General features: G+C 48.6%; 1 protein-coding gene across 5 annotated transcripts; it reads right to left on the bottom strand.

Annotated features, from left to right (window-relative positions):
- Window positions 1–16,396: 16,396 nt before the first annotated feature.
- WIZ (WIZ zinc finger) lies at window positions 16,397–104,248 on the bottom strand. Of its 5 annotated transcripts, XM_075346347.1 has the most exons (13): window positions 104,140–104,248; window positions 84,682–85,020; window positions 84,501–84,558; window positions 82,081–83,609; window positions 74,156–74,389; window positions 47,241–47,366; window positions 36,310–36,573; window positions 35,174–35,926; window positions 31,917–32,270; window positions 30,196–31,041; window positions 28,920–29,276; window positions 18,884–19,073; window positions 16,397–16,946 (listed from the first exon to the last, which is right to left on the bottom strand). In XM_075346347.1, exons 2-13 carry the CDS (start codon window positions 84,908–84,910, stop codon window positions 16,787–16,789), a joined length of 5,100 nt encoding a protein of 1,699 aa, XP_075202462.1. In that variant the 5' UTR covers window positions 84,911–85,020; window positions 104,140–104,248; the 3' UTR covers window positions 16,397–16,786. The 5 variants fall into 5 exon arrangements, with proteins under 5 accessions (XP_075202462.1, XP_075202465.1, XP_075202464.1 ...); XM_075346350.1 differs by lacking the exon at window positions 31,917–32,270; XM_075346349.1 differs by lacking the exon at window positions 36,310–36,573.
- Window positions 104,249–138,012: the final 33,764 nt, after the last annotated feature.

The following is a 138,012-nucleotide window of genomic DNA, read 5'->3' as shown; positions in this document are numbered from 1 at the left end:
TTGTGTGTTTATTTTCTTATTGTTTCTTGCTGGTGTAGACTTATCTGGCGGCAAATATTAAAATGCGCTTTGATGTGTATTATCGGTATTTGATGTAGCGTTCCAGCCCTCCTGAGGACCCTGATAAGTCGCCATACTTTACTATTTGATTAATTAACGCCTCTGGAATTGTCAAAAAAGTTCAGTATTAGGTGTGTATGTAGTCATGAACAAACTTTAAAGGGTTATTCCCTTCTCCAAGATCCCATCCCAACATGTAGTAGGTATAATAATAATAATACCTCCAATTAAAAATGTAGTCTAGTTTTTCTGATTCACTGTCTCTTACCTCATGTGCAGGGCATTCCAGGACCTTAGGTGACCATGGTTATGACCACGCATATAGGCACAGTTAGTGAGTTGCTTGTGGTCATAACCATGGATACCAAACGACCTGCAATGCCCTGCACAGGAGGTAAGCATCATAATGAAACAGGAGAACTATACTTTATTTCTAAATGGAGGTATTTGCTATTATTATTACACCTACTAAATATTGGGATAGGATTTTGGAGATGGGAATAACCCTTTTAAAAAAAAAAAAAAAAAAAAAAAAAAAAAAAAAAAAAAAGGGCCAATAAACAAGGTGTCTGGATTTATATAGACATGCATGCCCAGATATGAAACTTGGCGGCATGGATCTTATTCACAGATCCCCTATTAACCCCTTCAGCCACCGGGTATGTTGCGTTTTTCCATTTTTGTTTTTTCCTCTCTTTCTTCCGGGAGCCGTAACTTTTTAATTTTTCCATCAATCTTGCCATATGAGCGCTTGTTTTTTGTGGGACGAGTTGTAGTTTTAAATGAAACCATAAGTTTCACCATATAGTGTACTGGAAAACAGCAAAAAAAAATTAAAGTGCGGAAAAATTGCAAAGTGCGATTGCACAATAGTTGTTGGGATATTTTATTCACCATGTTCACTATATGGTAAAACTGATGTGTAGTTGTGATGCCTGAGGTCGGTGCGAGTTTGTAGACACCAAACATGTACAGGTTTACTTTCATCTATGGGGTAAAAAAAAATTCATAAGCTTTCATAAGCTTGTTCAAAAAATGTGGCGCACGTTTTGCGCTATATTCAGAAACCCGTAGCGTTCTCATTTTTCTGGATCTATGGCTCAGTGACTGCTTATTTTTTGCGACTCGAGCTGACGTTTCTAATGGTACCATTTTTGCGCAGATGCTACGTGTTGATCGCCTGTTATTGCATTTTGCAGTGACCAAAAGAAGGGAATTTTGTTTACTTACCGTAAATTCCTTTTCTTCTAGCTCCAATTGGGAGACCCAGACAATTGGGTGTATAGCTATGCCTCCGGAGGCCACACAAAGTATTACACTAAAAGTGTAAAGCCCCTCCCCTTCAGCCTATACACCCCCCGTACTGCTACGGGCTCATCAGTTTTGGTGCAAAAGCCAGAAGGAGGAAAAAATTATAAACTGGTTTAAAGTAAATTCAATCCGAAGGAATATCGGAGAACTGAAACCATTTAACATGAACAACATGTGTATACAAAAACAGGGGCGGGTGCTGGGTCTCCCAATTGGAGCTAGAAGAAAAGGAATTTACGGTAAGTAAACAAAATTCCCTTCTTCTTTGTCGCTCCTAATTGGGAGACCCAGACAATTGGGACGTCCAAAAGCAGTCCCTGGGTGGGTAAATAATACCTCATAATAGAGCCGTAACGGCTCCGTCCTACAGGTGGGCAACTGCCGCCTGAAGGACTCGCCTACCTAGGCTGGCATCTGCCGAAGCATAGGTATGCACCTGATAGTGTTTCGTGAAAGTGTGCAGGCTCGACCAGGTAGCCGCCTGGCACACCTGCTGAGCCGTAGCCTGGTGTCGCAAGGCCCAGGACGCTCCCACGGCCCTGGTAGAATGGGCCTTCAGTCCTGAGGGAACCGGAAGCCCCGAGAAACGGTAAGCTTCAAGAATTGGTTCCTTGATCCACCGAGCCAGGGTTGATTTGGAAGCTTGTGTCCCTTTACGCTGGCCAGCGACAAGGACAAAGAGTGCATCGGAGCGGCGCAGGGGCGCCGTACGAGAAATGTAGAGTCTGAGTGCTCTCACCAGATCTAACAAGTGCAAATCCTTTTCACATTGGTGAACTGGATGAGGACAAAACGAGGGTAAGGAGATGTCCTGATTGAGATGAAAAGGGGATACCACCTTAGGGAGGAAATCTTGGCGGACGTTGGTTTCCTAGCCTGTCTCATAGTGGCAATGACCTCTTGAGATAATCCTGAAGACGCTAGGATCCAGGACTCAATGGCCACACAGTCAGGTTGAGGGCCGCAGAATTCAGATGGAAAAACGGCCCTTGAGATAGCAAATCTGGTCGGTCTGGCAGTGCCCACGGTTGGCTGACCGTGAGATGCCACAGATCCGGGTACCACGACCTCCTCGGCCAGTCTGGAGCGACGAGGATGGCGCGGCGGCAGTCGGCCCTTATCTTGCGTAACACTCTGGGCAACAGAGCCAGAGGAGGAAACACATAAGGAAGCTGAAACTGCGACCAATCCTGAACTAAGGCGTCTGCCGCCAGAGCTCTGTGATCTTGAGATCGAGCCATGAATGTTGGGACCTTGTTGTTGTGCCGTGACGCCATTAGGTCGACGTCCGGCATCCCCCAGCGGCAACAGATCTCCTGAAACACGTCCGGGTGAAGGGACCATTCCCCTGCGTCCATGCCCTGGCGACTGAGAAAGTCTGCTTCCCAGTTTTCTACGCCCGGGATGTGAACTGCGGATATGGTGGATGCTGTGGCTTCCACCCACAGCAGAATCCTCCGGACTTCCTGGAAGGCTTGCCGACTGCGTGTCCCACCTTGGTGGTTGATGTAAGCCACCGCTGTGGAGTTGTCCGACTGAATTCGGATCTGCTTGCCTTCCAGCCACTGCTGGAACGCTTTTAGGGCAAGATACACTGCCCTGATCTCCAGAACATTGATCTGAAGTGAGGACTCTTGCTGAGTCCACGTACCCTGAGCCCTGTGGTGGAGAAAAACTGCTCCCCACCCTGACAGGCTCGCGTCCGTCGTGACCACCGCCCAGGATGGGGGTAGGAAGGATTTTCCTTTCGATAATGAGGTGGGAAGAAGCCACCACCGAAGGGAAGCTTTGGTTGCTTGAGAGAGGGAGACGTTCCTGTCTAGGGACGTCGGCCTCCTGTCCCACTTGCGTAGGATGTCCCATTGAAGAGGACGCAGGTGAAACTGCGCGAAAGGGACTGCTTCCATTGCTGCCACCATCTTCCCCAGGAAGTGCATGAGGCGCCTCAAGGGGTGTGACCGACCTTGAAGGAGAGATTGTACCCCTGTCTGTAGTGAACGCTGTTTGTCCAGCGGAAGCTTCACTATCGCTGGAAGAGTATGAAACTCCATGCCAAGATATGTCAGTGATTGGACCGGTGTCAGATTTGACTTTGGAAAATTGATGATCCACCCGAAACTCTGGAGAATCTCCAGAGTAACGTTGAGGCTGTGTTGGCATGCCTCTTGAGGGCCAATAAACAAGGTGTCTGGATTTATATAGACATGCATGCCCAGATATGAAACTTGGCGGCATGGATCTTATTCACAGATCCCCTATTAACCCCTTCAGCCACCGGGTATGTTGCGTTTTTCCATTTTTGTTTTTTCCTCTCTTTCTTCCGGGAGCCGTAACTTTTTAATTTTTCCATCAATCTTGCCATATGAGCGCTTGTTTTTTGTGGGACGAGTTGTAGTTTTAAATGAAACCATAAGTTTCACCATATAGTGTACTGGAAAACAGCAAAAAAAAATTAAAGTGCGGAAAAATTGCAAAGTGCGATTGCACAATAGTTGTTGGGATATTTTATTCACCATGTTCACTATATGGTAAAACTGATGTGTAGTTGTGATGCCTGAGGTCGGTGCGAGTTTGTAGACACCAAACATGTACAGGTTTACTTTCATCTATGGGGTAAAAAAAAATTCATAAGCTTTCATAAGCTTGTTCAAAAAATGTGGCGCACGTTTTGCGCTATATTCAGAAACCCGTAGCGTTCTCATTTTTCTGGATCTATGGCTCAGTGACTGCTTATTTTTTGCGACTCGAGCTGACGTTTCTAATGGTACCATTTTTGCGCAGATGCTACGTGTTGATCGCCTGTTATTGCATTTTGCAGTGACCAAAAGAAGGGAATTTTGTTTACTTACCGTAAATTCCTTTTCTTCTAGCTCCAATTGGGAGACCCAGACAATTGGGTGTATAGCTATGCCTCCGGAGGCCACACAAAGTATTACACTAAAAGTGTAAAGCCCCTCCCCTTCAGCCTATACACCCCCCGTACTGCTACGGGCTCATCAGTTTTGGTGCAAAAGCCAGAAGGAGGAAAAAATTATAAACTGGTTTAAAGTAAATTCAATCCGAAGGAATATCGGAGAACTGAAACCATTTAACATGAACAACATGTGTATACAAAAACAGGGGCGGGTGCTGGGTCTCCCAATTGGAGCTAGAAGAAAAGGAATTTACGGTAAGTAAACAAAATTCCCTTCTTCTTTGTCGCTCCTAATTGGGAGACCCAGACAATTGGGACGTCCAAAAGCAGTCCCTGGGTGGGTAAATAATACCTCATAATAGAGCCGTAACGGCTCCGTCCTACAGGTGGGCAACTGCCGCCTGAAGGACTCGCCTACCTAGGCTGGCATCTGCCGAAGCATAGGTATGCACCTGATAGTGTTTCGTGAAAGTGTGCAGGCTCGACCAGGTAGCCGCCTGGCACACCTGCTGAGCCGTAGCCTGGTGTCGCAAGGCCCAGGACGCTCCCACGGCCCTGGTAGAATGGGCCTTCAGTCCTGAGGGAACCGGAAGCCCCGAGAAACGGTAAGCTTCAAGAATTGGTTCCTTGATCCACCGAGCCAGGGTTGATTTGGAAGCTTGTGTCCCTTTACGCTGGCCAGCGACAAGGACAAAGAGTGCATCGGAGCGGCGCAGGGGCGCCGTACGAGAAATGTAGAGTCTGAGTGCTCTCACCAGATCTAACAAGTGCAAATCCTTTTCACATTGGTGAACTGGATGAGGACAAAACGAGGGTAAGGAGATGTCCTGATTGAGATGAAAAGGGGATACCACCTTAGGGAGGAAATCTTGGCGGACGTTGGTTTCCTAGCCTGTCTCATAGTGGCAATGACCTCTTGAGATAATCCTGAAGACGCTAGGATCCAGGACTCAATGGCCACACAGTCAGGTTGAGGGCCGCAGAATTCAGATGGAAAAACGGCCCTTGAGATAGCAAATCTGGTCGGTCTGGCAGTGCCCACGGTTGGCTGACCGTGAGATGCCACAGATCCGGGTACCACGACCTCCTCGGCCAGTCTGGAGCGACGAGGATGGCGCGGCGGCAGTCGGCCCTTATCTTGCGTAACACTCTGGGCAACAGAGCCAGAGGAGGAAACACATAAGGAAGCTGAAACTGCGACCAATCCTGAACTAAGGCGTCTGCCGCCAGAGCTCTGTGATCTTGAGATCGAGCCATGAATGTTGGGACCTTGTTGTTGTGCCGTGACGCCATTAGGTCGACGTCCGGCATCCCCCAGCGGCAACAGATCTCCTGAAACACGTCCGGGTGAAGGGACCATTCCCCTGCGTCCATGCCCTGGCGACTGAGAAAGTCTGCTTCCCAGTTTTCTACGCCCGGGATGTGAACTGCGGATATGGTGGATGCTGTGGCTTCCACCCACAGCAGAATCCTCCGGACTTCCTGGAAGGCTTGCCGACTGCGTGTCCCACCTTGGTGGTTGATGTAAGCCACCGCTGTGGAGTTGTCCGACTGAATTCGGATCTGCTTGCCTTCCAGCCACTGCTGGAACGCTTTTAGGGCAAGATACACTGCCCTGATCTCCAGAACATTGATCTGAAGTGAGGACTCTTGCTGAGTCCACGTACCCTGAGCCCTGTGGTGGAGAAAAACTGCTCCCCACCCTGACAGGCTCGCGTCCGTCGTGACCACCGCCCAGGATGGGGGTAGGAAGGATTTTCCTTTCGATAATGAGGTGGGAAGAAGCCACCACCGAAGGGAAGCTTTGGTTGCTTGAGAGAGGGAGACGTTCCTGTCTAGGGACGTCGGCCTCCTGTCCCACTTGCGTAGGATGTCCCATTGAAGAGGACGCAGGTGAAACTGCGCGAAAGGGACTGCTTCCATTGCTGCCACCATCTTCCCCAGGAAGTGCATGAGGCGCCTCAAGGGGTGTGACCGACCTTGAAGGAGAGATTGTACCCCTGTCTGTAGTGAACGCTGTTTGTCCAGCGGAAGCTTCACTATCGCTGGAAGAGTATGAAACTCCATGCCAAGATATGTCAGTGATTGGACCGGTGTCAGATTTGACTTTGGAAAATTGATGATCCACCCGAAACTCTGGAGAATCTCCAGAGTAACGTTGAGGCTGTGTTGGCATGCCTCTTGAGAGGGTGCCTTGACCAGCAGATCGTCTAAGTAAGGTATCACTGAGTGACCCTGAGAGTGGAGGACCGCAACTACTGTAGCCATGACCTTGGTGAAAACCCTTGGGGCTGTCGCCAGGCCGAACGGCAGTGCCGCGAACTGAAGGTGTTCGTCTCCTATGGCGAAGCGCAAGAAGCGCTAATGCTCTGGAGCAATTGGTACGTGGAGATAAGCATCCTTGATATCGATCGATGCTAGGAAATCTCCTTGGGACATTGAGGCGATGACGGAGCGGAGGGATTCCATCCGGAACCGCCTGGTCCTTACGTGTTTGTTGAGCAGTTTTAGGTCCAAAACAGGACGGAAGGACCCGTCCTTCTTTGGAACCACAAACAGGTTGGAGTAGAAACCGTGACCCTGTTGCTGAAGAGGAACCGGGACCACCACTCCTTCTGCCTTCAGAATGCCCACCGCCTGCAGAAGAGCCTCGGCTCGCTCGGGAGGCGGAGATGTTCTGAAGAATCGAGTCGGAGGACGAGAGCTGAACTCTATCCTGTAACCGTGAGACAAAATGTCTCTCACCCAACGGTCTTTTACTTGTGGCAGCCAGGTGTCGCAAAAGCGGGAGAGCCTGCCACCGACCGAGGATGCGGTGTGAGGAGGCCGTAAGTCATGAGGAAGCCGCCTTGGTAGCGGCACCTCCGGCGGTCTTTTTAGGGCGTGATTTAGACCGCCATGCGTCGGAGTTCCTCTGATCCTTCTGAGGCCTTTTGGACGAGGAGAATTGGGACCTGCCCGTACCCCGAAAGGACCGAAACCTCGACTGTCCCCTCCTCTGTTGGGGTGTTTTTGGTTTGGCCTGGGGTAAGGATGTTACCTTTCCCTTGGATTGTTTGATGATTTCATCCAATCTCTCACCAAACAAACGGTCGCCAGAAAATGGCAATCCAGTTAAGCACTTTTTGGAAGCCGAATCTGCCTTCCATTCCCGCAGCCACAAGGCCCTGCGTATTGCCACCGAATTGACGGCTGCAACCGCCGTACGGGTCGCAGAGTCCAGGACAGCATTAATAGCGTAGGACGCAAATGCCGACGTTTGAGAGGTTATGGACGCCACCTGCGGCGCAGACGTACGTGTGAGTGCGTCAATTTGCGCCTGACCAGCTGAGATAGCTTGGAGTGCCCATACGGCTGCGAATGCTGGAGCAAAAGACGCGCCGATAGCTTCATAGATGGATTTCAACCAGAGCTCCATCTGTCTGTCAGTGGCATCCTTGAGTGAAGCTCCATCTTCCACTGCAACTATGGATCTAGCCGCCAGTCTGGAGATTGGAGGATCCACCTTGGGACACTGAGTCCAGCCCTTGACCACGTCAGGGGGAAAAGGGTAACGTGTATCCTTAAGGCGCTTGGAAAAACGCTTATCTGGATAAGCTCGGTGTTTCTGGACTGCCTCTCTGAAGTCAGAGTGGTCCAGAAACATACTCTTTGTACGCTTGGGAAACCTGAAACGGAATTTCTCCTGCTGAGAAGCTGACTCCTCCACAGGAGGAGCTGAGGGAGAAATATCCAACATTTCATTGATGGACGCAATAAGATCATTCACTATGGCGTCCCCATCAGGAGTATCAAGGTTGAGAGCGGCTTCAGGATCAGAATCCTGATCAGCTACCTCCGCTTCATCATACAGAGAGTCCTCTCGCTGAGACCCTGAACATTGTGATGTCGAGGGAATTTCATAGCGAGCTCGCTTAGTCGGTCTGGGGCTGCGGTCCGTGTCAGAGACCTCACCCTGGGATCCATGAGACACCCCGGGAAGACATTGCTGTTCCCACTGAGGGGAACCAGGGGACAATGATTCCACAGTGCCCCTGGCTTGAGATGCCGGCCTGGACTGCAAGGCTTCTAATATCTTAGCCATAGTCTCAAAGTCTTTCAGTAAAAACTGCAAACTCCGTCCCTGTCACCTGGACAGTGTCAACAGGTGGTTCTCCCTGGGCCACCCCTAGCAGAGGCTCCGGCTGAGAAAGTGCCACAGGGGCCGAGCATTGCACACAATCAGGGTCAGTGGAACCTGCCGGCAGTATAGCCGTACATGCTGCACAGGCAGCATAGTAAGTCTGTGCCTTGGCACCCTTGCTATTTGTGGACGACATGCTGTTGTCTCCTCTGAGCAATACAGGAGGGTATATAGCCACAAATCAACAGTGCACCCTACAGTGTAAAGTATAGACTATAATCATATAAACTATAAATACACTTCTGCACTAGTGGGGCCAGCACCACAGGTGCTGCTTACCGCCTGCGCAAAGCGGTTGTGTGGGCACCAGAAATCCTGCCTGGGTCTCCCTGAGCTTGTCTCTCCTCTCCAGCGTTAGCAGAGCTGAGAGGAATGGCTGCCAGCGTCCTGGGGAGAGGAGGGAGCCGTGGGCGTGACCCAGAAAAGTGCGGGAACTGGTGCCCCACTGTGCAGAGTGAGGGGGGTGGAGTATGCAAAGCATGCTCCAGCCCTCAGTGCTGCCGACCTGTACAGCGTCCCGCCCTTCCCCTGACTGGCAGGGCTGGGGGCGGGAAGAAAGACACAAACACACTCAGCGACGCTGAAGTGTATAGTGGCACAAATGCAGCCAGCGCTGCTGTCCCCGGTGCTCTAGCACACCCAGCAATGCTGGAGTGTTGCTGTGCTCGGTCCCCACGGGGACACAGAGTACCTCCAAGTAGCAGGGCCATGTCCCTGAACGATACTCGGCTCCTATCCAGCAGGGTCCTCAGGAGCTGTGGATGGAGCACGGTCTCCTGTGCCTGGAGACCGATGGGATCCCACTTCACCCAGAGCCCTAATTGAGGGATGGGGAAGGAAAGCAGCATGTGGGCTCCAGCCTCCGTACCCGCAATGGATACCTCAACCTTAACAACACCGCCGACAAGAGTGGGGTGAGAAGGGAGCATGCTGGGGGCCCTGTTATGGGCCCTCTTTTCTTCCATCCGACATAGTCAGCAGCTGCTGCTGACTAAGCTGTGGAGCTATGCGTGCATGTCTGACCTCCTTCGCACAAAGCATAAAAACTGATGAGCCCGTAGCAGTACGGGGGGTGTATAGGCTGAAGGGGAGGGGCTTTACACTTTTAGTGTAATACTTTGTGTGGCCTCCGGAGGCATAGCTATACACCCAATTGTCTGGGTCTCCCAATTAGGAGCGACAAAGAAAACATAATTTTGGCGTTTGGATTTTTTTTGCTGCTGCGCTATTTACTGATCAGATTAATTGATTTTATATTTTGATAGATCGGGCGTTTCTGAACGCGGCGATACCAAATGTGTGTAATTTTTATTTTTTTTAACCCTTTAACATGGGGTGAAAATGGGGTGATTTGAACTTTGTTTTTTTTAATTTTTTAAAACTTTTTTTTAACTTTGTTTTAATTTTACTAGTCCCCCTAGGGGGCTATAGTGATCAGCAATCTGATCGCTCTGCCATATCTCCAGATCACAGCTACAGAACTGAGATCTGCAGATATGCTGCTTTACTTTCAATGCCGGCAGTATTCTGGCATGGAGAGTAAATGACTCATGTTAGCTACAGGCGTCATCACATGACCCTGTGCTACCATGGCAACCCCCGGAAGTCACATGATCATGTCACGTGGCTTCCGATGGGGGCGGGGTAAGTCAGCATAATGGCCGCGCGCATATACATCTCGCTGCCAGATTTTGGCAGCGAGATGTAAGGGGTTAATAGTCACAGGTGGAAGAGATTCCACTCGTGACTAGCAGGCACACGCCAGCTGGTGAAATCAGCTGATATGTGCGCGGATCGCCGCGACCTGCCCACTGCAGGGGGCAGGGATTAACCTCACACAATCCATGACGGATATCTACGTCATGGGTCATGAAGGGGTTAGGATACATCTTTGTGTCAAAGTGAGTTTGTGCCGGGGTGGGGGGGGGTGAGTGTCATGGTGACAGCCAACCGTTCATTCACAGACCTGTCAATCTGTGACAAAACCACACCTCGCAGCCAAGCGATACAATCTCGTCACTACCCCCAAGGGGTACGTAAGGTCCGCTTGGCGCGGTGTAACACTGACACCACCTGTCCACACGGGCACAAGAAGACAGAGCTGGCCGTGCAACCTCCGATGCGGCACCCTGCTCGCTCACGACCCCTACTGACAGACAGATCCTTTTCATTAGTCCCAGTGAAACAGGACTCTCCTGGCGAGTCCAGTGGACTGTCACCAGTTCCTCGTTAGATATAGGGCTGCTCTGTTAGCAAGACTATATCGGGCCACAAACCAGCCCAGGGAGCATTTAATATTAAACCAAGTGCACAGACATGGGATTCGTGGATCGAGATAAAAGCCACAGCCCAAGATAAAGTTATATATTTAATCGCCATAAGGGCACACTAGATAATACACTATATACAAGATGAAATTTACAGATATTATGTCAGAAATAGAGTTATGAGTAAGTTATAGTTGCAAGCAGATACACAGATGGATCAGTTACCTTGTTACTAGGCCTGGTCCTGGCTTGGCAGAGGGGAGGTGCTGTGGAGCCACTGGTTTCCTTGGGACTATCCCACATGTTACAAAATGTCCACTTTTTTTTTTTTATGAATCTACGTACCTCCCATATACGGCCCCCCCTTTAATGACCTATGACTGGGCAAATGCAGTGCCTTTAGTTTCCAGAAAGTTACGAATTGACAGTTTTCCCCATATCTCCGCCTCTGAGTGTCCCACGTGGAAGATATTACCATCATGTTTCTAGTTATGATTTGATCTATCCATTGCTATGAAACATGATGGGTGTGTTAGCTTCCCTCTGCGAGGTCATTATTTAGGGCTGATAAGCATGTCCCACTGTTAATAAAAAGTGTGTGAAGTGAGTCTCGCCATCATGAAGCTGGAACTATGCCTGCCCTATTTGTGGGCGCTGCGCACTCCCCAATATTGTAACTTTTCCCTGAGGCAAGACTGACTGCAAAATGCCTTTGAAGCTGTCCTGAATCTTGCAATTGCCCGCCCATTCCCTAGCTGAATTACTTTGTCAGCAGGGGGCTGCTCTGGTTCCTTGCTGTAATTGACTGTCACCTGTCATTTGGTGCACAGATCTGGCTGGCGTCTTGCTGCAGGGCAGGATGTGTGTGTAAATATTAAAAGTCGCAGATGACTGGACTGTATGAATGCCAAATTCCTCACAATATTCCTCGCAGTTTGTACTGTGAACGAACCCAACTATATAAAATTCATGTATTTAAATAATCACACGTCTCATGGAGGGTAAAAACTGAATGCTTTACTTGAAATTCTACACATTAACATAGTAAATTAAAGTGAAGTGAATCTGGAAATTAAACAGCAGGTTACCATAGGAAGAATGTCATACAGTACAGGTACGGGAGGCGATTAATGGCTTCACATCATCGTCTTCAGGTCAAAAAGGGGAAGAAAAATTTTTTATTTAAAAAAAAAAAAAAAAATGTATGAAAAAGCCCCATTTTATGGGGTAGAAAAGGAGAACAAATCCTACATATAGTAGCTAAATCATTATACGGGTGCGTTGGCATCCCGCTATACGACAATATACACAATGGCGATCAATAGGACGTCCCTCCTGTAGTAGGAAATGTTCTGTAACAGCTTCCAGTGATAACTAACATAGGAACAGTGGAAGACAAATGATAGAAAGCAGGAGCTAAACTATATCTACCCCACGTCGGCAAGGAATCGACTCCAACCAGGGCAATGTCATTGTGATAAAGCCCCAATAAATAACAGCCCTCCACATTCACAAGGAGGAGAATTATAATACACCCCAACTACATATTGGGGTACGTAAAAAAAAAAAAAAAAAATTGTGAAAGCTGTGAACACATTTAGGTATGGGGGGGGTAAGTTATGTTTTTCTTTGGATATAAAAAGGACAACGGATTTTGGATGTAGATTGTGTAAAATACAGAATAACTAGAATTATAGGATGTGGTGCCCCAAATAAGGGGGGGGAGGGGTAGTGACAAGATATACATCCACAATATTACAACGTATATATTATATACATAGGCTCCTCGCCCGACCACCCTGCAACTGTTCCCGTATTATGCGTACAACTGAAGGAAAGCCAGTAATGGCTCCCACAAGGCAGCGCCGTCCCTTCTCCAATCTAACAGGCTGCCGATGGGCACCATCGACCACCACGGAAAAGTCTGGGCTCTTACTGCATCACGACAGGATACTGACCCATTAAAAAAGGGCTAAAAGATGGCAATATACCATCATTTTAAATGGGGGTTCTTGGGGTAACAAAATTAATGTTAGAGGTTTACATATAGGGGAAGGGGGGGGGGGGGGGGTCAAAAAAGGGTACAAAGTGCCTGAAAAAAAAAAGGCAACTTTGTAATTCACCACTTAAAAAACACCCTCTATTCCCAAAAACGGAAGTATTCTTAATTCTATAGTTTACTGGCCACCTCTGCAATTTTATCAGCGATGGCCAGTTGTCTAGACAAGGAGCCCAGCACTTACAAGCTCTTTGCTATAAAGCTTGTAAGCGCTGCTCTATAGTTGGGTGGATGTGGTCAGCTTCAGAGCCCCGTGCTGTCCTCTCTGAAGCTGGGGGGGATGTGGTCAGCTTCAGAGCCCCGTGCTGTCCTCTCTGAAGCTGGGTGGATGTGGTCAGTTTCAGAGCCCCGTGCTTTCCTCCCTGAAACTGGGTGGATGTGGTCAGTTTCAGAGCCCCGTGCTTTCCTCCCTGAAGCTGGGTGGATGTGGTCAGTTTCAGAGCCCCGTGCTTTCCTCCTGAATTCGGCATCATTTGTAGTAGTTCAGACTAATGGCTCAACCATGTTACCGACCCGAACGGTCAATCATTCAGAAGGGCAAATGGAGAGCCGGGAGTAAGGAGAGCCGGGAGTAAGGAGAGCCGGGAGTAAGGAGAGCCGGGAGTAAGGAGAGCCGGGAGTAAGGAGAGCCGGGAGTAAGGAGAGCCGGGAGTAAGGAGAGCCGGGAGTAAGGAGAGCCGGGAGTAAGGAGAGCCGGGAGTAAGGAGAGCCGGGAGTAAGGAGAGCCGGGAGTAAGGAGAGCCGGGAGTAAGGAGAGCCGGGAGTAAGGAGAGCCGGGAGTAAGGAGAGCCGGGAGTAAGGAGAGCCGGGAGTAAGGAGAGCCGGGAGTAAGGAGAGCCGGGAGTAAGGAGAGCCGGGAGTAAGGAGAGCCGGGAGTAAGGAGAGCCGGGAGTAAGGAGAGCCGGGAGTAAGGAGAGCCGGGAGTAAGGAGAGCCGGGAGTAAGGAGAGCCGGGAGTAAGGAGAGCCGGGAGTAAGGAGAGCCGGGAGTAAGGAGAGCCGGGAGTAAGGAGAGCCGGGAGTAAGGAGAGCTCCTGAAGACAGCTGGAGAACCATCCCTTAATGTGCCACATCCAGTATTCTCTACAGCAGTGTCCCCCAAAACCAACAGATCCTGTTTGCAGGATTTCCCCAGCATTATACAATATTGGGGGAATCCTGAAGACCTGATCTTGTTGGCGGTTCTTGAGGTCTGGACTAGGGGTGGGGGACACTGCTGTAGAGAATACAGCTCTGAAGCCTGGCCTGATATTACTGCAGGATCATCTAGTGATATACAGCTGCCTGCAGTAAGGTTGTTTTAAAGGGAATCTTGTCACCAGGTTTTTCCCTTATGAGCTGCGGCCACCACCAGTGAGCCGCTATATACAGCATTCCAGAATACTGTATATAAGAGCCCAGGCCGCTCTGTATAACATAAAAAACAACTTTTGTTACACTCACCTGCAGGGTGGTCAGGTCCGATGTGCGTCGCTGGTCTCTGTGCAGCGCCTTTTATCTTCCTTCCGCTCACCTGCAGGACATCGTTGGTCTCAGTCCAGCTTCTTCTCTCTTCCTTCCATCGCCGTCCTCCTTCCCAGCTCCGTGTGGATGACACTTCCTACGTCATCCATAGAGTCCTCCATTGCGCTCCTGTGCACTTCTCTGCCCTGCTGAGGACAGGTCGAAGTATTTTAGCCGGACTTCGGCATTCCCCTGTGCATTACAGTACTTTGCCCTGTCCTCAGCAGGGCAGAGAGAAGTGCGCATGCGCAAGAGTGGATGATGTAGGACGCGTCATCCATGCAGAGCTGGGAAGGAAGACGGTGATGCAAGGAAAAGAGGAAGCGCCGGACAGAGACCAGCGATGCCCATCGGACCCGACCGCCCCCTAGGTGAGTATAATAAAAGCTGTTTTTTACGTTATACAGATCGGCCTGGGCTCTTATATACAGTATTCTGGAATGCTGTATATAAGGGCTCACTGGTGGTGGCCGCAGCTTATAAGGGAAAAATCTGGAGACAGGTTCCCTTTAATGCCACAATTTTGCAGCGATAGATCCTGTTCTGTATCACCAGTCCAATTCCTAAAGAGTATTTATACCTAAATGTTTAGGTATTTAAAAGATAATAAAACTGGAGTGACCTGGTGCAAGAACTAGAGCAGATTCCCCCTTCTCGCACGTTACGTCTGTCAGCCCGATTACTAGGGGTGACTACCCCACCACCAGTCTGCAACGAAGTTGTCAGGCCGTATCGGTCTCGAACAACAAGTCCAATTCAGATTCCTCTGCGTTTGGCTTTTTGTGTCCCTCCCTCCAATTTCAATCATCGGGCATGGAAAGATGCTAGTGCACATCGGGCAAAGAGGGACAAACAAGCAATACGGGAAAAAGTAAGGAGGTTGCGTCATGTGTCTCCAGGCAGCGGCACCGCTCCGTGCACTCTCTACTATTCAGCAATCATTCATCTCTAGTTTTGGTCAGTAAAACATTACAAAGGAGACCACCCACCGGACCGTATGGGTTTCCTGCAGAGAAACGGAGAATAATTTATTCACTTTTTTTCCCTAAATGCCTGGTTTCTTAGAAACTTCCTAGAAAACAATAAAAAGTTGAACGGATGATCCCAAGATTGTGCAATAAGTGGCAAATAGCTGCAACCCGGTGTTTGCACGCTGCCATCTGGGACCTGTCAATGGCCAAACTGATTAGTTGTAAGGCACGGTACATCACTCGTGGCCCCGTCCACAGCAGTGGGACGTGGGAGAGGCGATGTATTAATTTGCACACTTGAATTATATGTGCAATTTTTTTTTTTTAAATTGTCAATACTCATTGTATTAAGACGATCCAGTATTGTGTATACAGCTCCAATGCGGAGTCATGTCTACAAACGGTATGGTCTGGTCCTGCGCTCGCATACGAAACCAGACAGCTGAATGAGCCCTCGGCCATTGCTCCCCACAAATGGACATTCAGCTCGTGTGGAAAACGCTGCCAAACTTCTTGGTATCTTATAACCTGAAGAAACAAAGGGATGGGCGAGAAAATGTAACATCCCGTAACTTCCTCCATCAGGAGAGGACGACTTTGGTCTACAGTGTATGGGGGGGGGGTCTACCCTCTGTTCGCGATCACCTGCCGGATCAGAGTATACATTGATGTGACCAGGGTCACACAGGTCAGGATAGGAGCTGTATACGCAAAACGGCAGGGAACTTTTATTCTAAAATGAATCAGGAAACTATATATTAAAAAAAAAAAAAAAAGTCGAATATTTTGCAAAAGTGTGTCTACCTATAAAGTGGGCACACATGGCTGCCTTGGAAAGGATGACCAGGATTCGATGATGTAGTACTGAAACCATCCCTATCCTGCTCTGGGCAGACATGAGTCATGGACCGGGTTTTGGGGGCCATACAAAATACCGTATAAACACGTTACCCGAGGGTTTTGGTTCTCAATGTCACAACCGGTCAGGAGACGCGATTTACTGGAACATCAAGGTCACAAAATTAAGTGACCGGTTGTAGAAACGGAAGGAGGCGACATGACACGGAAGACCAAAATGAGCCGGCGGTGAGGAGCTTTCCAAGGGACAGTAATCAGCCGCCTATCGGACGTCACCAGATCACAGCTTTATTCTTCCACCTTGTAAGGAATATACAACATTCTTCATTGCCTGTAGCCAAAGAGTGGGAATTTTATGACTTACCAGTGTTATAAAAGAAAAAAATAAATCCTACTGTCCAACAACAAAACCTTCCTTCCCCAGTGACCCAGAGACAGTCCCGAAACTATGATCACTTCTCCACCCCTCTCTGTACATACTGCAAAACCACGAAAGGTGCTTCTGTATCCTTTACATAAAGCCCAGACCATTCCTATACTTTCCCTCCATCCTTTACAAGGTCCATTGGGTCGGACTATTTAAGTCAATCACCATACAGAGTTGTTACAAGCTGCACGCCGCCACTGCCCACTGGATATCTCTGGAACGTGGACGCCCAAAGTTACTGAGCTTTGGCCGGCTCAGGCTGTGGCTCCTCTGGGGAAAGAGCGTGTGGTGGGCTGGAGGATTTAGAGAAGTTCATTTCCAGGATGTGGTGCTGGAGGTGACGGACCCACTGCTCCTGGATGGAAAGTGGCCCTTGGAACTGGATATCACAGAACCTGGATGGAGAGAGGGGAAAGTACATGTTACTATTCACCAATACCGGATGTCCAATCCTACAGGTTACAGACGGTCACCTCAGGATGGAGGGTAAAGCCATAGTCTGGCTCACATGTAGTGACGCCTAGAAGTCCCATTAGCAAAAAAGAGCTTGTGTTGTGTAGTTATGTCCAAGTACTGGGGGACTTAAGGCCCCGTCACACACAGAGATAAATCTTTGGCAGATCTGTGGTTGCAGTGAAATCATGGACATATTGTTCCATTTGTACACAGCCACAAACCTGGCACTGATTGTCCACAATTTCACTGCAACCACAGATCTGCCGCAGATTTATCTCTGTTTGTAAAGTGGCCTTTAAAGGCATCCTATCCCAATATGTAGCAGGTGTAATAAGGATATTAGCAAATACCTCTAATTAGAAATGTAGTATAGTTCTCCTGATATAGCCATGTCTCTTACCTCATGTGCAGGGCATTGCAGCTTACGTATCCATGGTTACAACCACTCACAATGAGTTAGCTGATTGTGGTCGTAACTATGCATACCCAAGCTGCAATGCCCTGCACATGAGGTAAGAGACATGGCTATATCAGGAGAACTATACTACATTTCTAAATGGAGGTATTCGCTATTATTATTATGACACCTACTACATACTGGGATAGGGTCTTATAGACGTGAATACCCCTTTAAGCAAAGGAAAGAATAATTTGCCTACTAGGAATGGGGTACCTGACTATGGCTGAAAAATGTGTTCAGAGGGAAGGCTGCTCTGATACCTGGGGAAAGTAGGATCAAGTTTTAGCATTAGGAAAAGATGAGAGATGAGGCCCAATACAGGTGAAGTCTACAGCAGATATCGGGTGAGGGTCTGAAGACCACTAAAAACAGACTGCACTGGATCCAGCTTCACAGGACACGCTGTATACATCCAACTAGACGTTTTCTATATACCATACACTAATGGGAGAGCTCTGTTTGACGGTCAGGTGAAGTGGCCCTGTGACTATATAATGTGAGGGAGGCCATATATGCATATTACAGACACACACATATATATATATTATATATACACACACACACACACATATACTCACACACATACATACACACACATATATATAAGTGTTACACACGATGTATGTGTATATATATTATATATACACATACATACATACATACATACATACACACACACACACACACACATATATATACACATACACACACACACACACACACACACACACACACACACACACACACACACACACACACGCACACACACACACGCATGCATACATACACACACATAGTGCCATTCATTGCACAGCGCTTTACATACATTAGCAACACTGTCCCCATAGGGAATTTACATTGTGAGCCCCAATCAGTCTGTCTTTGGATGTGGCCTTATTCCTAAAGTTTTGTGTTTCAAATATTATAGACAGCTCATGGCAAATGCTCCTAATTCTTGGGTTACAATTGCCATTTTTTTTTTTTTGCATAAATCAGTAGTACATGATAAATGAATGTGGTCACTTGCCCCTACATCACATCTTTGTCACCTTTCAGCAGCGTGGATTTCCCCTGTCCCACAGCCTTTTGGAAACATTCAGACGCCTCCTTAGTCCCTCACACGTCTGTTTCATATAATTCATAGATGCAGGAGGGAGAGGAGGGATGTGCAACTGCAGTTCCTAATTATGTGGAGGAGCACAAGGCAGATGCTTGATTGGCTCAGAGCACACATCACACCAGCAGATCCCGCCCACTCCGCAAGTAGAGAAAAAGAGCAAAGGAAAGTAGATCTCTCTGATTTCCCCATTTCTGCCTGCTCTACATGCAGTATACAGACGACTAAGGCAGAATTATAAGGAAAGGCGAGATATTCCACATACCAACGACACCAAAAGCAGGAGTCACATTCCTCACCTGCATTTTAACGTGTAAATATTCCCCACGAACTTGACCAACGACGTCTGTGGAGGTCTTGGCACCAGAGATGGGACAGGTCGAGCTCTTACTGGTGGTCGCGGCTCCTCGGCTTTGGAAGGCTGCTCAGAGACCGTCTCTTCCCGTGTGGGTGGGATCTCCGCAGGCTTAGGATGACGTTTCTCAATCCCTGGTGGAAGCAGGAACGCGTTAGTACTTTAGGTGACCACTAGTTTGTCTCTTTAACCCCTTGGCACAACTTTTTTTTTTTTTTAAATTTCCCTCCTTCCAAGAACCATAACTAGTTTTTCATTCGCCATACTACCAGGAGGACTTGTGTTTTTATATATTTTTTTTTTTTAGGACAAGTGAGATCTTTAATAATGCCATTTAAATCAACAACTCCAAATTTATATAGTTTAGTAAAGTTTTATTTTTTTTTACTACTGTTACAAATGAAGGGAATTTTGTTTACTTACCGTAAATTCCTTTTCTTCTAGCTCCTATTGGGAGACCCAGACAATTGGGTGTATAGCTTCTGCCTCTGGAGGCCACACAAAGTATTACACTTTTAAAAAAGCCGCCTGACACACCTGCCGAGCCGTAGCCTGGTGTCGCAATGCCCAGGACACCGACGGCTCTGGTAGAATGGGCCTTCAGCCCTGCAGGAATCGGAAGCCTAAAAGAACGGTAGGCTTCAAGAATCGGTTCCTTGATCCACCGAGCCAAGGTTGACTTGAAAACCTGAAATCCCTTACTCTGGCCCGCGATAAGGACAAGAGCGCATCAGACCGGCGCAGGGGCGCCGTGCGAGAAATGTAGAGCCGGAGTGCTCTCACCAGATCTAATAAATGCAAATCCTTTTCACCTTGATGAACTGGATGCGGACCCAAAGAGGGTAAGACGATATCCTGATTGAGATGAAACGGGGATACCTTAGGTAGAAAGTCCGGGACCGGACGTAGAACCACCCTATCCTGGTGAAACACCAGGAAGGGGGCTTTGCATGACAGCGCTGCTAGCTGAGACACTCTTCTGAGTGATGTGACTGCCACTAGGAAGGCCCCCCTTTGCGAAAGGCGAGATAGAGAGATCCCGCATCGGCTCGAAAAGTGGCTTCTGAAGAGTCGTCAGCACCCTGTTAAGATCCGAGGGTGTTAACGGACGCTTGTAAGGTGGGACCGGAAAGCGCCGATACTTGTCCCTTGAGAGAGCCGAGAGACAAGCCCTTGTCCATTCCGGCTTGAAGGAAAGAAATAAAAGTGGGCAAGGCAAACGGCCAGGGAGTAAAACCCTGATCAGAGCACCAGGATAAGAAAATCCTCCAAGTCCTGTGATAGATCTTGGCGGACGTTGGTTTCCTGGCCTGTCTTATGGTGGCAATGACATCTGGAGATATCCCTGATGACGCTAGGAGCCAGGACTCAATGGCCACACAGTCAGGTTTAGAGCCGCAGAATTCAGAAGGAAATATGGCCCTTGAGGCAGCAAGTCTGGTCGGTCTGGGAGTGTCCACGGTTGACCCACCGTGAGGTGCCACAGATCCGGGTACCACGATCACCTTGGCCAGTCTGGAGCGACGAGGATGGCGCGGCGACAGTCTGACCTGATCTTGCGTAACACTCTGGGCAGTAGTGCCAGAGGAGGAAAAACATAAGGCAGTCGAAACTGCGACCAGTCGTGAACTAGCGCGTCTGCCGCCAGAGCTCTGTGATCCTTGGACCGAGCCATGAATGCCGGGACTTTGTTGTTGTGCCGAGACGCCATTAGATCGACATCCGGCGTTCCCCAGCGGCAACAGATCTCTAGAAACACGTCCGGGTGAAGAGACCATTCCCCTGCGTCCATGCCCTGACGACTGAGAAAATCTGCTTCCCCGTTTTCTACGCCCGGGATGTGAACTGCGGAGATGGTGGAGGCTGTGGCTTCCGCCCACAGCCGAATCCGCCGAACTGCTCGGAAGGCTTGACGACTGCGCGTGTGCCGCCCTGGTGGTTGATGTACGCAACCGCCGTGGCGTTGTCCGACTGAATTCGGATCTGCCTGCCCTCCAGCCACCGCTGGAACACCTTTAGGGCTAGATCCACTGCCCTTATCTCCAGAACATTGATCTGAAGGGAGGACTCTGTCGGAGTCCAGGTTCCCTGAGCCGAGTGGTGGAGGAAGACCGCTCCCCACCCTGACAGACTCGCGTCCGTCGTGACCACAGCCTCAGCTGGGGGCCGGAAGGATTTTTCCTCCGCCCAGGAAGTGGAAAGAAGACACCACTGAAGAGAGGTTTTGCTGCAAGGGAAAGAGAGACGTTCTTGTCTAGGGACGTCGACCTCCTGTCCCATTTGCGGTGTCCGATAGAATAGGACGCAGACGAAACTGCGCAAGGGAACTGCCTCCCTTGCTGCCACCATCTTCCTTAGAAAGTGCATGGGGCGCCTCAAGGGGTGACTGGGCCCGAAGGAGAGATTGCACCCCTGTCTGTAGTGAACGCTGACTATGCAGCGGAAGCTTCACTATCGCTGAGAGAGTATGAAACTCCATCCCGAGGCAAGTCAGTGATTGGGTCGGTGTCAGTTTTAACCTTGGAAATTTGATGATCCACCCGAACCCCTGGAGAGTCTCCAGAGCAATGGTCAGGTTGTGTTGACATGCCACCCAGGAGGGTGTCTTGACTAGAAGATCGTCTAGGTAAGTGATCACCGAGTGGCCCTTGTAGGACCGCCACCACTGCTGCCATGACCTTGGTGAAGACCCGTGGGGCTGTCGCCAGGCCGAATGGCAGTGCCACGAACTGAAGTGTACGTCCCTGATGGCGAAACGCAGAAAGCGTTGAAGCTCGGGTGCGATCGGCACATGGAGATAAGCATCCTTGATGTCAATTGATGCTAGGAAGTCTCCTTGTGACATCGAGGCTTCAGAGTGTTCACCGCCTGAAAAAGTGCATCGGTTCGCTCGGGGGGCGGAGATGTTTTGAAGAAACGAGTCGGAGGACGAGAGCAGAGCTCTATCCTGTAACCGTGAGACAGAATGTCTCTCACCCATCGGTCTTGGACATGTGGCCACCAGGCGTCGCAAAAGCGGGAGAGCCTGCCACCGACCGAGGACGCGGTCTTGGTGAGGCCGAAGTCATGAGGAAGCCGCCTTGTGACTTAGACCGCCATGCAGAAGAGTTCCTCTAGCCCTCCTCTGACCTGTTGGACGTGGAGGAACGGAACTTTGCTGAGGACCGAAATGACCGAAACCTTTGGACTGGGGCAAGGACGAGACCTTTCCCTTGGACTGTCTAGTAACTTCATCCAATTGCTCGCCAAACAAACGGTCGCCAGAAAATGGCAAACCGGTTAAGAACTTCTTGGAAGCAGAGCCTGCCTTCCATTCACGTAGCCACATGGCCCTGCAGACTGCCACCGAATTGGTGGATGCTATCGCTGTACAGCTCGCAGAGTCCAGGAACGGCGTTCATGGCGTAGAACGAAAAAACCTACGCCTGAGAAGTGAAGGACACAACCTGCGGGGCAGAGGTATGTGCAACCGCAATAATCTCAGCCAGAGAAGTTGAGATAGCTTGGAGTGCCCTCACGGCTGCGAAGGCTGGAGCAAAAGATGCGACTATGGCTTCATAGATGGATTTCATCATAAGCTTTATTTGCCTGTCAGTGGCATTTGTGAGAGATGGCATCTGCCACTAATACTACGGATCTAGCCGCCAGCATAGCGACTGGAGAATCCACCCTGTGACACTGAGCCCAACCCTTAACAACGTCAGGGGGGAAAAGGGTAACGCGTGTCAATAAGGCGCTTAGTAAGCGCTTGTCCGTAAAGTTCTGTGCTTTTGGACGGCCCCTCTGGAGTTAGAGTGATCGAAACACGCACTCCTGATGAAGTCGGGGAAGGTTCCCAGCGGGCCCGCTTAGCCTATCAGAGGCCGCGGTCCGTGACGGAGTTCTCACCGTGGGATCTGGGTGTTACCCCAGGAGCCCCTTGTTGTACCGACCCAGAGGGACCCGGGAGCGATGAACTCACAGCTCCCTGGCCCTGTGTTATCGGTCTGGACTGCAAGGCTTCCAGTATCTTAGCAGACTCTCTGTCCATAGACTGAGTCCTGGAATGTGAAAGCTACTCAGAGATTTGCTGATTCCAACATGCAAACTCTGTCCCTGTCATCTGTGCAGTGGAAACCGGCGGTACCACCTGGCCGAGGGTCCCACCAGTGCCGGAGGCTCCGGCTGAGTGAGTGCCCTCGGGGCCAAGCATTGTACACAATGAGGGTATGTGGAACCTGCCTGTAATATAGCCGCACAAGAGGTACAGGTTGTAAAATAAGCCAGTACCTTGGCACCCTTTCTCTTTAAGAGCAGACAACAGCATGTCGTCCTCAGAGTAATCAGTGAGGGTATACAGCCAAAAGCAAATAATGCTACCGAACAGTGAGATCATATACCATATAAATAAACATATATATATACACTGCGGCACCAAGGGGGGTCAGCACCTGAAAACTGGTGCCCCACAGTGCTCAGTGAGGGGGAAGGAGGATACCAACGTATGCTCCAGCCCTCCCTGCCGACGTCCAGTTGGCCGTCCCGTCGTTACCCCTGACTGGCAGGCCCGAGAACGGGAGTATATGGTACTAGGCCGCAAGAGCCGGGGACTAAATTTAAAAACGCGGCCGGCAAACATGGCGCGGTCGGCGCGGTAGTCCCAGTCTCACAAACCACTCAGCAACCGCTGCGGCATTTGTAACACAGATGCTGCATGCACCGTCCCTCAGGGGACACAGAGTACCTTATGATGCAGGGCTCTGTCCCTGATGATGTCCAGTCTCCTGTCCGTCAGAATCCCCCAGGGGCTGCGGATGGAGCCCGGTCCCAGTGCATGGCGACCGGTTAGGATCCCCCTCTCCCAGAGCAGTGTTGAGCAGATTCTGAGATCCTCCACCGGCAGAATTATAACAATGGCTGCCGGCGTTCCGAGGGGAGGAGAGAGCCGTGGGCGGAACTGCAAAAGTGCGGGAACCTGGTGGCCCATAGTGATCAGTGAGGGGGGCGGAGGACAGCGAAGTGTGCTCCAGCCCTCACTGTCGGCATCATACCGACCGTCCCGCCTTTCTCCCTGACTGGCAGGCTCAGGGGCGGGAGTTTAACACACTAGGCCGCAAAAGCCGGGGACTAAAGTAAAAACCGCGGCCGACAAACAGGCACGGTCGGCGCGGTAGTCCCAGACAAAAAATCCACACCGCAGTCGCAGCTGCGTCTGAGGCCAAGGTGCTTCATGCACCGTCCCAACGGGGACACAGAGTACCTGTAGATGCAGGGCCATGTCCCTGACGATACTCCGTCTCCTGTCCGGCAGATTCCCCCAGGGACTGCGGAGGGAGCCCGGTCCCAGTGGCTGGATGACCGGTTAGGATCCCACTTCCCCAGAGCCCCTAAGGGATGGGGAAGGAAAACGGCATGTGGCTCCTGCCTGTGTACCCGCAATGGGTACCTCAACCTTAACAACACCGCCGACCTGAGTGGGGTGAGAAGGGAGCATGCCGGGGGCCCTGTTAGGGGCCCTCTTTTCTTCCATCCGATATAATCAGCAGCTGCTGCTGACTAAAATGTGGAGCAGTGTGTGCATGTGTGCCTCCTTCAACACAAAGCATAAAACTGATGAGCCCGTGATGCACGGGAGGGTGTATAGCAGAGGGGAGGGGTTACACTTTTTAAAGTGTAATACTTTGTGTGGCCTCCGGAGGCAGAAGCTATACACCCAATTGTCTGGGTCTCCCAATGGAGCGACAAAGAAAAAGATAAATTGTTATTTTGAAGTGATTCCCTATTATTCTGTAATAAATGGGGGGGATTCAGAAATGTTTTATTACATTGTAGTAAATCTTTTTTAAGTGTTATTAGGGGGCCTGAAAAATGTGACCATTTGATTACTTGTATACTGATAATAGTGGTGTACAAGGCCCCTTCACACACCCGTTTATTGCCATCAGTCACAATCCGTCGAAATGTGAAAAAAACCGGATCCAGCGCTGGATCCGTTTTTTTTCTCATTGACTTGTATTAGTGACGGATGACCTCATGTTACTTCTGTCGGCATATGTGACGGAGACCACGTCCATAGTAACGTTTTTTTGAGTGCCTCGAAAAAAAACGGACTGCGACTGATCCGTCGTTTGTTGTAATGGAAGCCTATGGGTGCAGGATTTGTCGTCGGATTCCGTTTTTTATAACCAAGTATGCCCAGAAATGTTGTAAAATCACTGCTGGTCAGGAAAAGAAAAATGGTACGACGGATCAGTTTTAATCTGCGACATATCCGTCGCATCAGTCACAAAACGGATTGTGACTGATGCAAAAAAAACATGATGTGTGAAAGAGGCCTAAGGCGATGAGCATCAGTTTTCTTTGATCGCGGTCTTGTGTGTGTCGAGTAAGCGCAGCCTCGAAGCTGCTCTAGTCACTTCCTCCAATGTAGCTGGGGTGGATTAAAGGGAATCTGACACCAGGTTTTTGCTCCCCCATCTGAGAGCAGCATAATGTAGAGACAGAGACCCTGATTCCAGCGATGTGTCCCTTACTGAGCTGTTTGCTGTCATTTTGATAAAAACATTGTTTTCTCTGCTGCAGATCTAGGTTAGGGCAGAGTCCTACTTGTGTATCGCTTCCTATGCTAGAGCATCAGATGTGATATATTAATGACCCTCGGCTCGGGCTCTGCTGCGAGTGTGAGTTGAGTGTCATGCAACTGTGGTCCGTTCCTGACATCGGATCACAGCTGCGGAGAAGGAGGGACTAATCTACCCATCTCCTCCATTGCCAGCCTGTGCGTTTATCGTGCTGCACTTAGATGACATCCGAGTGCAGTCCGATGTTTCTCTTGCACCCATAGACTTGTATGGGCGCAAGTGATAGACTCGCAGACAACGGCAGCATGCTGTGATTTTTCCCTCACTCCGATTAGGGCTGAGGAAGAACTCGTAGATCTGAGCTGCAGCATTGTCATAAATGAGACCGAGTGCAATGCCAGATTTTCTCACAGTGCACTTGTGCAAGTCATATGCAAGTGTGACTCCGGTCTAAGAGATAAAATCCCGTGATCCCACTGTATTCTTACCCCTCTATAAATCACTTGTAAGGCCACATCTGGAATATGTGATACAATTTTGGGCTGCTCATTTTAAAGAAGGGAATTTTGTTTACTTACCGTAAATTCCTTTTCTTCTAGCTCCTATTGGGAGACCCAGACAATTGGGTGTATAGCTTCTGCCTCCGGAGGCCACACAAAGTATTACACTTTAAAAAGTGTAACCCCTGCCCTCTGCCTATACACCCTCCCGTGCATCACGGGCCCATCAGTTTTGGTGCCAAAGCAGGAAGGAGGAAACTTATAAATTGGTCTAAGGTAAATTCAATCCGAAGGATGTTCGGAGAACTGAAACCATGAACCAAAGAACAATGAACATGAACAACATGTGTACACAAAAAAACAACAGCCCGAAGGGAACAGGGGCGGGTGCTGGGTCTCCCAATAGGAGCTAGAAGAAAAGGAATTTACGGTAAGTAAACAAAATTCCCTTCTTCTTTGTCGCTCCATTGGGAGACCCAGACAATTGGGATGTCCAAAAGCAATCCCTGGGTGGGTAAAAGAATACCTCGATAAAAAGAGCCGAAAAAACGGCCTCTTCTTACAGGTGTGCAACTGCCGCCTGAAGGACTCTCCTACCTAGGGCGGCATCTGCCGAAGCATATGCATGCACCTGATAGTGTTTTGTAAAAATGTGCAGACTCGACCAGGTAGCCGCCTGACACACCTGCCGAGCCGTAGTCTGGTGTCGCAATGCCCAGGACGCACCTACGGCTCTGGTAGAATGGGCTTTCAGCCCTGAAGGAATCGGAAGCCCAGAGGAACGGTAAGCTTCAAGAATCGGTTCCTTGATCCATCTAGCCAAGGTTGACTTGGAAGCCTGCGACCCCTTACGCTGGCAAGCGACAAGGACAAAGAGTGCATCAGAACGGCGCAGGGGCGCCGTGCGAGAAATGTAGAGCCGGAGTGCTCTCACGAGATCTAACAAGTGCAAATCCTTTTCACATTGGTGAACTGGATGAGGGCAAAAAGAAGGTAAGAAGATATCCTGATTAAGATGAAAAGGGGATACCACCTTAGGGAGAAATTCCGGAACCAGACGCAGAACCACCTTGTCCTGGTGGAACACTAGGAAGGGGGCTTTGCATGACAGTGCAGCCAGTTCCGACACTCTCCGAAGTGATGTGACTGCCACTAGGAAGACCACCTTTTGCGAAAGGCGTGAAAGAGAAATCTCTCTCATTGGCTCGAAAGGTGGTTTCTGAAGAGCCGTTAGCACCCTGTTCAGATCCCAAGGTTCTAGCGGACGCTTGTAAGGAGGGACTATGTGACAAACTCCCTGCAGGAACGTGCGGACCTGCGGAAGCCTGGCTAGACGCTTTTGAAAAAACACAGATAGCGCCGATACTTGTCCCTTAAGGGAGCCGAGAGACAAACCCTTTTCCAGTCCGGATTGAAGGAAGGACAGAAAAGTGGGCAAGGCAAATGGCCAGGGAGAAATGCATGTGTGCCTTCTTCAACACAAAGCATAAAAACTGATGGGCCCGTGATGCACGGGAGGGTGTATAGCAGAGGGGAGGGGTTACACTTTTTAAAGTGTAATACTTTGTGTGGCCTCCGGAGGCAGAAGCTATACACCCAATTGTCTGGGTCTCCCAATGGAGCGACAAAGAAAAAGGACATTCAGAAGTTTCACACGCTTAATTGTTAAAGCGCTGTGGAATATGTTGGTGTATAAATGAAATTATTACAAGTCAGTCAGTTGAAAGGCGACGAGCAGATTATTACGTGGTATGGAAGGCTTCCCATATGATGAGCGGTTGGAAAAGTTGGGCTTTTTTTAGCTTATAAATGCCTTTTTTTCTATGTATAAATACATGCGTGGCCAATACAAAGGACTGGCACATGACTTATTCCTTCCAAAGACAATACTAAGCACCAGAGGGCACTCATGTGTGGAGTAAAGGAAGTTCCGGCAGCTAAATAGGAAAGGGTTCTTTACAGTTAGAGCAGTCAGATTGTGGAATGCCCGACCACAAGAGATCGTAATGGCAGACACTATAAGGGTACGTGCACACGATCAGCATTTGCACGCAGCGCCTTTTCCCTTTGTCCAAAACGCTGTGTTGTGGATTTATAATATAGTAATCTCCTGCCCACTGTGCTTTTTTTCTGCGGCATAAAACTGACCTGTGGCGCGGATCACTGAGCCGCGGCGTGTCAAGTTACGCTTGCGGAGATGCGAGTGTTCTCAGCGGGAGAACACAGCGAAAGTCTACAGATACCTAAAACCCGATCGTGGGCACGGACGCTGCGTTCTTCTGCGGAAAACACTCGCTTCTCCGCGGGAGGGATGGATCTAGCAACGCAGTGTCTCCTGATCCCACCCTAACAGCTTTTATAAGGGTCAGGATGGTTTACTCACAAGAAATGGCAATGTGGGTTAATAATGTACTGATAGAGAAGGTAGAACTGGTGGAGAAAGAGTGGACTTAATGGAACTATTGCTTTTTTTCAACTATGTAAGGCATAGCAGATGGTGCCAAGGTTTTTGAGGCCACGTCCACATGTTTGGTATTTGGTGAGGGGTTTTTACCCTCAGTATTTGTAGCCAAAAACCAGGAGTGGGTGATAAATACAGAAGTGGTGACGTGTTTCTATTATACTTTTCCTCTGATTGTTCCTCTCCTGATTTTGGGCTTTCAAATGCTGAGGTAAAAAAAACCTCACCAAATACTGGACGTGTGCACGTGGCGTTAAAGATCATACAATATTGCATACAGCCAACTGCGCCTTCACACTGATCCGGTGGTCTTTTTATTCGCTCCTAGTTTGTCTTATGTTAAAGGAAACAGAAAAACACGACTACCTGGTGTTTGTTACCATGATGTGGTCACTGAGCTCTCCATAGGAGTTGTATACATAAAGGTGAAGGAAAGCACTTATGTTATTATGCACTTACTGTGGCCATGTGCTTCTGATGGCTTTTCGGCTGTGGCTCCCTGTACTGCGACAGTGCGTTCCGCTTCCACCACCTTCCCAGGGATGATGGCCGGACTCTCCCTCTCAGCTGCTACAGGCTTTGGTGATTGTAAAGCGCGCTTAAACTTCTTAGTGTAGGGACGCCCTCCTTGAATATAGCTGAGATAAGCGCCGGCCTTTTGGGGCCGCTGCTTCATCCACTCGCGTAGTGTTTCTATTGGGGATCCATTGACGCACCACTCGGTGACTCCAAACTGACGAAGGTGGGCTCTGGCATGGCTGGCGAGTGCCTTCCGGTTTTCAAAGAAGAGCCCGCAAAGCTCACAGCAGGCTTCCACTGCAGGGAGAAAAGCAGGGAAAAGACCATGAGTTTGAGAGGAAAGAGCCAACCCAAAAAAGACACGAGCCGAACCCAAAAGAGAGACGAGCCGAACCCAAAAGAGAGACGAGCCGAACCCAAAAGAGAGACGAGCCGAACCCAAAAGAGAGACGAGCCGAACCCAAAAGAGAGACGAACCGAACCCAAAAGAGAGACGAGCCGAACCCAAAAGAGAGACGAGCCGAACCCAAAAGAGAGACGAGCCGAACCCAAAAGAGAGACGAGCCGAACCCAAAAGAGAGACGAGCCGAACCCAAAAGAGAGACGAGCCAAACCCAAAAGAGAGACGAGCCGAACCCAAAAGAGAGACGAGCCGAACCCAAAAGAGAGACGAGCCGAACCCAAAAGAGAGACACCCCGAACCCAAAAGAGAGACACCCCGAACCCAAAAGACACACGAACCGAACCCAAAAGAGCCACGAACCGAACCCAAAGGAGAGCCGCGCCGGACCCAAAAGAGACACGAGCCGAACCCAAAAGAGAGACGCCCCAAACCCAAAAGAGACGACACACCCACCCGCCCGAACCCAAAAGAGACACGCCGAACCCAAAAGAGAGACGAGCCGAACCCAAACGAGCCACACGCCGAACCCAAAAGAGACACGCGCCGAACCCAAAAGAGACACGGGCCGAACCCAAAAGAGACACGGGCCGAACCCAAAAGAGAGCCGCGCCGGACCCAAAAGAGACACGAGCCGAACCCAAAAGAGAGACGCCCCGAACCCAAAAGAGACGACGCGCCCCCCTGCAAAAAAGTATGGAAGTTATTAAAAAGAGACACCGTTCCAAAAATGTAAGAAAAAAAATGAACATATGGAAGTTAAAAAGAGAACATCACAAAAAATGTAATACCAAGTTCAGAAAACGTTCTACTTACAGGAGGTCACAGTTTTCTCTGGAGATGCTTTCACCTTCACCTTGAAAGGAAGCTCTGTCTGGATGTACGCTTTTGGTTTGCCATCTGGTGAGTAAACCTTGGGCTTGCCGTCAACATGAATGAAGTGTTTGGGCTTACCATCCCCAAGAAGAAAAGGCTTAGGTCTACCTTCACCTTGTAAAAATGCCTTAGGCTTGTGCTCGCTGTGGACAAAGGCCTTGGGTCTGTGTTCTCCTGTCAAGAAGCTCTTCGGTCTTCCGTCATGAATGAAAGTCTTTGGCCTCCCATCAGCACTTTGCAAAAACGTTTTGGGTCTCCCGTCACTTTGAAGGTAGGTCTTGGGCCTACCGTCTTCTTGAATGTAAGTTTTTGGCCTAGGCTCTCCCTGCATGTAAGACTTAGCCTGATTGCAAGGCTTTGGCTCTATACTCACGTAACCCCTTGGATCAGGCTGTCTTGGTCCGTGGGACAATGGCCTTTTAGCAGGCATTGGAGACAAGAAATTGTTATGGGGGCGTCCATGAGAGGAAACGGACAGATCTCGAGCCATTCCTTGAGCGCCAATCCCAAGGGGAGATAGTCTCTGTGTTGGACTAGGTGGCTCATCATCCCCTCGAGGTTCTTTTTTAATGGTAGACAGTTGTGGCTGCTGCTGCTGCGGCGGCCCTGGTCGCCTTTTGCGTATAATTTCCCGAAGGGTGTCGATAGGAGAGCCGTTCACGTGCCATTCGGTGACGCCCATTTGGCGTAGATGAGAGCGGGCATGGCTAGACAGTCCCTTGCGATTCTCAAAAAACTCATTGCAGAACTCACAGCGGATGTCGCGGGTGGGATCTGCCCGAGAAGCTGGAGGAGAGAAGGAAAAGATGACAATTTAGGAAGAATGACAGTATAAGAAAAAAGAAAAAAAAAAAATGAAACGGAAACTTGAAAAGCAGTTTAATAATGAAAAAGCAAAATGAATAGGATCACACACAAAAAAAGGGAAAAAGGTACATATAGCAATAGCCGAACAGCTCCACTATTCACACAAAGCGGGCAGATTGTCACACGCACACACACATGCGTCCCAAAAGGTGTCCAACCAACGGGAAAAAGTCAGAATTGCTTCAATGGAAAGACAGGACCTTTCCCTAAACATTGTACAACCGGATTGGTACTACTAAAGGGGATATCTGGGCAAATTACAACGTGTAGCACAGACAATTTTTGCAATTTACTAAACTACTACTATAGTCAATAAAATTGGGTATCACCAAGTATGAAATTTTGGTGGTATACCTCGATACAGCCACATTTCTGCTTCTGATTGCTCTGAGAGGGGGGTCAACCAATTCACTACAATTGGCATTATAGACCACGAATGCCTTCAACAATACCCCAAAATACAAGCTATATCAATCAGACGTCACTTCCACTGCATAGTATACAAAGCTAGCCCTCTAAAGATATAAATAAAAATAGAAGAAAAGAAAACCCTAAAAACACTAACTTTCGAGGCATTATAACTCAAAATAGCCATAAAACATACATTTCACCTACAAAAATCTACCCATGGAAAAATGTCTGACCTGGTGCCATTAAACCAAAAAATACGAGCTTGACCCCCAAGTAAAAGGAAAGGATCTTGGACTAAAAGATGAATGCAACAGACAAGATGGGAAGCGATGAAGATGAGGAGCAATGTACATGTAGAGCTTGCGGATCACCGGCCCACTTACACAAGTTCAGAGGTGACAGATCGGCAGGCCACTCGCCGGCCGTGAAGGTGGCATGTTGAGGCTTGCGTTGCATTGTTGGAGACAACCCGCTGAACGGGTGGGGTCTGGAGGGGGAAGAGGGAGGATGACGCGAGAGGAGCTTGTCCGAGGAGTTGGGGCTTCCGATTCTGTTAGCCGATCTGGGGCAGTTCCCTGTGGCCAAGATCTCCCTCAGGGTGTCGATGGGCGAGCCGTTGACATGCCACTCTGTGACGCCCATCTGGCGCAGGTGGGAGCGTGCGTGGCTCGACAGGCCCTTTCGGTTCTCAAAGAACTCGCCGCAGAACTCGCAGCGGACTTCTTCCGAACTTGGGGCTGAGGAAGGAGGGGACGACAAATAAATGACTGCCATAAAAATAGAAAAATAAATAAATAAATAAAAGGGGGCGGCATTGGGTGGTAGTAGTAGGATTTCCACATACTCTGGTGGCTTTGCCTGTGCTAATAAAACATGAGGTCCACAATCATTTACACATTTCTATTAGTCGGGGTCTTACGGTGACAGGAGTGTGAAGTGCCCATATCACCCACGGCCACCTGTCCGGAGCAGAGGGGTTGCACCATGCAGGACCACGAAACACCACAGGTATAAAGATTCAATGGTCAGTAGCAAAGCAAAGCATTAAGTCTCCTCTGCCCCATCAGTAATGCTATACACCAAGAGAAATCAAAGCAAGACAATGTGCAAGCGTAGAAAACCAGGGTGCGCGCCTAAGCCATGCAAAATCAGGAAAAAAAAATCTGATGCTCGAACTGTTGACTTCTACAGTATATCATGGAAGGCTAATCCCCAAAATGTTGTTGCGGCTTAAAGGGTTAAGACTAGACTACCTCACTCAAAACATGGCCATGGCAGCGAATGATTGATTTCCTCAGTAAGGAAATTACGACACGGCACCTACTCACGTGAGGCGGCTGTATGTTTTAGAAATGGACTCCGAGCGATCGTCCCCACTATGGCTCTGAATCATCAGGAAGACCCCCAGATAAGGCTTTAGTGGCTGGGTAGCACCTCCGTGGTGGCGATGTTGAACACCACTTGCCATATGCCACATTTGATGCCTCCAGGGCTGATTGGTGCGGTGGCGGCAATCACTTTGGGAGGGACCCCAATTACTAGGAGGTCCCCTAATACTGGGTCTACACAAAAGTGGACCAATTTACGGGTCCAATGGCAGCCACACTAGCCGAGATTGGTCTAAGCCTTGACTACACCCTGCCTTCTGGAGGAGCGGAGCGAGCTATGGACGCTAACATAAGAGGGGCTCCTGCTCCTTGCAGATCTGGAGTTTTCCCCACAATACAGAGGCTTTTGTATGCTATATCTGCAGGAGGGGGCAAAGCCAAAACATTGCACAGGCAATACAATTAGTTGCAGAAATCAGAAAGTCAGTGTAAGCAGCACACAATATATAAAGCCCATACAGCACACAAGCATAAGTCAGTGCAAAAGCTCCAAAAGCAAAAAAACATGCAGCAAAGAGGGAAAAAAGCTACAGAGATTAATAATCCCACTGCAAAGGTTACAAAGTACAGGTGTTACAGTGCTGCGCTGTATGCAGGAATGCTATTTATTGCTGGTTCAGTGGTGATATACTGTATATACAGAGTATTTAGAATAACAGTAATAATTAACAAGCATTAGTGCCATTGCCCTAACTACCACTACCATTAGCTTTAATGGTGTGAAATATCAAAACCATCATTACTTGCCCCCTCCCCCCCGCTGACAGCCCTAGTCATGAGTTAACGTCACCACAGGTCCACAACAGGTGGCGGGGCGGCAGCAGCACTGGAGCGGCCGGGGGCCAGGAATGATGATTTGTGTATTTTTTTCTTTTCTGATAAATCATGCCTTTGCACGAATGAGAAGTCACCTCTTTAAAGAGGACCAACCACCAGGATTTTCCTATATACACTAAAGCCAGTGCGGTGCGATCATGCTGATTCTATACATACCTTTAGTTGTGAGATCGGATGTATAGTTTCGGAAATACACGCAAGTAAAGCTTGTGAAATGCACTGTTACTTGATTGACAGCAGCTACAGAATAGCTAATAAGTGTGTCGGATTTTGCTAGTTATTCCCGCCCCTGTCTGCTGCCTGTCCTCCCTCCCTCCTTGCACTGTAATGACAGGGACAGGGGGAGGAAGGACAGAGAGGCAGGAATAACTAGAAAAAAAAACCCGACCCACCTATTAATCAAGTAACAATGCATTTCACAAACTTTACTTGCCTGTATTTCAGAAACTATACATCCGATCTCACAACTAAAGGTATGTATAGAATCAGCATGATAGCACCAGTATAGCACTGGCTTTAGTGTATATAGGAAAATCCTGGTGGTTGGTTCTCTTTAATTTTTATGAAAACTGTTCCTTTATATACTGATTACTACGACCATGACTGAAGATCTCGCCATACATGTGTGTGGATTTCGGCATAGTGCAATCAGATGAATGACACTATTACTAAAGCTTCTGTTATATATGCATGTACCCTATTGGACATGAAACAGTCCTGGCGTCTACAGATGTCTTTGTGCCTCACTACAATAGACGATATCTGTCACATACTGGAGGCAGCTACCTCCGCGCTTACAAGGTTTTTAGACCATAGCGATCTCAATAGGAGGCAGCCAGAACCTCCTTACTGGTGGGGATCCAACTGTCCGAACCCCACGATGCCAGGATCAGCGAGGCTCCCAGAGGCTGAGCTGCCCTGATTTGATTCGTTTGGGCCATAACCAACATAGTCCTACTCATGCCCCACTGTGCACCTCTACCCCGCCAATGAGAAATAAACTCAAGTCTGATGAAAGCCTGTACTCCAGTTCCTTCAGCTAAAGAGAGACCCATTACTCATCTAAAACAGCGCCCACCATGATGCCCAATGGGCGTATGATTTTCAAACCAAATTGAGCAGCCATTGGGCATCACAGAGGGTGGCGGTTCGGACTCAGTCAAAGGTAGCATCACCCTAAAAAATAAGCAAACATAGTGAGTGCATGTACGTCAAATAACTCAAGGGCCAAAGGATTACTCAACACGTGTGGATGTTCTCCTGTCTCCCCCCAAGAATGATGCCCATAAACTAAACTCATGCACTGAAGGACTCTCGCACCCTGCCCCATCATCCCCAACACCATTTCTGACCCCATTAATTGCGCCTTTCCTACTCTCTTTCCTGATGCATTAGGCAGATAGTGTTATACTTACATAAATTAAGCGGAGTCGACACATTTTTTGGTGACCAGTAAGCCTCCATGGTGGGTGGAGGAGACATCTTCAGCTTTTTTGTTGGTGGAGTATGAGATGAAGATGGCCTTTGATGAGCGAGCCCAAGGATTGAGGGCTTGGGTTGGTGAGATGACCCCATCTTGCGTATCAGGTCTGGTTTAACATGGGAGCCTCCAGAATCCACTAGTTTGGGACGGGGACCAACACCAGAAGACAGAATGTGGGGGGCACCAGCTTCTACAATTTTAATATGGGTGCTGCTTCCTGACCCACTGGGACATTTGAAGTGTGCCGAAGTCTCTATGGGTCCTGTGCTGTCAGATAATTTCAGGCTGCTCTCTGCCAGCACAGAACGAGGAGGACTGTCATCCGACACCTCACTGGAGGCATCATCATTCCCTTTGTTGGACCTCTCAGCCCTGTTGGCGAGAAGGTTGGCTTTCTCTTTTGACGGGCTTTGCTTGGTGTCAGGTTCTTTGGATGTGCCGTCAGCAGAAGCTGTGGTAGGACCGTCGTCGTCATCATCCGGTATGTGCCCAGACAGTCTCTTCTTAAACTCTTCGTTCTTGACTAGAGAGTTGAGAGCCGCAATGGGGGAGCCTTTCGCCTCCGCGTCGTTCACTCCCAAGTGGCGCAAGTGAGCGCGGGCATGGCTGGATAAGCCCTTTCGAGTCTCAAACCAAGCACCACAAAACTGACAGTCATTTTCTCTGTTGGTTTCACCTTCTACAGCTGTGAAATGAAAAGGAATGACACAGGAACGGGGAGAGAGAAAAAAAAAAAAAAAAACAAAAAGACAACACACAACGAAATGAGGAAATGGGTGAGTAATGAAAGATGATGCATGGAAAGTGTATATACACACACAAAGAATTAAAAAAAATAAAAAATAAAGTATTTATGGATGGAAGGAAATAATCAGCGGAGGTAACATGCAACAGGAGAGATGACGAGAGAGGATGGAAACAAGGAAAGAAGAAAGGAATGAAGTAAGAAAGGGGCAAGATAGGCTGCATAGTACAAGAGGTGCCTGCATCAACCCACCCAAAAGCCCTGAAAATAAAAGACTGACGTCCCTTCCCTTGTGGCCAAAGTGGCCCCCCGACACCACTCACTCAGATTCAGAGGCCCGTCCTCCTCCCCCCATGGGGTTTTGGGGGATCCCGGATGGGGGCTGGCCACCTTCTTGGCCCCCAATAAACTCTCGTCTTTCGGCAGCTTGCTCTGCTTAGCCAGCTCATTCAGCAGGTCAATAGGCGCCCCACTGCTCTCCGACTCTGGCACCCCCAGGTGCCGCAGGTGGGAGCGTGCGTGGCTGGATAGGCCCTTCCGGGTCTCGAAGCATGCTCCACATAGCTCGCACGTAGTGGAACCAGGGCCTGGCAGGGGTACCAATCACAAACTCAATTACTAAAGAGGGCATGAATTAGGAAAAAAGGACCCAAGTTCTAAGCAATCCTGCGACTAGTGCGAGGCATTAATTACGCTACAAGCCATGCTCAACAATCCACAATATGATGACGTCTTAGGAGCCGTTCATGCATCTGTACCTAGCACCTTGTACTATAGCACTCGTCTCCTCTAAAGCCCTCCAAAATTCATGCATTGCTGTATGTTACAGGAGTACAAGATGGACAACTTGCTTGACACGGATGGGTCCTGGGAGCCCTGGGTCCTATATACCACGCGTAAAAGGGGAATTTACAAGGAAAGATCATTGAGAATGAGAGTTAAAGGGAATCTGTCAGCAGGTTTTTGCTATGGAAGCTGAAGCCAGCATGGTGCAAGGGCTAACACAGAAAGCTCAGGCATGCCTGTCTTGTCACAGTCTGATATTTTGCTTATTTGCTATGCTTTGTTTAAGTAGCAGGACCCTTATAACAGGACTAGATACTTACCTGCAGCCAGTCCAAAACGCCCCCTACTGTGATGAGACGCCTCACTGTCAATGTACAAGCTCTACCGAGACCTTTGTGTGGGTGGGACAACCCTCTGGACTCTGCTACACGACTAAACCTAAAAATTCTGATTGTGTCAGAACAGCACCAGCCAGTAATCTAAGGCGGGCTTTGCACGTTGCGACATCGCAAGCCGATGCTGCGATGTCGCACGCGATAGTCCCCTCCCCTGTCGCAGCTGCGATATCTTGTGATAGCTGGCGTAGCGATAATTATTACTACGCCAGCTTCACATGCACTCACCTGCCCTGCGACCGTTGCTCTGGCCGGCGACCCGCCTCCTTCCTAAGGGGGCGGGTCGTGCGGCGTCACAGCGACGTCACACGGCAGGCGGCCAATGGCGGCGGCGATGAGCAGGATGTAAACATCAGGCCCACCTCCTTCCTTCCGTATAGCCACTGGCGGCAGGTAAGGAGATGTTCCTCGCTCCTGCGGCTTCTCACACAGCGATGTGTGCTGCCGCAGGAACAAGGAACTACATCGTACCTGTCGCGGCACCGGCATTATGGAAATGTCGGAGCCTGCACCGATGATACGATAACGACGCTTTTGCGCTCGTTCATCGTATCATCTAGGATTTACACACTACGACATCGCAAGTGATGCCGGATGTGCGTCACTTTCGACTTGACCCCACCGACATCGCGCCTGCGATGTCGTAGTGTGCAAAGCCGCCCTAAGTGATACATCGTTGGATTCAGGATCTCTTTGCCTACAATATGCTGATCTCAGATGAGGTAGCCAAATCTGCTGACAGATTCCCTTTAACATCATTATCTTGCCGTGTAAACAGGCTGCTGAGGACCTGATGAAAGAGCAAATTGTTCATTCATGGGTGAATTTATCTTTTGGGCACCGTAATAAAAACAAAACAAAAAAAAACAAACATGTGCACTGTCTGATCTAAAATAGATCTAGTAGATTGCTCAGTGCACACTCTTTACTTGGGTCTGCTTGAGTAAACAGGTAAAATGGAGCGCTACCCGCTAAAGGTTTAATGATCGGCGATCGTATTGTGCCGCCGGTAGGTCCGTGTAAACGCACCCTTAGGAAGAAATAGCCTAATTTCCTCGGCAGTCTATGGACATGTGATATTTAGTGATGAGCGGCAGTGCTTGCCCCTGCTCGTTATCCGATCGAGCATCCTGGTGCTGGGTCAACTCGAGTTTAAAAATGCTGGAGTTTCACACTGTGTACCACTATACTCAGTACTACAGTCACGCCCGAGCACCACAATGCTCAATCAAGTAACGAGCATGCTCGCCCATTACTAGTGAACTTACTTCTTACGGGTTATTAAAGTCACTGTACATTCAAACCTAAAGCTCACCCCCATCCGGATATCCAAGTAGCATGAATTATGGAGAAAATAATAATGATACTAATATGCATGCAGAAGTCAGCGCTTACATAGCTAGATACACACAACACATTTCCCTTATATTCCATTATTGCCACTCTGCTAATGACATTAAAACATGAGTAATAATGAACTTTTGTCGAATTATTGAATTTTGTGAGCTCCACATTACGTGTGTATAAAGACTCCCCGGCTACTGACAATATCCCAGGTGCTGTGACCCACTACCCGACGCACGTTTCGCTTTTCTGCGTCTTCTGGGGGTATCTTAACAGGAGGAATAGGTGCCTAGTTATGTATTTGAGGCGCTTGGTAACCGTAAACGTCACGTGCCTTCCTTCAATGAACCTTGGATATTATCAGCTAATAAGGGTATGCCAGGTCATGAGTATGATCTTATGACGTGGCTTTCCCTCATTGGCTGATAATATCAAAGATTCATTAAATGATGGGATGTGAGGTGTATGGTTCCTATTGGCTCCATACATAACTAAGCAACCATTCCTGCTGTTAAGACAAGCCCCTAGAACAAGCAGAAAAGCGAAATATGCGTCGGGATTGCGAGTCAAAGCACCTGGGATATCCTCAATAGTGGTGAGTCTTTATAGTAATGTGGAACTCACAGAAATCAATTAGACAATAGTTTCTTATTACACACATTTTAATGTTATTAGCAGAGTTTAAATAAAGGAATATAAGGAAAACGTTTTGTATGTATCTAGCTATGTAAGCACTGACTTCTGCATTATCATCATTTTCTATAAAATTCATGCTACTGCGAGTTTATACTTCATATAACCAGATTCTGGACATGTTCCCTAGTGAGGCACCCATGTTTTTTTATTTTGTCAAATATTTTTTTAATATTACTAATAGTTTTTTGTATGAGATATAGGACCTTTATTTCTCTCTGTTGGTTTAGGATATTGAAAAGAGCTATGCATGGTTGATTAATATCTATTTAGGACACTACTAATGACTTGTGTTAGATTTAGTAAATACTTGCAAATGGGAGTTAAACTACGGCTGGATATTCCTGTTCTGCCACTTGGTAAGCCCCAGGTTACTCCCCACGTTACACACAGGCATTGTACAATTAATATTGACAATTTGAAGAATATATATATATATATATATATATATTATAAAATGACAAACCCCAAGTCACACTAGCCCAAAGCACAGGTGGCTTATTTCTAAAACCCTCCACAAGGTCTGAGAATTAACCTATAACCAATACTGCTAGGGTTATGTTCACACGGGACAAATGATCTGCAGTTTTTCCTATCTGGGCAGAAAATCTGCAGGAGAAGACGACTTGTGGTGAACATTTTACATTGCAGAGTTTACAAGAAAAATGTGAGTTTCGGAGGATTTCACTCTTTGCGATGTATAGTATGGCGTCTGCACGTGTGAACATGGCCTAACAATTGGAATATGCTACATTATACATATCCACTGTGCAAAACTTCTACCTGGATCAAGTTATAATAAAGGTACGTCCGGCAGCCGAAACTGCACCCACCATGATGGCCATTTGGTTTCACGCCTGTTTGGTCACTGGCCTGGCAGCGAAACTTTGGGTGTCAAGAGACCACGATGACAGTCCCTACTCTAAGGGCAAGGGGACTGCAACATGCTTGTTAAGCAGTCACTTGACTTTATAAAGGAGGGGCAACTGGTACACACCCCCCCCCCCAAAAAAAAAAGTGTGGATGATTGTAATGGTGCAATGGTCACATGATTGAGCAGGTAAAACACTTGGTTTCCCCACAAAATCAAGTAATTGTTTGTTAAAGAACCATAAAATTGTTGATTTTGGGATCGTCCTCCTTATCCTAAGCACCTATCCTGAAGGCCGCTTTACACGCAGCGACAATCGCTAGCGATCGCACCCGCCCTCGTCGTTTGTGTGTCACGGGCAAATCGCTGCCCGTGGCGAACAATATCGCTTGGATGCGTCCCACGTACTTACCTTTCCTAACGACGTCGCTGTGGCCGGCGAACAAACTCTTGTCTAAGGGGGAGGTTTGTGCGGCGTCACAGTGACGTCACACAGCGGGCCACCCATAGAAGGGGAGGGGCGGAGGGCAGCCTCATTAACGTCACGCCCACCTCGTTGCAGGAGGACGCAGGAACGCTGTTGTTCGTCGTTGCCGGGGTGTCACACGTAGCGATGTGTGCTGCCTCAGGAACGACGAACAACCTGCGTACCAAACGAGCAACGATATTTGGGAAATGAACGACGTGTCAACGATCAACGATTTTGGTAAGTATTCGGATCGTTAGCGGTCGCTCGTAGGTGTCACACGCAACGACGTCGCAAACGAGGCCGGATGTGCGTCACGAATTCCGTGACCCCAGCGATATCGTTGCGTGTAACGGGGCCTTAAGCGTAAAGTTGGCCGGACTGTCGATGTTGACTTTTTCAGTTGACTGGCTAATGTGTATGGAGGCGCCGGCCTACTGATGGTTGGGGGAGATGGTGATCACACATGTCCGATTTCGGCCTGCTGATCACATTGCTCTCCCGGAGATAAGCCACCACCAGACACATCGGAGAGAGTCGGCTGCAATGGCTGTCTGTTGAATGATCGGCTGAAGCAACATTTGGCCGCCGACAGCCATCTATCTAATGTGTATGGCCGGTGTATAAGACAAATGCGGTTATTGGGAGCTGGGGAGGGAGACCAACTCCGGTTATGTCCCCGAATTTGTAAATAGATCAGCGAACACTATTAGGATATTTATTTTTTAAGTAAAAAGCAAGAAGAGACCGAGCAAAGCTCTGCGACCTCACAGTTACACATACAGCGGCGTGTAAAAGTTTGGGCACCCCTGGTCAAAATTACTGTTATTGTGAACAGTTAAGCAAGTTGAAGATGAAAAGATCTCTAAAAGGCTTAAAAAGTTAAATTGTGGTTTTCATCTTTTACATTTTAAAATTGAAAATGGACTATTTGTTTAGGATCATTATCCATTTGTAGAAGCCATCCTCTTTTCAGGTTCAGCTTTTTTACAGATGGAGTTATTTTTGCATCAAGAATTTGTTGAAATTTCATTGAATCCATTCTTCCCTCGTGCCATTGGCTGCAACACAACCCCGAAGCATGATTGATCCACCCCATTGCTTAATGGTTGGCAAGATGTTCTTTTCCTGACATTCGGTGCCCTTTTTCTCCACACATACATATGATCATTGCGCCATGAACACAGCGGGTCCTGACTTGCAAGGCTGCGTGTCTCCTCCGCAAGAGCCCACAGCCACTCGTGCCCATGATCAGGGTTCGGTGCATTGTGGTCTCTGTTCCCCCTACGGAGGACACTTGCGCCTCCGCAGCAAAGAATTGACATGCTTGCAGCTTAGAAAGCCGCACTGCAGGGCAGTTTTTCAGCTGCAGGCCATATATGCACAATAGGCACGAGATTTCTAGAATTCCCATCCACTGTGCTTGTACTGTACAACGCAGTGTTTTGGACTCAGCTGAAACATACTGTGTCCAAAATGCTACAAACACTGCTCATGGGCACGTACCCCAAGAATTCTATTTTAACCTCATAGTTCCACAGGACTGGTTTCCAAAATGCATCGGGCTTGTTAAGGCTGCTTTCACACATCCGGTTTTTCCTGTGCGGCACAATCCAGCAATTTGCAGAAAAAACGCAACCGTTTTTTTTTTGCCGCCGGTTGCGTTTTTTTTGCATAGACTTACATTAGTGCCGTATTGTGCCACATGGGATTGCGTTCCGTCCGGTTTTTTCAATGCATGCCTATGGATGCCAGATGCGGCGCGATGCGGAAAACAACGCATCCGGCCGCCGCATGTGGTTTCTTCCACTGCGCATGCTCAGTAGCATGCTGCAACCGGAAAAAAACGGGCGGGCCGCATGTAAAAACTTATGCAAAGGATGAGGTGTTTTCGCCACATCCGTTGCATAGATTTCACAGCCGGATTGAGCCGCACTGCTCAAACCGGATGTGTGAAAGTAGCCTAATTCTGACCCAAGGTGCCCAAACTTTTACATGACACTGTAGCCAAGTGGAAACTCCAGACTAAATTACAGCCTAAATTACACTGATGATTTTCTTTTTTACATGCATCATTAAAAATAAAATCTTTATAATTCTTATAACTTGCCATTAATCCCTTGTGAGATCTCAAGCTATACAATGGAAAATACAAAAAAAACCCTTGAAGCTATGCACTGATCAAAACTGGAGTAACAAAACAAAAGGCCCTTAGGAAAAAAAAAAAAAAATGCACTTTTAAAAAAACTTTTGATATTTAAAAACGTTTGCTTGGACCCCCCCAACAGCTTGCTAAATTTGAGACGTCTGCTCTTCTCCTATTGAGCACTGGAGTGCTCAAGGTGAGCACTTCAGTGTCCTTTTATCAGTGATTGGTGAGGGTCTCAGCACTGGGAAATACACCCCCCCCACCCCCCAAAATCGATCAAGACTGCAGATGGGTCACTGAAGTTTCAGAAGTTTTCTGGCAGTTTTACACTGAGGTATTACCACCCCCCACCCCCTCCTGCAGTGATGGAAAAGCTGTCAACAATTTGTGATGGAAAAACTAAAAGTGGGGTATTCAGTAAGACAAGGGCAGGTGTATATGTGGGGGTTAAAAAGAAGCAAAATAAATGAGAAACAAGAGATTATCTTAAAGGGGTGGTGACGGGTTTGGAAGTTGATCCATATCTTTGGTTTAGGGGGATAAGTTCCTGATAGCTGGGACCCCACAACGATCCCCAGATGCAAGTATGAATGCAGCCGAGGGCGATCATGTGTGCTGCCGCTCCATTAATGGGATTCCCAGAAGGAGTGGCGCGGCGGTGCACACAATTGGCCTTGGCTGCATACACACCAGACTCTTCAGAGGCCTGCTTCTTGGGATCGGGTGGGGGCGGGACACAACAGTCTTCTCCTCAGCGATCAGGAAGTTATCACCTATGCCACTGATGGGGAATAACTTCCAAACTTGAGACACCCTTTTACCCAATGTCATGTATTTTAACTAGGGAGAAAGACACAAAAAGAGTTACACTTGCATATATTATAATAGTATTCAATAAGTGTCTGCTCCTACGGGTCTACACAATCTGACCACTGATATAGGCCATATGTGGGACACTTGAGTCCACCGACTTCAACTGTGGCCCAAAGCCTCACAAGACCTCGAGAGAGAGAGAGAGCCTCACAAGACCTCGAGAGAGAGAGAGAGCCTCACAAGACCTCGAGAGAGAGCGAGCCTCACAAGACCTCGAGAGAGAGCCTCACAAGACCTCGAGAGAGAGAGCCTCACAAGACCTCGAGAGAGAGAGCCTCACAAGACCTCGAGAGAGAGAGAGAGCCTCACAAGACCTCGAGAGAGAGAGAGAGAGCCTCACAAGACCTCGAGAGAGAGAGCGCCTCACAAGACCGAGAGAGAGAGAGAGAGCCTCACAAGACCTCGAGAGAGAGAGAGAGAGCCTCACAAGACCTCGAGAGAGAGAGAGAGCCTCACAAGACCTCGAGAGAGAGAGAGAGCGCCTCACAAGACCTCGAGAGAGAGAGAGAGATCCTCACAAGACCTCGAGAGAGAGAGAGCCTCACAAGACCTCGAGAGAGAGAGAGAGAGCCTCACAAGACCTCGAGAGAGAGAGATCCTCACAAGACCTCGAGAGAGAGAGATCCTCACAAGACCTCGAGAGAGAGAGAGCCTCACAAGACCTCGAGAGAGAGAGAGAGAGAGCCTCACAAGACCTCGAGAGAGAGAGAGAGAGCCTCACAAGACCTCGAGAGAGAGAGAGCCTCACAAGACCTCGAGAGAGAGAGAGAGAGAGCCTCACAAGACCTCGAGAGAGAGAGAGAGAGCCTCACAAGACCTCGAGAGAGAGAGAGCCTCACAAGACCTCGAGAGAGAGAGAGAGAGCCTCACAAGACCTCGAGAGAGAGAGAGAGAGCCTCACAAGACCTCGAGAGAGAGAGAGAGAGAGAGCCTCACAAGACCTCGAGAGAGAGAGAGAGAGAGAGCCTCACAAGACCTCGAGAGAGAGAGAGAGAGAGAGCCTCACAAGACCTCGAGAGAGAGAGAGAGCCTCACAAGACCTCGAGAGAGAGAGAGAGAGCCTCACAAGACCTCGAGAGAGAGAGAGAGAGCCTCACAAGACCTCGAGAGAGAGAGAGCCTCACAAGACCTCGAGAGAGAGAGAGCCTCACAAGACCTCGAGAGAGAGAGAGCCTCAAGACCTCGAGAGAGAGAGAGCCTCACAAAACCTCGAGAGAGAGAGAGCCTCACAAAACCTCGAGAGAGAGAGAGCCTCACAAAACCTCGAGAGAGAGAGAGCCTCACAAGACCTCGAGAGAGAGAGAGCCTCACAAGACCTCGAGAGAGAGAGAGAGAGCCTCACAAGACCTCGAGAGAGAGAGAGAGCCTCACAAGACCTCGAGAGAGAGAGAGAGCCTCACAAGACCTCGAGAGAGAGAGAGAGCCTCACAAGACCTCGAGACAGAGAGAGCCTCACAAGACCTCGAGAGAGAGAGAGCCTCACAAGACCTCGAGAGAGAGAGAGCCTCACAAGACCTCGAGAGAGAGAGAGCCTCAAGACCTCGAGAGAGAGAGAGCCTCACAAAACCTCGAGAGAGAGAGAGCCTCACAAAACCTCGAGAGAGAGAGAGCCTCACAAAACCTCGAGAGAGAGAGAGCCTCACAAGACCTCGAGAGAGAGAGAGCCTCACAAGACCTCGAGAGAGAGAGAGAGAGCCTCACAAGACCTCGAGAGAGAGAGAGAGCCTCACAAGACCTCGAGAGAGAGAGAGAGCCTCACAAGACCTCGAGAGAGAGAGAGAGCCTCACAAGACCTCGAGACAGAGAGAGCCTCACAAGACCTCGAGAGAGAGAGAGCCTCACAAGACCTCGAGAGAGAGAGAGCCTCACAAGACCTCGAGAGAGAGAGAGCCTCACAAGACCTCGAGAGAGAGAGAGCCTCACAAGACCTCGAGAGAGAGAGAGCCTCACAAGACCTCGAGAGAGAGAGAGCCTCACAAGACCTCGAGAGAGAGAGAGCCTCACAAGACCTCGAGAGAGAGAGAGCCTCACAAGACCTCGAGAGAGAGAGAGCCTCACAAGACCTCGAGAGAGAGAGAGCCTCACAAGACCTCGAGAGAGAGAGAGCCTCACAAGACCTCGAGAGAGAGAGCCTCACAAGACCTCGAGAGAGAGAGCCTCACAAGACCTCGAGAGAGAGAGCGCCTCACAAGACCTCGAGAGAGAGAGCGCCTCACAAGACCTCGAGAGAGAGAGCGCCTCACAAGACCTCGAGAGAGAGAGCCTCACAAGACCTCGAGAGAGAGAGAGCCTCACAAGACCTCGAGAGAGCCTCAAGACCTCAAGAGAGCCTCCAGACCTCAAGAGAGCCTCAAGACCTCAAGAGAGCCTCAAGACCTCAAGAAAGCCTCATAAAACCTCAAGAAAGCCTCATAAAACCTCAACATCAGATCTCGGGGACAAGTCTTATGATGATATTTCCCACCGATAAGTCTCCAATAAGGTTTGGCACAACAGTCTGCAGTTACCGTATGTGACTGAGAATACTGAATCCTCACAGGGTCCGGTCAGGATTCTCCGATACAGTGATAAGCGGTCCGGTGACTGCAGGTATGTGATGTGACATGCTGACTAGACGTGCGCGGCCTCGCTCATTAATATTGAATTGAGTGAGGATGCGCACATCTAGGTGAAAGATGTCCAGAATTTTGTATATCGCATACTTGTGGCTACATGACCACCAGCTCCTGCAGAAACCTGACCGCATGCACGCTGCGGAGATCACGATTCATACATAGATGACAAATGTCCAAAGTGTAAAGACTGGGCTGAAAAATCCTGCTCATGTTGTGATGCAATTCTGGACTTCCGCTATGTGCCCAAGTGGGTTTTTTTTTTTTGCGTTTATGTGTTTTTCTTTACTTCTTTTAATCAATAAAAGGAAAAATCATCCCAGCAACGTCTATGAGAATTATAGCATGTCAATTGTTTTTGCGTTTATTTCCTGCGCTTCTATAATCCCCTGCAATGCTTTATCACTACAGGGGATTATATCGCAGCACTTCGCCTCACACACTGTGCATACAGCATGGTGTGTGAGGCGCTCTGTAGCTCAGTAACCCGGGGTCATCATTGGGACAAACCAGTTTTACTATGGCAGCGATCGGTCCCTGTGATCGCATTCCAGGGACCCGATCGCCCAGGAGAGGTAAGCTATCCCTCTCCCTACCTTCCAAATGCTGAGATTGTATTGATCGCAGCATTCAGGGGGATAAACTGCCGGGCACCGCTCTGAGCAGAGAAAGACGGATTCCGGCTGTAACTTCAATAGGGGACCCGGTGGCGATCGCGGGGATACAGCGTAGGAGCCCCCGCGGTCGCCATGACTTAAAAATAAAAAAAGCAAAAAAAAAAAAAAGCTCAAAAATGCAAATGAAAAATTGCACAAATGCAATAAAAAAATGCGCATTTTTAATGCCAACACATGCTTTTTTATGTGCAGAAAAGCAGCACATACAGCAACGTGGGCACAATTCTCCACCCAAATATCATTAAATATGAGTAATATAGCAAGAAGTTTATAAACCTAAGATATTTTTGGAGTATTGGTTTGGAGATGCCATAAATGATTCGGGCTAGAAGCAGCGGAGCTACACGGGCCCTACAGCTACACCACACACCACGCAGAGGCCACGTACCTTTAGACTCGTCCGTTTTCTCTCCGCTGTGATCCGATGCCATTTTTCCAGCTCGGCTCTGATCTGGTTTGGAAATTTGTGGTCGTCCCAGATCTAATGGCGAGCCGTCATCCTCATCTGACAAGGCTGAGAAAGGTGTGAGAAGAAGGAGGGGGCAAGGAGAAAACAAAAAAAAAACCAAACAATCCAATTACTGCCAGCAGTGAGGTAGAGTCAGGTAACACGAAAGCAGGAATCAATATTGGAGAGGGGTGTGGGTGGGGGAGGGGGGTTTGCGATTGGCTTTCCACAATTCTTGTCGCTCATGAAAAAAAATACAAAAAATTGTGAATGAAGTGTGACAGTAACACATGGCCCCACACACGGTGCTTTCCCCCTTACACTGGTGGAGACGTTACACAACATAAGACAGTGACATGCAAGCAGCGCGGACCCCCGTATGATACAAGCAGGAATGAGCGGCCGGAGAAGGGGCACCCGGACCATAGACAACTGTGCTGGTCTGTTCCCATTATGGTTCCTGGTCCCACCACCCAAACCCTCCCGCAACAATCCCTCCCCCAAAAAAACCGCTTCTCTCGCCCCCCATCCTGCTGCACTCCGGCCATAGACAAGTGTGCTGGTCTGTTCATATCACTGTTCCCGGTCCGACCACCCAAACCCTCCCTCACCAATACCTCCCCCAAAAAAAACAAATCCGCCTCCCTCACCCCCCCATCTTACTGCACCCCCGACCAGACAAGGGTGCTGGTCTGTTCCCATTATGGTTCCCGGTCCCACCACCCAAACCCTCACCAAAAAAAAAACAAAAAAAAACGCCTCCCTCACCCCCCCCATCCCGCTGCACCCGGGCCATAGACAAGTGTGTTGGTCTGTTTGCATTAGTCTCCTCTTTCCCCCTGACACTTTAAACTAAAGGAGCCCGAACCCACCACTGTGCGAAAGATTGTCGCATGGAGAACCCTCTGCGGTCGCTGCTGATCAGGGACTTCCAACGCTTCTGTTCTATGGGGGGTAAGATGCTGCCAGGAGAAGTTTGGCAGCGTCTCGCTCAGAAAACAGAGGATACAGAAGAGGATACAGTGGAAACCATTTCAGCAGCTGTGTAGTGTGTGGGGGGGAGCGTTAGGTACAATTAATCACAGGAAGGAAAGAAAAATAGTGAAGGGGAAGGGGGGGGGGGGAAATCTCTATACCAGCTACGTCCCTTTTATTAATAAGATCAATGGGGGGGGGGGTCCCCAGAGATTGGAGCCAGAAGATATTGTGTTTCTTCTGGCTCGGATGGAAAGTGAAGGCTACAACGATCAAGTGAAGACCCCTGACGAAAACTGCGGTGGCCAAGAGACAAAGCGAGGAGAGTGGAGATGTGGCGTCAGTAGGAGGCGTATGGATCCCACCACCAATCTTGACTCATCGGGCGGCACGGTGGCTCAGTGGTTAGCACTGCAGTCTTGCAGCAGGGTTCAAATCCCACTAAGGACACCATCTGCAAGGAGTTTGTATGTTCTCCCTGTGTTTGCGTGGGTATCCTCCGGGTTCTCCGGTTTCCTCCCACATTACAAAAAAAAAAAAAACAAAACTTACTCATAGGGAATCTAGATTGTGAGCCCCAATGGGGACAGTGTTGCCAATGTATGTAAAGCGCTGTGGAATTAATAGCGCTATATAAAAATGAATAAATATTATTATTATTAACCTTGTGGTTTAAAGTAGTGGGCCAGCCTTTTCTAAATGTCACGCAACATTTTATTCTCCCAACATGAGTCGTAGAGTCTACTAAGACAATTCACCCCACCCCCACAAAAAAAAACAAAAAACAAAAAAAAAACCTTGTTGGCAACATTTAAAAGAAAGGTAGAAATCCCATATTCTTTATGCTCAATCACGGGCAAGACTTGACTACATTGTACCGATATCGCTGTACACCAGGTTAGTATATACAGCCAATTAGTATTCTCGCAGAGGCCAGTGATCGGCTGCAGCGGTCATATGGAGCGTACTGACTGTACCCAATGTAAACAAAAAAGGAGAATTCACGTTGAAGAGATAGAATGAGGGGAACAATTTGGGCAACATTTCAATTTTCCTACATAACTAGATAAAAAAAACACGTCACTGAGGATCATGGTAGACGTAGACTAGTAGATAATTAGTGATGTTTAGGAACGATCATTCACAATTATCTGTCGGTGTACATTTGCCGGCCGTTACACCAGGAGCAAGCAAAATGCGTGTCCATTAGGTTAATGGATCGTTTAAAAATAAATGAATCCTTGTATTTAGCAGCACATCGGCCCGTGTACAGACAGAGGATGTGCTGCTGACCAGGACGTGGGGCCAGAATAGGTGCCTGCTCTGTGCCCATCACGGCTTGTCGGCCGGGGTAATGAGGCCAGTGACGTACTCTTTCTTCCAAATTTGAGGACAGTAAGAAAACACTTAGATCGTCAGTCATCGTGTGTAAAGGTGCATTGAAGAACCCAAATCTGCAGGTGTAAATGCAGCACTCTACATATAGGGAGCACGTCCTAAATATGGCTTTGGTGCCAGATTTTGGTTTAGTCCCACCAGCTTCTTCCGTCCGCACTACACAGCAGTAATCTGTGGAGAGAAACTGGTTGGAAACCAAAGTGACCGTATCCGGAAACATTACACACAGCTCACTCCCCCAGGACTTGTCCTCTTCCCCAGAGTAACCTTGATTTGTCCCCTACAATCAGCCTCAGCCCCTCCCCCCCCTGTGTTGTGCAACCAGTTTGATCACTGGAGTAGCACTGTATCCGGGTGTCGCTGCTTTACATAAGTCAACACCACAAAGGACATTATTGTACTGCACATCCCCAGCCAACATCACGTGTGCACCAAACCCCCCAGCAAAGAGAAACTAGAACCATCCAGTCAAAAGACACAAACTCAGAGCTCTTGTTTTCACTGGAGACCCTTTATCTACAGGATGGGTGATAACGGCCCGAGTGGTGGGGGGGGTCCGAGCCCCCCCAAACGGCCCGAGTGGTGGGGGGCTCCGAGCCCCCCCAAACACCCAGAGTGGTGGGGGGCTCCGAGCCCCCCCAAACACCCAGAGTGGTGGGGGGCTCCGAGCCCCCCCAAACACCCAGAGTGGTGGGGGGCTCCGAGCCCCCCCAAACACCCAGAGTGGTGGGGGGCTCCGAGCCCCCCCAAACACCCAGAGTGGTGGGGGGCTCCGAGCCCCCCCAAACACCCAGAGTGGTGGGGGGCTCCGAGCCCCCCCAAACACCCAGAGTGGTGGGGGGGTCCGAGCCCCCCCAAACACCCAGAGTGGTGGGGGGGTCCGAGCGCCCCCAAACACCCCGAGTGGTGGGGGGGGTCCGAGCCCCCCCAAACACCCCGAGTGGTGGGGGGTCCGAGCCCCCCCAAACACCCCGAGTGGTGGGGGTCCGAGCCCCCCCAAACACCCCGAGTGGTGGGGGTCCGAGCCCCCCCAAACACCGAGTGGTGGGGGTCCGAGCCCCCCCAAACACCCCGAGTGGTGGGGGTCCGAGCCCCCCCAAACACCCCGAGTGGTGGGGGTCCGAGCCCCCCCAAACACCCCGAGTGGTGGGGGTCCGAGCCCCCCCAAACACCCCGAGTGGTGGGGGTCCGAGCCCCCCCAAACACCCCGAGTGGTGGGGGTCCGAGCCCCCCCAAACACCCCGAGTGGTGGGGGTCCGAGCCCCCCCAAACACCCCGAGTGGTGGGGGTCCGAGCCCCCCAAACACCCCGAGTGGTGGGGGTCCGAGCCCCCCAAACACCCCGAGTGGTGGGGGTCCGAGCCCTAAGACCACCACTGATGGATTGTGTGAGCAGCAGATTGGACGCAGAAATGCCGCTCCATTCATTCTCTATGGGGCTGCCCCACGGATACCACCCAGGGGCTGTACATCTATGAATGCTGGCAGGATTTTTCCACCGACTATTCTGAGGAAAACAACAATCTGACGTGTGAATGACCCCACAGATTGTCATAGGCAGCAGTGCTAACCTCCATAAAAAATGGGTAGCACTCGTATGTGAAAAACTGACGTGTTAATGAGGCCTTAGAGAGAACAGCCTCCCACTCTGCTGATCGGTGACAGTCGCAGCGGTCGGACCCACCCAATGAAACGTCACCTATCCACAGTATAGGTGTGAAATGTGCTTTCAACCCCTTTAAGAAGGACCTTTCTCTGGCCTCATCATGGTAATGTCCCTGTTGGCTACGTCAGAAGATATCAATACAAGTCTATGAGAGCCAGGACAAGGCTTGCATAGACTTATATTGAGTTGTGATCTCCATCACACTCCATGAAACACGAACTGCTGGCAAGTCACAAATCACAGGAGACGAACAGGAGAAGTGGTTATAGAAGGTGAAGATCGATGGGGGTGAGTATAAGAGGGGCACAGGGGGCTTAGGTAAGAACAACTCCAGCAGGCTTTAAAGGGAATCTGTCACTAGACTTGGAGACTATAAGCTGCGGCCACCAGCATTGTAGAATACTGTATATAACAGCCCAGGCAGCTTTGTAGAACGTAAAAATCACTTATAATACTTACCTGGGGGTGGGGGGGGTCCGGTCAGATGGGGTTGCTTCTCTCCAGTCTGGCGCCTCCTCTCTGCTGCGATCTCCATCCTCCTATCCAGCCCAGACCGTCATTGCACTCCTGTGCAGTCGCACTTTGATTTGCCCTGCTGAGGGCAGATCAAAGCACTGTAATGCGCAGGTGCGAGGAAAGATTAAAGACCGCCAGTGCATGCGCACTACAGTAGTTTAATCTGCCCTCAGCAGGACAAAGAAGTGCACCTGCGCAGGACCGCAATGCCGGCCAGTGTGGATGACTTAGGACGAGTCATGCACATGGGCCTCAGAATGAGGACAGAAATCGCTGCAGAGGAGGCGCCGCACCGAGAGCAGCGACATCCATCAGACCGGACCGCCCCCTAGGTGAGTACAATAAAGGTGTTTTTTACGTTGTACAGAGTGGCCTGGGCTCTTATATACAGTATTCTGGAATGCTTTATATCGGGGATCACTGGTGGTGGCTGCAGCTCATAAGGGAAAAACCTGGTGACGGGTTCCCTTTAAAGGCCCAGTGCATCCAGTCTACACAAGGCTCTGGGAGTCGAGGATGACGCATTGTATGAGTGGAGAGAAAATGTAACCACACATCGGGATTGTCCGGCCTGGATACAATTGTAACAAACGTTCAGCTGTGAGAGGTTTCAAATGAGAAAAGGAATTCAGGCTCCGGATTCAAAAAAAGAAACCACGAACAAAAGTTTCTATTCACAGACAGGACAAAGAGCTTCAAAATGGTGATTCACCCACGATGCACCCATTCACTGCACCCAGAAGCACCCAAATAATCAAGGTAAGAAGTCCAGAGACAAGGAAAGGGACCCATCCGCGCCTGCGCAGAAACACAGGATCCGGGTGTATTATACCATGTATATAATGCGATGGGAGGACGGTGTATTATATCATCTACAGTTGAAACCAGAAGTCCACATCCACTATCAATAAAGACACATCTGCAGGTTTTCCCCTCCGCTCTCTATAAAGACACATCTGCAGGTTTTCCCCTCCGCTCTCTATAAAGACACATCTGCAGGTTTTCCCCTCCGCTCTCTATAAAGACACATCTGCAGGTTTTCCCCTCCACTCTCTATTAAGGCACATCTGCAGGTTTTTCCCTCCACTAGCTATAAAGACACATCTGCAGGTTTTTCCCTCCACTAGCTATAAAGACAGATCTACAGGTTTTCCCCTCCACTAGCTAAAAAGACACATCTGCAGGTTTTTCCCTCCACTCTCTATAAAGACACATCTGCAGGTTTTTCTCACTATCCGACGTGAAATCAAAATAATCCATTCCGGTTTTAGGTCAATTAGGAACCAAAATTATTTATATTTGCCAAATGCCAGAATAATGAGAATTTTTTTAACCCCTTCACAACCGGCCGATTTTTCGATTTCCGTTTTTTTTTTCTCCAAGAGACGTAACTTTTTTTATTTTTTAGTCAATATGGTCATGTGAGGGCTCATTTTTTGCAGGACTAGTTGTACTTTTAAATGAAAGCATTAAGTTTTACCATATGGTGTACTGGAAAACAGCAAAAAAATTCCAAATGCGGATAAATTACAAAAAAAAAGTGCGATAGCACTATTGTTTGTGAGATATTTTATTCACTGTTTCATTATATGGTAAAACTGATGTGTGGGTCTGATGCCTCAGGTCAGTGCGAGTTCATAGACACCAAACATGTATAGGTTTACTTTTATATAAAAGGGGTTTAAAAAAAAAAAAATCAGAAGTTTGTCCGAAAAAAGTGGCGCACGTTTTACGCCATATTCTGTGACCCGTAGCGTTCTCATTTTTTGGTATCTATGGCTCAGTGACGGCTTATTTTTTGCGTCTCTTGCTGACGTTTTTAGCTGTACCATTTTTGTGCAGATGCTACGTTTTATCGCTTGTTATTGCATTTTGCGCAAAATTTGTGGTGACAAAAAAAAAAATGTAGTTTTGGCGTTTGGTATTTTTTTGCCGCTACGCAGTTTACTGATCAGATTAATTGATTTTAGATTTTGATAGATTGGGTGTTTCTGAACACGGCGATACCAAATGTGTGTATATTTTTTATTTTTTTAACCCTTTAATTTTCAAATGGAGTGATTTGAACTTAAGTTTTTTTTTATTTCACTATTCCCCCTAGGGGGCTATATGGATCAATCTGATCGCTCTGCCATATCTGCTGATCACAGCTATACAGCTGTAAACAGCAGATATACTCCGGGCCGAGTGAAACCGAAAGCAATTTATATGAGCTACCGCGGTCATCACATCACGTAACTTCCGTATATTGACAGCGCCATTGAAGGGGTTAAAAGGCACGGGCAGATAACCATTCTGCTCGTGCCTGGCAGGCACACAACTCAGCTGTGAAAATCAGCTGAGATGTGCGCCGATCGCGGCATGCTGCCGGCGGCAGACCGCGGGCAGTAACACTGACCGCTAGGACGTAATATTACTGCCCGTGGTTGTTAAGGGGTTAAGGCATTTTTATTACTTTCTGCAAAGTCAAATGTTTACATACACTAAGAGTACTATGCCTTTAAACAATATGGGACAGCCCATATGATGAGGTCATGTCTTTGGACGCTTCTGATACTTTTTTTTTTGCAAAATCTGCTTTAATGAGACACACCCGTGGATGTATTTTATTGCACACCTGAACACACGGCTTCTTTAGGTAGCATGACGGGAAAATTAAAAGAAATCAGCCAAGATCTCAGGAAGAGAATTGTGGACTTGCACAAGTTTGGTTCATCCTTGTGTGTAATTTCTAGATACCTGAAGGTGCCTCATTCATCTGTACAAACAATTATACGCAAGTACAAACAAGATGGGAGAGTCCAGCCATCATACCGATCAGGAAGGAGACGGGTTCTGTGTACCAAAGATGAATGTGCTTTGGTCAGACATACATATCAACCCAAGAACAAAAGCAAAAGACCTTGTGAAGATGCTGGAGGAAGCTGGTGAGATTGTGTCATTATGCACAGTGACAGGAGTCACATGGGATATCAACATGGGCAGAAAGGTCACTGTATCAGGAAGAAGCCATTCCTCCAAAAGAAACATAAAAAAGCCAGATGTTTGAAAAAGTACATGAACAAAGACCTTAAAGGGAACCGGTCACCAGTTTTGGGGCCTATAAGCTGCGGCCACCACCAGTGGGCTCTTATATACAGTATTCTAACATGCTGTATATAAGAGCCCAGGCCGCTGTGTAGAGCATAAAAATGACTTTATAATACTTGCCTAAATGGTCAGGACGGTGCAGATGGGTGTCTACGTGCTTCGGTTGCGGCGCCTGCTCTTTCGGCCATCTTTGTCCTCCTCCTTCTAAAGCCTGGGTGCATGACGCGTCCTACATCATGCACCCAAGTGGGGATTGAGGTCCCGAGCATGCGCACTACAATACAATAGATCTGCCCTGCTCAGGGTAGGTCAAAGTGGGTCTGCGCAGGACCTCAATGCCCCCCTGTGTGCATGACGTAGGACGCGTCATGCACCCAGGCTTCAGAAGAAGGAAGACAAAGATGGCCAAAAGAGGAGGCGCCGGACCCGGAGAACGGAGACGCCCATCTGCACTGTACCGACCGTTTAGGTCAGTATTATAAAGTCATTTTACGCTCTACACAGCGGCCTGGGCTCTTATATACAGCATGTTAGAATACTGTATATAAGAGCCCACTGGTGGTGGCCGCAGCTTATAGTCTCCAAATCTGGTGACAGGTTCACTTTAATTTTTGGAGACACGTCCTGTTGTCTGACAAAACTAAAATTGAACTTTTTGGCCATAATGACCATCGTTATGTTTGGAGATAAAAGGGAGAAGCTATGAAGCCCAAGAAAGCCATATAAACAGTGACACACAGGGGTGACAACATCATGTTCTGGGGTTGTTTTGCTGCAGGAGGGACTGGTAAACTTCACAAAATAGATGGCATCATGAGGAAAGAAGATCATGTGGCAATACTGAAGCAACATCTCAAGACATCAGCCAGGAACTTAAAGCTTGGGTGGAAGTGGGGCTTCCATATGGACAATGACCAGAGGCATACCACCAAATTGATTACAAAGTGGTTTAATGATAACAAAGTCAATGTTTTGGAGTGGCCATCACAAAGCCCTGATCTCAATCCTATTGAAAATGTATTTACAAAGCTATAAAGGCTGATGCGAGCGGCGACCTCCAAACATGGCTCAGATACATCAGATCTGTCAGGAGGAATGGGTCCAAATCCCTACCAACCATTATATATACCACCGTATAATGTACCCGCCCCCTATATATTATATTATATACACCGTATAATGTACCCGCCCCTATATATTATATACACAGTATAATATACCTGCCCCTATATATTATATACACAGTATAATATACCTGTCCCTATATATTATATACACAGTATAATGTACCTGCCCCTGTATATTATATACACAGTATAATGTACCTGCCCCTGTATATTATATACACCGTATAATGTACCAGCGCCTATATATTATATACACAAGGTAATGTACCCGCCCCTATATATTACATACACAGTATAATGTACCCGCCCCTATATATTACATACACAGTATAATGTACCCGCCCCTATATATTACATACACAGTATAATGTACCTGCCCCTATATATTATATACACAGTATAATGTACCAGCGCCTATATTATACACAAGGTAATGTACCCACCCCTATATATTACATACACAGTATAATGTGCCCGTCCCCTACATATTATATACACAGTATAATGTATCTGCCCCTATATATTATATACACAGTATAATGTACCTGCCCAAATTATATACACAGTATAATGTACCAGCTCCTATTATATACACAACGTAATGTACCCGCCCCTATATATTACATACACAGTATAATGTAGCCATCCCCATTATATTACATACACAGCATAATGTGCCTGCTCCATATATCTAATACACACATACACACACACAAACTATAATGTGCCTGCCCCTATTATATATATATATATATATACACATATACATACACATACACACACACACACACACACACAGTATAATATACCCGCCCCTATATATTATATACACAGTATAATGTACCTGCCCCTGTATATTATATACACAGTATAATGTACCTGCCCCTGTATATTATATACACAAGGTAATATATCCGCCCCTATATATTACATACACAGTATAATGTACCCGTCCCCTATATATTATATACACAGTATAATGTACCTGCCCCTATATATTATATACACAGTATAATGTACCAGCGCCTATATTATACACAAGGTAATGTACCCGCCCCTATATATTACATACACAGTATAATGTGCCCGTCCCCTATATATTATGTACACAGTATAATGTACCTGCCCCTATATATTATATACACAGTATAATGTACCTGCCCCTATTATATACACAAGGTAATGTACCTGCCCCTATATATTACATACACAGCATAATGTAGCCATCCCCTATATATTACATACACAGTATAATGTGCCTGCCCCATATATCTAATACACAAACACATAAACACACACACACACACACACAAAATAATGTGCCTGCCCCTTTTATATATATACATACATAGTTACTAAGGTTGAAAAAAGACCTAGGTCCATCTAGTTCAACATATATATACACATATATATATATATATATATATATATATATATATATATATATATATATATATATATATATATACATACATACATACATACATACATACACACACAGTATAATGTGCCCGCCCCTATATATTATATACACAGTATAATGTGCCCATCCCCTATTATATACACAGTATAATGTGCCTGCCCCTATATATTATATACACACACAGTATAATGTGCCTGCCCCTATATATTATCTACACACACACACAGTATAATGTGCCCGCCCCTATATATTATATACACAGTATAATGGACCCATCCCCTGTATATTATATTCACAGTATAATGTGCCCATCCCCTATATATTATATACACCGTATGTGCCTGCCATATATATATACATACATACATACATACACACACAGTATAATGTGCCCGCCCCTATATATTATATACACAGTATAATGTGCCCATCCCCTATTATATACACAGTATAATGTGCCTGCCCCTATATATTATATACACACACAGTATAATGTGCCTGCCCCTATATATTATCTACACACACACACAGTATAATGTGCCCGCCCCTATATATTATATACACAGTATAATGGACCCATCCCCTGTATATTATATTCACAGTATAATGTGCCCATCCCCTATATATTATATACACCGTATGTGCCTGCCATATATATATATATACATACATACATACATACACACACACACAGTATAATGTGCCTGCCCCTATATATTATACACTGTATAATGCACCCATTCCCTATATATTACATACACAGAATAATGTGTCTGCCCCTATATATTGTATATACAGTATAATGCACCCACCCGCTATATATAATATACACAGTATAATGTACCTATATATTATATATAAAGTACAATGTGCCTGCCCTCATACATACTGTATAAAATACCTACCCTCCATATATTATACACAGGATAATGTACCCTCCCCCTATGTTATATACAGTATAATGCATCTGCCACCTATTATATATACAGTATCATGTATCTGCCCCTATATATAATATATACAGGATAATGTATATACTACATAGAGGCAGGTACATTATACTGTATATATATGATCTATAGAGGCAGGTACATTATACTGTATATATAGAGAGTGGGTACATTATGTATATATAATATAAAGGGGCAGGTACAGATCATATATATATGTAGTATAGAGGGCAGGCACATTATACTTTGTGTGTAATATATAGCGGGCCGGTCTATTATCCGGAGTATCCCGTGTATACACACGCGTCTGTGACGTCAGCAGCCTGTGTAGCCCCCACGTGCCCCTCTCCCCGCAGTCTCACCGTCCTCCCCGGCGGCCTCCTCAGCTTCTCCCCACAGCACAGGCCCCGCTTCCTCCCGCCGCAGGCACGGCCGGCCGCCTCTTCCCGCCGCGCTCTGCTCTTCCTCCTGGTGGCCCCTCCTTTCCGGCGGCGCCCCCAGCTCCCCCGGGCCGCCGGCGCGCAGGGCGGCGCTCCCCGCAGACTGGCCCGGCCCGGCCTCCTTTGTCCGCTCGCAGGGCGCAGACATGACGGGTTGTAAAGAGAGGGGGCGGGGCCGCGCGGGGACGAGGACAGGCAGCCGCAGTGGAGCGCCGAGAATCGGGGAGCAGCCAATCAGGGCGCAGGGTGCAGAGACAGACAGTGAAGCAGGCGGGAGCAATGGAGCGCAGAGCAATCGTCTAACAGCTAAGATCAGCAACTGGCTGGAGACTACAACTCCCAGCATGCCCTGACGTCCTGGGAGCAGTAGTCTCCTAACAGGCTATGTTACAGCCTTGTACACACTGGCTGGCCGTCTCTCCTGGTTAGTCTGGTCACTCATTACTATTGGGCTTGCACAGATTTCACACATGTTCTGCAACTTTCTAACACCAGTTCTTGTCATTTGCTGCCACTTTCAGGATGGCTGCTTGCTGTCAGTGAATGGAAACCATAGATCAGTGCGAGGAGTTGACCATTCACTGACAGCAAGCAGAGGGGAGTATGATAAATCACAGCCACAGGGCCAAAGCCCCCTATACAAATGTCAGCCAAGCCCGCCGATAAAATGTGTATGGGTTCCCAGACAGATTATCAGGGGAAAGGCAATATTGGTTTGGCAAGTCCAATTACAGACAACATATCGGCTGACAGCGGTTAAGTCAGGGACGCTGCGGCGTATGGGGGAGACATCTGATGTGTATGGGATCCTAGGAGCGGTAACACGACTGCAGGCTTCCATAGAGGCACTGCCAGCCGCACCATCCACCCGCAACTATCCCGAGTCCAGCAACAGCTTCTCACATTTAGGAAGCTGTGACCCTGTCCCTTGAGAGGGCGAGGCGTGTGTCCTAATTTGAATACAATGGTGGCAGAGCCATCAGCTCCCTGCTCCACCACCCGGATCCCTGCTCCACCGTCCAGCTACACCACCTAGCATCGTGCTTCTCCACCATCCGGCTACACCACCTGGCACCCTGCTCCACCACCTGGCTACATCACCTAGCACCCTGGTCCGCCACCCGGCACCCTGCTCCGTCACCCAGCTCCATCACCCGGCTCCCTGCTCCACCACTCACCCTGTGCGTCTTGAGATGCGGCACAGCAGGGACAATGACTATCACATCTGTTGGACACAGCATGTAGCTGGAGCAGTTTATCTGGAAGCCGAGGCTACTGTATTTCACCCTTGGGCTAGTTCGTGCGTGCCATGAGGGACATCCCAAGACCAAAACATCATATCCACATGGCAAAAAAATGGAAATAAAAAAGATCCAGCACAAAGACACCTGTCCTGTCCTAAGGCGTCCTTCCTGTTCCTCCTTTCCTGCCGCTTTCAGTTTATTAAAGAGGTTGAAAAATAGTAATTAACTGAGGAACCAAAAACCGGAGACCAAATGGATCAGTTTATTATTTAACACTAAAGTGTATAGGAAGCGGATCACAGTGGCCGGTGTTCTGTTACGTCATCCGATAATTGATGTATTTTGTAAGAACACTGGAGGTGTTCAGAGACGAGTGCGGTGGACGCAGATTCCCTAAAAAACGGAACAAAGGTCAATGCAAAACGGAAACCAAACTGCAAGCAGTTCTGCCCTGATGCAAATGGGAGACAACCGGACAGAACAAGACCTAACGCTGAAAATGATATCAGCCCCATCACATGAGCGCTCGTTTCCTAATATTTGGGCAGTGTGAGCCGGCTGCCAATCACACAAGTGGAAACCACTACCATGTTTTTCCAAAAATAAGCCCTAGCAGGGAATTTCAGCATTTTTGCAGCAAGGCTTAAATATAAGCCCTAGTCACGGTTCAATAATGAAGTGCTAAAAATATTAAAGGTACTGCACGACACTTCGATATACATAGTGGACACCATGCAATCATACTCACCAGACACCGAGCAGAGGACCTGCAGTGATCACACCCCATCTGATCTCACACACACACACACACACACACACACACAATCAGATCACACATACTCACCACATCCAGAGACACCGATTTCTTCTCGCCGGCAGAATCCTGGGAGGCTGTGCAGTGCAGCGCAAAAACCTGCCGCAATGCTAGCTTACAGGACCTGCGGACACGCGTGACTTCCTCCCGTCATTCCCTGCGGCCAGCAACATTCTTTAACGCTGGATGTGATGTGTGTGTGTGTGTGTGTGTGTGATATCTGCAATCTGCTGTGTGCATGCGATCTGCTGTGTGAGTGTGTGTCAGCCAGAAGCAAGGGAGTATGGCGTGCAGCACCCACCAGAGATCACAGGGAGGACCTGGGAGCCACGCAAACATCCGGGTCTGGTAAGTATGAGTCTGCTGGGAAGTGTGTGTGTGTGGGGGGGGTCTGGTTTTTTGGGGGGTAAACTTACCCCCCAACCGAGTTTCTCCAAGAATAAGACCTCCTCCAAAAATAAGCCCTAGTGCTTTTTTTTTGGGGGGGGGGGGGGCAAAAAAAAGTATAAGACAGTGTCTTATTTTTGGAAAAACACAGAAGTTCATAGCTTCCTAAAAATCATTATTCCCAACAGAGCTTCGTCCTGTGTAAACCGAAGCGACAGATCCAGAACAAATCTACTTGGAAGCTTGAATGAAGCTTCATAGGGTTTCACAACAGCCACTTCCGGTCAAACTACACTCTGCGAAACCCGGCGGCTGTGATGAGCGGTGATGACGTCAGTAATGTTACTGCTCTCGCCGGGTCACACAGAGGGCAGCGCGCGAGACCCAGAATGTCAGATGAGTGGTGATGATAGTAACTCAGTCACTCGTCACAGCCGCCAGGTCTCGCGCTGTCCTCTGTGTGACTAGGCATGAGCGATAACATTACTGACGTCATCACCGCTCGTCACCGCCGTCGAGTCTTGTGCCACCCTCTGTGTGACTCAGCGAGAGCAGCGATGAGCGGTAACATTACTGATGTCATCACCACTCGTCACGTCGTGAGAAAGCCAAGGACTATGTCGGAGGTGCGGGGTTTTTTGTTTTCAAATAAACTGGTGAATGAGGGATAGTCTATTGTATTATTATTATTACTCTCTTCTTATGTCTTTCAGGGTCCCATTTGTGGACTACCATCGGGTCCCCTGGACCACTTTGGACCTGCTTTTATTTAATGAATTTGTGAACCAGGGAAAGAGTAGGGGAGTGTTTTTTTCAAATAAGGTATTTGTGTGTGTGTGTTTTTACTTTTTTACTTACTGGATTAGTAAAGAGTGTGTCTGATAGACGCCTCTCCATCACTAACCCCTGGACGTGATGCCAGCTGTCACTACACAGCCAACATCTACCCTATAAACCATTACCCCGATTGCCACTGCACCAGGGAAATTGGGAAGAGCTGGTGCGAAGCGCCAGGATTGGGGCATCATATGTGATGTGCCACTTACGGGAGGCTGCGGGTTGCTATTTTTTGGCTGGGAAGGACCAAATAACCATGGGCTTTCCCAGCCTGATAATATCTGCCCGCAGCTGTCAGCTTTACCTTGGCTGCTTACTAAAAAAATAGTGCAAAAACACAGATTTATTCCAACTGTACTATAATACAAAATGAGATTTTTAGCAAATAATTTATCAATTCTTTGAGCCGCCCCTGCCAACGTCAGGGCAAATCTCGAAAGGGGGGGTCCTACTCTATATTATGTATTTCATGTGCCATATGACATCCTAGACAAATAGATTAAAAGCAGAACCATATTTACTAAAAAAAACAAAAAAAAACACGTGGGAACCCAAGTTGTTTTTTAAAATTATGTATTAGTTTAAATACCCTTTAGAGCCACATGAAAGGCACTAAAGGGTGAAAGTTTATAATTTGCAGGGTGTTGGGAAATTATATATTGGCAGGATATCTATCCATCTATGTAATATCTTTCTGTCACCTATCTATAGCTTTGTCTTTTTTTTGTTTCTTTGGAGATGTGCCATATGGATGATAGATGTGCCATGTCTGATTTTTTTTTTTGGCGCCTAAAGACTTGCATTGGAGAGTCGTGTCCAAAATACTTGGCCATACACAGCACGCTGCCATTTTTTCCTTAAGGCCCATTTACACACAACAATATCGCGAATGAGAGATCATCGGGGTCACGGTGTTGGTGACGCATATCCGGCCTCGTTAGCTATGTCGTTGTGTGTGGCACCTTTTTGCGATCAGTAACGATCGCAAAAAGGTGTCAAGTCGTTCGTCGTGTACACGTCGTTCATTTTTAAAAAAATTGTTCCTCATTTGGAACGCAGGTTGTTTGTCGTTCCTGCGTCAGTACACATCACTATGTGTGACACCTCAGGAACAACATCATACTTGCGGCCGCCGGCAATGAGGAATGAAGGAGGTGGGTGCGATGTTACGTCCCGCTCATCTCCGCCCCTCCACTTCTCTTGGGCGGCCGCTTAGAGCCGCCGAACGAACCTCCCCCTTAAAGGAGAGATTGATCGGCGGTCACAGCAACGTCGGTGAACAGGTAATTGCGCGTGACGCTGCCATAGCGATATTGTTCGCTACGGCAGCGATCACCCCGTGACGCGCCACCAACATGGTGCTATCGCTAGCGATGTCGCAGCGTGTAAAGCCCGCTTTAGTCTGATTTGAGCTGCATCATTGACTAACATTGGTCCACGTGCAATGTGATGTTTTTCGGCGCCGCACTCCTCCGTATTATACGCCAGTGAGAATGAGCCCTTAGTCTGTTCCTCTTCAGGTGAATGGTTCCTGCACTGGAATGTTTTATTTCTGTTACTTTTAACTCCAAATCGGGTTAAAAAAACATGGAAACAATTACTGGACGTGTGAACAGAGGCTTAATACAAGATTTGTGTAAGGCCCTTTGTATTGATCACATCTGGAGCTCATCAGATCCATTGTACTTCTCCACAAAAGATGAATTCTGTAAATTCTGCCGCTGCCCAAATACTTTTGGACCAAACTGCTGTGTCCACGACTGGATAACAGTGTGAGGTGGTTTTCCATTTTAAGAAGAGTGGACCCTAAGTACGTTTATATACGTAGTATAATTATAGGGGTACTCACCTTATCTGGATTTGGTTCCCCTTCGCTGCTCTGCTCTAAACTTTTATCTGCAGAGGTGACATCACATCATTGCTGCAGCCAATTACGGAGCTCAGTGGCTGCACCAATGTAGATGGCAATAGCCACTGAGCTCAGTGATTGGCTGCAGCGCTGAAAAGCACTGTCAATGTGACGTCACCACTGCAGCCAAACACAAGGCCTGGACCTCAGGGAGGGTGAAGACCTTCTATGCTTGTGGTGTTACATGTATAAAGGCATTTGGAGTCCACTTTTTATTTTAAAGTGGAAAACCCCTTTAATGCTCTGTCACTTCTACATTATGACTTACAGGTAGGAGTCAGAGGGGTTGTCTGGCATTGTGATATTGATGACCATTGTCTGGCCTTATGATAGTGATGACCAATCGGTAGGGTCGGATATCAATATTAAATCGGTGGGGTCTACCTCCATTGAACAGGAGCAGAGCTGCAGCCACTTCACAGTATACGGAGCAGAGCTGCAGCCACTTCACAGTATACGGAGCAGAGCTGCAGCCACTTCACAGTATACGGAGCAGAGCTGCAGCCACTTCACAGTATACAGAGCAGAGCTGCAGCCACTTCACAGTATACGGAGCAGAGCTGCAGCCACTTCACAGTATACGGAGCAGAGCTGCAGCCACTTCACAGTATACGGAGCAGAGCTGCAGCCACTTCACAGTATACGGAGCAGAGCTGCAGCCACTTCACAGTATACGGAGCAGAGCTGCAGCCACTTCACAGTATACGGAGCAGAGCTGCAGCCACTTCACAGTATACGGAGCAGAGCTGCAGCCACTTCACAGTATACGGAGCAGAGCTGCAGCCACTTCACAGTATACGGAGCAGAGCTGCTGGGCACCTTTCAATGTTTCCATCTGGACGGAGCTGGTGACACCCAATTGGTGGGGTCCCGGGTGTTGGGCGCCCACTGATCTCATATCCCAGGATAGGTCATTAATACCACAAGACCCAATAAAGGATTATTCCCTTTCTCATAAATGGGTATACATATGAGCAATTTATCAATCGGCCAGTCTTCAAATATTAACATTTTTCTTTTATTTCCAGCTTGTTGCTTTGGAGACCGACCACCACTGCAGATCATGCACAGTGCTTACAAGCTCTTTTTTGATTGAGCTTGTATGCACCGTTTTGAAGCAGTTACCTTCTAATCGCGGCCAGGTTTAGCACAGTGCTTACAAGCTATACAGTGGCAGTGGTCTTGTGTCCTGAGTATAATGGAAGTCAATGGGGACCTTCAGCATGTTTCTGGATAATCTTCTGGAAAAATGCTCGAGTCCCCCATTGACTTCCATTATACTCGGGTACTTGAGTTGCGCCTATCCGAGCATTCAACTGCTCAATATGAGTAACGAGCACCCAAGCATGGTAGTGCTCACTCATCACTAATTGTAATATATCTTATCAGAGAAATCTGCTTGTTTCTCCTCCCAGACTGATCAATTCATTCTCAGTTCATGGGTTATGTTGTATTAGTCTTCAGAGGATACAAATGTCCCATTACTGAGATGAGAGGATAATTGGTGCTTATAAAGTTCAATGGAGAATGAGAGAGGGGAGGAGCTGAAGGCAGAACACAGACATTCTGCTGCAAGTTCTCCTGAAAAGAGGAGGGAGGAGCTGAAGGCAGAACACAGGCATTCTGCTGCAAGTTCTCCTGAAAAGAGGAGGGAGGAGCTGAAGGCAGAACACAGGCATTCTGCTGCAAGTTCTCCTGAAATTAGGAGGGAGGAGCTGAAGGCAGACACTGATATTCTGCTGCAAGTTCTCCTGAAATGAGGAGCAAGGAGCTGGAGGCAGACACAGACATTCTGCTGCAAGTTGTCTTGAAATGAGGAGGAAGGAGCTGGAGGCAGACACAGACATTCTGCTGCAAGTTGTCTTGAAATGAGGAGGAAGGAGCTGGAGGCAGACACAGACATTCTGCTGCAAGTTGTCTTGAAATGAGGGAGGAGGAGCTGAAGGCAGAACACAGGCATTCTACTGCAAGTTCTCCTGAAATTAGGAGGGAGGAGCTGAAGGCAGACACACACATTCTGCTGCAAGTTGTCTTGAAATGAGGAGGAAGGAGCTGGAGGCAGACACAGACATTCTGCTGCAAGTTCTCCTGAAATGAGGGGGGAGGAGCTGGAGGCAGACACAGACATTCTGCTGCAAGTTCTCTTGAAACAACATTTCTCCACTTTAGGAGCTCCAACTGTCATCTCCTCAGTAATGGGAAAATCTGTATTTGATAAATACAGACTTTGCTTATGAACTGGGAACGATCGATCAGTTCTGGCATCGATCAAAGCAGATTTCGCTGATAAGATATATTACAAAGTTTCTTATTTTCCAGTGTACTTTCAAGTCAAAATAGGCATTTAAGTATGAAAAAGGAAAAAAAAAAAAAAAAAAAAAACACACCACACAGAAATCTTCTAGCCCAATAGCACTAAACTCCCAAAAGCCCTGACCAATTTCCGACCATAACAAAGACTGCACGGATCAGTGCAGACCACGAGGGGATCTTGTTCACACAAGGGGCTCAGAGGATTCCGGTAACCTGGTAGACCGCTGACCACCGTCTATGACAACTACGGTAGCCAATGGGGCTCCCAAATGATGAATGCTTTTTAGGTCCAAAACAAGGTGAAGTTGTCAAGAAATATTTGTTTAGCAGAAGATGAGGAAAAAAAAAAAAAAATTGCATCCGAATAGTAAATTTAGACATTTCAGATGATGGAGGAAAATCCCACCATAGACACTAGACAATCCCCCCCAAATTTCAGCAGGGTTGCTTGTAGCTGTGTATGGTGGCACCGGACCGGATCAGGAGGATTAGAGCGGGGATCTGGATAGAAAGACAATGGAATTTCTCACTTTATTCATAAAATTTAAGACTGCGGAGAGGTCCAGTCTAATGATACCTGGACCAGGGAGGAGGAGAACTGTCCATACCTAAAAGGGGTATCCCCATACCCAATATCCTATCCCAATATATATTATATATATATATATATATATATATATATATATATTATATATATATATATATATATATATACACACATACACATACACATACATATATTTATAGTTAGGTCCAGAAATATTTGGACAGTGACACAATGTTCGCGAGTTGGGCTCTGCATGCCACCACATTGGATTTGAAATGAAACCTCTACAACAGAATTCAAGTGCAGATTGTAACGTTTAATTTGAAGGTTTGAACAAAAATATCTGATAGAAATTGTAGGAATTGTACACATTTCTTTACAAACACTCCACATTTTAGGAGGTCAAAAGTAATTGGACAAATAAACCAAACCCAAACAAAATATTTTTATTTTCAATATTTTGTTGCGAATCCTTTGGAGGCAATCACTGCCTTAAGTCTGGAACCCATGGACATCACCAAACGCTGGGTTTCCTCCTTAATGCTCTGCCAGGCCTTTACAGCCGCAGCCTTCAGGTCTTGCTTGTTTGTGGGTCTTTCCGTCTTAAGTCTGGATTTGAGCAAGTGAAATGCATGCTCAATTGGGTTAAGATCTGGTGATTGACTTGGCCATTGCAGAATGTTCCACTTTTTTGCACTCATGAACTCCTGGGTAGCTTTGGCTGTATGCTTGGGGTCATTGTCCATCTGTACTATGAAGCGCCGTCCGATCAACTTTGCAGCATTTAGCTGAATCTGGGCTGAAAGTATATCCCGGTACACTTCAGAATTCATCCGGCTACTCTTGTCTGCTGTTATGTCATCAATAAACACAAGTGACCCAGTGCCATTGAAAGCCATGCATGCCCATGCCATCACGTTGCCTCCACCATGTTTTACAGAGGATGTGGTGTGCCTTGGATCATGTGCCGTTCCCTTTCTTCTCCAAACTTTTTTCTTCCCATCATTCTGGTACAGGTTGATCTTTGTCTCATCTGTCCATAGAATACTTTTCCAGAACTGAGCTGGCTTCATGAGGTGTTTTTCAGCAAATTTAACTCTGGCCTGTCTATTTTTGGAATTGATGAATGGTTTGCATCTAGATGTGAACCCTTTGTATTTACTTTCATGGAGTCTTCTCTTTACTGTTGACTTAGAGACAGATACACCTACTTCACTGAGAGTGTTCTGGACTTCAGTTGATGTTGTGAACGGGTTCTTCTTCACCAAAGAAAGTATGCGGCGATCATCCACCACTGTTGTCATCCGTGGACGCCCAGGCCTTTTTGAGTTCCCAAGCTCACCAGTCAATTCCTTTTTTCTCAGAATGTACCCGACTGTTGATTTTGCTACTCCAAGCATGTCTGCTATCTCTCTGATGGATTTTTTCTTTTTTTTCAGCCTCAGGATGTTCTGCTTCACCTCAATTGAGAGTTCCTTAGACCGCATGTTGTCTGGTCACAGCAACAGCTTCCAAATGCAAAACCACACACCTGTAATCAACCCCAGACCTTTTAACTACTTCATTGATTACAGGTTAACGAGGGAGATGCCTTCAGAGTTAATTGCAGCCCTTAGAGTCCCTTGTCCAATTACTTTTGGTCCCTTTAAAAAGAGGAGGCTATGCATTACAGAGCTATGATTCCTAAACCCTTTCTCCGATTTGGATGTGAAAACTCTCATATTGCAGCTGGGAGTGTGCACTTTCAGCCCATATTATATATATAATTGTATTTCTGAACATGTTTTTGTAAACAGCTAAAATAACAAAACTTGTGTCACTGTCCAAATATTTCTGGACCTAACTGTGTGTATATATATAATAATAAGAATATTAGCAAATACCTCCAATTAGAAATATAATATAGTTCTCCTGATTCACTATGTTGTTTACCTCATGTGCAGGGCATTGCAGGACCTTAGGTATTCATGGTTAGGACTACTAGCAACTAACTGTGACTAGATGCGTGGTCATAACCATAGATACTTAAGCTGCGATGCCCTGCACATGAGGTAAGAGGCATAGCTAATCAGGAAAACTACACGGGGCGATCCAAAAGTAATGATAATCGGTTATTTCTATTGCACACAGAAATTAAAATAAAATGTTTTCTTCTCTCTTAGGTACCCACTAGTCCAGGAAAAAAAAATCACTTAAATAGGCCACGATTCCCGGGAGCTACATTCATTTGAATATGAACTGCCGAGGAGTGAACATCAAAATGGAAAAAAACGAGCTCAGAGCTGTCATCAAATACCTCTGCATGAAAAAAATGACTACCAAAGACATACACAGCGACTTGGTGGAAACATTGGGGGACTCTTCTCCTCCATATTCCACAGTTGCACGCTGGGCCAAGGAATTTAAGCTGGGAAGAACATCGACGGAAGATGAACATCGTGAAGGACGCCCATCCACGTCCCTCAATGAAGAAAACGTGAAAAAAGTTAAAGAAGTTGTATTGGCAGATGGAAGAGTGACTATCGGGCATGTAGCTGAGGTCACTGGGATCTCATATGGTAGTATTCAAAGAATCCTTGCAAAAGAATTGCATATGAGAAAGGTCTCCGCGCGGTGGGTGCCAAAAATGTTAACTGATGAGCAAAAGAAGAAACGAGTTGACATTTCAATAGCAAATCTCGAAAAGCAGACGAGAATTTTTTGTCACGTTTTTTTTGACCATGGACTATACTACATTTCTAATTGTAGGTATTTGCTAATATTATTATTACACCTACTACATATTGGGATGGGATCTTGGAGATGGGAATACCCTTTACACATGCATCTTACATTCTATGAATAAAGCCAGAAATTCTCCACTTGAATGCCCATCTACTTTTCCTCCCTCTCCTGGGTGGTTCTCCACTAAGCTCCAGTCTCTGCCTAATACATGGCCGGCCCCGCGGGAGATCGGAAGCTGCTGGCAGCGCAACAAGCAACTGCTTAGGCCCCGTACACATTAGACTAACATTGGCCGCTGATATCGACGGATTGGGCAGACACTGTAATGACTGTGGGGGAAGATGATGTCAGGGGAAATATGTGTCCAATTGTCCTGTTAAGAGGTAGACGACCCCCATTGATCACAGAGATCACTGGTTTGGTCGGTGGCCGTATTATTGATAATTACGGTTACTACAAGAAAAGAACCTCAAGCAGCCGCCAAGAACACCAAAACGCACTCGGGAAACAAACAAAGAACCTGCAGGTGTCCTCAGACCGGACCGACCACCCCAGATCCCAGACATCAATGGACGTACTCGGAAACACTTGAATGGGGAGATAGAGAAAATGCTCAGCCCGCCAGTGCTCATGTGTCCACTAAGGAGAGTGTGCAGGAAAAAATGTAACCCCCTCCCCAATCGTTATATTCCTAAGCATCATCTGTTGGAGGAGAGTCAGGGGCTCCCACACTCTGGCTACCCAGAGAGCTCCATCAACCTGCCAAAAACCAAACTCTAGGGTGACCTATTGGCCAGCGTTGGGCTCACATACGTAGGTATAGTTATACCTCCTCCACCAAGCCTATCCATCAAAGTTGATGGTTGCTCACTCTCCCCAGTCTCACAAGCTCGTTGCCTTGGAGTAACCCTCGACTCTGCTCTATCCTTCAAGCCGCACATCCAAGCCCTCTTCACCTCATGCCGATTACAACTCAAAAATTTCTCCCGGATCCGTGCTTTCCTTAACCAAGAATCAGCAAAAACATTAGTACATGCCCTCATCATCTCCCGCCTCGACTACTGCAACCTCCTGCTCTGTGGCCTCCCTTCCAACACTCTTGCACACCTTTAATCTATCTGAAACTCTGCGGCCCGCTTAATCCACCTCTCCCCTCGCTATTCCCCAGCCTCGCCACTCTGCCAATCCCCTTCACCGGCTTCCCAGAGACTCCAGTTCAAAACATTAACCATGACCTACAAAGCCATCCACAACCTGTCTCCTCCCTACATCTGTGACCAAGTTTCCCGGTACTTACCTGCACGTAACCTCAGATCCTCACAAGATCCTCACAAGATCTCTTCGCCTACTCTCTTATCTCCTCTTCCTACAATCACATGCAAGATTTCTCCCGTGCCTCCCCCATACTCTGGAACTCTCTACCCCAACATATCAGACTCTCACCCACCGTGGAAAGCTTCAAAAAGGAACCCGAAGACCCATATCTCCTCCAACAAGCCTACAACAGTAACCCTCAGACCAGTACACCACTGCGCACCAGCTCTGTCCTCACCTATTGTACCATCACCCATTCCCTGTAGATTGTGAGCCCTTGCGGGCAGGGTCTTCTCTCCTCCTGTACCAGTCTGTTTTCTATTGTTCAAGATAGTTGTACTTGTTTTTAGGTATACCCTTTTCACTTGTAAAGCGCCATGGAATTAATGGCGCTATAGTAATAAATAATAATAATATAACCCATGAAAGTCCTGTTTTCTTAGTGTAGTATTTTCTTTTTTGCGGGGGGGGTCGGTTGTAGCTGACATAATTGGGAGCAGAAAGGAGTGTAGATAGGTGATAAATGTATGATCGATGGGATCCGACTGCCTGGACCTCCAAAAGGCGGAACTCAATGTCCTCAGTGCAAGGAGCGGTAGTGAGCGTATGCGGCCACTTCTCCACTCATGGTCTATAGAAATAGTGGCCGTTGCATTTGCGCAGGAGGCTTTGGGCCTCCGATCTCAGCAGCCAGACTCCCATTGTCAAAAACTGTGTGAGAGATGTTATTGAAGAGACAACCCCTTTAATCCACAGAGGAACGTCAACAGTCTAAAAAGATTGACAGGACCCTGGTCCAGCGGCCATGTCTGTGGCCATCGTCTACCAGCTGTAGCCATAGTGCCTCCCCTAATTAGCCGGCAAAGAGCAAATCTTATGCATGCGTCAGCTCGGTACTTGTAACGAGAAGTGGGACGCTCGGATGGGCTCCACTTGAGTACCTGGGTATAAGTCAATGGGGAGCTTAAGCAATTTCCAGAACATCTTCCAGAAAAATTCTTGAGTTCCCCATTGACTTCCATTACACTTGGTACCTGAGTTGCGCCCGTCTATGCGTCCGACTGCTGTTTCTGAGTACCATGGTAGTGCCCGCTCATCACTAGTCCTTTGCATCGCCATGAGGGTGACCACAATACCTCTCCTGTACCCACTCTTCTGCCCTGATTAATCTTAGCTGTTCTGAATAATCACTGAACAAGTCAAGATCCGCTCCTCCTAGACCCCGCTCATCACTAGTTACGAGTACTGATCACCCGAGCATGGTAGTGCCCGCTCATCACTAGTTACGAGTACAGAGCACCCGAGCATGGTAGTGCCCACTCATCACTAGTTACGAGTACTGCGCACCAGAGCATGGTAGTGCTCGCTCATCACTAGTTACGAGTACTGAGCACCAGAACATGGTAGTGCCCATTCATCACTAGTTACGAGTACCGAGCACCCGAGCATGGTAGTGCCCACTCATCACTAGTTACGAGTACTGCGCACCAGAGCATGGTAGTGCTCGCTCATCACTAGTTACGAGTACTGAGCACCTGAGCATGGTAGTGCCCGCTCATCACTAGTTACGAGTACAGAGCACCTGAGCATGGTAGTGCCCGCTCATCACTAGTTACGAGTACTGAGCACCCGAGCATGGTAGTGCCCGCTCATCACTAGTTACGAGTACTGCGCACCAGAACATGGTAGTGCCCACTCATCACTAGTTACGAGTATTGCGCACCAGAACATGGTAGTGCCCGCTCATCACTAGTTACGAGTACCGAGCACCCAGCATGGTAGTGCCTGCTCATCACTAGTTACGAGTACTGAGCACCCGAGCATGGTAGTGCCCACTCATCACTAGTTACGAGTACTGAGCACCCGAGCATGGTAGTGCTCACTCATCACTAGTTACGAGTACTGAGCACCAGAGCATGGTAGTGCCCACTCGTCACTAGTTTCGAGTACTGAGCACCCGAGCATGGCAGTGCTTGCTCATCACTAGTTACGAGTACAGATCACCCGAGCATGGTAGTGGTCACTCATCACTAGTTACGAGTACAGATCACCCGAGCATGGTAGTGCTCACTCATCACTAGTTACGAGTACTGAGCACCTGAGCATGGTAGTGCTCACTCATCACTAGTTACGAGTACAGATCACCCGAGCATGGTAGTGCCCGCTCATCACTAGTTACGAGTACAGAGCACCCGAGCATGGTAGTGCCCGCTCATCACTAGTTACGAGTACAGATCACTCGAGCATGGTAGTGCTCACTCATCACTAGTCGGCTATCTCATCCGCTCCTGTATTACTATGGCCAAATAATCCACTGGGTATCCTCCTCATGTGCACATACCCTTACAGTCTCCACTTCTCCTCCTCCAGAGAGCAGCGTGTGTATTGTGTAGCCATCTTGTTCTATCTAGGCTTCAGGCAGTACAATGAAGGGGTCATTTATTCCCAACCTCTGCTGATTCTGTCCCAGTCTACACAGCAAAGCTTTAAGGTCTATTTACACTGCACAATTATCATGAACGCGTATTCCTAGGAATAATCTGAGCAAATACTTCTTCATTGGGTGAAATAATCATTCAAAAAAACAAAAACTAGAGGTAACTCTTGTTGGTCAAAGTAAGCCGTAAATACACACACAAGATAGAAAAAAAAAAAAAAAGTGGCCTTTTTTTAATCCCAAATCTACAGCAAAGTCCTTTAGTGTGTTTTTTTTGACAATTTGCCACATATTTCCCCTTTGTAATTGATACAACCTCCCTCCTCCATGGAATTAGCCATGAAATCTATCCGGGAGCGTTCGGCACGGCAGGGATTGTTTTGAGAGACATCAGACTTTCTAATCAGCTTTAATCGCGGTTGCGTCACAGAATGCCTAAGATTTCCAAAACTGCCCGTGATTTTTAACCTGTACAGCCATTTCTATTTCTGTGCACCAGGGATGGAGCAGGAGGACGGCCGAGTGATGATGCCAGCAGCAGCTTAACAGCTTGTGACATTATCACAGCAAGTGAGGATCAAGGGTAGAAGGAAGAAGAAATGCAGAGCCACACGTAAGGTTGTTAGCAGAGAAAGGTAAAAGAAAAAAAAAAGCCAGGATACACACTTGGGTCTGATTGCAGGCTGATGATGATGCAATATGATGTCATCAGTGATGTCATAACACAGGCACAAAGGCTTCTTACCGTCTGTATCGGTGTCCTGGTGCCAAGGTGGAAAGGGCGGCAGTGGACGACCGGGTGAGCGGGCTAGCAGTCGAGTAAGGACATGGATGGGAGACACTGTGAGCTCCCAGTTGGTGATACCAAAGTCTCGCAGGTGGGCACGGGCGTGACTGGAGAGGCCAGCACGAGTGTCAAAACCAGCACCACAGAACTCGCATCGCATCAGGCTGAAGGTACTGGGGTCGAAGTTCGCCACTGCAGAGGGACAGATGACATCACCTGGCGTCTCAAGGTTGCTCACCCGGCCTCCTCTGCAACTAAACCCTAGTCACCTTATTTTATCTGAGCTAACCAATGAGGCAACCAGACTCCTTTACAAAGCTGGGGCCACCTCCTCCCGGGGCTGCTCTATTACCTTACTATGTCCCATCATCCTTCAAAACGCAAATTCACTCCACCAAGCAGGATACCCCCAACTCTCCTCAGCTCACACTCACCTCACCAAGCATGGTTCCAATTTTTCTCAACTAGGACCCATTCAACATTGCACATACATGTACCACCCCTCAAGAGTTGCCCTCCTTCTAGAGTTGTCCCTCTGCCGTCCCTCACAGTGCCCTCATTCTAGAGTTGTCCCTCTGCTATACCTCACAGTGCCCTCCTTCTAGAGTTGTCCCTCTGCCATACCTCACAGTGCCCTCATTCTAGAGTTGTCCCTCTGCTATACCTCACAGTGCCCTCATTCTAGAGTTGTCCCTCTGCTATACCTCACAGTGCCCTCCTTCTAGAGTTGTCCCTCTGCTGTCCCTCACAGTGCCCTCATTCTAGAGTTGTCCCTCTGCCGTCCCTCACAGTGCCCTCATTCTAGAGTTGTCCCTCTGCTATACCTCACAGTGCCCTCCTTCTAGAGTTGTCCCTCTGCCATACCTCACAGTGCCCTCATTCTAGAGTTGTCCCTCTGCTATACCTCACAGTGCCCTCATTCTAGAGTTGTCCCTCTGCTATACCTCACAGTGCCCTCCTTCTAGAGTTGTCCCTCTGCTGTCCCTCACAGTGCCCTCATTCTAGAGTTGTCCCTCTGCCGTCCCTCACAGCGCCCTCATTCTAGAGTTGTCCCTCTGCTATACCTCACAGCACCCTCATTCTAGAGTTGTCCCTCTGCTATACCTCACAGTGCCCTCATTCTAGAGTTGTCCCTCTGCCATACCTCACAGTGCCCTCATTCTAGAGTTGTCCCTCTGCCATACCTCACAGCACCCTCATTCTAGAGTTGTCCCTCTGCTATACCTCACAGTGCCCTCATTCTAGAGTTGTCCCTCTGCTATACCTCACAGTGCCCTCATTCTAGAGTTGTCCCTCTGCTATACCTCACAGTGCCCTCATTCTAGAGTTGTCCCTCTGCCGTCCCTCACAGCACCCTCATTCTAGAGTTGTCCCTCTGCCATACCTCACAGCACCCTCATTCTAGAGTTGTCTCTGCCATCCCTCACAGCACCCTCATTCTAGAGTTGTCTCTGCCATCCCTCACAGTGCCCTCATTCTAGAGTTGTCTCTGCCATCCCTCACAGTGCCCTCATTCTAGAGTTGTCTCTGCCATCCCTCACAGCGCCCTCATTCTAGAGTTGTCCCTCTGCCGTCCCTCACAGCACCCTCATTCTAGAGTTGTCTCTCTGCTATACCTCACAGCGCCCTCATTCTAGAGTTGTCCCTCTGCTATACCTCACAGCGCCCTCATTCTAGAGTTGTCCCTCTGCTATACCTCACAGTGCCCTCATTCTAGAGTTGTCCCTCTGCCATACCTCACAGTGCCCTCATTCTAGAGTTGTCCCTCTGCCATACCTCACAGCACCCTCATTCTAGAGTTGTCCCTCTGCTATACCTCACAGTGCCCTCATTCTAGAGTTGTCCCTCTGCTATACCTCACAGTGCCCTCATTCTAGAGTTGTCCCTCTGCTATACCTCACAGTGCCCTCATTCTAGAGTTGTCCCTCTGCCGTCCCTCACAGTGCCCTCATTCTAGAGTTGTCCCTCTGCCGTCCCTCACAGTGCCCTCATTCTAGAGTTGTCTCTGCCATACCTCACAGCACCCTCATTCTAGAGTTGTCTCTGCCGTCCCTCACAGTGCCCTCATTCTAGAGTTGTCTCTGCCATCCCTCACAGCGCCCTCATTCTAGAGTTGTCCCTCTGCCGTCCCTCACAGCACCCTCATTCTAGAGTTGTCCCTCTGCTATACCTCACAGTGCCCTCATTCTAGAGTTGTCCCTCTGCCATACCTCACAGCACCCTCATTCTAGAGTTGTCTCTGCCATCTCTCACAGTGCCCTCATTCTAGAGTTGTCTCTGCCATCCCTCACAGTGCCCTCATTCTAGAGTTGTCTCTACCATCCCTCACAGCGCCCTCATTCTAGAGTTGTCTCTGCCATCCCTCACAGCGCCCTCATTCTAGAGTTGTCCCTCTGCCGTCCCTCACAGTGCCCTCATTCTAGAGTTGTCTCTCTGCCGTCCCTCACAGTGCCCTCATTCTAGAGTTGTCCCTCTGCCGTCCCTCACAGTGCCCTCATTCTAGAGTTGTCTCTGCCATACCTCACAGCACCCTCATTCTAGAGTTGTCTCTGCCGTCCCTCACAGTGCCCTCATTCTAGAGTTGTCTCTGCCATCCCTCACAGCGCCCTCATTCTAGAGTTGTCCCTCTGCCGTCCCTCACAGCACCCTCATTCTAGAGTTGTCCCTCTGCTATACCTCACAGTGCCCTCATTCTAGAGTTGTCCCTCTGCCATACCTCACAGCACCCTCATTCTAGAGTTGTCTCTGCCATCTCTCACAGTGCCCTCATTCTAGAGTTGTCTCTGCCATCCCTCACAGTGCCCTCATTCTAGAGTTTGTCTCTGCCATCCCTCACAGCGCCCTCATTCTAGAGTTGTCTCTGCCATCCCTCACAGCGCCCTCATTCTAGAGTTGTCCCTCTGCCGTCCCTCACAGTGCCCTCATTCTAGAGTTGTCCCTCTGCCGTCCCTCACAGTGCCCTCATTCTAGAGTTGTCCCTCTGCTATACCTCACATTGCCCTCATTCTAGAGTTGTCTCTCTGCCGTCCCTACCAGTGACTTCCAACACCATCACTCTACCGTCCCGCACAATGCTCTCCCTCTTGAGTTGTCCCTCTGCTGTCCCTCCCTCTAGAGTCGTCCTTACAAACTCCGTCCATCGCAGTGCCACCTCTCCCAAGGCCGTCCATTTGCTGTCCCTCCCGAGTTGTCCCTCTGCCAGCTCTCCCAGCGTCCTCATTCTAAAGTTGTCCCTCTGCTGTCCCTACCAGTGCCATCCCTAGCCAAGTCGTTCCTCCCAGCGACATCACTCTACCATCCCTCCCCGCGCCCTCCCTCTAGAGTCATCCTTCTGCCGTCTCTACCAAGGCCGTCCATCGCAGTGCCATCCCTCCCAGTGCCCTCATTCTAGAGTCGTTACTCTGCCGTCACTATCAGTGCCATCCCTAGCAGCGCCCTCCCCGAGTTGTCACTCTCAGCACCATCACACTATCATCCCCCTCAGTGGCTTCCCTCTAGAGTTGTCCCTCTGCTGTCCCTACCAAGGCCATCCATCGCAGTGCCATCCCTCCCAGCGCTGTCTCTTCTACCATCTCTCCCAGTGCGGTCCCCTGTATTGCCTTTCCCATCTCTGTCCTCTATGCTCTCCCTCCCAGAGCTGTCCATCTGCCATGTCTCTACCCATGATAACACTCACCACACCACTATACTGCCGTTGCCGTTGTGGAGGACGGTAGAGGGACTCATTACATCTATGATGGTAAAAGGTCTCCTAGAGATCACGAAAATGTGCTTCATTTAGGAAACCATTCCAGTATGCTAACCAGTAGCCTGGCCTGTATGGTACACTGTTGCTCTTCTCACGTCCTTTGTAGTGATGAGCGGGCATTACCATGCTCGGGTGCTCCGTACTCGTCACAAGCAGTCACAAGCTCGGATGGGCGCGACTTGTGTATTGAGTATAATGGAAGCCAATGAGGATCTTGAAGATTTTCCAGAAAAACACTCAAGGTCTCCATTGACTTCCATTACACTCAGCAGATGAGCTGAGCCCGTATGAGCGTCTGACTGCTTGTTATGGGTACCGAGCACCCAAGCATGGTAGTGCCCGCTCATGACTAGTCCTTTTCATCGCCATGAGGGTGACCACAATGCCTCTCCTGTACCCGCTCTTCTGCCCAGATTAATCTTAGCTGTTCTGAATAAATCACTGAACTAGTCAAGATCCGCTCCTCCCAGACCCCCAACGCCCCCTACACATATGAGAGCCCAGATTTGGCAAACCCAACACCAACCATTAGTTTGAGACCATACAAGACTAGCTGCGTAAATTTCTGTGAGGCTGAGGTTCCACGAAGCAGATGCCACGTGTCGTGCAGCCACTTCCCAAAAGTCACTGAACCCCATTAGGATGAATGAAAAATCACAGAAATTTCTGCAGCAAATCTGCGGACAGGGAATGCACACGTGGCGGATTTGATGCGGATTTTCTGTATGGATAAATCAGCGATGAAAGTCAACATAAAGATAGGGTAGAAGTCAATTTATGTGCGGGAAATCTGCAATGTGTAGATGAGATTTTTTTTTTTCTTTTGTAAACCTCAATTTATTTTTCTGGTACTGCAGATTTTCCATTTGCAAAATCCGGACAGAAAATCAGCACCAAAATCCCCAGTGTGTGCACGGGTACCCCAAGGTGGCAATCTGTGGTGGGCTCTCCCCGGTCATCTCCCTCATTCCACCAGCAGCTAGACTAGATTCTTCACAAAAAAACCCCAAAAAAACAAAACCCCTACCCCCGACAACTGTGGCACACATCCCCTCCACACACCGGGATCCTGACCTCACGGCCCCCGCTATCTCTACCAGTCTACTTATTTCAGTATTCAATGCATTACATGACAAAATGATCATCAGCAATCTGCAATAAAGGTGACACTTTTACTTAATATCTGTCATCTATAGGTTTTTAAGCTATTAAAGAAAAATATACTATTACATTTATAATTTCCCAATAATATATATATATATTATGACAAACTACCCTCAATGCAAATGTTAAATGACATGTAACCGGCTCTATAAGACTATTCATAGTAAATATGAATTTATGTGGTGCCACTTCACTGTTTAAAGGGGGGGTGGACCAAAAACAACCTCCCCACCGGATGGCTGTACTAATCGCTGGGACCGTCGCAATTCCTGAGAACGGCGGGTGTAAAGTTCCCCCCAAAGCGGAATAAAGCAAGGGCGACCCCCGCAGCTTTGGACGGAGACTGGAGCCGTGGTCACTACCCTCTATTCACACAGGCGTCTTTGTACCCCACTTTCTCATGAGTGGTGAGGGTCCCGGTTATGTTGTATATGCAGTACGATTGGTGGAGAAGGAGAAGTTGAGGACAATAATATACTTTTTTTTGGAAAATACTCAGTATAACCTGTATTTTATGCATTGACATCCCTGGTGTTTGTATTCATTAGTCCAGTGGGCGGTCCTACAAGTGACTGACAGTTATTGGGCAGCACGGTGGCTCAGTGGTTAGAACTGCAGTCTTGCAGCGTTGGGGTCCTGGGTTCAAATCCCACCAAGGACACCATCTGCAAGGAGTTTGTATGTTCTCCCCGTGTTTGCGTGGGTTTCCTCCAGGTTCCCCGGTTTCCTCCCACACTCCAAAGACATACTGATAGGGAACTTCGATTGTGAGCCCTAACGGGGACAGTATTGCCAATGCCAAGCTCTATGGAATTAATAGCACTATATAAATGAATAAATATTATCTCTACATGTACAGTAATATAGGAAAGACTATCAATCATCAGTAGGACCGCCCACTGGACTCATGCAAAACAGCAGGGATTTCAATGAATAAAATACAAGTCTGACTAAAACCTTTCCCATAAAAACGTTCATCGGCTCCTCCTGCCCCAGAACATCCTGAATGCCGATCAGGTACCATTTTCATCAGGCTCAGGGGTTCACTCTATCAGCAGGTTTCAGCACTGTGATCTGAAGATAGCATGCTGCAAGTGTTTAAACAGAGAATTCAGCCCTGCCTCTGTTATCGCACAGTCTTTTTTTTGTTTACCTGCAATGTTAGTTTAAGCCTTGTATCTTTATCATTAGTGGGTCTCAGCAGCTTGTGAGCTCTAGTCCGACTCTACCCTCTTCTGTGATCAGCAGCTTCTATGGAAATGTGAACTGAAAGCCTGGTGTTGACGGGGATAGCTCACAGAGCTCTACTACATACAAAATCTAAAATCTTTAACTGTGTCAGAACGGCTGCACATAGAAATCTAAGTGATACATCGTTGAACTCAGGGCCTCTGCCTACATCCTTCTACTCTCAGTTGAGGTAGCAAAAACCTGCTGACAGAGTACCTTTAAAAAAAATGTAAAAAATTAAAAACAGAACACATTGTTCTCGCTGATCATAAGGACAGATTGGTCCCCCATTTAAAAGGACTGGTGATCACGAAGACAAAGAGCGTCTAATACAGCGCCTAGTCCCATAGTTAATAAATTGGGGCCAATAGGGGGGGGGTGGCTTATATTTATGGGGGTCCGTAAGAGCACAACCATCACCTACATAGTGGAAAGGTTATAAATGTTTATGCTTCTGATGGCCCAATGGAAAGAGTCAGTAGTTTGTCTCTGTTCTACTATCCAGTTCAGTAGGATAAGGCACGTCCACAATTATAGAGTTCCGTATATGGGCTGCTCACGTAGGTTGCCAAGCCATATAGTAAGTTAATAAGCACGAGGCGCTCCCAGATAAATTGAAAAACGTGAATTTTTTTATTGTTATTTCATATTCTGTGCAGTTAAACGTTTCGGCCAATGTATGACCATAGTCAGTAACTAGCACATGAAATTAACATCGTGGTGGATACCGCTTGTTACAGACGGCCAGTAATGACGCTTAATCATTAGCGTACCAACAGCTATCCATGACTTGTGAAGCCAGCTATCCTGTGCATTTGTTAATTTCATGTGCTAGTTACTGATGAAGGTCATACATTGACCGAAACGTTTAACTGCACTGAAAATGAAATAATAAAAAATTCACGTTTTTCAATTTACCTGGGAGTGCCTCGTGCCTATTAACTCTGTTCTACTATCCGACACCTGGTAATGTGGAGTTCTCCTTTAATTGGCATTCCATGATTAAGACCTATTTAGGTTGAAACGCGTAGGAAACAGCTCCTCGGTCTTGCCGCTCTATTTTTGTCTTGCTTGGATGGAATATTTTTATTATCAATAAAGAATCTGTTTTTAAAGAAAATTCTACTTTCTCCTGGAGTTGCTGGAATTTCTCCTTTTCTCCTTTAATAGAGTTACTTTCACCTTTAATCTTTTATCCCTGAGTAAATGCCGTCATTGTCCTGAATCAGTTGCCGTTTTTCTTTTGTTTCTGCTCCTCTCTGTTCCCGAGATATGGCCCTCTCTTCCTCGTGTATAAATCAAGCATTTTTAGCCATGTGGGCGTGGTCTTCAGAACGTCCCCATAAAGAAGCATCGAGGGCACGCCCACTGAGCCACCAAGAAGATATTTACATACAGTGAAGAAGGTGACATACCTCAGGAACGGAGAGGCGCAGGAACAAAAGAAAAACAACGCTGGATTTAGGAGAATAGCTGCATTTATACCAGGTAAAAATAAAATGACATGTTTCTGGTAAGTGACAGGTCCTCGAAATCTATGAACATTGGTTACATATCTCATTAGAAGAAGAGGGATTCATACAACTTCAGGAGTAATAACAGGGGAACACCACACACGATGTATAGTGTTATAGAGCCAGCCCTTGTCTTTGATCTTTGACTATATCAATCTGCATTAACATACTGATATCTTTACAAAAACTTGAGTCAGGTAAATGTCAATCAAGTATTCATGTCTTACCTTTCTTGCGTTTCTTCTGAAAGGAGTAGTTTTGCTCAATGGCCTTGACCTCTTCTGCGGATATGAAGTGGCGTACGTTATAGCTAACTCCAACGCGGTTCAAGTGGCCCCTGACATGGTTGGCGAGACCTATGCCATTGTGAAAGCGATCTGGACAATATGGACATTCTCTTTCCTCACTCCTCAGCCCGAGAGCTTCAAGCTGACTTGCATATTTAGGATCCATCAACAGGGCATCTAAGGGGACATCCTCTTCCGCCTCCCCCCAGTCGTCTCTGGACAGATGGCGTTCATAGCGGGACAGCAGACCTTTGTTGGCTGCTGCTGAAAGTTTTTTTCCGTTACCCGAAGGTGGAAGTCCTTTTGTGGGCTTCTTCTTGGGGTTAATGTTTTCAAGGGCCACAACAGCAACCTGATCTCTCAACTGTTGCCTCTGCTCTTCTTCACATCCCACATCTGATCGGAGGGCCTCTCGAAACTTCCTCTTTAGCTCTACTGCAGCCTCTGGAAGTCGAAAAGCCTTTGTGGACTTACTCATTTCTCCCTTGGTATAAAGCCTTTCGTGCATAGAATTTCCCAAATCTTCTCTAGTCGAAATGTTTCTTTTTATCTTACTGGGTCCCTGAATAGCAGTTTTGTGTATGTCAGATCTCCACCCCTGTTCACTTTTAGTTTCTTTATCTGGACTCTTCCACATTGCGTCAGTTGCCACTTCAGAGGTTTCGCCTCCTTCGGGAATTTCGGAAGATGCTCTGAAAGACGTTGGGTTTCCCCGAGTCTCTCCGCTCACCTTCCTCACGTGGGTCTTTGCGTGTTGAACGAAAACTTTAGAAGAATTTGTGCCAAAGAGGCATTTGGGACACTGAAGACGAGCATCACGTCCTTCGTCTGCTAAATTCTCTAATTTACTAATTTCTTCAATTATTTTCTGTCTGGACTCCTGATGAAGTTGACGATGAGAATCCAGACTCTCCTCATCTCCGAATGCCTTTCCACATTCCCCACAGGTATGAGATCCTTCACCTGCCTGCAACCCCTCTCCTTCCGCTTCCTGAGAATGCTGGAACATGTGCTCCAAAAGGTGGGCTTTTTTCTTAAAGTAAATGTTGCACTCGATGCAAGTGTAAACCGATCCTTCTTCCTCCTCCTCCTCCTCTTCCTCCACTTCTACATGTGCATCCTCTTCAGAGTAGTTTCCCCCTTGCCAGGCCTCATGGACTCTTCCTAGTTGCAGGGCTCTTCTGAAGGCTGGCATGGTAATTGGTGTTGGGTCAGACTGTAGCATCATTAATTGTGAATGTTCTTCTACGTCATCCAAACCTGAAGACCACTTGTACCTTCTGGTCTGCAAGTACTGATCTTCTGAAGTCATTCCATCAGTCATTTCACCTTCTTGATGAGCATCTGAAGATGAATACGCCCAGGGAGAAATGTGGCCACCTGTCTGGGGTGACCCAAGGTGGTGTAAGGTCCGATGGTCGGATGGTTGAAGGATATATTTAGAAGATGAATGGTGGTCTTGATCTGGGCTGTAAAATATTAGGCAGGCAAAATCAGCTAAGTAAAGTTTGGGTGTAACATGAGTAGGACCTCATGCTAACCTTCCCAACTATGATGAGTTTAATTAGAAAGATGCTAAACTAACGTATTACAAAAAGGGTTACATCCTTTTATGAAAAGCGATGGCACATGTCTACGTTACGATTGGTGGGAGTTCAACCTTCAAATATGGGTGCCCCAAAGGGAACCAGCACCTTTTTTCTCAGGATTGGTTGGGGTCCTATAGGTCAGACTTCTCGGTCATCGTGAAGGCATATCCTACCAAAATGCCCCCCTTCATGAAATGGAAAATGCAGTTTACCTTTATTTCTTAAATTTTGCTTTTCTCACCCAATGCCCTGTTCTTATTAACATAGTTGCACCTATGAAAATTTGCTTATGTTAAACATACAGGAGATGAAATCTCAACATACCTATGTCAGCTATTGTATCTAACCAAGCATGGGGGAGAGGAAAAAGCCACTGCCAGACTAGCTCTGTCAGAAAGAAAAGGATTGGGCATATTGAAATACAACCTGCCTGATCCTTTCAACATATTATGTCCCTTATACACATACTGTAACTTGGCCAGTCTAATCAAAATTGCCAGGAGACCCAACGGGCTAGCTCAGATCAGGAGACCCAACGGGCTAGCTCAGATCAGGAGACCCAACGGGCTAGCTCAGATCAGGAGACCCAACGGGCTAGCTCAGATCAGGAGACCCAACGGGCTAGCTCAGATCAGGAGACCCAATGGTTGTGCTCGGTCTGCCAAACCAAGCATGGTCTGTGTTTCATGGACATGTCAAACTGGTCTTATCCTGCTATATTTTAAGGTAATAGCCGTCCACTAAATGTTGAAGGTGCACAATAGTCCTTACCGCCTGATAATGCCACAATTGATTCCATCCGAATCCCTGGAGTGGGTCAGTCTGATGCCTAAAGTGTAAAAGAAACCAAGGTATAGCAAAGTTACAAACAAAAATTGTTTTAATATCAACATTTTTAAACCATTTTAGGTAAAGCAAATACATGTTTTGCTAAATCACATACACCGCTCACCTTCTTTGGTGTCTTCTAGATATCCCAAATGTGGGTAGGACGTGAGGACACCGCCTTCTTCAGGATATGCTCCAACATTGGCTTCTCCACCTCCAACCAGGACAATCTCCACACCTCCTGGGCATGGCATTGGAGCACAAGCTTCATTCTGCCCAATAGATGGCAGAGGGTACTGTAAATGATCCAAATCATCCTGTCCAGTGAGGTATGTGGAAGGAACGTCCTCCATGAGGAGGAAGGTTTAAGAGAGGAAGACCAGAAAGACAAAAAGATGGACAAAAAAACGGAAGTAGGGCTCTTGAGCACCGTGGTGAAATCAAGGACAAGAACGTGGCAGACCTAAAAGATGGTCGAGTTAGAAGAAGACATCAGAATGGAAAAAAGGAGAGAAGGGGGAAGAAAAGAAAAAGGTCTAATTAGTTTGAGGGTTTATTTTTTTTTGCTAAAATATAGATAATGTATAAAATTAAAAAAAGAACATGTACTATTTCTGAAAACATCTTAACTTTGCATTTCAGAATCAAATGATCTATTTTGGAATCTTTGTCAAAATTAACCGTCATCATTATTTCAGAAAAATATAAAGATAAAAGATAAAAAGAGTCAAAAGTAAAAGGTCTAGGCTTGTCTCAGCAAATACGGTAGCTTCCATATACGAGGAAGATGGGGATGAGACGTAACTCCTAGCCAACATACCATGTACATTGAATCAGGTCATGAAGTAATGCTTGGCCAAGCCAAATGGAGATGAAAAGTATTGTCTCCCATAATAGTTTTGCAAAAGTTTCACAGAAAAGTGGCTGAAAAGTTGGTGGTCCCCCAAAAATTCAACCCAAGTTCTTCACTGACCCCCAATCTAGCCATTCTTCAAACTCATCACAGAAAACAATTAAAATATCCCTGCAGGTATCTTCATGCTTCCCGTAACTAAACTGACTTGTACTCTTTCCAAACAAAAACCTTGCAGGTTTCCTGTTCTTCCCTTAAGTGTTTCTCAGAAGTACGTAGCACACTTGTGTCAAGTTCCAGTTGGAATGCAGCAGGAGGAGTTTCTATAAAGGGCTAGTCTGGACAAGACGGTCAAACAAGAGGACAAACCCCTAAGTCAACCGGGTAGATTAACCTTGGGTTCAATGTTTAGGTTTGTTGCCCTACTATTTATTATATTTGTGGTGGTGAGCAGAGATGCAGAAGTGAACAGGAATACAGGAATATAAAGTGGTATTACTACACTAAAAGATTATTGTGAATGAGCTTCCGCATTTAAGAATGCATATTTACCGATAATCGTGTGTCGAAACAGGTAGATGATCATCCAAAGAACAAGCGTTTTGCTCATAGTCGGCCTGTTGTACAATTATCGGTAAATGAGCGTTCCTACACGAAATTGGCTTTGCCTTCCTATGCAAAACGAGCCTTGCCTTGCTACGCGAAACGAGCCTTGCCTTGATATGCGAAACGAGCTTTGCCTTGATACGCGAAACGAGCCTTGCCTTGATACGCAAAACTATCTTTGCCTTCCCATTCGAATCGATCTTTGCCTTCCCATGCGAATCGATCTTTGCCTTCCCATGCGAATCGATCTTTGCCTTCCCACGCAAAACCATCTTTGCCTTCCCACGCAAAACCATCTTTGCCTTCCCACGCAAAACCATCTTTGCCTTCCCACGCAAAACCATCTTTGCCTTCCCACGCAAAACCATCTTTGCCTTCCCACGCAAAACCATCTTTGCCTTCCCACGCAAAACCATCTTTGCCTTCCCACGCAAAACCATCTTTGCCTTCCCACGCAAAACCATCTTTGCCTTCCCACGCAAAACCATCTTTGCCTTCCCACGCAAAACCATCTTTGCCTTCCCACGCAAAACCATCTTTGCCTTCCCACGCAAAACCATCTTTACGTTTCTACGCGAAACGATCTTTGCGTTCCTACTCGAAACGATCTTTGCGTTCCTACGCGAAACGATCTTTGCGTTCCTACGCGAAACGATCTTTGCGTTCCTATAACACATGATCTTTGCATTCCTTCACAAAATGATCTTTCTGTTCCTAAACAAATTGATGTTTTTGCTTACCCAAAGATTGTTGTTCTCAGCAGCACATCATCCTGTGCTGACAAGAACAAAGATGTATATATTGGGAGTGTGATCAGCCATGATTTAGGGCAGGCAGCCGGCTGGTCTGATTGGGCCCTAAAGCTTTTCATAGCCATTTGTTGGTATTTCTTTGTATTTTATTGTGATTTGCTACCAAGTTCACATGAAGACCAATTCGGAGGCCTGGTAGAGTAATAGAAGTTCAATTTTTCTTGTCCCAAGTCCCCATGGTATGCAACGATATGTCTAGCAGATGTTCATTCTTCTCATTCGTATTCATCCAAACCAAAAATACATGATGATGAGACGTCTTACAAACTTGAAGTTTTACTAACCCTTTAGACATTCATCTAAAAAATACAAAAGCTGTTAAAATATCTGCAGATTAGAGGAGGTCCAGGTTCTGAGACCCCACCGATCACTCAAACCGCTCAGTCCTTGCAGGAGTGTGCGCAAACAGCGGTGTACAAAACCGTAGACTTTCTATTGGGCCTGTACACCGCTGTGCGTGCACAGTAAAGGTGTCCCAACCCAGACCCCATGCCAATTTAAATGGCCTCCACTATAGCAATAGCCATATAAAGATGGAGTTACACCTTAACTTTTTCTAAACTTAGCAAATATTTATTTTTTTTGAGTTACCATTCACTGTACCATAGAACATCTTAAAATACAGGGAAAAAAAATTTCCAATTGTGGCGAAATGGTGAAAATAATGCCAAAACAAAAAAAACAAAAACACAATTCCGCCATTCTATTTTGGTTTTTACAGCATTCATTGTGCTATAAAATTGACCAGAGAAACACAAGTTTTCAGGTCAGTAAATATACAGTGATACCCAAAAAAATTTTATTTTATATTTTAATGGCTTAAAAATTCCCCCGTCAAAATGTTGTTTTAAATAAAACATTAAATAAAAAAAAAAATATTAATAATAATAATAATATGTGTTGCCATTTTCTCAGACTTGTAAATGTATTGTTTTTGGGTAAAGGGGCATGTGAAGGCTCGTTTTATTGCATGGTGACATTTTTCTATCCACACCATTTTGGCGTATATATGATGTTTTCATGGCTGAAGAAAAGCATCAATTATCTTGATGCTTAACATATGGTTTAAATTACTTTATATAGTAATAGATCGAGCACGGCTAATATCAAATATATTTATTTTTTCAAGTTCTTTATTTCTGAATAGAAAAAGAGGGTCGATTTAAACTTTTATATAAATTTAGATTTTTACGTCCCCTTAGGGTATTTGAACCTGTGATCGTTTCATCGCTTGTATTGTACCCTGTAATACCAAAGTATTGCAGGAAATAGTATAAATAATGGTCACCTATGGAGCTCTGTACACTGTAATACCAAAGTACTGCAGGAAATAGTATAAATAATGGTCACCTATGGAGCTCTGTACACTGTAATACCAAAGTACTGCAGGAAATAGTATAAATAATGGTCACCTATGGAGCTCTGTACACTAATACCAAAGTATTGCAGGAAATAGTATGAATAATGGTCACCTATGGAGCTCTGTACACTGTAATACCAAAGTACTGCTGGAAATAGTATAAATAATGGTCACCTATGGAGCTCTGTACACTGTAATACCAAAGTACTGCAGGAAATAGTATAAATACTGGTCACCTATGGAGCTCTGTACACTGTAATACCAAAGTACTGCAGGAAATAGTATAAATACTGGTCACCTATGAAGCTCAGCCTCTGGCCGAGTTACACAGGAGTACCAAGATGCCTTCAGCAGAAACCCCAGGGTAACTCGTCGGCTGCACCCGATCACGTCATGGAAGGCCGGTGGACGGTCTCAGAGGGTCTTGGAGGTGAAGATACTGGATGTGGAGGTCTTGGGCTGTTGTGGTTACACATGATCCGCGGTTGGGAGTCCAGTTGGATATAGTACCAAATTCTCCAAAACCTCTGGAAACGGCTTGTGGTAGAAAAAAATCATGGGCTAACATCTCTGGTGGACATTCCTGCAGTCAGCATGCCAATTGCACGCACCCTCAAAACTTCCGACATCTATAGAATTGTGCTTTGTGATAAAACTGCACATTTTAGGATGGCCATTTATTGTGGCCAGCCTAAGGGCGGCTTTGCACGTTGCGACATCGCACGTGCGATGTCGGTGGGGTCAAATCGAAAGTGACGCACATCCGGCGTCACTTTCGACATCGCACTGTGTAAATGCTAGATGATACGATGAACGAGCGCAAAAACGTCGTTATCGTATCATCGTTGCATTCACCGACATTTCCATAATGCCGGTGCCGCGACAGGTACGATGTTGTTCCTCGTTCCTGCGGCAGCACACATCGCTGTGTGTGAAGCCGCAGGAGCGAGGACCATCTCCTTACCTGCCGCCGGCGGCTATGCGGAAGGACGGAGGTGGGCGGGATGTTTACATCCTGCTCATCTCCGCCCCTCCGCCGCTATTGGCCGCCTTCCGTGTGACGTCGCTATGACGCCGCACGACCTACCCCCTTAGGAAGGAGGCGGGTCGCCGGCCAGAGCGACTGTCGCAGGGCAGGTGAGTAATTGGAAGCAGGCGTAGCGGTAATTTTCGCTACCTCAGCTATCACACGCTATCGTACCTGCAACGGGGGCGGGGACTATCGCGTGCGACATCGCAGCATCGGCTTGCGATGTCGCAACGTGCAAAGCCCGCCTAAGGCACCCCTGTGCAATAATCATGCTGTCTAATCAGCATCTTGATGTCACACCTATGAGGTGGATGGATTATTTCGGCAGAGGAGAAGTGCTCACTAGCACAGATTTAGACAAATTTGTGAACAATATTTGAAGTCTAAAGGCCCAGTTACACGCAACGACGTATGATATATCGTCGGGGTCACGGATTCCGTGACGCACATCCGGCATCGTTAGCGACGTCGTTGCGTGTAATACCAACGAGCGGCCGTTAACGACTGAAAATACTCATCAAATCGTCCATCATTGACACGTCGTTCATTTTCAAAAAATCGTTGATTGTTGAGGACGTAGGTTGTTCGTCGTTCCCGAGGCAGCACACATCGCTACGTGTGACACCTCGAGAACGACAAACTACAGCTTACCTGCGGCCGCCGGCAATACGGAAGGAAGGAGGTGGGCGGGCTGTTACAGCCGCTCATCTCCGCCCCTACGCTTCTATTGGGCGGCCGCTTAGTGACGCAGCACGAACCGCCCCCTTAGAAAGGAGGCGGTTCGCCGGCCACAGCGACGTCGCAGGGAAGGTAAGTCCATGTGACGGGTCCTAACGATATTGTGTGATTTGCCCATGACGCACAAACGATGGGGGCGGGTACGATCGCTAGCGATATCGCTGCGTGTAAAACCCCCTAAAAAGACACAGAAGTCTTAGCTCTTTGAGTTCAGCTCATGAAAAATGGGAGAAAAACAAAAAAAAGTGTTGAGTTTATATCTTTGTTCAGTGTGTATATATACATATATATGTCAATAAAAGGACTGGAGCTGTATCTGAAGAACAGGTCCTTCAAGTGCACCCATCAGTTGTTAATCTAGATCCAGAGGTGCACAAGACATCCAGAACAAAGGGGTCTTCTTTTTAGTGGTTGGGGGGATGGGGCTCTGTCCAATTTAAGGCCTATTTGGCACCTTACAAGGAGTCAGAGAAAGATGCTAGCATATAAGGCTTATCTAGATTAGACAATTCACTGGGAATGAGGGGAAAAAAATGCTAGCATTGTAGGATTCTTGGGTCATGCCAGGAATGCTATCCACACATTAGCTATTGAAACGCATTTCACAGAAGCAGCCATGCATATGGAATGCAGCCCATTAATTTCTGAAGTGGCAATCTCATGGACGAGCCCTGATGACCCTCAACGAGAAATCAGTGAAGACATCCTGTGCTTTATGTACGGACCATTTCCATCCATCATCGCCTTTCCATTTTATGGAAATAGACGTGTCCACAGAAGGAAGATGAAGAACCGAAAGCACTAAGCTCAAGAAAGATGGAAATTCTGAGCAGAACATTCTGACTTTTGTCCAAGCATCTACTCCGTATAGTGTTGTTCTGACTTCCACGTTTGAGGAAAGACAGGTCGGACATGTTGAACTATTAACAGGGTCCAAGACTAGGGTGTGATTGGGGCTCCATTCATTACTATGGGAGTTTGAGATCACTGTTACCAATGGTGGTCATACATGTTCACTACCGCTCCATCCACCCTCGTATCTCGTGACCCCACGTTCTTCACCACCTATCTTCTCAGCTTGCAATCCACCCTTGGTCCCACTGGTCTTCCCACATCCTGCATTACGTGACATTTCGTCCATGTGAACGTGACCACTGCAGGCAATCACTGGCCTAAGTGGTGATGCCATACATGTGCAGCAGAAGACCACTGAGGACAATGATTGGCTTTAGTGCTAATACGTGCATGGTTGGCAAATCAAGGGTATTCCCATCTCCAAGATCCTATCCCAATATGTAGTAGGTGTAATGATAATATTAGCAAATACCTGGGGCGGCACGGTGGCTCAGTGGCTAGCACTGCAGTCTTGCAGCGCTGGGGTCCTGGGTTCAAATCCCACCAAGGACACCATCTGCAAGGAGTTTGTATGTTCTCCCCGTGTTTGCGTGGGTTTCCTCCGGGTACTCCGGTTTCCTCCCACATTCCAAAGACATACAGATAGGGACTTTAGATTGTGAGCCCCAATGGGGACAGTGTTGCCAATGTATGTAAAGTGCTATGGAATTAATAGCGCTATATAAATGAATAAAATTATTATTATTATTATTATTATACCTCCAATTAGAAATGTTGTATAGTTCTCCTGATATAGCCATGTCTCTTACATCATGTGCAGGGCATTGTAGAACATTATGCATCCAGAGTTTCGTCCACTCATATAGTGACAGTTGCTCATGGTCGTAACCATTGATACCCAAGCTACAATGCCCTACACATGAGGTAAGACACATGTAGTATAGTTCTCCTCATATAGCCATGTCTCTTGATATAAGAGACATGGCTATATGAGGAGAACTATACTACATGTCTCTTACCTCATGTGTAGGGCATTGCAGCTTAGGTATCCATTTTTACGACCGTGAGCAACTAACTACCTAACAATCAATATATGAGTAGACGTAACTATGGATACCTAAGGTCCTGTGATGCCCTAGACATCAGGTAAGAGACATAGCTATTTCAGGAGAACTATACTACATCTCTCTTACTTCATGTTCAGGGCATTGTAGCTTAGGTATCCATGGTTTTGACGATGAGCAACTACCTACCTAACAGTCACTATATGAGTGGACGTAACCATAGATACCTAAGGTCTTGCAATGCCCTGCACATGAGGTAAGAGACATGGCTATATCAGGAGAACTATACTACATTTTTAATTGGAGGTATTTGCTAATATTATTATTATTACAGCTACTACACATTATGATCTTGGAGATGGAAATACCCCTTTAAGGACAAATCAGCAAGATCAGTGGGACCATGGAAAAGTTAAAAATATTTTTTTTTACATTTTTCACACCACTTTTAAAGTGAGATACCACCACCAGAGCTCAGCTTTTACTTCCATTTCCATTCCGTTGCATGAGTATCTGGAATCGGGAGGAATAGCCGTTAGCCATTCCACATCTAAAGTGTATGGCCACCATAACTGAGAAGTCCAGGTTAAGTCCATGCTCACATGGTCAATATTCCCGGTTAGCTCATGTCTGAAGGCCCGGACGTTAGGCTGGATTTTCCAATCTGAGCATGGCCCATGAAGACGAACTGCGTGAAACCGACTTTACCTGTTTTCGGCCTCTTTACAACTTCTTGGTATTTACCCCATAGCTACTATTATAAAATGTGCAGTGCTCCTCGCCGGGCCCAAACGCAGAACTCCAAAAAGGGTCATCCACCGAAATATTGTGGACTGTGTAGATTACACAAGTTTTGTTCATTAATAAACCCATATTATTATTAAGCTGCTTTCACAAGGGGCTTTGGGTAGATTATTTCACATTCTGGGTTTCCTTACAACCCGAAAAAAAAAGTGTAAAAAAGGAACGTATCCTAAAATGGGAAGCACCGGAATTTTTTTTCCCCATATGGCCCCTTATCTCATTCTTCCAGAACCTCTTCCCATTGTTGGTGGAATGACCAAACTAAAAGAAGTGCTATAAGGAAACCAATTAGGTTGATGGACTAAACAAAGGTCTATGTTAGGCCAAATTCAGACGACCAAGAAACATGGACCACGATGCACGGAATGGTCATGGATCTCCTTACTGCCTCAAAGGCATACATGAGACTGTTCAGTTGGGATTCGCAAGACTCATGGACAATTTATACATCGTGGACCATGCATGGAGTCTGAACAAAGCCTTACACATGGTCATACGTCAGCAGGAGTGTGTCGTTACAGCCCAAAAATTCAGAGGCAGGCTGACCATGTTACGGCCATAATGCTGACCACAATTTAACATCCATATCATAACTGCGAGAGCCGAGCCGTGCCCCCTAAGGTTCTGTGGTGATCTAAATGTGGCTGTAAAACGCATGGGTATAAGTCCTGTTGTGCTTTGAGTCCTGTGGTGGGCTAAATATGACGGTAAAACGCGTGAGGATCTTAGTCCTTTGGGGTTCTCCGTCTTGTTGGGTTCTAAATATTGCGGTAAAATGCGTGGGGTTGTCAGGACTGTGGGGTTCGCAGTCCTGTGGGGTTCGCAGTCCTGTGGTGATCTAAATGTGGCGGTAAAACTCGTGGGGTTGTCAGGCCTGTGAGGATCTAAATATGGCTGTAAAACGCGTGGGGAACTCAGTCCTGTGGTGTTCTCAATATGGCTGTAAAAAGTGTGGTGTTCTCAGTCCAGTGGTGTTCTCAATATGGCTGCAAAACACGTGGGGATCTCAGTCCTGTGGTGGTCTAAATATGGCTGTAAAACATGTGGTGCTTTCAGTCCTGTGGTGGTCTAAATATGGCTGTAAAACGTGTGGTGCTTTCAGTCCTGTGGTGGTCTAAATATGGCTGTAAAACGTGTGGTGCTTTCAGTCCTGTGGTGGTCTAAATATGGCTGTAAAACGTGTGGTGCTTTCAGTCCTGTGGTGGTCTAAATATGGCTGTAAAACGTGTGGTGCTTTCAGTCCTGTGGTGTTCTCAATATGGCTGTAAAACACGTGGGGAACTCAGTCCTGTGGTGGTCTAAATATGGCTGTAAAACGCGTGGGGTACTCAGTCCTGTGGTGTTCTCAATATGGCTGTAAAACACGTGGGGAACTCAGTCCTGTGGTGGTCTAAATATGGCTGTAAAACGTGTGGGGGACTCAGTTCTGTGGTGGTCTAAATATGGCTGTAACACACGTCCTCATCTCAGTCCTGTTGCTCTAATACGGGCCCTATGACTAAAAATGGCGTCTAGAGTGAACGTAAAGGCTACTAAATTCTACACAGTGGGGTAAGTGCTGGCTATCCGCAAAACAAAGACATGGATGCAGATTTCTAAAAACCTATCTGAAGGAAAAATTGTCTTTATCGCCCATAGCATCCAATCACAGCGCAGCTTTCATTTTGACAGGGCAGTTTAAGAAATGAAAGCTGTGCTGTGACTGGTTGCTATGGGCAACAGAGATTTCATAAATCTGCGCTACTAGGCCTCATACATAAAAGGTGTCTTATGGTGAAACTGTGATCTCTACTTTCATTTTTTTTTTCAGGAGAAGCTTAAAGGGTTATTCCCATCTCTAAGATCCTGTCCTAATATCTAGTAGGTGTAATAATAATATTAGCAAAGATCTCCAATTGTAGTGCAGATCTCCTGATTCACTATGTCATTTACCTCATCTGCAGGGCCTTAGTTATCCACTAGCGACTGACCAAATGTGTGATTGTAACCATGGATACCTTAGGTCCTGCAATGCCCTGCCCATGAGGTAAGAGACATGGTAATATCAGGAGAACTATACTACATTTCTAATTGGAGGTATTTGCTAATATTATTACACCTACTACATATTGAGATAGGATCTTGGAGATTGGAATAACCCTTTAAGAAATGAAAGCTGAACTCTGACTGGTTGCTATGGGCAACGAAGATGTCTTATTTATGTTTTTTAGAATCCACATTTTTTGATAAATGGATCCGAGACGATAGACATACTATAGGTTATCAGCCCAACTGACAATAAAAAGGGCTCACCCAATGTCTGCAACTTCTAAAGGGGTTGTCCGGCGAGAAAAAGTTATAGGATAGGTGACAACTCACGGATTGGTGGGATCCGCACTCATCAGATTGGGGAACTTTCATCCCAGTTACAAAATAGCGCTGAGGATCGGACCACCGACTGAGCGCCAGTCCTTCTCTATGGGGCTGCCAGGAAAAGCAGAGTGCAGCCCCATAGGGATTTTTGGAGCGCCAGTTCTTCTCTATGGGGCTGCCAGGAAAAGCAGAGTGCAGCTCCATAGGGATTTTTGGAGCGCCAGTCCTTCTCTATGGGGCTGCCAGGAATAGCAGAGTGCAGCCCCATAGGGATTTTTAGAGCGCCAGTCCTTCTCTATGGGGCTGCCAGGAATAGCAGAGTGCAGCCCCATAGGGATTTTTAGAGTGCCAGTCCTTCTCTATGGGGCTGCCAGGAATAGCAGAGTGCAGCCCCATAGGGATTTTTAGAGCGCCAGTCCTTCTCTATGGGGCTGCCAGGAAAAGCAGAGTGCAGCTCCATAGGGATTTTTAGAGTGCCAGTCCTTCTCTATGGGGCTGCCAGGAAAAGCAAAGTGCAGCTTCATAGGGATTTTTGGAGCGCCAGTTGTTCTCTATGGGGCTGCCAGGAATAGCAGAGTGCAGCTCCATAGGGATTTTTAGAGCGCCAGTCCTTCTCTATTGGGCTGCCAGGAATAGCAGAGTGCAGCCCCATAGGGATTTTTAGAGCGCCAGTCCTTCTCTATGGGGCTGCCTGAAAAAACTGAGTGCAGCTCCATAGGGATTTTTAGAGTGCCAGTCCTTCTCTATGGGGCTGCCTGAAAAAACTGAGTGCAGCTCCATAGGGATTTTTAGAGTGCCAGTCCTTCTCTATTGGGCTGCCAGGAATAGCAGAGTGCAGCTCCATAGGGATTTTTAGACGCCAGTCCTTCTCTATGGGGCTGCCAGGAAAAGCTCATTCCCTTAGCTGCAATTCCAGACACCGCCTATTCACAAGAGTGGCGCTGTTGCACATACTTGGCCTATACAGCAATGATATATGACCAGAAATGAGGAAGACGAAAAACTATACTGAGATATGTGGTAGGAAGTCTTTAGAGGGGTCTTAGTCACATGCTTTGGCTTCAGAGATCTTAGAGTGACCCCTCACCAGGTCCAAAGTGGGCAGTTTTTTAGCCTATTTTATTCCAAGTACTCTGGGGGGTTTTTCCTATTCCGGCATATGGTCCCAAATTTGGTTTTAGTAAAGATGGCTCATTAGCTGATTATCGAGCTGTCAATCGCCCAACAAAGTGTCACACTAGGTATGGGGAAGTACCAAGCGAGCGGCGAAAGGTAAGGTAAGGGGGACCCCTGCATCTTGAGAATAGGGAGATGGTGACCCCTGACCAAACCTACTGCTGGTCCCTGGGGTCCGTCACCACCCTAGATAGGTTCCTCACTTATGCGCCAAGCCGGATACCGGACCCTAAGAATCCCTAATGCTGGACCCTAAATAGGGAATGGGTGGGATGAGCTCTTTGTCAACCCTCCTAAACACTAAAGGAAGACACAAAGAGGATACACGTGGTAAAAAGCATGAACTACTTATCCACAGATAACACAGAACAAATATAAATAGCTAAACACAAGTAATATAAGCAGTTGTTTCTCCAAATTCAGCACAAAGTGCGACATTTACTGACTACTGCAGTCTCAGAAATATTCCAACCCTTCATGACAAACGTCTTTTAGTAGGTAGTAGGGCACCTCTGGCTGTTATGACCTGCTGTAAATATTATGTATACCCAGACACCAGCTTCTGGCAGCATTCCTAAGGAATCTTAGCTTATCGCTCATGGACAATGGCCTCCAGGTCACTAATATTCTTGGGTTTGCTACTGTAATCGGCTTATTCAAATCCCACCAAAGATTTTCTATGGAGTTCACGTCAGGCGACGGTGACAGCCTTGGTGTACTGTGAGGTCCTTGGGATCATTGTCCTGTAGAAAGCTTCAGCTTCCTCACAGTAGGAGAATGTTTCCTCCTAGGATTTCCTGATGCTTGATTAAATCCATCATTAACCTCCACTTGCTGCAGGTTTTCAGATCCAGAGGAAGGAAAGAAGTCCAAGATCATCACTAAGCCACCACCATGCTTGACTGTAGGCATCACCGAGCCAAGCCACTGCCGTGCTATACTGTAGGCATCACCAAGCCATTGTGTGCTACACTGTAGACATCTCCGAGCCACTGCACTGCTTCATTGTAGGCATCATGGAGCCATCACCATGCTTCACTGTAGGCATCAACAAGCCACCATCATGCTTCATTGTAGGCATCAATAAGCCACCACGGTGCTTTACTGTAGGCATCACTAAGCCACCGCCGTGCATCACTGTAGGCATCACTGAGCCAGCACCATGCTTCACTGTAGAAATCACCGAGTCAACGCCATACTTCACTACAGGCATCACTGAGTCACTGCCATGCTTCACTGTAGGCATCACCAAGCCACTGCCATGCTTCACTGTAGGCATCACAAAGCTACCACCGTGCTTCACTGTAGGCATCACCAAGTCACTGCCAAGCTTCACTGCAAGCATGACTGAACTACTGTTGTGCTACACTGTAGACATCACCAAGCCATTTGTGTGCCATACTGTAGGCATCACCAAACCACAGCCATGCTACAATGTAGGCATCAACGAGCCACCGCAATGCTACACTGTAGGCATCACTGAACCCCCGCCATGCTACACTGTCACCGAGCCACTGGTGTGCTTCACTGTAGGCATCACGGAGACACCACCTTGCTACACTGTAGGCATCACCGATTCACTAACGGGCTTCATTGTAGGCATCACTGACCACCAGCATGCTTCATTGTAGGCAGGGTGTTCTTTTCAGTGTATGTTTAATATTTTCTTCCCCAGACATTACTGATCAATAGGTTTAAAAGTTGCAAGTGTTTTACACTGCTCATGAAAACAGAACCCTAACGGTATTTTGGAACTGCATCTTCTTCCTCCATTTTTTGCTTTGAGGGAAAAAAAAAATGGGTAAAGAAGCGCAAACAAATAACTGGTCCAGTAATTTGTTGGAAAATGACTGGCTGTTCATATTCTCAATAAGAAAATTTGTAATATCTAATACATTTTTGATATTTTAATATACTGGATTGTGGTGCTGGGTCCACTCTTCACTTCTGTTCATATTCTCAACCTTTGAACATTTTTTTAAACACTTTATGAACAAGTGGTGGGTGCTTTCATTTGGTGTTTTCCGCTAGGGAGATGCTCAAAACTTTATAGACGTCCGGAAATCTTTTTGAGCAGTTTTGCAATGTTTTTGCTTCAATATACGCTAGTGTTTTCTACATGATTTAGTGTATTTCACAAATGTGCAGAAAAAAATGCTGAAAAAAAGGCAAAAAACACCCCCAAAAAAACTTGCCACCTGCCAGGGAAGGAGGTGAAAAACCTTGGAAAAGTAAACAGAAAACTAACAAAAAAAAAATAAAAATAAAAAAATGCTTCAGGTTTACAAAACTGCATAGAAAAGGAGCAATTCATGAAGCGTCTTCTGCTGGAAAAACAGAGGTTTCTGACCACTGGATAAAGATGCAGATTGAACAAACCATAAAAACTTCTGTGGCTTGTTTATACGGTTTTAAGACGTCTTTTTTTTAAAGTGGTAATGTCTTAGGAGTTCAGACATGAAGACCTTCAGTGGTTAATATGTGCCACGTTCACACATTGAGTATGTGAGGTTTTTTTACCTCAGTATTTGTAACCAAAAACCAGGAGTGGGTAAAAATTACAGAAGTGGTATCCATGTTTCTATTATACTTTTCCTCTAAGGTTATGTTCGCATAGGGAATTTTTGCCGCTTTTTTTTCTGCAGTAAAACCGTAGCAAAACCTTACTGTGGTTTTGGTGCGTTTTTTTTCTGGTGTTTTTGCACTGTCATTGCTTTGTATGGGTGAAAAACTGCGGCAAAACCGCTCAAAGAATTGACATGCTGCATCTTCAAAAACGCAGCAAAAACCAAAGAGGCTGACATTTCAGTCAGGAAAAAAAAACGCAGGCGTTTTGTGTGTATGTGTGTGTACAAGGATTTCTGGAATCTCATAGGCTTTGCTGGTACTGTAGAAGTAGCTTTTTATAAGGATGGATTTATACAAAACCAAGCCAAAAACTATGCTAAAAAAATGTCCTGTGTGAACTTAGCCTAATTGTCCCACTCCTGGTTTTGGTTTACAAATTCTGAGGTAAAAAAAACAAAACCTCACCAAGTACTCATGTGCACGTGGCCTAAAACTGTTCATAATTCTTAATTAGGCAACGTGCACACATTGAGTATTTGGTGAGGGTTTTATTACCTCAGTATTTGGTGAGTTTTTGACCTCAGTATTTGGTAAGTTTTTTACATGAGTATTTGGTGAGAATTTTACCTCAGCATTTGATCAGGTTTTTTTTACCTCAGTATCTCGTGAGGTTTTTTTACCTCAGAATTTGGTGAGGTTTTTTTACCTCAGAATTTGGTGAGGTTTTTTTACCTCAGAATTTGGTGAGAGTTTTTTTTACCTCAGAATTTGGTGAGAGTTTTTTTTACCTCAGAATTTGGTGAGAGTTTTTTACCCCAGAATTTGGTGGGGTTTTTTTTACCCCAGAATTTGGTGGGGGGGGGGGGGGGTTACCTCAGAATTTGGTGGGGGGTTTTTACCTCAGAATTTGGTGGGGGGTTTTTACCTCAGAATTTGGTGGGGGGGTTTTTACCTCAGAATTTGGTGGGGGGGTTTTTACCTCAGAATTTGGTGGGGGGGGGGTTTACCTCAGAATTTGGTGGGGGGGGTTTTACCTCAGTATTTTGGTGAGTTTTTTACCTCAGTATCTGGTGAGGGTTTTTTTTACCTCAGTATTTGGTGGGGGTTTTTTTTTTACCTCAGAATTTGGTGGGGGGTTTTTTACCTCAGAATTTGGTGGGGGGTGTTTTACCTCAGAATTTGGTGGGGGGTGTTTTACCTCAGAATTTGGAAGGGGGTTTTTTACCTCAGAATTTGGAAGGGGGTTTTTTACCTCAGTATTTTGGTGAGTTTTTTACCTCAGTATCTGGTGAGGGTTTTTTTTACCTCAGTATTTGTAGCCAAAACCAAGAAAGGAAAAATCTGAGAAAAAGTAGAATAGAAGCACGGGCACCACTTCTGAATTTGGTTACGGTTTTTTTTTACCTCAGAATTTGGTGAGTTTTATTACCTCAGTATTTGGTGAGTTTTTTTACCTCAGTATTTGGAGCCAAAACCCAGAGTGGGTGATAAATACAGAAGTGGTGCCCGTGCTTCTATTATACTTTTTCTCAGATTTTTCCTTTCTTGGTTTTGGCTACAAATACTGAGGTAAAAAACTCACCAAATACTCAATGTAAAGGTACGCTCACACGAGCGTGAAAAACGGATGAGTATAATGTGAGAAAATCTCACACTGCACTCTGACCAATGTTAAGGCCCATTTATACACAACAATATTGCTAACGAGGTATTGTTGGGGTCACGGTGTTGATGACGCACATCCGGCCTCGTTAGCGATGTCGTTGTGTGTGACACCTTTCTGCGATCAGTAACGATGACAAAAAGGTGTCAAATCGTTCGTCGTGTACACGTCGTTCATTTTTAAAAAAATTGTTCCTCGTTTGGAACGCAGGTTGTTTGTCGTACCTGCGGCTGCTGGCAATGAGGAATGAAGGTGGTGGGCGGGCTGTTCTGGCCGCTCATCTCAGCCCCTCCGCTTCTATTGGGCGGCAGCTTAGTGACGCCGAACGCACCTCCCCCTTAAAGGAGAGATTGTTCGGCGGCCACAGCGACGTCGGTGAACAGGTAATTGCGCGGGACGCTGCCGTAGTGATATTGTTCGCTACGGCAGCGAGCACCCCGTGAAGCGCCATCGACGTGGGCGAGTGCTATCACTAGTGATGTCGCAGCGTGTAAAGCCCGCTTTAGTCAATGAGGGAGAGCAGTTGGTCAGCTTTTCTCGCATCCAGATTCTGGATGCGAGAAAAGTCGCAACATGCTGCGATTTTCTGCGAGAGCGGTATCACTCGCACCCATGCAAGTGAATGGGTGCGAGAGAAACATCGGACTGCACTCGGATGTTATCCCAGTGCAGTGCAATAAATGCACAGGCTGACAATGGAGGAGATGGGAGGATTAACCCCTCCCTCTCCTCCGCAGCGCCCACCCTCAGCTTCACAGCTGTGACCCAATTGCAAGATCGGGTCACGGTCGCATGACACTCGGCTCACGCTCGCAGCAAAGCCTGAGCCAGGGGTCATTAGCATATCGCATCGGATGCCATACGTTCGTGTGAGTCCAGCCTAAGCACGTGGCTTTGCTCTGTGGTGTGGGAAGAACTCTTTTAGGCCATGTGCACATGTTGAGTATTTGGTGAATTTTTTACCTCAGTATTTGTAGCCAAAACCAGGAGAGGAACAATCAGAGGAAAAGAAACACGCGTTCCACTTCTTGATTTATCACCCACTCCTGGTTTTGGCTACAAATACTGAGGTAAAAAACTGACCAAATACTCAATGTGTGAACGTGGCCTAACTAATAATTCTGAGCAGTTTTAGGCCACGTGCACACTGAGCATTTTGTCAGTTTTTTACCTCAGGATTTGTAGCAAAAACCAGGAGTGAAACCATCAGTGGAAAAGTATAATAGAAACACGGGCACCATGTCTGTATTTATCACCCACTCCTGGTTTAGTCTCACAAATACTGAGGTAAAAAACTCACTGAATACTCAACATGTGCACAGGGCTTCTGTGGTGTGGGAAGAATACTTTTATACTGAGGTTAAGAACCTCACCAAATACCGATAGTGTGAATGTGGCCTTACTGAGCAAAGTGAAAATCCTCGGTGCCCGCCGCCACCAGATCTTGGCTTTTGACCACCCCCTGGTGGAGGCATTGGTGACAGATTTATCTTCCGGCCACGTCCACTCCTGGCCGCTGCTCCTAGAACTTTATCTTGGGAACTCCACATCCATCTGTAGCTCTAGACACATGCAACACCTTTGTCTCTTTTCTAGCCCTTTTCTTCTTTATACAGGGCAATGATGTCTTCTTTTCTTTTTGGACCATTCTCTTGACAACCCAATAAAATTAGTGTCTTGGAGGCCATTAGGCTATGTTCACACACTACATCTTTTCTTAACCACAGAGATACAGCTTTTTGGCCCCAAAAAACGCACCCACATCAAGAAACGCATGTGTTTTTGATGCTTTTTTACCGCATTTTGCCCACATTTTGCTCAAAAACACTGGCAAATACGCAAAAAAAACCTGACATGCTATATCTTAAAAAACGCAGCCAAAAAGAGATGCAGTGTGGACAGCAAAAGAGAAATTTGCTGGCAGAAGGAAATGCATGCATTTAGAGGTGCATCTTTGTCACCTCAAAAATGCTCCAAAAACGCAGTAAAAGCTGCACTGTGTGACCTTACCCTTGAGGACTGGGCTAAGATTCCTCAGGACGGTGCCGGAACTTGGTGTCTGGTTATGCATCACCTCTGCAGCAGGTCATAACAGCCAGAGGTGCTCTACTAACACTAAAGACGCTGGTCATGAGGGGAGTCAATAATGCTGGGACTGCAGGAAGCAAATGTGGCGTTTTACGCTGAATTCTGAAAAACCACTTGTTATATGAGGCTTTGCTCCCACATCCAGTAATCACTAGGGATGATCGAATACGTCAAATATTCGGCTTTGCGAATATTTTCCGAATAGGTCGCCGCTATAAATATTCGAATATTCGATGCTCAATGTAAGTCTATAGGAAACCCAAATAACAACTATTCGGAACTATTCGGGCTTCCCATAGACTTACATTGCACATCGAATAATCGCATAGCGGCTACCTATTCGTCGGGTATTCGCAAAGTCGAATATTTGAGGTATTCGATCATCCCTAGTAATCACCCGTTAGAACGGATCCGTTACCAAAAAGGTTCTGCAAACACAACTTTATCATTTTGATTTTTGCTGGATCCATTTTTTTTCTTAACATGGGAGTCTATGGATAACGGATTCGTTACCGGATTACTATTTATCTTAACTGGGTGGCTCAGTGGTTAGCACTTCAGTCTTGCAGCGCTGGGTCCTGGGTTCAAATCCCACTAAGGACAACATCTGCAAGGAGTTTGTATGTTCTCCCCGGATTTAAGTGGGTTTCCTCCCAACTCCAAAGACATACTGATAGGGACTCTAGATTGTGAGCCCCAATGGGGACAGTGTTGTCAATGCATGTAAAGTGCTGTGGAATTAATAGCGCTATATAAGTGAATAAATAATTATAATTATTCTAACTGATCCAGTGAGCAAAAACCGGATGTTTTACAAATGTAACAAAAATGGAGGTCTAATTATCAATCTGTTAACAGATCCGTTCTCCATAGACTCCAATGTAAAAAAAAAAATTAAAAAAAAATAAAAATGGATCCTGCAAAAATCAAATGTACAAAAAAGTAGTTTTTGCAGAACTTTTCTACTAACGGCTCCGTTCTAACGGGTAATTACCGGACGCGTCAGCTCAGCCGAAGGATTGGGCTGGATCGCTCCGCACATACTCTGGTCCCGGGTGGCACTATATGGCAGCATTATAGTGTCAGTATTACGGTATAAACACGGGGACTATCACAACAGATCTCCGTGATCCAGCAGAAATACAGGTCTCCGCATTCTGCCGCCATACTACGCACCCTATATCGCCGTATTACAGCCGTGTGAAGCCATAGTGTGCACATGTGTTACACCGCAACGCTAACAACAAACTTGCAAAAGTGCAACTGTCAAAATAAATTAAAAAAAATAAAAAATAAAACAATCACAAAAAAAATAATTCTCAAAACTGCTGGCACCGATCCTGCACTGATGATGGGTGCGAGCTCTCACAACTATCACCCTCATCATCACCCTACAAGTGGGAGCAGTGCCCATCAATAACAGCCAGCAGCAGTGCCCACCCGCACATCCGGGGTACCGGGTATCAGGGGCAGCACGCATGCCGGCAGCTCACGTTATCCACTTGCCCCACTGCCCCGCACAATTCCTGCCCCCCTCCCCCTGGTGACAGCTGTTAAAGTAGCAGATTTGCCCCTTCTTGTACCCCCTCCCACTCTACAACCCAGTGTCTCACCCCCCCGGCCGGGTGTCGGGGCTCGATCTCGCTGCATGGCCCCTTTAAGAGCGGCTCCGGTACAAGACGATCCGTCCGGAGACAGGAGACAAGGGGGGAGCTGGAGAATACAGACTGGGCGCACGAAAGTGACGTCAGCGGCGACGCCGACCTGGGCACGTCGCCATGTTGAAGGAGGCAAGGCGGTGGGCGTGGTTATCGTGCAATGTGGAGCGCCAGAGGGTTTAGGAGTTTTGAATAGTTTAGTATCTTATTTACTTATTTAGGAGCTCAATAGATACTTCTATGACACAAAGCTGTGAACATAAAGCCACCCAGTGTACTATATACACCAAAAATGTCACCAGGGACACATACTTTACTGAATTATATAGTAAAATAAGATTAAATCTATCTATCTATATCATATATACTTGTCCAAAAACTCCAAAAAAATACTACAGGTGAACGCACCATAAGGCCACGTGCACACGAAAAAACTCACCAAATACTCGAGGCGTGCACATGGCCTAAAATTGTCATGTCTCAATAAGGCCACGCTGTATATAGCAAAAATCACAGTCTCCTACGGACGCCAGCTACAGACTGGCTTTCATCGAAGTACCGTCATGACAAGCACAGGGGTCTTCAGCAGGCACCTTGCCATCATGGCAATCCATCAATACCCTGCATAGCAAAAATGACAGTTGTTGTAGCACCCAGGGGGCAGGGGTTGTCAGGCACGGTAGATCTCGTACCTGAGTTACTCGTCATCGAGCCGCTGTGATAATCTGTGTTGTCGCAGTGGCCTGCCCGGCTTCGTGCCCCAAGGTGTACACCAATAAAGAGGGATGATGATGGGGGTTGTAGTAGGATGAATGTCGTGATGTCACCTGTGGTACGCAGCCAGGGATTAGCCGCAGCTGCTGTCGCTGTCTTCCGGGGCGAATGGTAGTAGCAGCCGGAGATGGTATCGCTCCTCACAGGTGGAATTGGCCCCGGGGCGGAGAATGAGGGGAGTAGTGATGGCAATGGCCTTTGGCGCCGAGGCGCGGGGCGTCGGCATCGGTAATAAGAGTCCGAGTCGGTTACTGTGGTTCTAGGTGTCTTTACTCACAGTTCGTGCCGCTCGCCCAGGTAGTAAAGGTCACCCGCTGTGATGGGCCCAATCGACCTCGGATAAGTTGGAAGAAGTCACCGGTGTTTGGAAAAAAGGATGTCCTTTGTCAGAGTTGCCCTTACAGCCGGGAGGAACCTGGGCTGAGCGCTCCGCTCCAAGCCGCAGGCCCCGTGAAGAGAAGAGAAGAAAGAGATGGTGGTGTCGTGTCCCAGAACTGGTGTCCCGGGTAGACTGACTAGTGATTGCGTGAGTTTGCTTCTATTTCTACCCCAAGTGGAATCCGCCCCCCAGGAGGCCGTCCTAGTGACCGGTACAGTCCCAAGCGTCGTGTTGGCCAACCCCCTGCCTACCCTAGTCTAGCTTTCCTGTGAGAAGGCTCCTAAGCTATATGTAAGGTGTGAATGTGGAACACCGGTGATTAACCCCCTCCTTACCCGAGGCAAATACCGCACCTTAAATGAGGTGCAATACTCTGTGGCGACTGTAGCCTCAGGGGCTCCAAACAGTCTCTTATAGACACCAGCTACAGGCTGGCTTTCATTGATATACTGTCATCATGGCAATCCATGAGGGCTCCGCATAGCAAAAATGACAGTCTCCTATAGACGACAGTTACAGGCTGGCTTTCACTGAAGTACCGTCATAACAAACACGGGTATCTTAAGCAGACCCCTTGCCATGATGGTAATCCATCAGGGCCCCGCATAGCAAAAATCTCGTTCACTCTGCAAACAACCAAAAAGGGAAGACAATAAAGACACAGGAGGAAATAAAATATAAGGGAGAAAGTAAAGCACACCGAGGGACACTTCCAAACCACACAAGCAATGGATCGCATGTCACTAAAAGAGGATCACCAAGGACTCCAGATATTCGCAAGAGCACAAGCAGATGCTATTTTCGGTGATCTCCTAACAATCTCCACAGCCTTAGGCCTATTTCACACATCAGTGAAAAACACAGATGTTTTTCACTGACGTGTAAAAAACGCCTATCTCCCTCCGTGTGATTCACGGCACATGTGGGTTATCCATGTGCTATCCGTGATCTGTCATAGCACATGGACGTATACTCACTTGTCCCTGCTCCTGCTCTCCGTGGTGTTGAACTCTTCAGCTCTTCTGTGTTTCTGGCCACCGCTGACCCCCGCTGCAGCTACTTCCGGGTCAGCTGTCTGGTGTATAAATGCATATGCATGGGCATAATTAGCCGGTCTGGAAGCAGCAGGCAGCAGTGGCTGAACACAGCGTCGCTGGACAAGGTGAGTATAAAAAGCTTTTTATTTTCAACGTACGTGTTTCACGGATCACACCATAGGGTTACGGGGTACCGGGCGGTGTATAACTGAGGAATGTCACTTTGGTGGCCGTTGCCCGGTTCCGTGCCCTGGGTGCTTTTTGAAAAGGGGAATACTTACAGGGGATTTGAATAATGTTCACACGTGACGCTGTCGCAGGCGGAGGAGGGGACGCTGCGCTCTCCCACTGCTTGGGTCCGGCCGCTGGTGCTGCTGCTCGGTGGTGGCTCGAGCGGTGGGCCGGATCCCAGGGACTCGAGCGGCGCTCCTCGCCCGTGAGTGAAAAGGGGGTTTGGATTGATTGTGGGGATTTATTGTCCGTGACGCCACCCACGGCTGTGGTGATAATGGTGACACCACCACTGCTCTGGACGGGGATCCCGGGAGCGGTGACAGGGAGCAGCTTTGTTGTTAGTTCTCCCCTCCGTGGGTAGGGGGGTTGGTTGTCCCGGGGCCCGGTGATGGGGTAGGGATGGATGGCAGGCGGGTTACGGGACCTGGCGAGGTGCAGGGTCACAGGAGCAGCGCTGTGCCGCACGGCACGGTAGTACTCACTCAGCCCAATGATGAAGACACAGTTCTCGGTAAAACACTCGGCTGGATGGACGGGTCCCACAGACGGCTGCTGTGTTGTTTCTCCCGGCAGGTTGATGGTGACTGCCTTTCCCTGCACCTAAGTATGGTTGATGGTTCCGATGGGTTCCCACTGGTAACCCGCTCCCCAGCTTGGATATGGGCTGGAGGAGCCCCTCTTTGCCCGCAGGCGCTGGCCCTGAGAAACGGTTGCCTTGGCGGTGGCGGTGTCTCCCTCTGTTGGTTGGACTGTTGCCTTCTGTCGGGACTTGACTGTTTGGAAACCCAGGAGGTCCCCTTCACTAACGTATTCGGCAAATTCACGGCGACTCCTAGCCTTGCCGGGGTCTGAAAAGCCCCTGCCAGATGGTGCTGGCTTCTCTTTGTGTATCGGTCCGGTACCGCCGGGCCACCACCCATCCACGGTCCTTACGGTAACTCGGATAGGCCACTCCTGCAGACGGTCACCACTGTCTGCCAACCTTGCTGTTCCGCCCGGGCCACACACCCGGACGCTCTCAGTCAGTTGCTCCACTACCACACTTTCCTCCTTCTACTTTCACTGTCAAAACTAGACTGTCTGTTTTCCCGCCTCCAGGACTGTGAACTCCTCGGTGGGCGGGACCAACCGCCTGGCCCACCCCCTGGTGTGATCATCAGCCCCTGGAGGAAGGCAACAAGGGTTTTATGTCTGACTTCGGTGTGCCTGCTGGGAGTGTGGGGTGAGTGGGTGTTGTGCTCTGTGGCCCCTGGCTTGTCCAGGGCGCCACATTCCCCCTTAGTTAAATGCAGACCGTCCGCAGGCTGCCCGTCCATCTCCGGTTTTATTTTCACCAACTGAAAAAGATAGAAAAACGGTAACACACATACAATTATAATAACTTCTTCCCACATCGGGAGGTACTCTTACTTAAAACGTTACGGTTGCAAACGGTTACGACTTCCGCTCTCTCCCACCCAAGCAACCTGGCCCTGATGCTGCCCCTAAGCAAACAGGCAGCACCCCTTGCCCCCAGTCCAGCACAAATTGCCCGAGCGGGTTCTGTCCTTTTCAGGGGACCCACGTCCATGGGGAACCCCTGAAACCCCCAGAGGATTGCCACCGGTTCCGGTGGTGGCTGGGCCCCAGCCTGCTCCACTGCGGGCCCTTCCTCCAATCTGCCTCTCCGGAGGCGGTAACGGTGGAAGCCACAACAAACATTTTTTATTTACATGCCACTAGTTTGTGGTTGCCCTGCAAGTTCTCGGGCCTGTTCATAAAGAGTTCTTTATGCAACTTTTTGAACGGTCCCCACGGGGACAACGGTGCCGGCAACAACCGGTTTCAATCAGCAGTAAATCAGATGGCAATCAGGTGACTTCATCGGTAGATTATCCTTATCATTTTTGCAAAACTTTCAAAACTTTAAACAGTACTTTCTTAACACACATGCACTCCCCCCCCCCTTTTAAAGAACACTTTCCCTGTACCTAAGTGGGGGTCTACCTAGGTTGGGACGAGTGGACCTCCGGGGTCCCATGTAAGTGGGGACAGGCAGTGGGGAAAGAGGAACAATCAGTCCCTCTTCCCTGCTATCGTGTGGGGCAGGCGGAGGCATAGGGGAGCTGGGTACAGGTTCATCCCTGAGCACTGGCTCCTGGTCGACCACTTCCATCAGTTCTTCATCCACGGGTTGTGCGAACAGTATCACTGGAAGAATCACTGCGCCATTCTGTGTGGGCCAGTCCGCTGGGAAGTCCCCCATCACGGTGTGGATTACCTCTTTTGCCTTTTCCGCCGGTTTAGGAACCGGAACTTCAGCCGCTGCCCTCAACACTGGTGGGCACCTCTTTAGATGGTCCCGGGAAACCGTGGCCAGAGTGCCCCCTTGGTCACGACTGATCTGGTAAGCCTTCCCATCCTCTCATCCTGTGGGCTGTATGACATATGGGGTTTGCTCCCACTGATCATCCAGCTTGTGGGTCCTCCTTTTTCGCTTCAGCACCACATCTCCAGGCTGGAAAGGGCCAGCAGACGCCTTCTGGTTGAAGCGCTGCTCCTGTTGCTCCCGACTCCTACTCAAGTTCTTCTCAACATATTCCTGAATCTGTCGGTACTGCACCCTCCGCCGAGCGTCCCATTCAGCTGTCGAAGGGAGTGTTTCTGGGGCTTCCAATCCCATGTCCAGATCCACCGGTAACCGGCCGGGACGAGCTCTCATCAGGTATGCTGGGGTGCACTTCGTGGAGCTGGAAGGGATATTGTTGTACATATCAACCAAGTCAGGTAGCTTCTCTGGCCACAGGTTCCGCTCTTCTAGTGGCAACGTCTTGAGGAGACCCAGGACCAGGTGGTTCATCTTTTCACACATGCCGTTAGTTTGGGCATGGTAAGGCGTGGTCCGGATCTTCTTGCAGCCGTACAACTGACAGAATTCATGGAACACCTCCGCTTCAAAGGCTGGGCTTTGGTCAGTAAGCACCTTCTCAGGGTATCCATGCGGTCGGCAGAAATAAGCCTGGAATGCTCTTGCGGCGGTACGGCCAGTTAGGTCTTTGACTGGGACAACCACCATGAACCTGGAGTAGTGGTCTACGATGGTTAGAGCGTAGGTGTACCCACTTCGGCTGGGGGTGAGCTTTACATGGTCCAGGGCGACCAGCTCCAGCGGTTGATGTGTAACAATCGGGTGTAGGGGCGCCTTCTGGCTGGTCTCGTCCTTCCTTCTCAGCGTGCAAGGGCCACACTCTCGGCACCAGGCCTCTACAGATTCCCGCATTCCACTCCAATAGAACCGCTCTCTCAGCAGCATTTCCAGCTTCTTCCATCCGAAGTGTCCAGCACCATCATGGTATGCTTGTAGGACGGTGGGCACGTTAGCCTGGGGAATCACCAAATGGCGGATTTACTCATGAGTCTTCGGGTTAATCAGCTCACGGTACAACTTCCCCTGGTGTAGATACAGCCGGGTCCGTTCTCGCCACAGGCGTTGGGCTTCAGCTGGGGCAGCAGGGTCTATTCCAGCAGCGCCCTGTTCCACCAAGATCTTGACTAAGTGAACAGCGGGTGCCTGGTCCTGAGCTTCCTGCCACTCCTGGCTGGGCAGCGGGTCCAGGTTTACCCGTTGTTTATAGACATGGACCTTCTCAGTCGGTGGCTGATGAAATGCAGGCAGCTCAATCTCTTCGAGGTCGTCATCCTCAGGCCCTTCGTCCAACAAGTGGGGCATCCGAGAGAGCGCATCGGCATTAACATTGGCACGGCTGGCCCGGTACTTGATGGTGAAATCGTAGTTGGCTAGCCTAGCCACCCACCGCTGTTTCAACGCGCCCAGCTTGGCGGTGTCCAGGTGGGTCAGCGGGTTGTTATCTGTGAAGGCGGTGAACTTAACCGCTGCCAGGTAAGGGCGGAACCGCTCGGTGATAGCCCACACCAGCGCCAGGAGTTCAAGCTTGAAAGAGCTGTAGTTCTCGGGGTTCCTCTCAGTTGGTCGAAGCCTTCGGCTAGCATAAGCAATCACCTTTTCTTTCCCGTCTTGCACCTGGGATAGGACTGTCCCTAAGCCTACATTGCTGGCATCGGTGTAAAGGACGAAGGGATGGTTGTAATCAGGGTATGCTAGGATTTCTTCTCCGGTCAGGGCTGCTCTCAGCTGACGGAAGGATTCCTCGTGCCTTTCTTCCCACACCAATGGGGCCCCTAGGGGTCTACCACTTTTGGTCTGTCCCACGAGGAGGTCTTGCATGGGGGCAGCCATCTTCGTGTACCCCTTAATGAAGCGACGGTAATACCCTACCAGGCCCAGGAACTGCTTCACCTCCTTCACCGTGGTCGGCCTCGGCCAGTCCTGAATGGCGGTAATTTTCTCAGGGTCAGGAGCGAAACCCTCTGCACCGACCACGTGCCCTAGGTACTGCACTTTGGGTTTCAGCAGATGACACTTGGAGGGCTTCAACTTCATCCCATATTTGGCAAGGGATGCGAACACCTCGGCTAGGTGCTCCAGGTGGGCTTCATATGTTTGGGAGTACACGATCACATCATCCAAGTACAGCAGGACGGTCTCAAAGTTTAGATGCCCCAGACAGCATTCCATCAGCCGTTGGAAGGTTCCAGGGGCATTGCACAGCCCAAACGGCATGCTATTAAATTCACAGAGTCCCATAGGGTTAGCAAATGCAGTCTTCTCCCGGTCTTCTGGTGCCACAGCTACCTGCCAGTATCCACTGGTGAGGTCGAGGGTAGAAAAGTAATTAGCGGTTCTCAGCGCTGCTATCGAGATTCTTCAATGCGGGGCAGAGGGTAAGCGTCCTTATGTGTTATCTGGTTAATTTTCCGGTAATCCACACACATCCGCATGGTGCCATCCTTCTTCTTAACCAGTACCAACGGGGCGGCCCAGGGACTACAGCTGTCCCTAATAACCCCTGCCTCCTTCATGTTTTTCAACATGTCCTTGGCACATTGGTAGTGTGCAGGAGGAATAGGCCTGTACCTCTCTTTGATAGGGGGATGCTCACCGGTGGGGATATGGTGTTGGCCCCCATTAATCTGCCCGAAGTCTAGGGGATGTTTGCTAAAAACCCGCTCATACTCCCGTACCACCCTGTATAACCCCTCTTTGTGATGTGTGGGGGTATCGTCCGTGCCTACGTGTAGTTGTCGACACCACTCATCTAACTCCCCTTGGGATGGGTGAGTACTGGCAGCAGGTGGTGAGGTTGGGGGAATGGCCTCGTGGATGGTGTGGGGATCCAGGGTGAACAGCTTGGCAAGGGTAGCGTACCGGGGAAGCCTGACTTCTTCCTCCCCACAGTTCAGCACCCTCACGGGCACTCCCCCCTTATTTACATCCACCACCCCTCGGGTGGCCATTACTGTGGGCCAGTGCTCAGAGGGCATGGGCTCTAACATGGCGGGGTAGTCACGCCCCTGGGACCCTAACGCTGCCCTACACCAAATCATCATCTTGCTTCTGGGAGGCACAATCAAAGGGGCAACATCCATCACTCTCACCCCACCAATCTCTCCTCCTGTCGAGTTCACATGTTGGCGGTACATTAAGGCTCGGATCTCACGCTGCACAGCTCTCTGTCAGCTCCCCGCCGCCGTGGCGGTCAGCTGCTGCAGTAGGGTCAGCACGTCACTCATACAGTGCTCCATCTTGTTGGTCCCTAGCACTACCTTCGGGTTATGATCACTGGGTTCATTCATTATCACAATCATACCCTGGTGTTGCAGTTCAGCTCGCCCAACAGTCATGGCCACTTGTTTGTATCCCACTTGGGTCAATGGGAGTCCATCAGCAGCAATCAGTGTCATACTGGCATCTGGGGGAGCCAGCTCGTCTTTTCCCCAATACCGTTGATACAGTGTGTATGGTATAGTGGTTACCTGTGATCCAGTGTCCAGGAGAGCCATCACCGGTATGCCGTCCACAGCCATGGGGATGATGGGCCGGGCCCCAATATACCGGTCCCGCTAGTCTGGGGGGCCATGGGGTTCTACTCCTGAGGATTGGACCGTGGCCCCAGGGGTTGCTCGTTTAACGGGCACTGTTGGAAGTAATGGCCGGGTTTGCTGCACTTGTAACAGATTGGGGGGTCTATTCCGCGAATCATTAGCCCTTCTCCGCTGCATCCAGGGAACGTCCTCAGGGCTGTCGGCGAGCTGCATCTTCACCGGGGCCTGGGATCTGGTCGGGGGCTGGAGTGCGGCGAGGATCTTAGCGAGGTCTCCATCCATGCGGCGAACCTGAGCAGCAAGCTCTTCCATCGTTCCGCTTGGGGTGGCTGGCACTGGAGGTGCTGATGGAGTAGGGGCCACCACAACGGGAGCAGTCTCCACCGGCCACGGGGCTGGCTCAGGAGCTTCAAATGCGGGGGGTTGCAACGCTTTGATGACCCGTTCCTTTAATACAGCAAAGTCCACATCCAGGTGTTCTAGGGCCCACAGCCGAAGCTGTTTCCGGTCCTCGGAGGACCTCATCCCCTGCACAAACTGCTCGCTTAACATTTTGTTACTGTCCACACTGTTGATGGTGTCCACCCGCTTCAGTGTGCGGAGTGCGGTTTGCAGGCGCAGGGCATAGTCCCGAATGCTATCTGCGGGCCGTTGCCGGCATTGATAGAACTGCATCCGCAACTCCGCCTCGGTACGGGTCTCAAACGCAGTCTGCAGCTTCTCAAAGATGGTGGCTACAGAGGACCGGTCCCCCTCGGCCCAGGTCTCCGCCTCCTGCTCAGCCGCGCAGGTTAGCTGCCCCAGCACTAGCGCTGCACGTTGCTTATCAGTCAGGGGGTACATTTCCAGTAGCGGATTGAGCTTCTTCCGGAAAACCTGCAAGGCATCAGGTTTCCCATTGTACTGCGGTAGCCAGGCAGCTCCGGGCACATAGGGCAAGGATAACGGCATCACCTGAGCGAGAGCTGGGGCCGATGCGCCCCCCGCCAGCGCGGCCGGGACTTGGGCAGGCCCATTCCCATCTGCGGGTGCTTCCGCGGCTGCGTCCGTCGCTCTTCCAGCGGCTCAGTCGGGCGCAGACATCTTGTTTCCGTCCCCCTTAGTTTCTTTCCGGCTCCTCCTCTATTGGGGCGGGGTTTTGGCCTTCGCGCCTCTACTACTCGAGGAGACGCTCGAGCGGGAACTCTTCGCGCCCAAGATGGCGGCTTCGGCAAATTTTCAGCCGGGCACCTCCGGCAATAACAAGGCGCACCTCTACTCAATGGCAGAGTGGTAAGATCCTGTTCGTGACGCCAAGTTGTCGCGGGCGGAGGAGGGGACGCTGCGCTCTCCCACTGCTCGGGTCCGGCCGCTGGTGCTGCTGCTCGGTGGTGGCTCGAGCTGTGGGCCGGATCCCGGGGACTCGAGCGGCGCTCCTCGCCCGTGAGTGAAAAGGGGGTTTGGATTGATTGTGGGGATTTATTGTCCGTGACGCCACCCACGGCTGTGGTATTAATGGTGACACCACCGCTGCTCTGGACGGGGATCCCGGGAGCGGTGACAGGGAGCAGCTTTATTGTTAGTTCTCCCCTCCGTGGGTAGGGGGGTTGGTTGTCCCGGGGCCCGGTGATGGGGTAGAGATGGATGGCAGGCGGGTTACGGGGCCTGGTGAGGTGCAGGGTCACAGGGGCAGCGCTGTGCCGCACGGCACGGTGGTACTCACTCAGCCCAATGATGAAGACACAGTTCTCGGTAAAACACTCGGCTGGATGGACGGGTCCCACAGACGGCTGCGGTGTTGTTTCTCCCGGCAGGTTGATGGTGACTGCCTTTCCCTGCACCTAAGTACGGTTGATGGTTCCGATGGGTTCCCACTGGTAACCCGCTCCCTAGCTTGGATATGGGCTGGAGGAGCCCCTCTTTGCCCGCAGGCGCTGGCCCTGAGAAACGGTTGCCTTGGCAGTGGCGGTGTCTCCCTCTGTTGGTTGGACTGTTGCCTTCTGTCGGGACTTGACTGTTTGGAAACCCAGGAGGTCCCCTTCACTAACGGATTCGGCAAATTCACGGCGACTCCTAGCCTTGCCGGGGTCCGAAAAGCCCCTGCCAGATGGTGCTGGCTTCTCTTTGTGTACCGGTCTGGTACCGCCGGGCCACCGCCCGTCCACGGTCCTTACGGTAACTCGGATAGGCCACTACTGCAGACGGTCACCACCGTCTGCCAACCTTGCTGTTCCGCCCGGGCCACACACCCGGACGCTCTCAGTCAGTTGCTCCACTACCACACTTTCCTCCTTCCACTTTCACTGTCAAAACTAGACTGTCTGTTTTCCCGCCTCCAGGACTGTGAACTCCTCGGTGGGCGGGACCAACCGCCTAGCCAACCCCCTGGTGTGATCATCAGCCCCTGGAGGAAGGCAACAAGGGTTTTGTGTCTGACTTCGGTGTGCCTGCTGGGAGTGTGGGGTGAGTGAGTGTTGTGCTCTGTGGCCCCTGGCTTGTCCAGGGCGCCACAATGCCACTTGCGGTTTTGCGGCTATGTGGATGGAGCCGCCACTGCACAATGCCCACTACTGGGGCTGGTGTTAAAGGCAGCCTGGATGTTAGGCCCTCCGCAAGCAGGGCCAGGCCCCAGAGGATAGGTGATGTAACAGGCGTTGAAAGAAGGTAGGCCACAATGGGAGTTTTAGTGTAACTGGTTCTTTTTACTCACTGCTAGCTGGTAAATGGTCACCCGAAGCTGGCTGGTGTTAACCGCAGGTCCCCGTAATCCCAGTGCTGGTTTAGTGACCTGGTGGCTTCTTTCCCCTGCACCTGTCTTTGGTTGGTGGGTCCCCATGGCGTAGAGCAGCTGGGGGTTCCCTCTTGGTTGTCTCCTTTAGCAGTCCGTATGACGGTTGCGTGAACCCTGTGGGGTTGCAGTCTCTGGTCCTGTCCCCGGTTCTCCCTTTGCTACTGAGTCCCGAACTTCAAGGTGTGTGAGGTCCTTGATGGTCCCCTCACTGTGCAGATTTTATCAGGTCTGCCTGGAGCATTTGCCTGATCTAGGATTCTGTACCCCGTTGGTGCGTAGTTCCGGGAGTACTCCACCGTACTCCACCGGCAACTAACCGCCTGGGCCCTCAAGTCACTGTTCATTCCTGTCAGTCCGTCTGCTCGCTTTCACTGTCTCCTCGACTCCTCACTCTCCACTGTCTGACTGTCCACTGTCTGCCCCTCCCACCTGTTTGTCTAGTGGACTGGATTGGCTCCACCTCTAGGCGACAATCGATTGGTCCGACCCTAAACGTGGATTATCTGGAGTGTTTGTGTGTTACCGGCACTGGTCTTCTGGGTCCCTAGGGGGTAGGCCCTGCATCCTGGTGAGGATGCAGTACCTTGAAGCTCCCTGATGATTCAGGGGCGCTACACAGCCCCCCAGGCCTCCATGTATAATAATGTAGCCAGCCTCCCCAGGCCTCCATGTATAATAATGCTGCCAGCCTCCCCAGGCCTCCTTGTATAATAATGCATCCAGCCTCCCAGGCCTCCATGTATAATAATGCAGCCAGCCTCCCCAGGCCTCCATGTATAATAATGCAGCCAGCCTCCCCAGGCCTCCATGTATAATAATGCAGCCAGCCTCCCCAGGCCTCCATGTATAATGCCGCCCCCCCAGCCTCTGGCCACCGTGTACTCACTAATTTATACAAAACAACAACAAGTACTCACCTCTTTTCTCATTCCCCCGCTGCTCTGTCCTCACCTCTGTCCTCCTTCCACCGCTGCTCATCCTCACCTCTCTCCTCGTTCCCACGCTGCTCTGTCTTCACCTCTCCTTGTTTCACCGCTGCTCCTTCCTCACCTCTGTCCTCGTTCCCCTGCTGCTCCGGTCGGCATACTCCCGTCTTGCGCTCTGTGCTCCCAGCATAGCAGTCACACAGGAGTGACGTCACCGCGCAGGCACAGGGGGAGAATGATAATGACTCGCCCACCCCAGGGCTATGGGACACCCGGTGCCGGGCCGGACTAGTCCGGTGGTAGTCAGTGGTGGCTGGGCCCGGCTCCGTGGCCCTGGTGGGTGTCAATAGAATATGTGGCTGACGACTTTAAGTTTGTGTTCGTGACGCCACCTGTGGTATGCGGCTATTAAGCCGCCGCTGCTGTGTAAGGCCTCCGGGGTGATGAAGTGGCAGCAATGGTGATACTGCTCCCCACAGGTGGAGCGGTGCCCCGGGACACAGTTGGTGCTTGTGGAAGTCTATGGTGTTGTGTGACTAACACGATGCAGGGCCGACAAGCAATGAAAGAAACAGGCACAAACGGTAGTCTCTTTACCTTCTCCTCTTTTACTCGTCAGAAGTGTAGTCCAGGGAGACCGTCACAGATGGTAAAGATGGTCCGGCCGGCCTGGAAGTGCCTGGGGTGATCTTTGGCCAGTTGAGTATGAGGCCTACTCCCTAATCTTTCTTTGCTGTTTTCGGACACTGCACTTTGGGTTCGCAATTGCCCTCTTGCTGCTGGGACTTGTTGTTCGTCCCTTTTTCTGTGTGGTAGACTGCGCAGGCCCTCTCTGGTGCTTCTCTGCTGGAGTCTACACCGGGCCCTTGGAATGCAGCTGTACCTTCAGATTACTTCTGGGCCAGGGGGCTTGCAGCTCTCCTGCCCTCCGGATTCAGCTACCAGGGATGGATTTTATGCCCTGGCAACCACAGACTCCGATGTCCGAGTCTCTGCTGTGCCTCTCTGCACCTCTTGCTTCACTGGGCCAAGCTATCCCAGCTCTAGGCCCCAGTTCTACAAGGCAGCACTACTCTCCGTCTGTCCTCCTTCACTCCTGTCTACAGACTAACCACTACTTCCTCCCTCCAGCCAGACTTAAGGAATGCTCCCTGAAGTTCCAGGTTCAGAGCTCCCCCTGCTGGCCGGAGGGAGAACTGTGTTGGGTGTTAACTTACTGGCCAATAGATCTCCCAATTACCTCCAGGCTCAGCATTAACCCTTTGGGAGGGCAATGCTGTTGTGGCGACCAGGTCCTGGGGCGCCACACTCCCCCTTAGTTAAATTCAGTACTCCCGGACTGTAGAAACAAACATGACATGTTAAAACATTTCATCCCATTATGGGAGGCGCATTACTTGAACGTTACAACCTTAAACATTACTATAAGAGTCCAGTGTGGCTCCCTGCTGGGTGTCCATTACACTGCTCCATGGGGGACCCGCCGCGTTCAAACCCCCAACGTAGGCTCTGGGCGTGCGTCAGAGCATTGATGACCCCACTCTATGCACGCCGGACGGGTTTTTCTTCAGGGGTGTTGAGCACACTGGTGCTAACTATGAACAATTTAGGTGTTGGCCACCCATAGTCCAGTGGCCCAATTGTCCATTTTCGCAATCAAAGAAAAAGAAAAACATTTTGTACACAACATTACAGACATTTCGCATAACTATTTACATTCTAATAAGTACTCTTTCTTTTTCCCTTATACAGTTGACTCTCTATACCTTGGAGGGGGTTGTCCCCGGGTGCTGCGTTGAGACCTGCGTAGCTCTGGTGTTTGCCCCTGACTACTTGGTGTGTCTTCTACCTCAGCACTACAGGTAGGCCTAACCCCGATAGGTAAGCGTGATGATTGCCTATGTGGTCTAAGAGTCACCAAGGGTATGACAGGTTCACCACTGACAGGGGGTTGATCCTCCTGCTCCACTGCTGGCGTGTCATCTCGTGTTGGAGCGGACGGTTCTTTAGGTGGATTCGGAACCTCTTCTGTTTCTGGCTCGACCAACTGCGGAAACGTCAAAACTGGTACCACTATGGCATTGTTTATTCGGGTCCAAGTTTTGGGGAATTTTCCAAGGATTGTTTGGATCATCTCCCCCTCTTTCTCTTGACTTTGGGGACTTCCTTGTACTTCTTCCATTTCTCTTTGGATTCTGCACCGTTCAGGGCACGCTTTCAGGCGGTCTCGAGAGACTGCTTGATAGGTCTTGCCTTCATCCTTGCTTATGAGGCATACCTTACTGTTGTCAAAGTTGGAGGGGATAATGGTGTAGGGCTCGTTTTCCCACTGATCATCCAATTTATGCGTCCTCCGCTTCTTCTTGAGGACTTGTTCTCCAGGTGCTAAGGGAGTTGCTGGGGCTGTTTGATTGTAATGCTGCTCTTGTCTCGTTCTTGCTTGAGACAGGGCCCTCTCTACGCATTCCTGGACTTTGCGGTACCGCTGCTGCCGCTCTGTATCCCAATCTTCCATTTCCTGAACCGCCTCAGGTGACACAGTCCCCATCTCAAAGTCTACAGGTAACTTGCCAGGTCTGGCTCGCATCAGGTAAGCAGGGCTGCAGTTGGTCGAATTTACCGGGATATGGTTGTACAAGTCTACCAGATCTGGTAACTTTTCTGGCCATTGGTTTCTTTCTTCCAGAGGTAGAGTCTTGAGCATGTCAATAACCACATGGTTCATCTTCTCGCACAATCCATTGGTTTGGGGGTGGTACGGTGTGGTTCTGATTTTCTTACAACCATACAGGTTACAGAACTCTTGGAACACTTGTGCCTCAAATGCAGGACCCTGATCAGTCAGTACCCTTTCAGGGTAACCGTGAGGTCGACAAAAGTAGGCCTGAAATGCTCTCGCTGCTGTTCTGGCTGTCTGGTCCTTCACGGGCACTACTACCAGGAAACGAGAGTAATGGTCCACAATGGTGAGGGCGTACACATAACCTGACCGGCTTGATGTTAACTTCACGTGGTCCAGAGCCACCAACTCCAGGGGCTGCTTCGTGACAATTGGCTGTAGGGGAGACCTCTGGCTAGCATCATCTTTCCGCCTCAGGTTACACGGACCACAGTCTCGGCACCACTTCTCGACTGTCTTTCTCATGTTCACCCAGTAGAACCGATCACGGAGTAGGGTCTCCAACTTCTTCCACCCGAAGTGTCCTGCATTATCATGATAAGCTGCTAAGACCATTGGAGCATCCCTCTGCGGAACCACTATCTGCCAGACGAGTTCATTCGTTCGCCAGTTGACATATCTCTTACAGAGCTTGCCTTGGTAGGTGAACAGCCGTCCCCTCTCCTTCCACAACTGCTGGGCTTCTTCTGGAGCATCTGGGCCAAGATGAGTCTCAGCTTGTGCTAGCTTTTCTTTGACCAATCGCACGGCCGGGTCACCGTTCTGCGTCTCTTCCCAATTATGGTGGAGTAATGGGTTGACCGAGACTTCGTGCTGGCTCGAGCGCTTCACTCCTACAGCATGCTCACACTGGGACACACCTTGGTGATGGAAAGCCGGTAACTCTATCTCTTCGAGTTCATCCAGGTCTTCTCCAGACTCGGGTAAGTGAGGCATTCTGGACAGCGCATCAGCATTGCTATTCTTCTTGCCAGCCCGATACTTGATGGTAAAGTCAAAGTTAGACAGCCGGGCCATCCATCGCTGTTCCAACGCACCTAACTTGGCTGTTGCCAGGTGTGTCAACGGATTGTTGTCCGTGAAGATGGTGAACTTAGCCGATGCCAGATAGTGCTTGATGCGTTCGGTCACTGCCCAAACAATAGCGAGGAACTCCAGCTTGAAGGAACTGTAGTTTTCTGGATTCCTTTCTGTGGGCCGTAGCTTCCTACTGGCGTACGCTATCACCCTCTCTCTTCCTCCCTGCACCTGGGACAGAACTGCTCCCAGTCCCACGTTGCTGGCGTCTGTATACAGTACAAACGGCTGGCTGTAGTCAGGGTAGGCCAGAATCTCTTCTCCCGTGAGAGCCCCTTTCAGCCGGACAAAGGATGTTTCTAGTTGGCTGCTCCATTCAAATGGAGGGCTCTGCTTCTTAGCCTGCTTTGGCTGGCCCACCAGGAGATCTTGAAGGGGCGCTGCTATCTTGGTGAAACCATCAATGAACCTTCGGTAGTAGCCCACCAGCCCAAGGAACTGCCGCACCTCCTTTACCGTGGTGGGTCTTGGCCAGTCCTTGATTACGGTGACTTTCTCTGGATCAGGTGCCACACCTTCCGCGCTGACCACATGACCCAGGTACTGTACCTTTGGCTTCAAGAGGTGACATTTGGACGGCTTTATCTTCAGGCCATATTTCGACAAGGACTCAAACACCTCTGCTAAGTGCCTCAGGTGGTCTTCATAAGTCTTGGAGTAGACGATGACGTCATCCAGGTACAACAGCACGGTTTCAAAGTTGTGGTGGCCGAAGCAGCACTCCATCAGCCTTTGGAATGTCCCTGGAGCGTTGCAGAGCCCGAATGGCATACAGTTGAACTCACAGAGGCCCATTGGTGTCGTGAATGCAGTCTTCTCCTTGTCCGCCTCTGCCACGGGAACCTGCCAGTACCCACTGGTGAGATCCAAGGTGGAGAAATAGTTAGCTGATTTTAAGGCTGTTAGTGACTCCTCTATTCTGGGCAGTGGATAAGCATCTTTATGTGTAATGCGGTTAATTTGCCTGTAATCTACGCACATTCTCATTGTACCATCTTTTTTCTTTACGAGCACTAGGGGAGCTGCCCAGGGGCTACAACTATCTCTGATAACCCCAGCCTCCTTCATTTCCCGTAACATTTCTTTGGCACGCTGATACTGTGCGGGGGGCACAGGGCGGTATCTCTCTTTAATGGGATGATGATCACCCGTGGGGATTTGATGTTTAACCCCTTTCACCTGCCCAAAATCTAGGGGGTGTTTGCTGAAGACCCGCTCGTACTCCTGTACCACCCGGTAAACCCCATGCTTTTGGTGTGAGGGGGTGGAGTCGGTGCCCACATGTAAATTTTGGCACCAGTCTTCCAGCTGCCCCTCAGAGCCATTGTCTTCCGCCTGGTCGGACGGGATCAAGGGTTACACTGCTTTGATGGTATTGTTGCTGACAGTGTACAGTTTTGCTACAGTGGCGTACCGGGGCAATTTGGCCTCCTCCTCCCCACAATTCAGGACACGGACGGGCACTCTCCCCTTGCGGACGTCTGCTACCCCTCTGGCTACCAGGACTCCCGGCCTACTGTCTGAATACACCGGTTCTACCAAGACATGGTAATCCTGACCCTTGAGGCCTATTGCTGCCCGACACCATATCAACATTTCACTTCTTGGGGGTATTGCAATGGGGAGGGGGTCACTTACCCTCACACTGCCAATTTCTCCTCCGGCCAGCTCTACCTGCTGCCTCCTCATCAGGGCTCTGATCTCCCTCTGTAGGACACGCTGCTGCCCGGAGCTGGCAGTTTCAGACGCCTGTTGCAACAAAATTATCACTTCGGCAATACAATTTTCTATCACATTTGTACCAATAGTTAGCAGTGGTTCAGATTCTTTGCGATCTATATCTACAATTATCATCCCCTGACAAGGCAATTCTACCCGCCCCACTTTAATGGTTACTTCTTTGTACCCAATTTGGGGTAAGGGCTGACCATTACTGGCCACAATTGTTAAATCATCATCTGGGCCATGGTCAATGTCTGAATCAGCCCAATATCTTTTGTACAGTTTGTAGGGGATGGTTGTTACCTGGGACCCCGTATCCAGGAGGGCATTCAAAGGGATCCCGTCCAGCACAATAGGAAGGACCGGGCGTCCTCCCACATACTTGCTGCGGCTGGGGGTTGAGCCGGGCTTCCTCACACCTGGGGGTTGGCTCCTGGCCCCAGGCTCGGCCCATTTAAAGGACAGCGTCGTGCAATGTGGCCCGCCTGGCTGCAGCGGCGGCAGATCGGTTGTCCCGTTGAATCATACCGGTCTGTGTCTCTGCCTCGGGTCGGCGGAATCCTCCTCTGTTGCATCCAGGGGACGTCATCTGGGCTGGAGGCCAACTCGAGTCTTGCAGGGCGATGGGGTCACTTGTAGAGACTGCACGGTCTTGGCCAGGGCAGCTACAGTCTTGGTCAGCTCCTGGACCTGCTGTCTGAGCTCTGCAGTGGGGTCCTTATCCAGGGACTGTGCCTCAGCCCCTGCAGCGGCTCGTGTTGCAGGCACCACCCCGGGGTACGTGATAGCAAGAGGCTGGAGGGATACTGGGTCATTCGGTGTAGATTCTCTCAGTACCCGGATGGCCTGGTCCTTAAACTTTGCAAAGTCCAGAGCAGGGTTCTGCAGGACCATGATACGCAGCTGTGTCCTGTGGGCATCTGACAGGAGCCCTTCTATGAACTGCTCAGTTAGGAGTTTGTGTTCTTCACGTACACTCTCTGGGTCCACCTGTTTAACTGCTTTCAGGGCCTCCTGCAAGTTCAAGGCATAGTCCCTTATGCTGTCTGTAGCCCGTTGCCTGCACCCAAAGAATCTCATCTTTATCTCTGCTGCGGTGCGGGTGTCAAAAGTACTCTTTAGCTTGGCCAATATCTGGGTTACTGTCCCTTTATCTGTATCAGGCCAGGACTTCACTTCACGCTGGGCCGCGCCGGCTAGCTGTCCCATTAATATGCCCACCTTCTGGCTCTCAGTCAGAGGATACACCCGGAACAAGCTGTGCAGGCTTTCCCTGAAGTCGCTCAAGGTATGGGACTCCCCGGAGTACTGCGGTAGCCATTCTGCTCCCGGGATGTACGGCATTGTGATCGGCATTACCGGCGCTGCAGCGGGAGCTGGGGCGACGGCGACTGGGATTGCTTCGGCTGGTGCTGCGGCGTCTCGGGCTATGGCAGCCACCTGCTCTCCCTCTGAGTCGGACATCTTCCTCCCCCTTAGTGAACCTTACCAGGCTCCGTTCACTTTTCAAATTTCCTTCCGGGTCGCGCGGGGTTAACAGCGCTCTGCTCTGATGGCGCGCTCCCTTCGCGCTCTTTATCAGGCACGCCCCCCTTCCTCCTGCGCTCGGCGAGGCTAATGGCGGCGGCGGTTTGCAGACAGTACACAGTCTCTTAAGCACAATTCCTGCAGGCGCACAGTACCCGGTGTGACCGGGCACGAGATCCTGTTCGTGACGCCAAAAGTTGACTCGCCCACCCCAGGGCTATGGGACACCCGGTGCCGGGCCGGACTAGTCCGGTGGTAGTCAGTGGTGGCTGGGCCCGGCTCCGTGGCCCTGGTGGGTGTCAATAGAATATGTGGCTGACGACTTTAAGTTTGTGTTCGTGACGCCACCTGTGGTATGCGGCTATTAAGCCGCCGCTGCTGTGTAAGGCCTCCGGGGTGATGAAGTGGCAGCAATGGTGATACTGCTCCCCACAGGTGGAGCGGTGCCCCGGGACACAGTTGGTGCTTGTGGAAGTCTATGGTGTTGTGTGACTAACACGATGCAGGGCCGACAAGCAATGAAAGAAACAGGCACAAACGGTAGTCTCTTTACCTTCTCCTCTTTTACTCGTCAGAAGTGTAGTCCAGGGAGACCGTCACAGATGGTAAAGATGGTCCGGCCGGCCTGGAAGTGCCTGGGGTGATCTTTGGCCAGTTGAGTATGAGGCCTACTCCCTAATCTTTCTTTGCTGTTTTTGGACACTGCACTTTGGGTTCGCAATTGCCCTCTTGCTGCTGGGACTTGTTGTTCGTCCCTTTTTCTGTGTGGTAGACTGCGCAGGCCCTCTCTGGTGCTTCTCTGCTGGAGTCTACACCGGGCCCTTGGAATGCAGCTGTACCTTCAGATTACTTCTGGGCCAGGGGGCTTGCAGCTCTCCTGCCCTCCGGATTCAGCTACCAGGGATGGATTTTATGCCCTGGCAACCACAGACTCCGATGTCCGAGTCTCTGCTGTGCCTCTCTGCACCTCTTGCTTCACTGGGCCAAGCTATCCCAGCTCTAGGCCCCAGTTCTACAAGGCAGCACTACTCTCCGTCTGTCCTCCTTCACTCCTGTCTACAGACTAACCACTACTTCCTCCCTCCAGCCAGACTTAAGGAATGCTCCCTGAAGTTCCAGGTTCAGAGCTCCCCCTGCTGGCCGGAGGGAGAACTGTGTTGGGTGTTAACTTACTGGCCAATAGATCTCCCAATTACCTCCAGGCTCAGCATTAACCCTTTGGGAGGGCAATGCTGTTGTGGCGACCAGGTCCTGGGGCGCCACAATAATGCATAGAGCGGCGCCGGCCACTCTATGCTTCATCATTCCTGTGCACGATGACGGTGTCAGCGGCGGCAGCGGGTCATATAGTGGCCTCGTGGTCTGCGACAGATCAGCAGCGCAGCTCCTCTCTCACTAAAAGGAGCTGGCTGCTGATCTGCCGGGCGGCCGCGGGCCCCTAACCTGCGACCACGGTAGTTATGCCCCTGGTGTGGTCTGTGGGACATCAGTGATGCCAGAAAAACGGACTTGTCTCCGTACGGAAATCATGGATATGGGTGTACGCCGCACGTAGACACGGTCAGTGAAAAATCACTGATGTATGCCCAAACCCATTGATTTTAATGAGTCTGTGTATGTCAGTGATTCTGGTACGTACAAAACCAGTCACATACGTACCAGAATCCCTGACGTCACGTGTGAAAGAGGCTTTAAATATGGAGAGGCCAGCTGTGGATTGTAATCAGCAACCTCACTCTCAGAAGAATTGCACACTGCTCAGAGAAGGAACACGGCTGAGCACAATGGACATAACTCAGCCGACGCCCGGCAGAGCTGACCATTTAAGAGAAACCAGGCTGCCTGTTGGACTCTGCAATATGCACAGGGTCCAACGTCGTAGCTGTAATCCGCAAGTACAGAGCCGCGCAACGCATGACAGAGAGCCTCGTACTCGTCTTGTTCTGGTTCTCATAGACTTACATTAAGTAGTGACCTCTGGCTTACCCAATAAACAGTGGAGCGATCCGGCAGGTTAAAAAGTTCTGCAAACCGACCGGAGAGGCGCCGATAACAGATGAAGACGGAGGCTGGTAAATATAACTCTACGGTCAGGGATCTTATATTAGTGCGACCACTAAAATAAAACACTGGAGCGGTGCTTTAATTTTCATGGCACTAATCATTTCTATTTATAACTGTTCTTTGCACTGTTGTGCTTTTTATGTTAACTTACTACTTTGCAAAACAATAAAAAGATTTTATTGTTTTTTGGGCTGGTTTAGATGCATTCAATTATCACATTTTCTTAAATTACTCTGGCCTTTAACTCTCACGGATGACAGTCATGTGGTTTCTGGCAATAGAAGGTCACAGCGTTTGGCTGCACAAAATGCTCCCTGACTTTATATTGTTACTGATGTCAGTATTCATTGGTATAGGTAGCTTTCCTGCTGGATTTTCATTTCTCCCCCTTTTGTACTCAGCAGGAGCTCGCCTTCCACACAGCTGCTGATCATCAGTATTCTCTTGGTGCTTAAATACTCCCTTCTTCCCTCTATTGGTGCTGGTGATATTATTCAGTTCACTCTAGCTCTGGTTGCAAACAGGTGGCTTGCTCTCCTCTGTGGTATCGTTGCTAAAGCTTTGCTGAACTCCTACCTGTGTCATCTGTGGCTAAGTAGTTTATGCACTTTTCCCTTGTGTGTCCTCCTTGTGTCTTCTATAGTGTTTAGTGGGGTTGATGAAGAGCTCATCCCACCCGTTCCCTATTTAAGGTCCAGCACTAGAGATACCTAGGGTCAGGTATCCGGCTAGGCGCATAGGTGTGTAGCGCCCCTGAGACCATCAGGGTGCTACAAGGTTCTGCATCTCCGCCAGGATGCAGGGCCTACCCCCTTAAGGACCCAGAACCCCAGTGCCGGTACCACCAAAAACCCAGGTAATCCCAGTTTTCCCCAATAATCCCCCATATAATAGTGCTCAGCTAGGGTGGGACCATGGATGGCCACCTAGAGGTGGAGCCACTCCAGTCCACTAGTTAACCAGCTGGGAGGGGCAGACTGTGGAGAGAAGTCAGTAGTCTGGAGGAGAACTGCAGTGATGGTGGAGAGTTGAACAGTGACAGTGGTCAGAGCAGCAGTGACTGTAAAGGTGGAAGTGAAGTGACTCCCTGACATGGGTTGACGGTGACCTGGTACCCAGGTGAGGTGGGTGCCGGTGGAGTACGGTGGAGTACTCCCGGAACTACGCACCGGCGGGGTACAGGACCTTAGGACAGGAAAGGGCTTCAAGCCGACCTGTTAACACCTGCACAGCAAAGCGGACCATCAAAGACATTGCTGACCCTAAAGAATTCGAAGACTCAGTAGCAATGAGAGAGCCGGGGACAGGACCAGAGACTACATCCCCACAGGGTTCACGGTTCCGGTTCCGTCAGGCGGACAGAAGTGGACAAACTACAAACAGGGGACCCCCAGTGTTCCATACCACGGGGACCCATTTACCAGAGACAGGTGGAGGGGTAGAAGGTACCAGAGAACCAGATTGGCACTGGGACGAAGGGGACCTGGAGGCGAAACCAGCCGGCCTCGGGAAACCAGCTAACACCTTGAGAACAGTGAGTAAACCAGTTGCACTGAATACCTGTCTGGACTCCTTCTTCCGACGTCCACTGCACCATACACCCGCTGGGGAAAAATCCTACTTGTGGAGGGACTTCCATACTAGCTGCCATACCATCAGCCCCAGTGGAGACACTGCAGCGGCGGCCCCTATACTTAGCCACAACACCGCAATTGGCGTCACGAATAACTTATTCACAAATCCCCTGTAAATATCCCCATTACAAAAAGGGCCCCGGGCATGGAACCGGGTAACGGCCACCATCGTGACATTCCCAATAGAGACTCTGCCCGGAACCGAGTACCCCATATCCCTGGGTGCTACAGTTGCAGAACCTATCTAGGGTGGTGAGGGATCCCAGGGACCAGCTGTAGGTTTGGTCAGGGGTTACCATCTCTCCCTTCCCTGGTGCAGGGGTCCCCTTCCCTTACCTTCTGCCGCTCTCTTGGTACTTCCCCGTACCTAGCGTGACATTAGCGTGATGATCCTGGACTAGAAACAGTTTGTCTGTCTGTAGAATAGGTCATCAATATTAGTTGTCTCTGCATCCCTGCCCATCTGCTATATGAGGAGGCCACAGCATCCTCTTCATTATCTACGAGACCCAGCTCTGTATGTAAGATTGCGGCCTTACCAGATCGAGTTTAGCTAGTCACTAACAATAAGATCTTGGTAGCCAGCCTTGGAGGGTACAAGTTTTGCTATCAGAAAACTCTTTCTGGAGCCAGAATTAAACAGGTTGTCCGGCAAATATTTGTCATCCATCTGTGAAGATGGATGATAATTGTCTGATCGCCTTGGTCTAGCCTCCCAACTGATCCCCAAAACAGGACACTACACTAGAAAGTGTTTGGAGCAGTGGTCTGCTCATGTTCACTACAGCCCTGATCTGACAGTGGACTGACCCCCATTTACCATTTTTTTTGTTTTTTTGCTTCTCACATTCTTATCAGCATCAGTCATTAACTTTCTATTGTTCTGTCAACATTGTTTTTTAAGATCTTGTTTTTCAAGACAATCTGTAGCTTATTTAACCCCTCACTTTTTTTCACCTTCATGACTGGCTACTTTTTTTCATCTCTGACCAGTGTCACATTATGATGTAATATATGGAGAGAAGGTATGCACACCAGTGACTATGTAAGGGGAATATATGAAAAGCAGAAACTGCTGTGTGAATACTGACATGAAAAATCCAATAGCTATATGTAAGAATGAAAATGTGAAAATGGAATCTGCATTACTGCATGAACATATGAATAAAGAGAAATTTAGCTATTGAATTGATCAATGCAACAGAGCCCCAACACTACGCCAAAGTATTTCTCTACGTTGGGGTCCCTAGCTTGTGTGTTTCCTCTCATGCAGTTAAAAAACTTACCGTGTATGGGAAGCTGAGACCCAGGCTATATATACAGTGCCTACAAGTAGTATTCAACCCCCTGCAGATTTAGCAGGTTTACACATTCAAAATTAACTTGGCATTGTGACATTTGGACTGTAGATCAGCCTGGAAGTGTGAAATGCACTGCAGCAAAAAAAGAATGTTATTTCTTTTTTTATTTTTTTTTTAAATTGTGAAAAGTTTATTCAGAGGGTCATTTATTATTCAACCCCTCAAACCACAAGAATTCTGTTTGATCCCCTAAAGTATTAAGAAGTATTTCAGGCACAAAGAACAATGAGCTTCACATGTTTGGATTAATTATCTCTTTTTCCAGCCTTTTCTGACTAATTAAGACCCTCCCCAAACTTGTGAACAGCACTCATACTTGGTCAACATGGGAAAGACAAAGGAGCATTCCAAGGCCATCAGAGACAAGATCGTGGAGGGTCACAAGGCTGGCAAGGGGTACAAAACCCTTTCCAAGGAGTTGGGCCTACCTGTCTCCACTGTTGGGAGCATCATCCGGAAGTGGAAGGCTTATGGAACTACTGTTGGCCTTCCACGGCCTGGACAGCCTTTGAAAGTTTCCACCCGTGCCGAGGCCAGGCTTGTCCGAAGAGTCAAGCCTAACCCAAGGACAACAATGAAGGAGCTCCGGGAAGATCTCATGGCAGTGGGGACATTGGTTTCAGTCAATACCATAAGTAACGTACTCCACCGCAATGGTCTCCATTCCAGACGAGGCCGTAAGGTACCTTTACTTTCAAAGCGTCATGTCAAGGCTCGTCTACAGTTTGCTCATGATCACTTGGAGGATTCTGAGACAGACTGGTTCAAGGTTCTCTGGTCTGATGAGACCAAGATCGAGATCTTTGGTGCCAACCACACACGTGACGTTTGGAGACTGGATGGCATTGCAACCGACCCCAAGAATACCATCCCTACAGTCAAGCATGGTGGTGGCAGCATCATGCTGTGGGGCTGTTTCTCAGCCAAGGGGCCTGGCCATCTGGTCCGCATCCATGGGAAGATGGATAGCACGGCCTACCTGGAGATTTTGGCCAAGAACCTCCGCTCCTCCATCAAGGATCTTAAGATGGGTCATCATTTCATCTTCCAACAAGACAACGACCCAAAGCACACAGCCAAGAAAACCAAGGCCTGGTTCAAGAGGGAAAAAATCAAGGTGTTGCAGTGGCCTAGTCAGTCTCCTGACCTTAACCCAATTGAAAACTTGTGGAAGGAGCTCAAGATTAAAGTCCACATGAGACACCCAAAGAACCTAGATAACTTGGAGAAGATCTGCATGGAGGAGTGGGCCAAGATAACTCCAGAGACCTGTGCCGGCCTGATCAGGTCTTATAAAAGACGATTATTAGCTGTAATTGCAAACAAGGGTTATTCCACAAAATATTAAACCTAGGGGTTGAATAATAATTGACCCACACTTTTATGTTGAAAATGTATTAAAATTTAACTGAGCAACATAACTTGTTGGTTTGTAAGATTTATGCATCTGTTAATAAATCCTGCTCTTGTTTGAAGTTTGCAGGCTCTAACTTATTTGCATCTTATCAAACCTGCTAAATCTGCAGGGGGTTGAAGACTACTTGTAGGCACTGTACGTATCATGTGTTGGGTCTCTGTTGCATTGATCAATTCAATAGCTAAATTTCTCTTTATTCATATGTTCATGGCAGTAATGCAGATTCCATTTTTCATATTTTCATTCTTACATATAGCTATTGGATTTTTCATGTCAGTATTCACACAGCAGTTTCTGCTTTTCATATATTCCCCTTGCATAGTCACTGGTGTGCATACCTTCTCTCCATATAGTGTAGATTGTTTTGTTTTTTGCACCCAGTTCAGACTCAGAATGGTGTTCCAGACGTTATTTCTTGATTTACATTATGATGTAATAACTCTGGAACGCTTCAACAGATCACAGTGATTCTGTTTTTTGTGACATATTGTACTTCATGATAGTGGTAAATTTAAGAATATATTTTTTTGATTTATTTGTGAAAATATCAGAAATTTATTAAAAAAATTTGCAATTTTGAAACTTTGGATTTTTATGCCCTTAAACCAAAGAGTTATGTCACACAAAATTGTTAAAGGAGTTGTCCAACATAAACTCTAAAAAAATTTTTAAGCTAATCTGTGCTGTTTTGTCATATAAAACACCCCTACATTATTTTTTTTTTGTTTCTGTCTTATGTTCCTCTTGAACTATCACTTTATTCTCTGCAGCGCAAACAAACTTGACTTTTTCCTGTCCTTGGTTGCCAAACATCACAGTCAGAGCTGGCACCGCCCAGCCTCAGTGTCCAGCCCCGCCCTCTGCACACTCATTGGCTGTCAGTATTATGCCCCAGCACTAGCATAGGACAATATGGGCACATATAATGTAATAATGTGCCCATCTTGTAATAAATTTGTCCATCCTATAGTATTGTCGCGGGCGGGGAGGGCGCCGCCGCCGCTGCGCTCTTGCTGGCGCTCGGGTCCGGCGCTGATGCTGCTGCTGCTGCTCGGTGGCTCGAGCGGTGGGCCGGATCCGGGGACTCGAGCGGCACTCCTCGCCCGTGCAGTGAAAGGGGTGATTTTGGGGTTTGGGGAGTTGGTCCGTGACGCCACCCACGGTTTGTGGTGAGGTTGGGGCACCACTGCTGCTCTGGACGGGGATCCCGAGAGCGATGACAGGGAGCAGCCGAGATGTTTCTTTCCCCTCCGTGGGTAGGGGGGTTTGGTGGTCCCGGGGCCCGGTGAGGTGACGGGGGAGGCCGGGTTGGCGAGGTGCAGGGTCGCAGGGGCAGCGCGGTGCCAGGTGGCACGGTGGTACTCACTCAGCCAAGAATGGATACGGAGTCTCCGGTAAAACAAACGGCTGGTGTGGTTACTCCCGGTAGGCTGGTGGTGGCTGCCTTTCCCTGCACCTGTTGTGTATCTTCGGTCCCGATGGCTTCCCACCAGTAACCTGCTCCCCAGCTTGGATATGGGCCGGAGGAGCCCCTTTTGCCCGCAGGCTCTGGCCCTGGGAATTCTAACTGTGGCGGTAGTTGTATTTCCCTTTCTCGGTTTGGACGGTTGCCTTCAGTCGGGTCTTTGTTGCTAGGAAACCCCGGAGGTTCCGATCACTAACGGATTTGACCGGTTTAACAGCGACTCCAAGCCTGGTCGGGGTCCGTAGGCCCCGCCGGTTTGTGCTGGCTTCTCTTCGCTCCCCGGTTCGGTACCGGCGGGCCACCGCCCGTCCCCGGTCCTACGGTTCCGCGTCAATCAGCCTCTCCTGCAGACGGCCACCACCGTCTGCCAACCTTGCTCTTGGTGCCCGGGCCACGTACCCGGACACTGTCAGTCTGCTCCTCCACTACTCCTTCTCCTTCACTCTCCCTAACTGATCTGACTTCCTTTCCCGCCTCCAGGACTGTGAACTCCTCAGTGGGTGGGGCCAACCGCCTGGCTCCACCCCACCTGGTGTGGACATCAGCCCCTGGAGGGAGACAACAAGGATTTGTGTGTGACTGGTGTGCCTATCTCGGGGTGTGGGGTGTGTTGTTGCAGTTCCTGTGACGACCTGGCTAGTCTAGGGCGCCACAGTATTGTGCCCCATCCTTCTGCTCATCCTGTAGTAATGTCCCCTTGGGGTCCTCATCTTGTAGTAATGCTCCATCCTGTAGTAGTGTCCCATATTGTGCCAGTCTTCACACACGCAAAAAAAACAAAGACAAACCCTTCTCACCTGTCCTTGTTCCTTCGGTGTCCTGTCTGTTTCTTGCGGCCGCAGCCCCTTTGATAAACGCTGCCACTGCGGGGGCCGCAGCTGACAGCACTTTTATATCAAAGGACAAATTCCCGGGCACTATGCAGGGACGAGCTCCTTATGCAGCTGTGGCGCCCTGGACAAGCCAGGTCATCACAGAACTACACCAACACACCCCACACCCCGGTTAGGCACACCGAAGCCAAACACAAAATCCTTGTTGCCTTCCTCCAGGGGCTGATGTCCACACCAGGGGGTGGGCCAGGCGGTTGGTCCCGCCCACCGAGGAGTTCACAGTCCTGGAGGCGGGAAAAGGAGGCAGATGAGTTTTGACGTGGAAGTGAGAGGAAGTAAAGTGGTAGAGGAGCAGTCTGAAGGCGGTCCGGGTGTGTGGCCCGGACGGAACAGCAAGGTTGGCAGACGGTGGTGACCGTCTGCAGGAGAGGCCAATTAGAGTGAGCCGTAAGGACCGTGGACGGGCGGTGGCCCGGCGGTACCGGACCGGTGAACAAAGAGAAGCCAGCACCATCCGGCAGGGCTTACGGACCCCGACAAGGCTAGGAGTCGCCGTTGAATTTGTCAAATCCTTTAGCGAAGGGAACCTTCGGGGTTTCCCAGCAGTCAAGACCCGATTGAAGGCAACCGCTCAAACCGTAGAGGGAAACACAGTCACCGCCAAGACTACAGTTCCCAGGGCCAGAGCCTGCGGGCAAAAAGGGGCTCCTTCAGCACCCATCCAAGCTGGGGAGCGGGTTACCGGTGGGAAGCCATTGGAACCGTACACAACACAGGTGCAGGGAAAGGCAGTCACCATCAACCTGCCGGGAGAAGAACAACCGCAGCCGTCTGTGGGACCCGTCCATCCAGCCGTTTGTTTGACCAGAGACTCCGTGTGAATTACTGGCTGAGTGAGTACCACCGTGCCATGCGGCACAGCGCTGCCTCCGCGACCCTGCACCTCATCAGGTCCCGTAACCCGCCTGCCCTACATCCCTACCCCTCACCGGGCCCCGGGACAACCAACCCCCCTACCCACGGAGGGGAGATCCAACATCCAAGCTGCTCCCTGTCATCGCTCCCGGGATCCCCGTCCAGAGCAGCGGTGGTGTCCCAACCTCACCACAACCGTGGGTGGCGTCACGGACAATATCCCTAAACCCAAACCACCCCCTTTCACTCACGGGTGAGGAACGCCGCTCGAGTCCCCGGGATCCGGCCCACCGCTCGAGCCACCACCGAGCAGCAGCAGCAGCCGGACCCGAGCAGTGGGTGAGTGCAGCGTCCCCTCCTCCGCCCGCGACACAGCTTCTCCAGTGATCCACTGCTGCCTCTGATTGGCAGGCGGCTGGTCGTTGCAGTAGCTGTATAAAGAGCTCGGTTCTGCACAGCGCCCGGGAATCTTTTCTCTGATATAAAGCGCTGACTGCACGGCCCCAACACAGGCAGCGATCAGCAAGGGGGCCACGGGCCTCCAAAAATTAACAAAACCATTTTTTAAGGGACCAAATCACATTTGAGGTCAATTTAATAGGCCTAGTGTCACGGTTGACAGACAGTTATGTGGTTTATGGCAATAGACTGTGTTTGGCTGCGCAAAATGCTTTCTGACTTTCTATTGTTCCTGGAGTTGGTAGTCATTGTGCTGGGTAGCTTTCCTGCTGGATTTTCATTTCTTCCCTTTTAGGAACCAGCAGGAGCTCGCCTTCCACCCAGCTGCTGATTATCAGTATTCCCTTTGTGCCTATGTAGCACCCCTGCGGTACCAGGTGCCACAAATATAACCCATGGAAACTCAAATCCCAGCATATCCGTGCCAGTAATTACACCAGCACCTTCAGGCCACATACACATTCCCTACACTAAGGCTACTTTCACACATCCGGTTTTTGCTCTGCGGCACAATACGGCGCTCTGCAGAAAAACCGCAACCGTTTTTTTTGCTGCTGGTTGCGGGTTTTTTTGCATAGACTTACATTAGTGCCGTATTGTGCCGCATGGGCTTGCGTTCGGTCCGGTTTTTGCCGCATGCGGCGGATTTAGCCGATGCCGCGGCCGGATGGAACGTTGCCTGCAACGTTTTTTGCTCCGGCAAAAAAAAACGCATTGCGCCGCATCCGGCCGCTGCGGCGCATTTTTCAATGCATGCCTATGGACGCCGGATGCGGAAAAAAACGCATCCGGCCACCGCATGCGGTTTCTTCCACTGCGCATGCTCAGTAGCATGCCGCAACCGGAAAAAACCGGACGGGCCGCATGTAAAAACTTATGCAAAGGATGCGGTGTTTTCGACGCATCCGTGCATAGGTTTCACAGCCGGATTGAGCCGCACTGCTCAAACCGGATGTGTGAAAGTAGCCTAACCTGGGAGACTGCCTATTAACAGGTAAAAGGGGAGGGCACTGATTGGATGCAGCCACCCAGCCTGTAAGGAGAGACCCAGCGAGGGGAAGGGGCCAGTGATCAGTTGGGAACCTGGCAGGAAGTGTGTAGTTAGTTCAGGGAAGGAGGAGGAGGAGAGAGAAGTAGTGAAGTGAAGGAGAGCAAAGTACTGAAAGAGTGACCTGCAGAGACAACGGAGAGCTGTAAGAAGGAGCGAGAACTGTGGAGTACAGAGCGGGACTCCAGGCATCGTGGGTTACCTGTGGAAGCAGCAGACTCCAGGAACCACGGAAGGCCTGGGGAAGTTCGGAACCAAGGCTCACGGGACTCCGCACAAGGCGGGGTGCAGACCCTAGAACAGTGGGACACTTTGGCTATGTGCCCACGCTGCGGATTTACCGCGGATTTTGCCGCGGATTTGCCGCGGATTTGCCGAAAATCTGCAGCAGCGGCACTTCCAAGCCATTTCAATGGCATTTTGGAAATGCTGTGCCCATGCTGCGGATTTTTCCATGGCGGATTTGCCGCGGATTTTGATCCGGAAAAATCTGCAGCATGTCAATTATTGTTGCGGATTTTGTTGCGGATTTTTCCCATGCAAGTCAATGCAAGGTGTAAAATCCGCAAGAAATCCGCAGGTCTGTTCCCACAGGCTCTTTTTCCTGCGGATTTGGTGCGGATTTCGCAAACAAATCTGCAGGAAGTGATGTAGGATAGTTCAGGAAGAGGAAGTTTCACCATTTTGTAGTGTAGAGTAGTGGCAGTGTAGTCGTGTTGTGTCCGGACTCTGGATTGCCAGCTAAAAGCAGCTAGTTACAGGCTGCTTGCTTTTAGCTGGCAAAACAGGATCCCAGGTCTTTTTTCACAATTCTTTTTTTTAAAAAAAAAAAATGTGCTCCGCTGTATTTTCACTGTCCAGCCCGATGCAAGCAAGCAACTGAGGGCTGTGCTTCTCAGCGGGATAAGGCTGAAGCATTCTCTGCCCCTCCCGCTGAGAAAAACAGTCCTCAGCTGCCCCTGAAAATGGCGGCTCCGTGACCCGGGCACAGACGTCAGCCGGTACCAGCAGCCGGAAGAGAGCTTTGCAGCATCTCGAACACTGACGGCTGCTGGGACCGGCTGACGTCCGTGCCTGGGTCACCTGAGTGCACATCGTCAGCTGACCCGCCTGCGCTCGCGAATTAAGTCAGCTGACCAGGGCTCTGACGTCAGACGTTCCCAGCTGCCGGAAGAGAGCTGTGCAGCATTTAATACACTGACGGCTGCTGTCACCGGCTGACGTCAGTGCCCGGGTCAGCCGGGTGCACATCGGAGCCCGGCTCGGAGTTGTCATGGATTATCGTCGGGGGATTCAGGGAGTAATAAAGACGGCAATCAGGGATGTGTGTGTGTGTTTTTCTTTCAAATAAAATTTTTCAAAAAGTGTTTTCTTTTATTTAGTACCAAATGGAGGTTCATAATGGCCGTGTCTACACAGGCATGACATTATGAACTTCGGGCTTAGTGCCAGTTTGCAGAAAACTGGCATTAACCCCGTTATTACCCAGCCAGCCAATGCATCAGGGCAGCTGGATGAGCCTGGTACAGCACCTGTGAATGGCGCTTCACAACGGAGCCGCCATTTTCAGGGGCAGCTGAGGACTGTTTTTCTCAGCGGGAGGGGCAGAGAATGCTTCAGCCTTATCCCGCTGAGAAGCACAGCCCTCAGTTGCTTGCTTGCATCGGGCTGGACAGTGAAAATACAGCGGAGCACATTTTTTTTTTTTTTTTTAAAAATACCAGTGAAAGGGAACATGGCACCACATTTTTTGGCTGTAAGCTGCGGCCACCACCACTAGGTTATTATATACATCCTGTTAAAATGCTGTATATAAGAGCACAGTGGTGTTGGCCGCAGCTTTTTACAAAAAAAGTGGCGACAGGTTCCCTTTAAACATTTCTGCCCCTTTATTACAAAATGGATAATGGAGAAGAAAGGAGGGTTGGGACAGGAAATGACATAAAGAGCCTTTTTTGTTTCCTTCAAAACAGACTAAGCTTTATTCAGAAACACAATAGAGTACAATGGACAAAATCCGCATCAAAATCCGCATCAAAATCCGCAACGAAATCCGCGTCAAATCCGCACCTATGCTAAGGTGCGGATTCCGGGGGAAAGCTGCGGATTTTGATGCAGAAAAATCCGCAGGTACTTTCTCCCGTGGACACATAGCCTTAATGGTCAGCTGTTAACTCTGCCTGGCGAGAAGATCTCCAGGGTCAATCGCCAACCTAGAAAGCCTGAAGCACCAGCAGCAAAGAGGGGACCGGGAACTTAACCCCCTTAATTAGTCCAGGCTGCCTGCATTAAGGCCAAGAGAGAAAAGAAGGGACTTCCAAGTAGCTTCAGACCATGGGAGTCCAATCACAACAAGTGTGCATGGAGGACAGCCATCCCAGGTCCAGCTGGCACGGAGAACAAGGGGAGCGGGTACACCTGGAATCGGCACCCGTGGTTCCATCAACAAGAAGTAAAGAAGGCAAGTTAAACTACAACACTAGTGTGGACTGTTTCCTTGACGGTGTGCACTCACATAGACTGTTCCCCACTACAACCCCCATTATTCACTGCTGGGGCCTGACCCTGCTTGGGGAGGGCTCTAACCATCCAGGCTGCATCACTCCAGCAGAAACAGCGGCGGCCCCAAATAACCTGGCCGCACACAGCAAGTGGCGTAGTCGTCAAACACTTTTATTATTTTCTTTTATTTTTACTAAAAACCCCTTTTTCTTTCCTGAGGGACGGCACCCCAAGGGCCACGGTACTGGTCCGTCACCACTACTGACCCCGCCGAGCACTACAGAGCCCGGGACCGAGTACCCCACAGCTCTGGGGCGTCACACTTAAATACTCCCATCTTACTCAGTTTTTTCAAGCTCTGGTTACAAGCAGGTGGCTTGTACTGATCTGTGGTATCGTTGCTGAAACTTTTCTGAACTTCTACCTGAGTCATCTGTGGATAAGTAGTTCATGCTTTTCCCCTGTGTGTCCTCCTTGTGTCTTCTTTGGTGTTTACTGGGGTTGACAAAGAGATCATCCCACCCATTCCCTATTTAGGGCCCAGCACTAGGGATACCTAGGGTCAGGTATCCAGCTTGGCGTATAGGTGAGTAACCTATTTAGCGTGATGAGGTACCCCAGGGACTAGGGGTAGGTTTGGTCAGAGGTCACCATCTGCCCCTTTCCTAGACACAGGGTTCCCCAAAAAAAGGAAAATTTTCCTACTTGCAGACTCCTAATATTGGGGAGTCTGGGGTTAGGCAGGTCCAGCGCGGAGCCAAATATTTTGTATTTAACTCCTTAATGACCGTGGGCAGTGATATTACGTCCCTGCGGTCATAGTGTTAATCCCCACCTGCTGCTGCTGAGGGCTGCAGGTGGGGATCCGCGCACATGTCAGCTGATTTGTCAAAAATGTTGGCTCTACCACCAGCAGAAAAGCAAACGTGTACACAGCGGAGCAGGCTCGTGTCAAGGTAGAGGAACCCGTAGACCAAATACCATCCCCAGAGGAACCCTAAGACTGAATACTGTCCCCAGAGGAACTTGGTGGTCAAGAACCAAAGGCTAAATACCGGGAA

The sequence above is a fragment of the Anomaloglossus baeobatrachus genome, chromosome 4 (genome assembly GCF_048569485.1).
Source record: "Anomaloglossus baeobatrachus isolate aAnoBae1 chromosome 4, aAnoBae1.hap1, whole genome shotgun sequence".
In the NCBI taxonomy this organism is placed as follows: Eukaryota; Metazoa; Chordata; class Amphibia; order Anura; family Aromobatidae; genus Anomaloglossus; species Anomaloglossus baeobatrachus.
The sequence above is the reverse complement of the archived record's forward strand: the minus strand, read 5'-3'. Positions and strand labels throughout refer to the sequence as shown.

Bases quoted from the DNA above. Each gene is read 5' to 3' on its own strand.
- WIZ (XM_075346347.1), bottom strand. From the start codon at position 84,910: ATGGAGGACGTTCCTTCCACATACCTCACTGGACAGGATGATTTGGAT. The intron at 32,271-35,173 runs GTAAGTATAACA...CTCCTTCCTCAG, and splicing joins GTCGACTCCGCTTAATTTAT to CCCCAAGTTCGGAAGAAGTC. The intron at 19,074-28,919 runs GTAAGTGCATAA...TGCTTCCACCAG, and splicing joins ATCAGAAGCACATGGCCACA to GGATTGAGAAACGTCATCCT.